The following is a 116,162-nucleotide window of genomic DNA, read 5'->3' as shown; positions in this document are numbered from 1 at the left end:
TGTCCACTGATATAGTCAGTTCGTGATCAAGATCCTCCAGGTTCAACCCGTGTCAAGAGAAGTCAATTTATCCGTTATACTTCTCTTGATACATATCAGCCCTAAGCATTGTTGCTTCCCCAGCGAAAGATTCTTTCGAAAGTTACTTACTTCGAAAGTGCTAGCAATCTATCGGTTCTGGAATCAACCCTTAGGTGAGTGAACATTAACCTTCTTTCAGGAAGGCTGGATTCCATATCTGTAAATCACTTCCCACTCGAATCATGCTCTGAGAAAACTCCCAAGACATAAGCTGTGATTAGCATGAATAGCCTTTTAGCGAATGAGTCAAAGAGCCCAGTAACATAACCCAGTGTCCATGATCACTTCAGGATTTAGATCAAGTCTCACTGTGACCATCATAGTGACCTCGTTTAGTGTATCGTAACGGTCCTTAAACGACACATCTACACCAAGACCTGTCCGGGTCGTACACTTACCACAAGTGTAAAATGCTCCCACATAGTGATCAGCCTTCACCCATGTGTTCCACATATATGACTTTAGATATAGCTTTCCAGGCGCATATCAGTCATCGACCATGTTTTAGCTCACCGCCCGAACTCAGGTGCCCAGCACGTGACTCAGTTAGATACGGAGGCTATGGAAGATAGTTGTTATTGATTCTAATTATTTAGAACTCAACCCACTAATCATATAATACTAATAAAGTAATCTTATTATCGAATTTAGTAATCATTTATTCATTATCTTCAAGTGGGCAATATTCCTAACAACATCGACCTGTCTACCTCGGACCGTCACAACATCTCCATTGTGATCTGGTAAGTTTGCGTAGAATTCGTACACCAAGTTTAAGTTCGCCTCGAACTCGGGAATGGCACAATACTTCACCCAGTCATGACCAAGAATACTGTTGCGGATTGACACTCCTATATCGGTGTTAGAGCTCACATTGAATCCCCGCTCAGGGATCACACTGCGCGACGAGATTTTGTCGTAACGATCCTCCGCGGCCTTGCTGGTGAAGATACTTGTGTTATAATCTGCTTCAGGGGACGGTTGACGAGCTCGCTTACTTTTACTTTTACTAGGACCTTTGGAAGTGCTCGGAGCCGTGGCGCCCGCCGGATTTTTTGTTCGAACCATTTTTCACCTTCACAAAGCATAATCATAAAAAATTCAATCTCGACATCTACAATCAACATAACCATTTTAAATACTAACAATGTCACAACAATCACAAATTCTATATCAATTCCAACTTCATTTAAACATAACAATATCAAATTCATAAACAATTCCATTCTAACACAAATTCTAACTCAAATTCATTCTAACACAAATTCTAACTCTAATTCATTCTAACACAAATTTTAACTCAAATTCATTCTAACACAAATTCTAACTCAAATTCATTCATAATAAAATAAAAAACCCTAATTTTGTTAAATCAATAACCACCTTAAATCAATAACCCTAATTTTGTTAAATCAATAACCACAACATGCAACTCGGGGAAATAACATGAAATCCATATTCAAAAACACGAAATCCATATCAACAATTAAATCAATAACCACCTTAAAAACTTAGAAAATCATACCTTTAAAAAGAGAGTGAGAGGCGGTGAGAGAGAGAGAGAGGCGCGAGAGAGTTGGGCGGCGAGGACGTGGCGAGCGAGAATGGCGGCGAGGATGTGGCGAGCGAGAATGGCGGCGAGGACAAGGCGACGGCGAGAAATCAGGGCGGTGAGGACATGGCGAGGGAATTTGGAAGAGAAAATGAAGACAGACTCGGCCGAAATAGTTTGTCTCGCGTTTGTATTTTGAGGAGAATGAGAAAAAAAACTGAAAATGGGTTTATATAGTGAAAACCTAAAAACCTCGCCGCGGCGAGAGGATCCTACAACGGATATTCTAACCGTTGTAGGATCTTCTCGCCGCGGCGGGAGTCCTTCATCGCCGCGGCGAGGAAGTTTCATAAAAAACTGCTAGGCCACGGTATCCTTCTCGCCGCGGCGGAGTATTTCTCCAGCCGCGGCGACATAGTCTCGCCGCGGCGAGAGATGACCATCGCCGCGGCGACTTTATTCTACAACGCTTTTAAAAAGCGTTGTAGAATGCTTCGCTGCGGCGAGGTTTAAATCGTGCCGCGGCGAGGTCCATCCTTCTACAACGCTTTGAACTTGCGTTGTAGAAAGTTTTCGCCGCGGCAAAAATCACATGGTGCCGCGGCGACGGTTCTACAACGGATAGTGTTAACGTTGTGGGAAATCTGAAATTTAAGTTCTTCTACAACGCTTTACAAAAGCGTTGTAGAATCACCCAGATTCTACAACGCTTATCCAAAAGCATTGTAGAAACACCTGGATTCTACAACGCTTAGTCATAAGCGTTGTAGAAACACTAAGTTTCTACAACGCTTATGTTAAGCGTTGTAGAATCCCTAGTTTCTACAACGCTTATGTTAAGCGTTGTAGAAAGTGGGTTGTATAATCCATCATTTGTAGTAGTGCCATCCCATATTGATTCACGTGGTTCTCCGGGTCGCGACGCCTATTGACATCTTTACGCCTGTCGGTCGTCGACGGGCCGACAACAACTACCTCACAGGCGTGGCCACATCTCCTGTGATCGAAGATCCGACGTTCAAGAGTTGGAAGGCCGAAAACAGCATGGTGATGTCCTGGCTCATAAACTCTATGCTCCCCGAAATCGGAGAAACCTTCCTCCTTTACCGAACGGCCAGTTTGTTTTATTGTCATTCTTTTTATGTGTGTCGAACATATTCTATGAATTCGTTAAATGTCACAGACGCATATTTCGTATTTTGGTTGTGTTTTTATTCCTGTACGGTGTTGATCATATTCTTTAAGACAGTTTGAATGCTGACCGTCAGATCCTCTTGAGCAAGTGAGACTCAGCGAAGCGAGCTAAGTTGAGCGAGCTGCACGAGCTGCGAGCTAAGGAGTGAGCTAAGTTGAGCGAGTTGTACGAGCTGCGAGCTAAGCGAGCTGTACGATCTGCGAGCTAAGCGAGCTGCGACGTTGGGTTCATCAGGTGTCACAAGTCAGTATGTATAAACGAATCCCTCTATGTTCTATAAATAGAGGATCGTGTCTTAGAAGAGGAAATAACTCAGAATACTAGAACAATCAAAATCTCTCGAAAACTCTCTCGATTCAAAGCTGAAGATAGGAACCCTAGATTTTGAAGATTTCTGGAGAAAGTTGTGTTGAAATCGAGCTCGTCAGCTCGCCTTCCCTAGTCGAGCTCGTCAGCTCGCCCTTCCTAGTCGAGCTCGTCAGCTCGCCCGTCCGCGTCGAGCTAGCCAGCTCGCCCTTGTTGAAAATCGAGCTCGTCAGCTCGCCCTTCCTAGTCGAGCTCGTCAGCTCGCCCTTCCGCTGACAAGCTTGCCTCGGAAGTCCTCTCCTTGGAACTCATTCCACATGGGAAATTGTCGCATTTATTTCTCATGTTATTTCCTATGTCTTGTTCTCTGTGTATATTTATTAGAATATTCTATTTATTATTCTCTTTTTCCTAGAAGTAGTTATTACACATGTATTTATTACACTCTCTCTTGTACCCACCATATGGTCGAGCTCGTCTGGAGTTTGAGCTCGCCTGGGGGGTCGAGCTCGTCTGGAGGTTGAGCTCGCCTGGGGGTCGAACCTGGCTGGAGGACATTGCGCATGGCTGCAATGCAAAAGTTAGCTTGTCCGACATACAAACTGTGGCTGTGAGTTTTAGTCACCTTTTTTTTATTCTTAGCTTTTTTTCTTGTCTGTTTAAGATACTAAGTCCGATGATTGATGTCGCAGAAAATGGCTAACGCACACGAATTCATCGACAACTTTCCAGAGAAATATCAAACTGTCGTTGGGGAACGGGGTTTGAGGCTTTCGGGGGGACAAAAGCAAAGAATAGCGATTGCAAGAGCGCTGTTGATGAACCCGAAAGTTTAGCTTCTTGACGAAGCCACAAGCGCTCTCGATGCTGAAAGTGAATTCCTTGTTCAGGTAAATAAACTTCTGACGAACTTAATCAAAAGCACTCTTAATTCTAAATCTAATAGCCTGTGTTTTTAGGACGCCATGGATTCTCTGATGAGAGGAAGAACAGTGCTTGTGATCGCGCACAGGCTCTCGACTGTGAAAACTGCCGATAATGTTGCGGTTGTATCGGACGGTCAGATTGTAGAGAGTGGAAGTCACGATGACCTTTTGAGAAGAGACGGAATTTACTCTTCGCTCGTTCGTAGGCAATTGCAAGGATCCAAAACTGCTTAGCTTGCAATAGACTAGTTAAGAAATACCATAGTTTAATTTGACTTTAAAAGTTATATCTTACCGCATGAGATGAGAGTCGTTGTAAATTAAATTTTAATAAACACTCAAGACCACAAACTCCATTGGAAACTCTTTTCGCTTCATAGAGAGAAGTTATTTGTTGGCGGCTACTCATCTCATGAACTTAGCTCTTAAAACGTGAAAATTGCATGAAATAGTGTTATTTTAAAAATAATTGCAAGTCACGTGTCTAGAGTTTTCATCGCAAAAAGTGTTTTACAAGTTGTAAATAATAATTTTCTTGATGTTTACTAAACCGAACTAAAATTTTGTTCTAACCACACGGGAATTCTGACCCACAATGGACCGAAAATTTTCCGATTTAAATAATGTTGTACTTACGATTAAACATAAAAAATAAATAAATTAAAAAATCGAAACTACTTTAAAAGGAAAAAAAAATAAAAAAATATATTCGATGAAAAAGTTGAACAGTGCCGAAACTGGACATATTTTTGGTTTTTTGGTAATGTTTATGTATCTGTTAAAATATATATATATATATATATTATCTGGATTCTATTTAACATTTTTTTTACTGTTTACAGTTTCATACATAAAGAAACCAATCTCAAATAAATGTGTTTATAATTTGAAAAAAAAGACTATTTTTAAAAGATTATAAATCGCCACTAACAAATATTACTTGTAAAAATATTAATGTAATTTTTCTATCAAAAATAGATTGAGGTTTACAATTTAATGGATTGGCCAAATACCACAAATCTGTTAGATAGTAAAGTCCCGACTCCCGAGTAACATTATAATGAAGGAGTCATGCGTCATTTGCTGATGACTGACCTGTGACTTCATTTTCTATAAACTGCCGTAACTCATATTATTAGAATTTTGCCCGTGAAAATTGTTATAAAAAGAAAATGGGCATGGTATCATTTACATATTTCCAGCTGATAATTTAATATAAATAAAATATGCTGCGAAATTTGAGAAATAAGTTGCAGTATCTGCGGAATTTAATAAAATATTTGCAGTATTTGAGAAATTTTATTAAAAAATTGCGGTATTTGAGGAGTTTGTTCGGTATTTGAGAAATTTTGTGAAAAATTAAGACATTTGTGAAATAAGTCTAAACTTGTACCGTGGGCCTGCGAAAAGAGATAACTTGCGCGGATCCCGCGCAGGAAATGCGAATAATTAATGTGAAAATAGTCGAAAGTAACCGTTTTTTGTAACGTTTTTCAATATTGGCCGCTGAACCTTCTGATTTTCATAAATAACCGTTTTTCAATAATAGCTAACCAAATTTCAATAATAATTAAGCAGATTTCAATAGTTGTTAGCCTGATTTCAATAATAGTTAATCAGATTTCAATAGTTGTTGATCATATTTCAATAACTATTGACCATATTTCAATAACAATTAACCAAATTTCAATAATAGTTAATCAAATATCAATAATTGTTGACCAAATTTCAATAATTGGTGATCAGATTTCAATAATTGTTTACTAAATTTCTGAAACATCAGGGTATTTTTATCCGGAAAAAATAGTTAATCGTGAAATGTTTTTAAAATATGAGAAAAATATGAAAAGTGACGCATGTTTTAGATTAGTTATGAAATTTTCCCAAAATTAATGCTTGGTTTGTATGTGGCTTTGATATATATCGCTTACAGTCATCCTAAGGATGTGTTTTCATAAATGGTTAGATGCATGTAATACGGAAAATTTTATAACTAACTTAAAACATACGTAATATTTTCAAAACATTTCACCAGTAACCGTTCTCTTTTTTCGGATAAAAATACCCTGGTGTTTCATAAATTTAGTCAACAATTATTGAAATAAGGTCAGGAACTATTGAAATTTGGTTAACTGTTATTGAAATCTGGTCAATAGTTATTGAAATATGATTAACTGTTATTGAAATCTGATTAACTATTATTGAAATCTGGTCAGCAACTATTGAAATTTGGTTAACTGTTATTGAAAACGGTTATTTATGAAAATTAGAAAATTCAGCAGTTAATATTAAAAAACTTGCGAAAAATGGTTACTTTCGATTATTATCACTATGTAATAACTCATAAATGTAAGCAAAAATATATACAAAATAATTACTCTTTATCAATTCAAAAAGGGTTTACCTTGTCATTCTTGGTCATTTATTTTCTTTATTTTCTTCCAAAGCTTTCAACCTCTATTTTAATTAATTTGTGAACAATTTACTATTTTTTTAATTCTTTTTCCCCATATTAACTATGCATTTATACATTACATTTGCGTAACTTCATTTCTTTTTTAGAAGAATTTGTTGCATTTAGCCAATTCTCAAGCTTCTTTTAAGATTTTAGCCAACGTGTCATTTTATTGAGAAAATAGGTCATCGAACTGAAGTAAATTAAATAACTAAATCAGTTAATTTAATTTACTTAAGCCAAGTGGGCTATTTTTTAAAATAATTTTTTTTAACTTAAACAGCTAATTAATTAACTTCAGCTTGGTGGACTATTTTATTAATAAAATAAAGATTTGACTATTTTTTAAAAATATGGTAGATTATTGGACTATTGACCTAATTGCCACTCTTTTTTTAATTAAAAGTTTCCAGATTCGAAAGAGTAACAAAATTAATTTCGGTCTAAATCTTCATGCATAATATTTTGGGAAATTGCAACAACTACTACTAAATCACTAACTTTTTCCAATTTCCCACCAAAACCATAATTTGGCTAAAAATGCCACTAACTCAAATGTACAACTACCCTTTTACCCTCCACTTAATTTTTTTTTACAATCCACACCAAATCTCCCTCATATCCCATCTCACTCCTCATTTTCGCTCATTCCCGCTCATATCTCTCCCTCGTTTTCTCCTCAAAATTCTGTCTCTCCTCAAACGGTCACTCACCTCTTCTCTTCCTAAAACCGTCCACTTCTCCTCATTTCTCATCTAACCATCGTCATTCTCACTTCTCCTCTGTCCCGTCTAACCATCCTCGCGCTCTCTCTCATTCTCGCGTTCTCCCTTTGTCGCGATCTCGCTCTCTCACCCAACCCCCAAATCCTAACCCTAAACCGTCCTGGAAATGGACGACGACAACGACTTTCAATCACCCAAACAACCCCGGAAAAAACAAAATGAAGTTGTTAGACGGAGTCCCCGGACAAAGACGAAGGCGCCGGAGGAGTCGCCGTCTTCACCCAAACCGTCCCGGAAAAGAAAAACAACAACTTCACCCAAACCGGTGAAGAGTTCGACGAAGAAACCTCGGCGTGGGAAGGGGAAGCCCATGCATGTCACGTCTGACGCCGAGGAAGAAGAGCAACCCCCCAAGTCCGCCAATATTCAGGTTAGTTTGGGGGTTTTCGGTTGATTTGTTGTTGATTGATGGGACCTTGATTGATTTGGGGATAGACTTGATTTAATTTCGGTTTAGTTTTGGTTAACTAGTTTTGGGTTATCTCGGTTTGCATTGGGCTATCTCGGTTTTGTTATGGTTATTGTTGTTGTTGAACTAATTGTTGACATTGATGTCAACTGTTGATGTCAATTGTTGACATCTATACGTCAACAAATGATATGAATATAGATGTCAACAATGTCAACAATTGACGTCTATTGTTGACATCTGATGTCAATTATTATGGTTAAGTGGAGTCAATTATTATGGTTAAGTGGAGGGTAAAAGGGTAGTTGTACATTTGAGTTAGTGACATTTTTGGCCAAATTATGGTTTTGGTAGGAAATTGGAAAAAGTTATTGATTTGGTGGTAGTTGTGGTAATTTCCCTAATATTTTTTGGTAAACTATATTTTTGGGTGTACGTTTTCATCATTTTAATTTTCAAATAATTAGCTAACTAAGTCACCAAAATTAGACTATTTGCTAATTAGCTAATATTTTGAAAATTTTAGGTAAATATTCATTTCGGAGTCGTGGGTCGGCATCTTGTAGACTTACAAAAGGTTGACTAAATGGCAAAATCTTTTCTATTTTGAATTTTTCTTCATCTCTGGTGTGTAATTTGTTAAATAATGTCTGTAATTTGTTAATTTCTTCGTCGAGAGTTTTGTATGCATATGTAAGTTTATAAAAAAACGATGGTCCAAAACTTGAGTTATGATGTTTTAAATAGAATAAACTCGCAATAGTATGCGCAGGGATATCTGGAATCTATAATCCAAACACTCTCTAATACGGCAACAAAACAGTTGAGACTACGGCAAAAATAGTCAGACTGTACTTCACATCATTAAGTGTCCAAATAAAAGCTGAGAAGAAAAGGTCAAGAAAACTCCGGTCACTGGTGACTTGAACAGCTTTTATTTTATGTATAAGAATTAGGCTTATCAACGTAGATAGATCAAGATATTTCGATTAAAGCTTTTTTGCTACTACAATGTGGGCAATTCTTCTTTTTCTTCTTCTTCTTCCCTTGCTTATAACTCTTCTTATATTCATCATACAAACAAAAGTCCTAACAAACAAAGATGTGATAAAGCCGATGAGAGAGCCTCCGGGTCCGCCGAGGATCCCGATCATAGGCAATTTCCATCAACTCGGCTCACTGCCTCACCGCTCTTTCTTGCGACTTTCGAGAAAGTACGGACCGGTCATGCTCCTCCGGCTCGGAAAAGTGCCTCTAATCGTAATTTCTTCAGCCGAGGCAGCCATGGAAGTCTTAAAGACAAACGACGCCGAATGTTGTAACAGACCTTCCCTAACCGCGGGAAGAAAACTCTCTTACAACGGTCTAGACATGGCTTTGTCGCCTTACGGGGAACACTGGAGAGGAGTCCGAAAATTCTGCGTGCTCAATCTCTTCACCTCGAAAACCGTAAGATCTTTTCGGTCAGTGAGAGAGGATGAGGTTTGGTCTCTGATGGACTCGTTGCGCGAATCATCGCTGTCTTCGAGTCTTGTTGATATCGGAGAAAAGATGATTGGTTTGACTGCGAGTATAACTTTCAGGATCGCCTTTGGGAAGTGCTTCGGCCAAAGCGGCCAAGACAAGGACGGGTTTCGAGAGACCGTTCATCTCGCACTTTCTGCCGCCGGAAGCTTCTCGGCCTCTGATATTCTCGGTTCAGCGGGGTGGATTATCGACAGGCTCACGGGATTTCACGCGAGGCTTGAGAAAAGTTTCCGCAAGTTGGACGGTTTCTTCGAGCGCGTGATCGGCGAGCATCTCAATCGGACGGTTGTGGAGGAGGAAGAAGATCTGGTGGATTTGCTGCTGAAGATGGAGAGAGAGAGATCTGAGTCTGGTCAAGCGTTGTTCACTAGAGAAAACGTAAAAGCAATCCTAATGGTAGGCCTCAAAACTATTCTCTTATGATTTAAGAAAAGATTTTTTCTGTGCTCTTTTCATTTTTTTTCTCCTCCAAAATTGGTAGCATATAAGAGTAAGGGATTGAGAAACTGACGACTAATAACATGAGTGAAATATGTCAATTGATGCCAAAAAAAAAAAAAAAAAAATCAATTTTCCAAAAAGATGTTATAAGAGCAAAAAGGGGTGGGAATTGTAAAATTTAGGAGCTTCCATCTCGTTCTCAAGCACTCTAAAAATGGTAAATCCATCTCCCATGGTTTAGTATCATGTGAGGATTTATCTAAAAATTAAGAAATAACTGGATTCCCAACCTAATACCTTATATGAAGAAGATTAGACAAAATAACATTTTTAATTTAATTGATTAGAAAAATAACCGGGGTTTTGAATTTAAATAAAATTTGCTAGGTTTTTGTATTTTTTTTAGCAAAATATCCAATTAATTTACACCGGGCATATAAAAAATTTACTACCGTAAATAAATTACACATAGTACTTCAAGTTTTAATAAAATTTTGAATGTATCTTGCTAATTTTAGAACAACATTGCTATTTTGCATAATTATTTTGCATTAATTGGCTATTTATTCTGAGCACTCGCTTATAATATGTTTTTATCCGTATGATGTGAGATTAATCTTGGCCAAAAAAACTATGCATTTTAAAAAAGCATGTAATGATTTATTCGACCAATTCAATTTATTTAATCATGTGTATTTTATGAATTAGGATATATTATTGGCTGGAGTAGACACCGGCGCCGTTTTCTTAACTTGGGCAATGGCAGAGCTCGCTCGGAATCCGAGAGTGATGAAGAAAGCACAAATTGAAGCAAGAAGCTATGCGACTTCCAAAGGAGAACTAGCCGTTGTTAGTGAAAGCAATATTCACCAACTTCAATATCTCAAGATGGTGTTGAAAGAGGCTCTAAGGCTACACCCTCCTGGCTCGCTTACTAGGGAGACAATGTCGCACTTCAAGCTCGGCGACTATGATGTTCTCCTGAAAACATTGATCCAAATCAATGTTTGGGCGATTGGTCAAGACACAAATTATTGGGAGAATCCTGAAGAATTCTTTCCAGAGAGGTTTGCAGATAGCTCCATCGACTACAAAGGAAAGCACTTTGAACTCTTGCCGTTTGGCTCCGGCCGTAGAATCTGTCCCGGGATTCAGATGGGAATGGCTACGGTTGAGCTTGCGTTGGCAAATCTCTTGTGTTGCTTCGACTGGAAATTACCTGATGGGATGAAAGAGAGCGATATGGACATGGAAGAGAAAGCCCGTCTTGCAGTATTCAAGAAATCCCCTCTTAAACTTATTCCGATACGCTATGGACTACCTCTGGATCAAGATTCCAACACTTAGCCAATCAGAAGTTACAATTTCTTTCTTTTTTTTACTTTCTGGTACCTCTATGATGTATTGCTTTTGGTGGTTTGTGTGTGGTTTTTACAAAATACTGTTGATGGGCGTCGTATGTGTTTCCGTGTTTGGAAATAAAAATAAATGTATGTTTATATTGTTCTCTCTATTTCAATGGAAAAACAGTGAAATCCTTTCGGGAAAAAACAGAATTGTGGCTGAGAAGGCTGAGAATTGTTGGAATTGATCTAGGGTTTAAGAAAAAGTTTAACGCTTCGTTAAGCGGCGGAATTTAAAAATTTTCTTTTTCAAGTAAAACAGTTTTTACTAACCTAGACAAAGAGCAAGCACATGTAAATAAAACTAATATGAGCATAATAAATTTACTAACCTCTTTAGAAGCTTGAACGTTGATGGGCCTTCGGAAGGTTGAAAACGTTCGTCTCCCTCGCAGCACGTCTCTCTTTCTTTCCTCGGCAACTCGAGCAACCACGATAGTTTCTATCACTAATTAAATCACTCGAAATAAAAGGAACCAGTGAGTGGACACTTTTAAACACTACGACTTAAGAACGAGTCTTGAAGTCGCAGAGCTAAACTCTAGGTCAAATGAGGACCTAGGTGCCAAAACAATAAAACGAAATTGACTAGAGAGAGAGAGGAGAGGGGCGGCCACAATGTCTAGAGAGAGAGTCTCTCAATCTCTAACTTGTGTGGAACGAATGAAATGAGAGGAATGAGGTGGGGTATTTATAGGAGTATGGTTGGCCTTGGAAAGAAGTAGTTTCCGCTTATTTTCCAAGCCTTTATGAACAATATTTTATTACCCATTCCCATCCAAATATGCGCCCATCTCATTCAAATCCCCAAGTGATTAGTTTCCTCTTTTGTTTCCCTTCTTGGTTGCCTTGGCCGATTCCCTTTGTTTCCTCATAGAGGAAATTTGTTTCATCTTTTTCTTTTGGCAAGTATCTTGATACATTTATGCACAAAATATTCTCTTTCTCTTGGGTATTTGGACGCCCATTTCTCTTCTAGAAGCTTCTTCATTTGTTCATGACAACATGAGAAAGGCCCATTAAAAAATTTCAATAAAATTCTTATGAAATGAAATTAATCCACAAGGCCCAATAAGACTAATATTGGCCGAGTGAAACATGTCATTAAATGACCTTGTCAAAAAATTTATTGACATTCATTTCATCCTATGTCTCAAAAGACAAAAATACCCTTTTGACTATTTTCGTTCTTGTTTTGACTTAGCTTCCAGTTTAACTATTCCTAATCGATGTGATTCGTGACGGTGACCTCATGGATCCAAATGAACAAAGCTTGAGCTAAAATACTTGGACTCAAAAGTTCACAAACCTTTTCCAAGTTTAGTTTAATGTCAACTGACTCCACTAAAGAGTTGACATTGAAAATCTCTCGGTTCAAATGAATTTATTTTCTACTCAAGAATTCAACCTAATTGTAATGAGTGGATCCACGGAATATTATCAGTGTTTACCCTTCATGAATATCATCAGCTAGTCGGGATTTACAAAATTACCATTTTACCCTTTTAGCTGTTATTTCCTCAACTCCTTTGTCGCTTGTGAATAAGTTAGAAACAATGTATTGACGAGGAGCTAACAAGTCACATTGTTTCATCCAAAAGAGTCAAGACTCAATTTGGACACTGGCCAGTTCATTTATTCACACTCCAAGGAACAAAGCATGAGGTGATATATATTGCATTTCAGCAATCTTGTACATGAATTCCATATCTATGAGAACTTCACAAAGTTACTCATGACATACTCACAACTTAGTACTTCACCAATAGGCCTTGTTTGTAATCACATAGTGAGTCCGAATTCTGACTTTTTCAAATGAGAATACTAAGGCGTGAAATGACATGTCTCATTTCAGAATTAAGGTAAGCACGATGCAATTCATACGTAGTGACTTCGAGACATAAGAGGTTAAATGGTTTGTTCTTATCTTGTCTCTAGAAGTGCACTGGTCAATTCAGTACCTTCGGAAGATACCTAGAAGAACTATAGAGTCTCCAACTCTCAATGCCTCATAACCAGACATCATAGATTCTTCTAACAATCATACTGAGGTCAATAGTCCTTTGACCCTTAGATTGCGAATATATCATTTCAAGCAAACTACGAAGAGTTTGTTCATGCAAATCTACATTTGTCTCTTCGTAAGTTGTTTAGTTTGTTTATGGACTAAAGACTAATGTTTTATCATAAAGCTTCAAACAGACACGGAAGAATGAATGAACGTTTCAACTTTTTATTAATGAATAAGCAATTACAAGCAAGAGTCTTCATGAGACTTTATTACATCAAATGTACAATATAAGGATTACAACTCTTCTTGTGGGCACCATTGACAACAAGAATAGTCTATTTCCTACTAATGAAAAAACAGAAGCATACTACATATTTCGCCTATTAAACCTTAACCTCCGCTAAATATTTGATCAATCTTTGTCATGGCTGTTGCGAATTTTCTCGCACACGCAAGTGCACGTGGTCGCAATAGTAATAAATCATAAGAACGAGTCGATCCCACGAGGACTAGCTAAATTGAAGATTCAAGATTCAAAAGTTTGAATGAGAACCCAAAAATAATTTTAGAAGGTTTGTCACAAATTATCTAACAAGTAAATAAAATAAATAACAAAACTAAAGAACGGTTTTACGATTATGAAGACGGAAGACTATGATTTCACGAGTTCAATCTACGGTTCGGATTCACGAAAATTACGCACGATTATTGTTGTTCATATATTACTACTCGTACTCACGCTAATCGTATCACTAAATCTCTCTTGAGCATCTAACAAGCTAAACCCAATGCCAGAGTTTTATCTCTTGATCTCAACTCCTAAAAAGAACGGCAAGCATTCACATCAAGAGTACACACACGAGTCTAAAACAGCCTAGCTATCTCTAGCCTAGGAATGTATTTTAGTAATCCAAAACAAAAGCACAACAACCTAATCTTTCTCAAGCATTAGAATTGAACATAAAACATGCATAAGGTAGCTAATTTCATACAAGGCATTAAGCATGGATTTGAACTAAGCAACATGACAAGAACAACACTTGTCAACACTTGAAGTTACCATTTACCATTTTATCACCAAATTCTAGACAAGTTTAGAAAAGACGATTCTGGAATCTCTAGAAGTTCTATAGACATTAGTCAACACTTGTCAAAGAATAAAGGAGAATGAATCTCTCAAAATTTAATATACGAGAGTGTTACACGGTCTCATGTACTTGATGAATTGTACAAAACCTGACTTAGCCTCCACTATCAGTAGATGGGCTTAAGGGACTATTAATCCAGGATCTGGACAATGGAAAGCAATCATGAGAGTACTGGGTTATCTACGATTCTCTCATGATTAAGATCTACACTATACGAGATATCCCAAAGTCATAAATGATTTATTGATGCGTATACGATATCTAATATACATGAGTCGAAAGCCACTAGTGGATATGTATTCTCTATGGGAGATGAAGCTTTATCATGGATATCCTCCAAACAAACCGTGATAAGTAGATCCAAAATGGAATATGTGTGTTGCATTTGATAAATGTAGACAAGAAACCGAATGACTAAGGAATAGCTTTGTGGAGAATATTTCAACCTGGATAAAATATGTGTTGTAATATGTTTATATTGCGATAACCACTCGGCTATTGGTAGAGCACAATCGTAAGTCTAGACATATACATCGACTAATAATAACGTCAGAAAACTTCTCCCATTCAGAGTTATTTTGATTTACTATGTTAGGTCCAAATATAATATTTGCGGATCCGCTAACCAAAGTGTTAAATAGTGACCAAGTAGATAAGGCATCTAAAGGAATGCGGTTGAAGCCCATGCACAAATAAAGTCAAGGCAAAGGAAACCAAACCATGTTGATTGGAAATCCCGAGATCTTAGTTCAAATGGAAAACCTAACTGTCGACGGCAAAATGAGGTCACTATGCGGTAAAGATCTCAAAACGGTTACACCCGTACGAGGACTGTTGAGCTTTTACGGATTATGTGAAATCGATCTTTGAGAATCCAAATGACTAATGTGTGGGGAAAATATTTGGTAAATAATTACATATGTGAGAAAAAAAAAAGTAGGGCGCTTCGAAAGACAATTTATTGAGCTTAATTTATTAGAAACTCTTGTTGAATCAAGCGATTGTAATGAGCAAAACCATGAGAGCCGAACGTATACCAAAAAGATAATTGTGGTAGATATGTTTATCTTTTATACAAAACGACTAATAGTTAAAGAACATCATGTCTACTAAGTAGTTAGTAAAGATGACATATCTTTCCGAGAAAAGGCTAGAAGGTTCTGCATACATATCCTATACATATATTGGTTATTGATTTTATTACCACATCAAGTCGTGTCGTGTCTTTTTTCATCACCCAATTTCATTAATATGGGGATTGTTAGAATATAATGAAGATTATTTATTTTCATTAGTCGGCTGATTTGTGAAAAATATATAAGTATGGTCCACTTATCGAATCTGAATGTTAACATTTTTGTAATCCTCATAGTGAGGTGTATAAGAACGAATATTTATTAGTGAAAATCGAAGCAAAGCTGAATGAGAAATATATTGATGTTCATAGTGTGTTGAAAATACAAAAAAATTAGATGTGTGGTTTTGAGCATGGTTCTAAATGTCGACGATTTTCACCGATTTCCGGCGAAAAAGTCGCTGCCGGAGGGTGTCCGGCCGACGAAGGCTGTTTTTTCGTTTCATCGTCGTTTTTTCGTTTTTTTTTCGGTTTTCGTTTCTGATGTCATTTTTTTCCTGTCGTTTTTTTTTTCTCTTTTTTTTTTTTGCTGCTGTAGTTTTTTTTTACTTTCTTTTTAATATTATTGAAAATATATATATATATATATACCAAAGTATTTTTATTAATTTTGTGTTGTTTTTTGTGTAGTTTAAAATTATTGAAAATATATATATATATACCAAAGTATTGAAAATATTATTGACAAATTATAAAAAAATATATTATATATTCTTCCATCTAGATATTCGGATTTACTCAGTAAATAGAGTTGAGATACTCCAATAAACAACACAAAGCTATATTTGATCTAATTTTTATGTCAAATGATGAAATGATGAATGCTACACTAAATTTAGTGAAACAGTATTAATTTTAGTGTTAGATTTACAATAAATTTTAGGTATCATCTTATTCTAATTCATTTATATAACATAAATAAATAAAATCATATATTTTTTAGTTAATCCAAATTTAGTTAACACCGTTTTGAATTAAAATTTATTTTAAAATAAGTTTAAAATTATTTTCTTTATGGGAGTTTTCCAAAACTAGGAGTAAAAAAAAATGCAAATGACTTTTTTGGACTTTTTTTTTTAAATGTCACAAATAGGACATTTGACACTTTTTCCATTTATGTAATTACCATTACACTCTTATTTATTTACTTTTTGCAAATGTCAATATCTCATGGACCCCACTCTCACCTACCACATTCTCTCTCTCTCTATTCTTTGTCCTTCTACATTATATTCTGAACAATCAAAACACATCATCACAAAAGAGAGAAACTTTTTAAAAAAAAAAAAAACTACCTACAAGCTAAAATTAATAAAGTACACACATAAATAATTAATAAAATACACACATTTTTTATTTTTATGAAATTAGTTTTCCATGAAAATAATAAAGTACATACAAATAATCAATAAAATAGACACATTTTTTTAATGAAATTAGTGTTCCATGAAAATAATAAAGTACACACATAAACACTTTTTTTTTATTTTTATGAAATTAGTTTGATTTAATTTCTATGAAAATAATAAAGTACAGACATAAATAATTGATAAAATAGACACATTTTTTTTTTATATTTTTATGAAATTAGTTTGATTTAATTTCCATGAAAATAACAAAGTACACACATAAATAATTAATAAAACAGACACATTTTTTTTTATGAAATTAGTTCGATTTAATTTCCATGAAAATAATAAAGTGCATAAATAAATAATTAACAAAACAGACACATTTTTTGTATTTATATGAAATAATAACACGAAACAATGAGATTTCGTGACTTTCATGTAACGAAAAAAATGGATTCGTGACTTTTCTGTCACGAAAAATGGAGATTTCGTGGCTTTCCTGTCGAAAACATTGGGGATTTATTGATAATACATGTATTAGCGTTGTTAGTCCTCCAAATCAACTCATTTAACAGTCTAGAAGCAAGTTTATGAGGATCAAACGAGATCAAATGAGCAAAAGACAGCATGTTTCACTAATTGACTGGGTATTCGTGACGTCTTTGACACGAAAAAAAGGAAATTCGTGACTTCTATGTCACGAAAAATAGGAATTTCGTGACTTCTATGTCACAAAATATTGGGATTTTGTGACTTATTTCGTGACTTTTCTGTCACGAAAAATGGAGATTTCGTGGCTTTCCTGTCACAAAACATTGGGGATTTAATGATAATACATGTATTAGCGTTGTTAGTCCTCCAAATCAACTCGTTTAACAGTCTAGAAGCAAGTTTATGAGGACCAAACGAGATCAAAGGAGCAAAAGAGAGCATGTTTGACGTAATTGACCGGGTATTCGTGACGTCTTTGTCATGAAAAAAAGGAAATTCGTGACTTCTATGTCACAAAATATTGGGATTTCGTGACTTATTTTTCACAAAAAATAAGGATTTCGTGACTTATCTGTTACGAAACAAAGCTCTTTAAGTCATGAAACAGTACGTTTTTGTGACATACCAGTCACGAAATGGGATACTTTGATGGAATTTAATGATAAATCTCTCTTTTATTTTATTAAATACGTCTTAGGTGACCAATATTTGTTATAAATATAAAAAAAAATTAAAAAATATATGGTAAGTCAAGCTTTACTTGCCTAGAAGATCTTGAGGAAAGAATATGTCTTGTATTGTGAAGTGTCGTTGACATACATTTATTTGTCCCATTTCATCATTTCAAATTAATGAGACAAAGTGTCAAGTAGTCTAAAACAAATGAACATAGGTGAATGAGATTTACTGTCATGTCGTCTGGCATGTCGTTTTCCCTTCCAACTTCTACTTAATGTGGGGATTTATTGATAATACATGTATTAACGTTGTTAGTCCTCCAAATCAACTCATTTAACAGTCTAGAAGCACGTTTATGAGGACCAAACGAGATCAAAGGAGCAAAAGAGAGCATGTTTCATGTAATTGACTCAGAATTCGTGACGTATTTGTCACGAAAAATAGGAATTTCGTGACTTTTATGTCACAAAATATTGGGATTTCTTGACTTATTTGTCACGAAAAATAAGGATTTCGTGACTTACCAGTCACGAAATGGGATACTTTAATGGAATTTAATGACAAATAAGGATTTATGTCACAAAGCTCTTTAAGTCACGAAACAGTACGTTTTCGTGACATACCAGTCACGAAATGGGATGCTTTAATGGAATTTAATGACAAATCTCTCTCTTTTATTTTATTAAATACATCTTAGGTGACCAATATTTGTTATAAATATAAAAAATAAAAAAATTGAAAAAATACATAGTTAGTCAAGCTCTACTTACCTAGAAGATATTGAGAAACTAATGTGTCTTGTATTGTGAAGTGTTGTTGACATACAGTTATTTGTCTCATTTCATCATTTCATATTAATGGGACAAAGTGTCAAGTAGTCTAAAAAAAAATGAACATAGGTGAATGAGATTTAATGTCATGTCGTCCGACATGTCGTTTTCCCATCTAACTTCTCCTTAATGTGGAAAATTTATTGATAACTCATGTATTAAGGTTGCTAGTTCTCCCAAATCTACTCATTTAACATTCTAGAAGCAAGTTTATGAGGACCAAACGAGATCAAAGGAGCGAAAAAGAGCATGTTTTACGTAATTGGCACGGACTTCGTGACTTATTTGTCACGAAATTCCGGGAATTTGTGACGTCTTTGTCGTGAAATTCCGGGAATTCGTGACCTCTTTGTCACAAAAAATGGTATTTCGTGACTTCTATGTCACAAAAAATTTGAATTTCGTGTTTTCTAAGTCATGAAAAATTAGGATTTCGTGACTTATTGGATACTTTGATGGAATTTAATGAGAAATCTCTATTTTATTTCATTAAATACGTCTTCGGGGACCGATAGTTGTTATAAATAAAAAAAATAAAAAAATTGAACATAGGAAAACAATTTCAAATAGTCTAACTTATCCTTAATGTGAGAATTTATTGATAACTCATGTATTAGCGTTGTTAGTCCTCCAAATTAACTCATTTTACAGTCTAGAAACAAGTTTATGAGGACCAAACGAGATCAACGGAGCGAAAGAGAGCATGTTTCATGTAATTGGCTCGGACTTCGTGACTTCTTTGTGAGGAAATTCCGGGAATTCGTGACGTCTTTGTCACGAAAAATTGGAATTTCGTGACTTATATGTCACGAAAAATTGGGATTTTTTGACTTATTTGTCATGAAAAATGAGGATTTCCTGAATTATTTGTCACGAAAAATGGGGATTTCGTGACTTTACTGTCACGAAACAGTACGTTTTCGTGACATTTCAGTCACGAAAAATGAAGATTTTGTGACTTATCTGTCACGAAAAATGAGAATTCATTGCTTCTGAAATGAGAATTTAAGTTAGGGGGTTTCTTATTTGGCTAACGAATGGTTAATGAGTCACAAATCTTAAAATCCTAACTAATCTGTAAATGAAAAAAAAAAAAATTTCATGAGAATTTTCTTGGGTATTTCACGTAAATTATTAAACTAATATTGGGAAATTTCCATCTTTGAAGCGTATCAAGTTGGTCAATCAAGACTCAAAACTTTTTTATTTTTGCAAATTCCAAGACCATGTATTTGTTATCAAGAAGTTAAAAACTCCTCCAAAATAAACCTGTAACATTTTTTACAACGCACGATCATTGCTACACCTCTCGCAACAATACGTTTTCGTGACATATCAGTCACGAAATGGGACACTTTGATGGAATTTCGTGACTTCTACGTCACAAAATATTGGGATTTCATGACTTATTTGTCACGAAAAATAAGGATTTCGTGACTTATCTGTCACGAAACAAAGCTCTTTAAGTCACGAAACAGTACGTTTTCGTGACATACCAGTCATGAAATGGGATACTTTGATGGAATTTAATGACAAATCTCTCTTTTATTTTATTAAATACGTCTTAGGTGACCAATATTTGTTATAAATATAAAAATAAAAAATTTGAAAAAATACATAGTTAGTCAAGCTCTACTTACCTAGAAGATATTGAGGAACTAATGTGTCTTGTATTGTGAAGTGTCGTTGACATACATTTATTTGTCCCATTTCATCATTTCAAATTAATGGGACAAAGTGTCAAGTAGTCTAAAACAATTGAACATAGGTAAATGAGATTTACTGTCATGTTGTCTGGCATGTCGTTTTCCCCTCCAACTTCTCCTTAATGTGAGGATTTATTGATAACACATGTATTAGCGTTGTTAGTCTTCCAAATCAACTCATTTAACAGCCTAGAAGCAAGTTTATGAGGACAAAGCGAGATCAAAAGAGCAAAAGAGAGCATGTTTCACGTAATTGAGTGAGAATTCGTGACATCTTTGTCACAAAAAAAGGAAATTCGTGACTTCTATGTCACGAAAAATAGGAATTTCGTGACTTCTACGTCACAAAATATTGGGATTTCGTGACTTATTTGTCACGAAAAATAAGGATTTCGTGACTTATCTGTCACGAAACAAAGCTCTTTAAGTCACGAAACAGTACGTTTTCGTGACATACCAGTCACGAAATGGGATACTAATGTGTCTTGTATTGTGAAGTGTCGTTGACATACATTTGTCATCTGAGTTATCATTTGTCACGAAAAATGGGAATTCGTTACCTTTATGCCACGAAAAATTAGAATTTCGTGACTTCTATGTCACAAAAAATGGGGATTTCGTTACTTATCTGTCACGAAAAATGAGGATTGCGTGACTTTCCTGTCACGAAAAATGGGGATTTTGTGACTTTCCTGTCACAAAAAATGGAGATTTCATGAATATCCTGTCACGAAAAATTGAGATTTCGTGACGTATCTATCACGAAACAAACTCTTCAAGTTACGAAACAGCACGTTTTCATGACATTTCAATCACGAAATTGGATACTTTGATGAAATTTAATGAGAAATCTCTCTTTTAATTCATTAAATACGTCTTAAGGGACCAATGATTGTTATAAATATAAAAATAAAAGAATTGAAAAAATACACGGTAAGTCAAACTCTACTTACTTAGAAGATCATGATGAAATAATTGAAAAAATACATGGTAAGTCAAAATACATGTAGGCTAATGATATTTATTTTTGTCAAAACCTATGGTAATCAAACAGTTATACAGAACTATCTGGGTTTAGCTAGTTCTTTCGATAAAAAAAAAAAAACAAAAAAAACCCGCAAGAGAGATCAATCAATGGCATGATATAACACATTATAAAAATATGAAGCAACACAGTATAGCTGTATACTACCCACACAACCAGACCTTGTTCCACCGGAAAACTTCCCCGTCGTCGAATTTGAGGGACAGATCTCCAACGGGGTCGAGCTGAATCGATCGCCCCTAGAACTTGGTATGGATGTTGCTTTCGGCCCAGAACTTCCATCCCCGGCCTTCGCAGTGGCAGGCGATCAGAGTCGGGTGGTGACTCACCTGTTTCCGAAACCCGCCGTATCATTTAAAAAAGCATTCGACGGAAAACGGAAAGTAACATAGACGATGCGGTTGAGAATGGAACGCACCTTCTCGGAGAAGAAACGGATTCCCTTGTCGGGGAAATTGGCTTCGTACGTTTCCCCCAACAGAGGGTTAAATGGCTTGCAGTGCCAACCTTCCGACGAAGCATAAGCCGACACCGCAAACGCAGCGACGTTCAGCGCTCTCTCCAAGATGTTCCCCTGAAGAAAAAAAAACCCATAAACCAGTGTCTCTCCCGTTCAAAAGACATTCTTCTCATTAATATTAGAAAGCCGTGTTTTAGAGCGTGTACCGCTTTTCCAGAGTGATAAGCGCGATCGAGAAGATAAGAGTATTCCATGTCTCGCAGCATTTCTAGAGGGAGGAGATGGGCTCGTTGAAGAAGACAGGGAGGCAAACGCGGGTCAAGTCTTTTCCGGATGCTTCGCCAGAAAAAGATCGAAGAAGAAGAAGAGGAGAAAATGGTGGAGAGAGAGAGGAAGTGAGATAATCAGAGTAAAAGGAAAAAAAAATATATTAAATAAAATATAAAGAATTGTAATTAAAAAGTAAAAGTAAGGGTAAAATTGTAATTACATAATTCATTTTAAATTCATAAGTCCTATTTGTGACCTTTTGAAAAAAAAGTCCAAAAAAGTCAAAACACTTTTTTTTACTCCTATTTAGAACAATTTCCCTTTCTTTATTCCTAACCTACTCACTAACTCGTGTTTTTTAATCCTAGCCAGGTTCTTATATAATTGATAAGTGGGCCATTGGGCCGTCATCCAATCTTCGTGTTTCCAAATTCCAACTACTTGTTGTCGGTGCTGACTCGTTCGCATGGTTGTGAATCACAGCGTAGTTTCCTTTAATTTATTGAACTTTAATATAACTTTTTTTTTTTAAGCAAACTTTCCCATAACTTTGTAAGTCGAAAAATAATTATATCCTGAGATACAGTTAATCACTAAAAATATTACTTCTAAAAATTAAAAATTCACTCTATAGTAAATTAATAAAATTAACTTTGGAAATTCATAAGCGTCCAAAGTCAATGAACTTCGGGTTTTAATGATCTTAGTCTGAAATTAAAACACTACCACGAACAGAGATTTTAGCGACGACAAACAACAATCACTACTATATTTAGACTCAATATTTGAGTCTTTAGTGTTAGAAATATTGCTAAAAATATTACGGGAATAATTGAGAATTTGCAAAGTTTAAAAATTTAAATTAGCAAACACAAAATCTTTACCGGATACAACAAACATAGAGAAGGACGTCGAAAGAAAGTCGCCGAGGCTTGTTCAACGATCTACTTAAAACAATATTTCTGTCAACGAGAAATGATAAACAAATGCTTCCCTAGATACAAAGACGAGAGAGAAGAACACTACCCCAACTGTTCTACGTTGACAAACAAGAAACTACAACCGGAGGCTACAAAGGAAAAACAACAATTTATGCAGGAGGAGAGGAGAGTAAATGAATTCTAAAAATCGGTGTATCAAGAATGAAAAGCTTAACCTTGCTTTTATAGACACGGATTTTGAACGGTTTTGGACAAAATCGATGAATCATGATGGTAGATTAATTTTCATCAATGCCAAATTTGTTGTTATGAACATAAAAACATTTTATTTAAAAAATATATACCAATAATAAATAGTAGTAAGTTTCGCAAATTAATATATACCAATATTTTATTTAAAATAAAATAAAATATGGAAGGAATTTTTTTTCGCACTGGGTAGGTCTAAGCCCAGCACGCCCACTCGGACAGGCGGAGACATTGCCCGTGCACGTGTGGTGGACTTGGGCTTTGCCTAGTCCCAGACCTTCTACAAATCTGGGTTACCGTTGGGAGCTCAAATGCTTATACCCAACTTCTCAAAATACAAGCACAGCAAAATTCACTTATTTCTTCCATATGCGACTTTTGTATTTACAATCAAAACCAAGGTAAGAAATGTCATTTTCGTTGCCGTTTCGAGCCTCATGATTTACGGAAAATCGTTATGCCGATAGAAAATCAAACGGAAAAATTGTAGAAAATGCCGTTTTCGATAGAAAACCGACGTGCCGACGGAAAACCGAACGGAAAAAATGTGACAAAATATATACATGTAATATATATATATATATACATTGTATGTAATACATATATATATTTTTCAATTTTAAACATATATAAAGAAAATACATTATGTATATAATAACCAGTTATAAAATGCTTCCCTAGGATATCTTCACTTAATTTACCTAGATTTTTTTTTTTTACCACATATCTTCACTTACATCATATAATAACCAGTTATAAAATGAATTTTCGTATTAAAAATTGATTTTGTTTTTATTCTTTTTCATATTTTCGTAAAACTTTTACGTATGCTATAAATATTGTTTGGTGAACGCCTTTTAAAAACAAAAAAATTCAGATTCAATAATTGAAAATGGTCGACCCATCCAGCTCCACCATAATGTCACCCATTGCTCCATCCATTAACTGCTAAATAAAATCTGGCAAGATAAGTTCGAGACATCGACGATTTGGACATCTTTTTTTTATATATTAAAATTAGGCATAGTTTTATAATGATAATAAAAGAAGGCATAACAACATTCTCCGATCAAGATATTTCGATTGCACTACAGCGAAATTATTTTTTGCTACAATGTGGGCAATAATTCTTCTTCTTCCCTTGCTTATAACTCTCCTTATCTTCATCATACAAACAAAATTCCTAACAAAAAAAGATGTGATAAAGCCGCCGATGAGAGATCCTCCGGGTCCGCCGAGGATCCCAATCATAGGCAATTTCCATCAACTCGGCACACTGCCTCACCGCTCTTTCTTGCGACTTTCGAGAAAGTACGGACCGGTCATGCTCCTCCGGCTCGGAAAAGTGCCTCTAATCGTAATTTCTTCAGCCGAGGCAGCCATGGAAGTCTTAAAGACAAACGACGCCGAATGTTGTAACAGACCTTCCCTAACCGCGGGAAGAAAACTCTCTTACAACGGTCTAGACATGGCTTTGTCGCCTTACGGGGAACACTGGAGAGGAGTCCGAAAATTCTGCGTGCTCAATCTCTTCACCTCGAAAACCGTAAGATCTTTTCGGTCAGTGAGAGAGGACGAGGTTTGGTCTCTGATGGACTCGTTGCGCGAATCATCGCTGTCTTCGAGTCTTGTTGATATCGGAGAAAAGATGATGGGTTTGACTGCGAGCATAACTTTCAGGATCGCCTTTGGGAATTGCTTCGGCCAGAGCGGCCAAGAGAAGGACGGTTTTCGAGAAACCGTTCATCTCGCACTTTCTTCCGCTGGAAGCTTCGCGGCCTCTGATATTCTCGGTTCAGCGGGGTGGATTATCGACAGGCTCATGGGATTTCACGTGAGGCTTGAGAAAAGTTTCCGCAAGTTGGACGGTTTTTTCGAGCGCGTGATCGGCGAACATCTCAATCGGACGGTTGTGGAGGAGGAAGAAGATCTGGTGGATTTGCTGCTGAAGATGGAGAGAGAGAGATCTGAGTCTGGTCAAGCGTTGTTCACTAGAGAAAACGTAAAAGCAATCCTAATGGTAGGCCTCAAAACTATTCTCTTATGATTTAAGAAAAGATTTTGTGTGTGTTCTTTTAATTTTTTTTTTCTCCTCCAAAATTGGTAGCATATAAGAGTAAGGGATTGAGAAACTGACGACTAATAACATGAGTGAAATATGTCAATTCATGCCAAAAAAAAAAAAAATTCAATTTTCCAAAAAGATGTTATAAGAGCAAAAAGGGGTGGGAATTGTAAAATTTAGGAGCTTCCATCTCGTTCTCATGCACTCTAGAAATGGTAAATCCATCTCCCATGGTTTAGTATCATGTGTGGATTTATCTAAAAATTAAGAGATAACTGGATTCCCAACCTAATACGTTATAGTTTTACAAAGAAGATTAGACAATATAAAATTTTTAATTTAATTGATTGAGAAAATTAACCAGGGTTTAAAATTCAAATAAAATTAGATAGGTTTTGTATTTTTTTTTTAGCAAAATATCCAATTAATTTACACTGAGTATATAAAAAAATTTACTACCGTAAATACATTACACATAGTACTTCGAGTTTTAATAAAATTTTGAATATTTTGATAATTTTAGAACAACATTGCTATTTTGCCAAAAATATTTTGTATTAAGTGGCTATTTAGCCTGAGCACTCGCTTATAATATGTTACTTTATCTATATGATGTGAGATTCTTGACCAAAAAAAAACTATGCATTTTAAAAAAGCATGTAATGATTTATTCGACCAATTCAATTTGTTTAATCATGTGTATTTTATGAATTAGGATATATTATTGGCTGGAGTAGACACCGGCGCCGTTTTCTTAACTTGGGCAATGGCAGAGCTCGCTCGGAATCCAAGAGTGATGAAGAAAGCACAAATTGAAGCAAGAAGCTATGCGACTTCCAAAGGAGAACTAGCCGTTGTTAGTGAAAGCAATATTCACCAACTTCAATATCTCAAGATGGTGTTGAAAGAGGCTCTAAGGCTACACCCTCCTGGCTCGCTTACTAGGGAGACAATGTCGCACTTCAAGCTCGGCGACTATGATGTTCTCCCGAAAACACTGATCCAAATCAATGTTTGGGCGATTGGTCAAGACACAAATTATTGGGAGAATCCTGAAGAATTCTTTCCAGAGAGGTTTGCAGATAGCTCCATCGACTACAAAGGAAAGCACTTTGAACTCTTGCCGTTTGGCTCCGGCCGTAGAATCTGTCCCGGGATTCAGATGGGAATGGCTACGGTTGAGCTTGCGTTGGCAAATCTCTTGTGTTGCTTCGACTGGAAATTACCTGATGGGATGAAAGAGAGCGATATGGACATGGAAGAGAAAGCCCGTCTTGCAGTATTCAAGAAATCCCCTCTTAAACTTATTCCGATACGCTATGGACTACCTCTGGATCAAGATTCCAACACTTAGCCAATCAGAAGTTACACTTTCTTTCTTTTTTTTTTTTACTTTCTGGTACCTCTATCCATGTAGTACTGTTGTATTGCTTTTGGTGGTTTGTGTGTGGTTTTTACAAAATACCGTTGATGGGCGTCGTATGTGTTTCCGTGTTTGGAAATAAAAGTAAATGTATGTTTATATTGTTCTCTCTATTTCAATGGAAAAACAGTGAAATCCTTTCGGGAAAAAACAGAATTGTGGCTGAGAAGGCTGAGAATAGTCTATTTCCTACTAACGAAAAAACAGAAGCATACTACATATTTCGCCTATTAAACCTTAACCTCCGCTAAATATTTGATCAATCTTTGTCATGGCCTTTTGAAATTCTAAAGATGACTTTTTGTGTTCGAGAGAGGATTTGGTTATTGTGTCGGATAGAAAGAGCTTGGTCATCTATTTGCTTACAGCATTTGTGAGCTAATTTGAATTTACGTTTCATCGTTCTTACCTTAGAACTACCTTTGTTCGATGTGTCAAAACATACATTTTTAAATAGTACAACTACTTTTTTAAACAATATTTGGTTGGTGCCAATTTGAGTTATGAACTCGATCCCATTTTAAGGGTAACATACATAATGTGATAACTACCGACATATCAAGTGTCTGTGTGTAGTCTTGAAAGAAGCTCATGGATGAGATGTTGCGTATTTGGTGTTTTCTATTCACAACCTTCTACATAGTTGGTTTGAGGTTAGGCAGAAATCATACTCTATGATGTTCCTTCTACAAAATTATCACTTTTTTTATCTCTTACATTATTATGAATTATCTTTTTTTTTCCTTATAATGTATTGGATTTGCATATAATTTTACAAAAATTAAATTGCAAAATTTGGCTGGACAAATGATTTTGTAAATTTTATATTTTCATTAAACTACAAGGCGAAGGGTATGGTTCCTATCCTCTTGTATCTATCTTGAGCCTAATTTGGCACACTGATTTGCAATGTTCTCTTGTGGGGCTCTACCAATTAAGTGAAGCAGGAAAGGTAGTACCAATTAAGTGAACGGGAATAGAGAACGATTTGTTGACGAGGTTTAGCATTAAATGCCTAATATCCGCAAACTCCTCAGAAAAACTCAGCGAAGATGGAATTGTGTTTTGCAATTTCAGGTTATGAGAGCGTTAAAGAGAGACAGTCTTACAGATGAAGACCTTCATTTGGGAGGCAATGTTTTTTTTTTCTAAGTGAGTATGTTTTTCCCCTAGTTCTGACGTCGATTTTCAGCAACTCGTGCACAGGTTTGATAAATACTGTAACTTTGGGAAATTGGCATTAGAACCAAGTGAATTAGATGTCATTTTGGTTTAGTACAACGATTGCATGGTGGCTTGGAATTTGGTCGCTGACCTAGCGAGCTTGCTCGAAGAACATACCGGAATTGTTGGTCAAGTGTCAAAACTCACATCTTCCATGAAAAATCTTGGTTTCCCTTTCAGTGGAATGTCATGGACAGCTTGGGAAAAATCGTGGTTGGAGATATCGGGCAAGACCTTCTTAGGGCTTGGTACGGTTACTTGAAGTTTGTGACTTGCATGGGATTTAGGACCGGGTTTATCTACGTGGAGCTAGAAGTACTAAAGCATGCTTTCTTCGACCTTTACAAGCGAGACAGCTCGGAGATGATATCCCGAGAGGACTGGATGAAGTAAAGTCCGAGCATCAACATGAGATCAAAAAGTTGGATGACGAAATGCGAAAGTGTAGGGAATTTATAAGATTCTTCCGGAAATAGAAACTCGAGAAGAACAAGGCTATTTCCGGCCAAGTCGTCGAGTGGAAAACTGCCATGCTTGTCTTTTCCGAAGCACCAAAATGATGATCCACTATTATTATTATTATTATTATTATTTCTGTAATCAATAAAGGTGATTTAAGAGAATGTTATGTGATGGTACAGTCTCTCAATTTGTTCGTATATTATCTTCTATATATCTAAAGAACAAAATGTGGGGAAGTTTCGGATACCCCTATGTGCGGACGGGTCAAAAAGTTTGCGTGGGTAAAAAGGAATCTCATTTACGAACAAGATTTTTGCTCTACTTTTCTGGGTAGAGCAAACAGAAATAGATGCTAAACTTGATGGCCCACTCTAATGATCTATTTATACTAAAATATAAATAAATAAACAAAAATGTATTTCGATAAATAAAATCATGACTCTAATAGATATTAAATGTATGGATAAAGCACATGGGTTTTGGTCTTCGATCTCCAAGAGAAAAGACTGCGCTGTCGTTTATTTACTACAAGCAATATGTTTTCATAGAGAAATAGAGAGAAACGTAAGAACTACATCATGGGAGCTAAACAAACAAACAAAAAAACAAAATCTAGTTTCGCCGGAAATCACTACCAAGTGAAAACAAGATTAAAATCTGCCTCGTCTTTTCTCATTGTATACAAGAAAGACTAAAAAAGAATTGAAGTGATCTACAACTACCATTTTCCTCTTCTATCTTTATTTTTTATTTTTTTTTTAGCTGTACTAACCAACCATGAAAGACCCATTACTACACATACAAGGACCCCAAATATCGAAAGGTAAAATAAAAAAAAAAAATATAAAAATATAAAAATGAGTGTGATCATAGGAAAGGTTCAGAGAGCTCCATTTCATTCGAACCTTGTTGTTCTTGGGTGTCGGGTCGGAGGTTAACTCCGACGAAGTCCATCCCGAGCCACTGCCACGGCCAGCACATATATCTGGGCCCACCACTCCCGCCCCTCCTCGAGTCCTCTCGGCTCTCGAGCTCTTCGAGCTGACGTGTCAGTTCTTCAACCCTTTCCCTGAGCCTCGAGGCCCTCGAGTCGGCCAGCCTCAGCGACTTCTCGGCCGCGTCTCGAGCTCCCATGGCCGCCGCGGCCGTCTCTTCTTTGAACTTGAGTTTCTTGTCCGACTCCGCCATCGCTCCTTTTGCCTCCTCGACTTCCTGCTTAAGTGCCGACAACTGCCCGTTCGGCCACAGTCAAAGTTTGACCTCTCATAAAAAAGAAACCCTTGCATGCTATGTTATGCTATGATTATACTTAACAAGGGGGCTTAGATTATTACATATACACACTTTTTTTTAAAGAAAAAATAGGAAAAATAAGGCTAGTAGATAGCTAGTGGGTTAGAATAAGGATATTATGATAGAAAAGAGCATGCTAATTGTAAGAGAATCGTGAAAGTCACGCGATTATCTATGATTCCAGTTCATTCTAACAGAAAAAATTAGTGAAGTTCATTCTAACTTATTTTCAGGAGGTACTGAGTTCTAGCCTCTCTAAGGAACACGGGTCATTTTGGAATGATTTAAGGAACACCGATAATTACACAAACAGGAATGCATATAATCGGAAAAATAAATAAATAAACCTAGCAATTTAATAATTTGAGCTTAAAGTATATAGAAAAGAAGGGAGTATGTGATGGCATGAATAAAGAGTTTTTCGAGAGTAATAAATAACAAAAATTCAACATTGAAGTACAAAATTTGCCACCTGGCAAACATACCTGTGCGACGAACTCTTGTTCGACGGCTCTACCAGCAGCGGCTTCTTGCTCTGCAGCCAATTTCCACCTCGTTATCTCTTCTTCAGCCGCAGCAATGTCCATCATGAGTCCCTCAACCTGGAAGGCACAGCCAATCGATACTCAAGTCCAAAACAAAATTAAGGTAAAATTGTCTATTGGACGTACTATTCTTTTTATTGTTATAATATATACAACAGGAGTTGGTAATTTCCGTACACTATCGTTTGCCACTTTTTCCTTCTCCTTAAGTTCTTCAATCTGACGCAAACGTAGCTCAAGCTCCTTCGTTTGAGTCTCCATGTGTGCTTTAAGTAGACATGACTCTGCCCTTAATACAGAAAGGTGATAGAGAAGGGCCAAAGAATACTATCTCATGATACGTCCAAAATCGAAAAAAAAAGCGTGTAATTTGAAATTTGAATGATGGCAATAAATGAAACAACATGGGTCAGAACGAGATAAGGTACCTTAGCTCTGCCACGGAATGTTGAAGCTCGATGATCTCAAGCTGAGATGTTTTGATAATATCCTCCAAAGCACCAGCCTGTGAGCAAAATATTAGGTCTCAGCTAAGATTGAAAAAATAATAATCAATCTATCAATGGTCGATTAACACTCACCAGTGCGTATATTTCTTCATCCTCTGACTCCATCGTGCTTACTTTGTCAATAGAATTCGGAACATTTCTATCCCCAGTAAGCTTGCCAAATTTAAAATCTATACCAGCTTCTCTTAAGCCGTTTTCTGCAACCTGAAACAGATCACTTGTTTTGGTAGACCGATTGGACGTAACCCGCTTTGACAAAGCACTCCTAAGTAGAGACCCAATATGCTCTTTCTCTTTGTTCAAGCGAGAAATCGTCTCGTCTAGACTTTTAATTTCACGATTCTTTTCTTCTATCACATCCCTAGTCCTTTCAGCGACAACCCTGGTTATCTCGAAAATTGATTCCATCCCAGCTAAAGATGCGCGTACGTTTTCCTCCATGTCTGTTTCCTGTGGCACGAACAAGGATTCCGAGAACTCGGACTGATCTGCACTACTTGCATCAACTATCTTGATTATATCGCAAACCCGGTCGTGAATTTTCGAGACCAAATTCAACTGATCAAACAGCAACGGCCTCTGAGCTTCCGTTTTCGACTCCAGCTTCGTAAGCTTGTCGTCGTACTCGCTAACCAACTGCCTCAACTCCACGGCTTCACTTTCCAGCTCGGCTAACTTCTCCGCCGTCTCTCGTTCGACCTCGGAAACCTTCCCTTCCTTCTCGGCAACCCTCTTCTCCAACTCCTCGATCGCAGAGGCTTTCTCCGAGACCTCCGCTCTCAGCCCGCTAATGGCGGCTTCGAGCTGAGACACCTCGATGGCGATCTCGTAGTTCCTCTGGTCCATCTGCTCCCTCGCCTCGTTCCTCGACTTGCTCGCGGAATCGATCTGTTTCAGCAACTCCTCCACGATCTCGTTCGTCCTCTTGATCACGCCGTAAGCCACCGCGGCCATCCCGGTGTACTTCTGCGACCGAGGCAAACCCGCGTTTCCGAAGTTCTTGAAAGCGCTGACCTTTCCCGAGATCTTCTCGGTCCCGGTCACAAGCATGTGCATCGAATTCCCGATCTCCGATCTCAGCCCGTCCCTCTCCTTCACCGCCTCGTCGAATTGCCTCGTAATTTCGGTTGCCTGCTTCGCAACTTCCTCCTTTGCCCTGTTTGCCTCGGAAAGTTCGGCCTTAACCTTCTCGAAATTCCCCAAAACCTCCTCTTTTTCTCGAATAGCCTCGTCTCTCTGCCTACCAACCTCGTCTCGCTTCCTTATCGCCTCATGAGTCAAAGCCTTCAACCTATTGAACGAAACCTCCAAATCGGCTCTTGACTTCTCCGCCGCCGATCGAGCCTGCTTCTCGCGATCGAGCTCTGCTACGATCTCCCTAAACCTCTCAGGCGAGATTTCATCCGCCGACGAACTCCTTATCAGAACCGGCACCGGATCGTCTCCCTCGACGTCGCTCAGAACCGCGTCGCCGTCGTCATCGCCGGAGCCGGCCATTAAACCTCGATTAACTACCGACAGAATATATCTAAGTCTAAGAGATCAACAAATCTCCAAACTCCGATCAAAAGATCGCTAATTCTCACAGAATCAATACAACAACCGTACAGACTTTCCTCAGCCTGAATTCAGAATCGTCGAAACTCCAGAAGAAATTCAAGAGATTTGAACCTCAAATGAATCGAATCCAAGACAATCAAGTGCCGAATTACCGCAGATTCAGACAGTACTGTTCGAAATTGAAATGGAATTTCGTACCTGAGAGACGATTAACGACGAAGAAGAAGACGAAGAAACTGACGAAGCGTAGCAGAAAGGCAACAACGAAAACTACACCATTATTACCAACCAGTCCTCTTCGTTGCTGTTTCTCTCTCTCTCTCTCTCCTTTGTTAATTAATTACTGATTAATTATTCAATTTGCAAAAAAAAAACATTACCTTTTTAGTAGTGGTATTTTTTTATTTTTTATTTTTTGCCAGGAATTTTAAGTGTCGAGATCGAAAGAAAACGTCGCTAATCATCGCTGCGATGATGCCACGTAATAAATCGCCTCGTTGGTGCGTTGTGTGTAGGTCCGGACACGTGGACTTTATTTAATCTCTTTTTCTCAAATTAATAAAATTTTGTGACACAATTGACTTAGAGAATTGAGATCGCACGTGGAAATATTTCTGGATCATATGCTCGATAAACTTTGTGCCTCATCGTGTCAAGTGATGTAGAATAAACGACAGGTGAGAGCCTGTTTCCGGGGTTCTGTTTGAGGTAAGAATTTAGAGAAATTTTTAGAGAATAATTATATCAAATTTGTTTATATCTGATAAGTTATGATAAATTAGAAAATTTGGACACTTTAAACTAAAATACCTATAAACATTCTTACTAGTCCATTCTCAAGTTTTATGACAAATGTTGAGTCTTTTTAATGATTTTTTTTTTGTGTAAAGTTTTTTTTTAACCTAGTATTGACTTAGAGAAATACAGGCAATTTTTGAATAACAACATTGATATTAACTGCATGACCTCATCCACATTACTTAGAAAAAATGAACAACCAGTTCATTTACAAGATATTATTGTTACTGCAGGTGACTGCCGAGTGAACAATTAGACACTCAACCCATAACTGCGATGTGGTGAATACCGAGTCCTGAGTGATATATTAAAACCCAAGGGTCGTCGGTGACGCCGGTGTTCATAAAATAATAGGACTTATCAACATCCGGCAATCAAAGTTCTATAAGAACTGAACTCCAATTTTGTCCGATGAATCCAATGCAAAAGATTAACTTTATGACATGTTTTCTTTCAAGTTTTTTGTATGATTAATCTTACTAAGTTATTTTTCTAGCTACTTTTAATCTGAAATATGTACCCCTTTTTTTTAGTTGCTTGTTATTCGTTCATATCCGCTAGTGATAAAAAACACTTGTGAAATTCTAATTAGTCGCAAAAACAAGATGTCGTACACAATGTGTTGACAATGTGTCCGACAACTTGCTTGAACACAGATTATAGATAAACAAAAAACAGTGCAGTAAAAGAAATACACACGATATAGTTACCAAGTTCGGTGAACAACACCTACATCTGGGGGCACGCTGCCAGTGGAAAGGATTTCACTATCTTGTAGTCAATAGTACACACAAGTTTTATATCTGATTACAATCAACAAATCAATAAAAACCTAGAGACTATTACCACCAGTGATCACCTAGTCAGGGACTCCCCCTGAATTTGAGCTCCGTCTCAATTCCACCCTTCGAGCAACCTCCTGGCTCGGATGACCTTTAGTCTTCAGCAGTTCGTGAACCTTCAATCACGAGAACACAAAACCCAACTCTCACAGACACTCAATCTTTGTGGAATAATGTTTGAGAGAAAACACCGCTATCAACAAAACACACAGCCTCCCAGTTCGTCGGTCTTGCACGTCTAAGAGCTCTGAGTGTTTTATCAAAAGCGTCGAGGCTGCTAAGGGGAATCGCATGTCTTTTATAGCAGCTTTACAATCCTGGAAGTGAATCTCGGGTTTCCTTATCCGGCATCAAACGAATATCACATGGTAAAGACACCAGCGAGGCAGATATCTCGTAATGAAGACAGCAGCGAGACAAATATCTCGTAATGAAGACAGCGGCAAGAATATCTCATAATTAAGATACCAGCGAAGCAGTCTGTCAATTCTGGAAACTTGCTTGAAATAAAGTCTGCACACATGAGGAAAGATGTCACACCAGAAGTAGAAAAAAAACGAACGACATCTTTCCACACAACTTGCACTAAAAAATAAAGCCAACAAGAACGTATCAACAATCTCACCCTTTGGCTATTTTTTAGGCAAGCACTTCCAGGACCCGTTCTCATACAAGCGTCATGACCAGAGAAGAGAGTCAAAATAAATGACCTCATGACGCCTCTCCCCCTGATTGCCTCAAAATAATACCAAAGGCAAGGATCGACCAACACAGAGGGAGGAACAAACAGCCTGAAAAAAAAGGGAACTTGAACACACAGCATTACATAAACCAACAAGAGTATGAGCAAGCCGTCTTACAAACCATCCAGAAAAACAACTGAACCACAAAGAAAACAGAGTGTCAAACCAACAGAAAGATGTCTGAAAAGAAGTTAGATGTTACAGGCCAGAACAAATAAACATCAATTAGAGGAATCAGAAACATCTTTCGCTCGTCCTTCAGACCCCTCGGAATCACTGACAGCATCATCCTCGGTATCTTCATTGTCTGCGTTGTCATCCGGATGCATAGTGTGACTTGGCTGAGAAGTGGTAGCACCATCAGAGGTAGAGGAGGAGGTCATGACAGAGATAAGACGTTCACAGGCTGATTTCCTTCGAGAGTAGATATCAATGATTTCCTTGAGCGCAGCAACTTCTTCAAACAGGCCTTTGAGAACATCACTCCTAGCATTTTCCGAGAGGGGAGCAACCTTGATGGTGCGACCATGGGCGACAGAAGATGCGACAGAAGGCATAGCAAGATCATTCACATGTTTCCCTTCAAACAATTTAGGGCTGGAGGAAAGTTCACTGGGAGGCTTACCAGCAATGTCATCAGCCCTTAGTAAATCTTTCTTCTGAGCCACCATCATACCAGATAGGAGAGAAGGGAAGCCAATAGGAAGCTTCACAGCAAAGGACTTAGCGTGCTTGGCCAGGTGGTTGAACACGAACTCCCCAAAGTCGAAAGACGCCCGAGTACCAATCTGATAAATGAGGCAAGCCAGGTCAGACTTGATGCTTGAACCATGAGAGGAATGAGCCCAATTCGCAATCCCAATTCTGTACAGAACAGAATATTTTGCAGAAAGTTCTGAGGAGGGCAGGGAGCCCTTAGAGGGCCAAGTCTTCTTCTCGTCGTTTGAGAGCTTTTTGGAAATCACATCCAGGGAGGGAAGCCGATCGGCAGTGACGATTTTTCCTCGTCCCAAAAAATCATTGATCGCACTGGAGGAGACATCAAAGCAGTGGCCACGAACATAGACTTTCCCAAACTCAGGGTGATGAGGCTGGTCAATTTCTGAGGACAAATTCACAATACACTATTTCACCAATTTTGGGTAATAAGGCCCGATCCCAGAGACAGTTTTGACGAGTTGAGCATCGTACAGGAGTTCCATGATCACGTCAATCTTCAGGGCTTCCTTTGACAGTTCTTTTTCCGGAAAAACAGTTCTGTTATAGACATACCTCCATTTTCTGACGTGATCTTCTTCATGAAAATAGGTATTATCCAGAGGAGCGGCGGGAACATCCTTAGGAAGCTTTTGACCCCCAACAGATTTCCTGGAGGTGAGGGACACGATCTCCGGACGAGCAGCATCCTCTTCCTCCTCTATATCCTTCAGAACATCAGGAACATTCTCCTCAGCAGATTTTGCCTTCAGTTTCTTCTTGTTCAAACCCATCTTTACCTTCTTCTTCTTCTTCTTTTTCTCCGGTTCATGAACAGTAGGCATACTTTCTTCCGTCATCTTCCTTTTCTTCTTTCTCTTCTCCGATAGAAGAGTGGCGATACAGATGTCATCGTCTTTCTGTACCTTCTCTTTCAGGGAGGCAAGGATATCCTCCCCATCATCCTGAACCTGATCAGAATTCTTCTCTTGCCTTAGAGAAGAGGATGTTGGAACATCTTTCGTGACATCTCCACTTAAACCCAGAATGCCTCCAATGGCATCGACAGGATGAGGCTCTTGATCACCAATGAGCGAATCCAACATATCACTATCCCTAGGATTTTTATCAGAGGGAAGAGAGGTTTCAGGGTTACCTTGTACAACCTTGTGAGGGCTTTCAATGGGAGACCCACCAGTGAGAATTTCCTTTTCTGGAGCAATGTCATCTTTTCTTCATTCTTCAGAAGAACTGTTGGAGCTTACTTCTCCAGTAATGTCTGCGATCGAGAGGGCGGCTTTCTTGAGTATTGAACTTCTAGCGGCAGATAAAGAGGGATTCACAAGAGGAATTGATGACCCAGTGATTGCGCACCTCCGGCCTGACCATCGGCGCGTTCACTGGATCGCAAACCTCGTACCCTGACACCATGCTTGTTGCTCTCCGGTCCAGGTTTCTTCGTCTTGATATCTTTCCCTTTCATTGTGGCCTTCTCTTTCTTGGAGGGAATGGTTGTGTTAATCCCGCTTCTGGTACCAACCATTTTGAAGAGAGTTTTCAGGAAACTGCCACACAAGTAACCGTCGAGAGAGCTGAAAGAGAAAAAAACGAGAAATAAAGCTCAAGAACAGCGAAGAAAAACGGGAAATTTCAAAATACTAACAAGAGGTAACTTCCCTTTCTTTCTCGAGAATGGAACCGTCTGCATGTATGAGAAATAGGAAGGTATTAACACGACGTCGTGGCATGTAGTGGGCTTTGATCCATCTTAAGCCCAAGGAAATAACAAGTGGTATTTTAGCCCGGCAAATCAGTCGAATGGGCCAACCAGAAAAATGGGCCCATGATAAAACTTCCATGAAAAGAACGCGAACAAGAAACAGAGAAGTATCGGCTTTGACAACATAGATAATAAAGCCAATGATCCCTCCGAAAAACACTAATTGCTATTGCTCAATGACGCACAATCCTAGAGAGGATCTGATATTTTCAAACCGGTTAGCATCCAAAGCCTTGGTGAAAATATCTGCGAGCTGTTTTTCGGTGTGAATGTATTCGATTTTGATCTTTTTATCTTCCACAAGATCTCGAATGAAGTGATGTCTGATCTCAATATGCTTGGTCTTACTGTGTTGAACATGGTTCTTAGAGATATTGATGGCGCTAATATTGTCGCAGAATAATGTCATGACATCTTGTCCAACATCATATTCAGCGAGCATCTGTTTCATCCAAATGAGCTGTGTGCAACTGCTTCCTGCAGCGATGTATTCAGCCTCAGCTGTGGATAAGGAAATGCAGTTCTGTTTCTTGCTGAACCAGGAGATGAGATTGTTTCCAAGGTAGAAACATCCACCAGAGGTACTTCTTCTATCGAGCGTGCTACCTGCCCAGTCAGCATCACAGTATCCCACAAGCGTAGAGGAAGTATCATAGGTATATAAGATTCCAAAATTGGCAGTTCCGGAGATGTACCTTATGATTCGCTTGGCTTGAGCTAGATGGCTAGCTTTGGGATTGGCTTGATATCGCGCACACACACCTACAGAGTAGGCTATGTCTGGTCGGCTGGCAGTGAGATAGAGAAAACTACCAATAATACTCCTGTAGAGGCTTTGATCGACAGATTCTCCATGTTCATCCTTAGAGAGTTTAATGTGAGTAGCGGCAGGGGTCCGCTTGTGAGAAGATTTTTCCAACTCAAACTTCTTTACTAAGTTTTTGGCATACTTACTCTGGGAGATAAAGATACCATCATTCATTTGCTTGATCTGAAAGCCCAGAAAATAATTAAGCTCGCCGACCATACTCATTTCAAATTCAGACTGCATTTGTCGAACAAAAAGGTCCACCATCTTGTCTGACATTCCTCCAAAGACGATATCATCAACATAGATTTGCGCTATCATGAGGTACCCATCCTCTTTCTTTATGAACAGAGTTTTATCAATGCCACCTCTGGTATAACCATTCTGCACAAGGAACTGAGTTAGTCTTTTATACCATGCCCGAGGAGCCTGCTTAAGGCCGTAGAGAGTTTTTCTGAGTTTGTAGACATGTTGTGGTGAGCTGGGATCTACAAAGCCTTTGGGTTGGGCCACATAAACTTCCTCATTCAAGTACCCATTGAGAAAAGCACTTTTAACATCCATCTGAAAGAGTTTGAAGTGGAGATGACAGGAGATGCCAAGCAAGAGTCTGATGGCTTCAAGTCTCGCAACAGGGGCAAAGGTTTCATCAAAGTCCATACCTTCCACCTATGTATAACCCTGCGCCACAAGTCTAGCTTTGTTTCGAGTTATATTTCCATGTTCATCAGATTTATTTTTAAATATCCATTTGGTTCCAATGACATTCACATTGTCATGTTTAGGAACTAGCTCCCAGACTTCATTTCTTCCAAACTGAACAAGTTCCTCTTGCATAGCATTAACCCAGTATTCATCATCAATAGCCTCATTTACATTCTTAGGTTCAATCTTAGAGACAAAGCAGAGATTACCAATCATCTCCCGATAGTTTACAGGAGGTTTTGGGTTCCTTCACTGATTTCGCCAATCACCTCATGAGCAGGGTGATTTTTCTGAATTCTTCTGGAAGGAATTCTTTGTTCAGTCTCAGAATGTGTTTCTTCATCCGGAAAAATGTTGCTCATTTTGTCATTAGCATCTGTCCTGGCATTAGGGCCTTCAGAAGAGATATCGTCCAACAAGTTCTCAGCAACCGTCCTGACATCTGTATTACTAGGAAAAACTTCATCTTCATCATTAGTACTGTTAGTAACATCATGATCATCGTTTACCACCACATTTATAGATTTCATCATAGTCTTAGTCCGTTTGTTAAAGACACGATAGGCCCGACTATTTCTAGAGTACCCAAGAAATATACCTTCATCACTTTTGGGGTCAAATTTACGTCGAGGATCCCTGTCAGCAAGGATATAACAAACAGAACCAAAGACATGTAAGTATTTTACATTTGGCTTTCTCCCCCTCCATATTTCATAATGAGTGATGGAAGTACCTGGACGAATAGTAACTCTATTATGAATATGGCAGGCAGTATTGAGAGCTTCAGCCCAGAAATGTGGTGGAATGTCTTTGGCCAACATCATCACTCTGGCCATTTCTTGAAGGGTTCGACTTTCCTTTCAACAATTCCATTTTCTTGTGGTGTGATGGGAGCAGAGAATTCATGGGCTATTCCTTCTGCAGTACAGAACTTAGCAAAGCTCATATTCTCAAACTCCTTCCCATGATCACTCCGAATTCTGATCAATTTGCCTATGCTTTCTCCTTTTTCTCTCTGAACCTTCTTGCACAAGGCTTCAAAAACAGCAAACGTGTCAGATTTCTCACGAATAAAATCAACCCAAGTATACCTGGAGTAGTCATCCACACACACAAACACGTATCTCTTCCCTCCAAGACTCTCGACCTGCATCGGTCCCATCAGATCCATGTGGAGAAGTTCCAGAACACGAGATGTGGTAAGATGTTGCACCATCTTGTGAGACTTCTTGACCTGTTTTCCAATCTGGCATTCACCACAGATTTTTCCTTCAACAATCTTTAGATTTGGGACACCAATAATGGCTTTCTCAGACACAATTTTCTACATGCTCCTGAGATTCAGGTGACCAAGCTTTTGATGCCACAGCTTGGTTTCGTCAACCTTGGTCATGAGGCAGTTGTTGTTTAGTACGGGAGACCACATGTAGCAGTTGTCACGAGATCTGGTTCCTTGCATAAGTTCATCTTGTTCCTCATTAACCACCACACACTTATCACGAGTGAAATTGACACGTAAGTTCATATCACAAAGCTGACTAATACTGATAAGATTAGCAGTGAGTCCTTCTACCAACAAAGCCTCAGTCAAGCAAGACATACCAGGAAAGTTTAACTGACCTTTACCCACAATTTTGGCTTTTACTCCATCTCCGAAGGTAACATGACAGTTAGAGTAAGGTTTCACGTTGGTCAAGAAGGTGTGATCACCTGTCATGTGGCGTGAGCAACCACTGTCGAAATACCAGTCACTCCCGGTGGATGCACTCAGAGATGTGTAGGCAATATTAGCATGATAAGACGTATTTTTTACTCTCCATTCCAGCCGAGTGAAAGGTTGTCGGCGAGGTAGGCATCCCTGTGAATGGATTTTTGCTGTCGGATATTTCTCCCGTATAACCGATAGCAAAAGGGTCGAATATGGCCCTTTCTACCACAATAATGGCAGACCCAACGAGGTCTGTTGACAAGAGACCTGGTTGGTCCAGAGGGATGTTGCTGATGTAGATCAGGGAATTTTTCACTACCGAATGGTTGAGGCATGTTTCGCGACATCTGGCTAGCCTGCTGTTGGGGTACAAAAGTGGTGTGGGATGATGAAGCACCGTGAGTGAATCCAAGACCCTTCATGTTCTTTGCAGGTTTGCCAATGGTGAGGATTTTGTCAAGACTATCAGTCCCGGAATTCAGCATCCTGACAGATTTAGTCATCTGATCAAGTTCTCCATTTAGGCGACTGACTTCCTTCTTCAGATCTACAATGGTCTCTAGAAGCCTTGCCTTGTCTTCAGTCAGAGTGAGGATAAGAGCACTCTGTTTGTCGAGAATCTGGGATTCCTCCACCCATTTGGTGTGTAGAGTATTGTAAGCATCATTCATGGCGTCGTCAGAAAATTCTTCCTCTAGAACAAATTTCTGGGAGCATTCACCAAATTCATTAGTAGATTCATATGTATGAATAGAAGCAGTAAAGGCCACAAAGTTACTTATCTGATCGGAGTCGCTATCTTCATCTTCTTCATCCGATAGAGTAGCGTTGTACCCTTTTTTCTGTTTCTTGAGGAAGTTGGGACACTCCTTCTGAATGTGTCTGAAACCTTCACATTCATGACACTGAATACCTTTCCCTTTTCTGGAGCGTTCACCACTTTTACCATTCCTGCGAGGGTTAATATTCTTCTGGAATCTTTGTTGGAAATTGTCATTGACATCTTGCGAGACATTTTTCCCATTCATCTGATTTAGTCTCTTCATAACCCTGCTATAATTTTTTGCGAGCATAGCTATAGTGTCGTCAATATCATTGTCAGAATCCGAGTATACATGTTCCTTTTGTTCATGAATAGAGCTTTTGAGGGCCATCCCTTTGTGTTTCTTCTCCGTCTTGGGTAGGTAAAGCTCAAAAGTCATGAGGGATCCCATGAGTTCGTCAAACTTCAGCGTTTTTAGGTCATGAACTTCTTCAATGGTCGTGATCTTCATTTTGAATCTTGGGCTTAAAGCTCTCAGGGTTTTTCGAACAAGATCTTCATCGGTCATGGTTTCCCGAGAGAGTAGGATTCATTGGCAAGATCTCGGATGCGAACGTTGAATTCAGCAACTGATTCATCTTCAAGCATGGTGAGGGCTTCAAAGTTGGTTGTGAGATATTGTAGCTTCTGCTCACGAACCTTTGTAGTTCTTTCATAGGCAACAACAAGGATTTCCTAGGCCTCTTTGGCACTAGTGCATGTGTTTATCAACCTGAAAACATTTTTATCGACTCCGTTAAAAATCGCATTAAGAGCACGAGAGTTACCAAGGGCCGCCTCATCTTCAGTGGGGGTCCAGTCCTTTTCGGGTTTCGGACCAGTAGAGGCTCCTTTGTCATCAACATTGACATGAGATTCCCACCCGTGTATCACAGCTTTCCATGTTCTGCTATAAAGGGATTTCATGAAGGCGGTCATGCGTGCCTTCCAATAACCATAGTTGGTTCCGTCGAGTACTGGAGGGCGATTGACAGAACCTCCCTCTCGGGAACTATCCATAATAGGTAATCAGAAAAAAAAAATCCAGGAAACCACCAAAAAGATCAAGGTGCCTGCTCTGATACCAAATGAAATTCTGATTAGTCGCAAAGACAAGATGTCGTACACAATGTGTCCGACAACTTGCTTGAACACAGATTATGGATAAATAACAAACAGTGCAGTAAAAGAAATACACACGATATGGTTACCCAGCTCGGTGAACAACACCTACATCTGGGGGCACGCTGCCAGTGGAAAGGATTTCACTATCTTGTAGTCAATAGTACACACAAGTTTTATATCTGATTACAATCAACAAATCAATAAAAACCTAGAGACTATTACCACGAGTGATCACCTAGTCAGGGACTCCCCCTGAATTTGAGCTCCGTCTCAATTCCACCCTTCGAGCAACCTCCTGGCTCGGATGACCTTTAGCCTTCGGCAGTTCGTGAACCTTCAATCACGAGAACACAAAACCCAACTCTCACAGACACTCAATCTTTGTGGAATAGTGTTTGAGAGAATACACCGCTATCAACAAAACACACAGCCTCCCAGTCCGCCGGTCTTGCACGTCTAAGAGCTCTGAGTGTTTTATCAAAAGCGTCGAGGCTGCTAAGGGGAAGCACATGTCTTTTATAGCAGCTTTACAATCCTGGAATTGAATCTTGGGTTTCCTTACCCGGCATCAAACGAATATCACATGGTAAAGACACCAGCGAGGCAGATATCTCGTAATGAAGACAGCAGCGAGGCAAATATCTCGTAATGAAGACAGCGGTGAGAATATCTCATAATTAAGATACCAGCGAAGCAGTCTGTCAATTCTGGAAACTTGCCTGAAATAAAGTCTGCACACATGAGGAAATATGTCACACCAGAAGTAGAAAAAAAACGAACGGCATCTTTTCACACAACTTGCACTAAAAAATAAAGCCAACAGGAACGTATCAACAACTTGACATCTCATTATAAATAAATAAAAATTACTTAACATCTCACATATAATTTAGCTAGGGGTCGAAGTCTATGACTCCACAAACCTAGATTCCATGTGGAACTAACGAGTAGTAAAATCCTAAAACTCAATCTTTTTTTTCTTGTTGGAAAGTGATTTTCATTTTCCATTGTATGAATAAATAGAAAGAAAATAAGCTACAAGAAAGTGAATGGATTTACTCCGATACGTTCTCTAACACTCAATATTAATCTAATTTTTAAGTGTGACGGGAGGGATCATGACTCTTCTCTGAATTTTAGAGAGAGAAAGTGAAGAGTCGAGATAATTTTGACATAGTTTTCTCAAGTTGAGAGAATTTACCTCAACCATTAATTTGATGACCTATTTATAGGAGACTCGAGCGATTTATATGAGCCTTATACACTACATCTTTAACCACAAAAAGTAATCGCAACAAGTTGCAGTTATTTAGCTGCGACAAAACAACATAGTGTCGCGAAATAATGACATATAGCTGCAACAAGTTATTGCTAGTTCAAAATTTTCACCGTTCAAAAACTTGGAATTATGTGCCACTTAGAATCAATTTTGAAACAATTTAGTTACACTTTGTATTTGTATGGAATACAACTGCGATAAGTCGCAACTAGTTTCTAGGTTGAACTTCGAGCAAAATGATTTTCCTTCATTTATATGAATCAATCTCTCTCTCTCTCTCTATCTATCTATCTATCTCTCTCTCTCTCTCTCTCTCTCTCTCTTATGCTATTCGAACGCCTCTTATGTCGTTACTCTACCTATGACACTGTGATGCCACCCTTCAGCAAGTAAACCTCTCTCTCTCTCTCTCTCTCTCTCTCTCTCTCTCTCGTAGTTTCCATTTGCCATCGTAAAGCTGCCAATCTCCAAAGGTTTTTCGCGAATGAAGCTATTGTTTGTTTGTAGTGGGATGCAACCAAGTCCAAGGAGGGAAATAGGGCTTTGGTCATCTTGAGTTTGTCGTGTGAGGGCTCCTAGACATGGAGAAGTGATAATGAAATGAACTTGGTGTGAGTTGTCCTTATCAAGAAGTCTTGGTTTCAAAATTGGACAAGTGTTTACCACTTTGTCCGTCGAGGACTAGTGTTGCCCGTTAAGGACTTGTTGTCGCAAAAAATATCCAACACGCACAAGTCTTTGTTTATGTACTCATCATCAAGCTGTAGTTGAATACTTAGCGTGAGGTACGTATGGACGCAAGGAATGACTTTAGCACATGAATGGGTCTTTGGTGTGCAGGCACATGAGAAGTTCTCGGCGCGTGCAGGTTTTCAGTGCTGTGAAAATTTGGTTTTGCATTAGGTGATGCGAACTCGATTGTAAAATGCACTTACCAAGGGTGACTTCCTTCCCAAGACTCTTCCTTTCCACGTATTTGTAGCTCACTGATGACTCGTCTTAGTTTAGACTCATGTTGGTCGAGGAGTACTTTGCGGAGGTTTGCTTTGCTTCATTGTTGTTTTAGATAAGTCTTCTCAAACACTCTCGACTTTTCATTCACTACATTTTAGGTTGTTGTCCTTTTTAAAATTATTTTTTTAGGAATGAAAAAAAAATGACACTATTACATTAATATTTATGTAACTAACAACATGCGATTGGCCAATTGCACGTGATTTCGTGTTTTTGAAACTTATCACAAGAATTATATGTCTAAAAATTTTATCACAAAAAAATTATTTTTCAAATCATAAATAATCATTTTTTTATGTTTACAATTTTTTAGCTATATTAACTTCTTTTTTTGTATTTACATATTTATTTATAAGAAAGATAAATTTTAAATAATTTTTTAGAATTAAAAAAACTAAAATTGTTATTAATATAAAATATTTCACCCTTTAAAAACACATTTTCTTTAGTTTCCCCAACAAAAAAAAAAATTATAGATCCATATCTTGTTTTATAGAGATTATAATTTGAACTTTGTGTAACAATCGACTCGTGTCTAATAGGAAAAATTACATAACTAACCTAAAACGTGCGTCACTTTTCATATCTCACTAATGGTTTCAAAATATTTGAGCGGTAACTGATTTTCTTTTCTCCGAACAAAAATACCATCATATTTCGATTAACAGTTATTGAATCTGGTCAACAGTTATTGAAATCTGGTCAACAATTATTGAAATCTGGTGAATAGTTATTGAAATCTGATTAGCAATTATTAAAATTTGGTTCAAAAATTGATTTATTGAAATATGGTTAACGATTATTGAAAATCTGGTTAATGGTTATGAAGGGTAAAATGGACACTTTAAAAATTTAAACGGTTGTTTATGAAAATTTACAAGTTTCAGCGGTTGATATAAAAAAAAAATTACGGAAAACAGCTATTTTCGGGTTTAGGCTATTTCCACTGTCTAATCAGTGATTGATCTTTGGGCCTTATTCCTTTCGAAATTGGGCTTTAATTTTTCTGGTCCAATAAAGGAATAAGTGAAGCCCAGGAAGGTACTTCGTCGAATTGGGCGTACTTACTTGGAAAGAACCAACATAAAAGTGTTGCTTTCTATCTAGGATGAAATGACAAATGTGATTATGGAGTCTTCAATTTCATACGCCGGTCAAAACATGCGGAAAGAAAATATTAAAAACACAACAAAACAATGGTCGTTGCTTCAACCAAGTATTTAAATTTATTGAAAATAAGTTAAAAAAAAAAAATTTGAAAGAAAACAAGACATATTTGCATGTGACCGTTAAATTTAACGTACTTTAGCTCTTTTGCCTAACTTCTATCAGGGTTTTTTTTTTTTTTTTTTTTTTTTTTTTTACAGAATCTTAAGAATGTGATTTACGAACAACTTTTTTTAAAGTAAAATAGTGAGTTCATTTGAAAAAATAATCTTCAATCCGAGCAATGCTACTACTTCTACTTGAAATAATCTTTAGTAGCTTATGCATGGAAAGTATAAAGCTTCCACGTGGAAACTTCTCATACCAATTTGAGCAATGCCACCACTACTAATTGAACTAATTTGGCATTTGTCTCGATCCCACCAAACTCAAATTAAAATGAGGTAAGCTAAATATATAAATTCAAAAATTAAAAAATTGCCCAGAAAATCATTAATTTTTAGGAAGAAAAAAGATAGAAGTTATTTTTCGTCATCATTATCGAATTGCGGTGATTTTTTTAGTAATTTCAGCGACAGCTAAACTCTCAGATAGAGGTTGACAAAGTTTTAATAATAGGATTATCTTTTCTTAAGTAACAAAATTTTGATTACATTATGGTCAAATTTTGTAATCTACATTTTGAATTTCTCTGCAATTTCAACTAGCATTTTCATAACACCATTTTCTTATAATAAAATTATCTATCGATCATACGTTGTGCTTTGGATAAATGTTAGATGTTTGATACTCTTGGATCCAAAAATTTATGTTTTCTGAACTATCTACTAAAGTAAGGACAACCAAATTTTTATAATGAAAAAGGTTAGTGACCGAGTTAGAAAAAGAAAAGAAAAAATATGTACAAATGACGTGGATAATTTTGCTACAATTACATGACACTTTTATAACGAAACCAAAACTTGTTTATCTGCTTGTTGGTTGTTGAAGTTATTATTATTAATTATTCTTATGACTATTATTATAACTATTAAAGTTAGTCCGACGTTACATCACACTTACTACATTAATATCCACAAGCTTTTACTTGATTATTTTTAATTAAAACGAATATAAATAGCTGACCCAATCATCAAAGGTATATATTGTGTGCTTGACTAAATAACCTCATTCCCCAGTTTCCTTGCAGTACAGGATTACTTGCCTCATTAAAACGTTAAATTAAATTTTCCCTCTAGAAAAAAACCAAACTACATTGATTTTTCTCCGACTATGTCAGACTTAAATCTCTCTCACATCGCTTCAGTATTTATTCCGATCATACTGAGAAATGATTTAAATTACCCTTGAAATTCAGAAAGTAAGCGCTTACTTTGCTTGTTATAAAAATTTGAACCGGTCTGCCTCTCGGCCGCCCAATATTTCGTCTTGGTCTTCGTATTTTGTTTTTTTTTGTTTTTTGGGTTTTTCGTTTCTGTTTCATCATTTGATCAATACATTTCAATCCTTTCACTTCCTATATATAAACACACGCACAAACATTTATATTCCAAAAGAGAGAAAAGAAGAACTATATATATATTTTTTTGTATTGTATTTTGTGTGTGCGTGTGTGATATCATGGGAAGTGGTTCTTCTTCTGCTTCGAATACGCCTAGACGATATTCTCAGACTCAGGCTTGGGAACAAAATTACCAATCCTACCCCGAATCGCCCCGAGTCCACCAAAGTCCGTACAACACGCCTCAGCATCGATATACGCCCTCGAGGTCATTTGACAACGGTTCACAAACCCCGGCCCGGCCTAATCATAGGACATTGACCAGGAAGTTCTCGAAAATATCCGATGATTACCGGTCCCTAGAAGAGGTCTCGGAAGTTTGACTTTGACATTGCTACTACAAAAAAAAAAAGTCAACTCATGAAACTTGTGATACAATCAATTAAAATGTTAATTTTTTTTTTCTTTTTTTTTTTGTTAACAGGTCACTCATGCTCTAGCACAGGCTGGTCTTGAATCCTCAAACTTAATTGTTGGCATTGATTTCACAAAGAGCAATGAGTGGACAGGTTTGATCATATCCCCTTTTTATATATATATATATATATATATATTTTTTGGTAACAATATAATTGTTTTTTTTTTCTTTTGAAAAATTCAGGTTCAAGGTCGTTCCATCGGCGAAGCCTACACCACATAGGAAACGAACGGAACCCTTACGAGCAAGCGATATCGATCATCGGAAAGACCTTATCTTCTTTCGACGAGGACAACTTGATTCCTTGTTTTGGTTTCGGAGACGGTAATTTGAGAAGAAGATCACATTGTAAATAAAAGCATATTTTTTATTTTGTATACAAACCTCTTGAAATTTCTTGTGTATGTATTTTGTAGCATCGACGCACGATAGGGACGTCTTTGGTTTCTACCCGGACAATGAGTACTGCAACGGGTTCGAGGAAGTACTTTCGCGTTACAGAAATATGGTCCCTCATCTTCGACTCGCGGGTAAGCTTGGATTCTCTACAAATGATTATAATTAGCAATCTAATCTTCGCTATTTTTTTTTTATTGTAAATAGGACCTACGTCTTTTGCGCCTGTGATCGAGATGGCCACAACTATAGTCGAGCAAAGTGGCGGCCAATACCATGTCCTTTTGATCATTGCCGATGGACAGGTGACACATTTTTTTCACAATTTTTTTTTACCGGCGAAATATTTTGTTACGGCTAACTTTTTCCGGGCTTAGGTCACGAGAAGCGTGGACACGAGGAACGGCTATCTTAGCATGCAAGAGCAAAAGACGATTGATGCGATTGTCCAAGCTAGGTAATCAAATGCCATTCATTAGTCCCTCTCTAATTTAACTGAACCTACATTCTCAATGTGCTCGTCTTTTTTTTTTCTTTCCTTTCTTTATTTGCAGTAACTACCCTTTGTCGATAATCTTGGTCGGGGTTGGAGACGGGCCTTGGGACATGATGAGGGAATTCGATGACAATATACCTCATCGGATGTTCGATAATTTTCAAGTAAGGAAAATTCCGTTCGTCCATAAAAAAAAGTCGAGCATGAAAAGCATTTTTCCTAATCGGAGTTCCGATCTTTTTATTCATATATAGTTCGTTAACTTCACGGAGATCATGTCAACGAACCTCGATCCGTCGAGAAAGGAGGCTGAATTTGCTCTCGGCGCTTTGATGGAAATCCCTTCTCAATACAAAGCAACTCTAGAGCTTGGTCTATTGGGGTAACCACTACAAAATCAACAAAATTCAAGCCTTTTGATTCCTTGCAGCGAAAACTCACTCCCGGTTTTTTTTTTTTTTTTTTTTTTTTGCAGTAGGCAATGCGGAGCTTCCCCGAACAGAATTCCTTTGCCACCACCGATCGAGGCAGTTCCTTCTCGTGGCAGCGCACACACAAGCCGGTCAAACAGCTTTCAGCAAAGTCCGAGCTATTCTTCTTCTTACCAAACAGAATCGAGTTCACCTATGCATCCAAGCTCTTCTTATGATAATCGGGTAACAAACCAAATAATTTAATTAAAAAAAAAAAACCCGCCTATGCTCACTCAGTTTTATGATGTTGGGAATCCCACTTTAAATGTCAATGAGAAACTAACAAGAACTAACACTCTTCTATTTAGGTTTGTCCGATTTGTCTGAATAATCCGAAAGACTTGGCATTTGGCTGTGGGCATCAGGTAAAAACCAGTCCATCTTCTTGAAGCTGTGTATGAGATAATATGCTGATCTTTGTTTTGTTTTGTGTTTGTTTGGCAGACTTGTTTTGACTGTGGTGATAGTCTCCATCAGTGTCCCATTTGTCGGAGATTGATCGAGACTCGGATAAGGCTCTACTAGCTATGGCTTTAACCGCGCATCTCCAAAATTTACTTTCTGATCTGAATAACTCATTGGCATTTATTTGCTCGTCTCATCGGTTTGAGCACTGAAAATTATAAGGCCTCACTCTACAGGAACTTGTAATTCGTGACCGAATTCCGTTTCTTTGTTTTTTAACCGAGAATGTTGGCTAAAACAGAACAGACGGTTTGAAGATCATCTAACAAGTTGGCATTGCTCAAAACAATCCATTCAGAGGAGGTTTTGGCTTCTTTGTGATCTTTTGTTTCTGTTTTTGTTTTTTGTTTTTCGTTTCCAAATCCGTCGATTTGTTTCTTCTTGGTTGTGGCGTGAACGGATTTCGACATTGTTAATACAGAATAATTTTATGAATAATGATGAAATACGGCATATATTTTATTCGGCCGCAATACAATACTGTTTCTCATACTTCAATTAATTAAATTAAATATGAGAATTCTAAATTGAAACCAATACAGCAGAGAAGACAACTACAACAACAAGAAAGCTCATTTGGCTACGCTAAGTGAAAATCTTCGGACCAAAATGTAATCACGAAACAAATCCTTTATAAAATTAAGAGGGCTAATTTCCCACCGAAAAACTTTCAGCCGCGACATAAGAATACAAAAAATCAATACCTATAATTATTATTATATCCATGGTTGTTGTGATGTGAATTCGATGCCGACATAACATCTTCCGACAATAACGAGGTGGCCTCGAGGCTTCTTCCTTCTGGTTCTGTACGGAACTTATTGTCTTCAACGTACGTACGAATGTTTGCCATAATCTCGTTCAGCGTCACGTCTTTTCGATCTTTAAGAGCATTCAAAAAGTTGTCCGACACGATGATCAGAATCTTCCCGAATTGAGATTTGTACTTTTGGAACAGAGCATATCCAGCCATCTATATATCCAAAAAAAATAAAAATAAAAATTGTAAATATGGGAAAGGTATTGCAATCTTTGAGCAAACGACTTTTTTACGACTTACGTTCAGGAACGAGTTTAAAGCAACCGCCGTAAATCTATTAGCTGGGAGCGTATTTACGAATCTTGCCATCCAAGCCCAACCTTCTTTCAAGCCATGCGGATTCTGTATCCTCGGAATTTCAGTCTACCAAAAAGCAAGCAACAATTCAGGTTAGTAATTAGTTAAGACATAAAAAAAAATTATAAAATTATTATATATATCTATATATATATATAAAGCAAAGGGCACTTCCCTACACTCAAATGATTTCAAAGAAGAGATTGAACCCTAGACACGAGTACTACACATTCGTACCTATTTTTCTAATAAAAAAGATAAAAATATCTCCAAAAAACTTTAAATTCATTTTTTTCAAACCTAGATATTTCTGGACATGTCTCCATATATTTCTTCCTCTGGACTAAAATATATTAATTATTTCGCTGCAACGCGCGGGGCATACTGCTTGTTTAATTATAAAATTAAAGTGAAGAGATGACACGTGGTTACAACTGGAAACCCAAATTAAACTCGAGCCACAAATAACAGATACAAACCTGAACTAGAGCCCCATATAGTTTGACATAACCTTCGAGCTCTTTGAGATAGCTATCCACATCCTCAATCTTTCCCTCTTCTTCTTTGAATCCGATGGTCCTGTAATATGCCTCTCTTGATTCAAATGCCGACTGCAATTATTGAGAAAAAAAAAAAAAAACACTTTTAGATGCATCACAAGCAGTGAAAAACAAAAACAAAATAATTAATCTCTAGAAGACAATCACCTTTGAGTACATTATGTGCTTCGGAACTGTATAAATGCAAGCTTTATGTAACTCGGCAAGAATAACATCCATCAGATGTGGAACCTAATATACACAGGGTTAACAGATCACATAAGCAAAAGAGAAAACAAATAAATAATTTATCAGCTCATATTTCACACATTGGCATAATATTACGTACCTCGGACGAGACGAGAACAATGACATAAGCGCGTGCAAAAGCAGTGCCAGAAAATTGACATTTAAGGATGACCTAACGAAATACCGGACAGAAAACATAAATCCAAGAGAAGTAAATAAAAATAATAAATTTAAAATTAAACAAATAAAAAAAAAAAAAAAAAAAAAAAAAAAACACGAGCACCTTTCTAGCAAATGCTCTACTGCTGATAGATTGAGGGAATGGGGAAGTTTTAAGAATATTTACAAGCTCGGCTGCTTTTTTCCTGCACATGTAAATGCAGGGCATAATGTTATAAACATTTTTTTCTTTGACAAAATATGTAAGAGAATGTTGATCAAGACATCAAGTTATTGCGAGATCCAATGTTACCTGATAATATCCGCAGTTGCCGAAATCTGTCTTACTACCTTGGAAATTTGTTTTTCATAGCGAATGTATTCCTAGGAAGGAACAAAATGTGTTAGAAACTCATAACCAAGGTCTTCATCGTATCAAATAACGTAAAGAAATTGTTGAATTAACGCAAAAACTATATATAGAAAACACATTAAAAATAACAAAGAGTGACAAAAACAACAACGACCACATTGAAAAAAAAAATTTAATATTTTAGAAATTTTTACTGAATAAAAAATAAAGTCATTAGTCATCCAACCTTCATCGAGTCAATTCCCAATCTCTTGCTTTCCCCATCTATTTCTTCTAGTCTTTTCATTCTAGCGTGCTCCAACTTCAGAGCATTTTCCGCGGCTCTAATTATTTCACCTGCCATAATCGTTCATTTTCAAGCGTCATGATGTGGCAGCGATGATTGAACAGAATGATTTGTCATTTGCACTAGTCTAGCGAGTCCTTTATAAAAAAAATTAAAAAAAAAAAAAACTAAACCTTCTTTATATCTAGAGCAAGAACTTGATTTTCCCCAGAATAGTACCTGATAATAGCGAGCTCTTTTTGTCAAGACTGGCATTTGCTTGTTTTCTTGAAGCTTCGTCCAGAGATGCTTTATCTGCAGCCTTTTTTGCAGCTTCGGCGGCTTCCCTTTCAGCAGCTTCTTTTTCTGTTCTAATTTGAGCCTCCAAAGCAGCTTTTCTTGCTTCTTCAGCTCTGAGTTTTGCCTGCTTTATAAAATTAGCTTGGAGTTAAGAAATACCAAGCAAAGTAGCTTCAAGATTTCATGCCCAACCCAAGCACTAATAATAATTTTCCATGGCCCCAAGATATAACTGACCAACCCCGAACTCTATGATCTTAACCTAGCTGAGACATTAAGTATCACATGATTGTGAACTGCCCAAAAAGCATACAGAAATTATCAGGATGCTCAGCTAAGTGTACGATTTTTTTTAAGTAAAAAAAAATGAAAAAAAATAGAACTAAGTACACAAGATGGTTTTGGAATACATAAAAACTAACTGCTAATAGTAGTAATAATGTAATATGAAGTGAACTATACAATTAAAGGGGAAGATAAAAACGTGTCGAGTATTATATGAATTCACGAGGATATTTCAAACTATTTAATTTTCCTTCAATTTGTAGTCCCGACTGTTTGAAGTAACAAGTGCAAGTCAACAGACCTCAGCTTCGGCTCTTGCTTTTTCTTGGCGAAGTTTCTCCTCTAAAAGAGCTTTTTCTTTTCTTTTCACCCCTTCAATAGCTGCACTTATTTTCCGTTCTTCTATTTGGGATTTAAGCTCGTGGTCCCGTTGGATAACAGTCAAGTGACTATCAAGTGCTTCTGCTCTACACAACAATTGCACAAAATAAATAAATCATTATAATAATTTAAATGTTTTCTAACCTATCCCTAAAAAAAAACATGGTCTTACATTTTCCGCTGATACTGAGTATCGAGTTTTTTCTCACTATCCCGCCTTGCCTCTCGATACTTCTCGACACGAAGAAGCGCAGAATTCGATTTCTCATTTTCATCGGTCAGACACGATTCAATCGCGGAAATTTTGTTCCTGATTTCGCCCTGTAAAGAAGACAAAAATATCATATAAATACGCCCAAATCTCGTATTGAAAGTTCATATACCGATATCCTAATCGATTTTTCCCTACTTTTCTATGACCGAGTTTTACCTTGACACTAAGCCGATGTTCAAAAGTTTTCTCAAACAAAGCTCCTTCCACCAATCCCACTTCATCCATTAAGATCGGTTGGACCTCAGATCCCAATCCATTTTCAGACTCGTCCTCGTCACTGAATGATAAAGCAAAGAAATCATCACATAAAAACCTTGAGCCATTCGAAACCAACAAGAAATTTTACTAATTCAATCGAACCTTAGGTAAAGCTCTTGACAATCAAAGCGCGTAACCACAACAGCGTTTCGATCAAGAACATCATCGTCTTCTTCATCATCGTCATCGCTGTCGAAATCATTCGCCGAAACGCGCATCACAAAAGGTCTAGAACTTCTAGCCAAGCTATTTCCACTAGGCAAATCCCTAAACAGATAAAAAGGAATCCCGAAAGTGAAATTATCAGAACGAGAATGAGAAAATAAAGCAACAAATAAACTATACTCACCGAGATTGAGATTTGGCGAATGGCAATGGGAGTTTCGAAGAAGAAGTGCAGAGCTTGAGCTCCAAACAATTGAGCTCTTCCAAAACATCATCGAAGTTCCAATCCGGCTCGGGATCAGCCAAAATTCCTTCGACATTTCTGGGACAACGAAGCTCCAATTTCAGAACCCTGCGATATCAATAGATACTAAGAAAGTATATTTTCTGGAACGCTCACAAAAATTTAAAAAACAAATATAATAAAAAAAAAAAAAAAAAAAACTTACATCGTGACGGGGTTTCGGAATGGGTTTCAATCGGGGGCGATTATGAAACCTGGGTCCAAAGCTTTGAGCTTCAGAAGCTCTCCTACTTCATTGCAACAATGGTTTTTTTTTTTTTTTTTTCGGATCAATGTCAATCAACATTTGCAATTCGGTTTCAGCTTCAAAACCCCCCATAAACCTAATTTTCAATTTTGTGCGAGGGAGTTTTTAATTTTCAATAATAACTAAAATACCCTTACTTTCATTTTTTTTGCAAATTCATACTCTTCACATTTTATTTGAACAAACTTATACCTTAACATGTTATATTCTTCCAACAAAATTAAAAAAAAAAAAAAAAAAAAAAATTATATTCTACAAATGTATGCTCTATCTTGCCATTTACAATTGAAACTACTATTATTGCATTATTTGATTAAGTAGTAAAATTAAAAGAAAGTTCACCGAAATTCAAAATGCACACAAAAAAAACTTAACTTAGTGACGTGCTTTTGAACGACCAGTGATTAGATGGTGCTTTATAAATTCAAATATCTAGTCTCAAATGTTTGATTAAAAAATATCGAAGTCAATGAAATATTACTTGAATAAACCTTCAAGAATTGAGTTGTAAAACACTCAAAAGATAAATTCGAAAGGTTGGAAGGCAATTTTAATATATTTCGCCCGTCAAACTTTACTTTCGAAGAAATATATGAAAATTGTAAAATTGGTCATGTATGAACACAATATAAATTTGATTTTGCTTTTTTTTTTTTAAATATCGATTTTGTTTTAATAAAATTTATAAACTTTGCACTTAAGGCCCTTTAGTTAAAAACAAAAAAACCTTCAAATTTAAATATTTCAAAAAAAAAAACACGGAAATCCCGAATTCCGGCTCTGTCTTTCCCAAAACTTGTGAGACTGTTTTATATAAAGCCATAGTTTTCACGTACACATAATCCGACTTAAAAGTTAGAACACATCCACAAAGAGTCTGTTCATTCGCCCCGACGCAGAGAGCCCCGATTTGTTTTTTCTTTCTCGGCGGATTGAACGAAGCCAACTTGAGGAAAGAGCTTTGTGAGGTTAGTTCTTTGCTTTAATGGCTATCTGCTGTGTTTGGGACGTTCCATTACGACTTTTGTTTGCGCGAATTTCGCTGTATATATACGGTGTAATCACTTTGATAGATAGCCTGTGATCGTTAAAAAGTTTTTTACATCCTAACACCGTAATCGTACTTGTCTTCAGTGTCGAAGAGTATAATCCTTCGTAGATTTCGTATTCGTGTATCGATTGCTCTAAAAACTGAAAATCTCTTTGAATTTCCGAATCAGTATAGCTGAATTAGGCAGTTTCTATAACATTAGGCAGTATAAACCTTTTGTTGTATATCTATTGTGTAATTGTTTTGATCGTTAGTTCATAATGAATGTAAACATGTCTAACTATTACATTCGCCTTATATAGAAGTTGCTGGTTAATTTTTCATACATACCCGGTTTGCTCAAACCTGAAGGACTATTTGTCTTCTAGCTCTTCCATTGCAATGATGTGGTTGAGTTCATATATTATATCCACGCAATCACAATTACACAATTCAGTATAAACGGTTTGTTCGATTCCTTTGATGTTTATATGTACGTTTAGTTTTCAATTTAAATTCCCTCAGAACATTGCAGCTCTAACCCGATTAGGTTTTCTGGAATTCAGCGAATGTTTTTGGTATTTCCATCTCTACTTTGATGGGTTTCTGTTCATCAATTTAGTCATAAATTTGCCATGTATTATATATCATTGGCCCAATTATGTGTAGGCTTAGATTTCAGATTAAATTCGTACCGAATATTGTATTTTTGTTTCTCTTGCAATATTTTTACTTGTTTCTAAATTCATATGCCCAATTTAATCTCCGTGTATGTGTCTTTTAACTTTGACTTCTGTGTGTTTGAAGGAATATATTTAGATATTTTAAATGGCCACAAGAAAAAGAGGAAAGATTGTATCTTCATGTACCCTGCAAATGAACAACGACGGGAAAGAGATTCAAATCCATCGTCGCTCCTCCATATCCCATCTTCCGATGGATATCATTGTTGAAATTGTGCTGAGAACGTCTGTAAAAACCATAGTGTTGTGCAAAAGCGTGTGCAAGGCCTTGTACGGTCTGATTTCGGATCCCGAATTCGTGAAGCTTCATTTGTCACGAGCAAAGACTTGCTCTTTGGTCCAATACAGAGGGTTTATGAAGATTAGAAGCAGTGTATGGTTGCTTGAAAACGAAGACAGACGCGGCTTCTATTCGGGGCGCTGCCGGTGCAAATCCGGTACAAAGGACTGTGAGATTTGCCGCTCCGACGCGACAGTGGAAACCAAACTGAAGATCCCGATCAATCTTCTCCGATTCTGCACGAGGTTCGACATAGTGAACTCTTGCAATGGCTTGCTTTGCTTGGATTCTGGACACAATAGCCTCGGTATGAAAATCTGCAATCCCGTCACTTGTGAGTTTATAAATCTTCCCGCGGGACGTTGCGTTTTTGCGGATTATCCGGCTTGGGGCATATTTCATCACGTATATCGGTTGGGTTTCGGTCCAAAGACAGGTCAGTATAAGGTAATTGTGACATTTCACGAGGCTATGAGTGTGTTCATACACGTGCTCGGGACGGATTCGTGGAGAAAACTCGATACCCCGGGAGTTATGCTAGGAAAACTAGACGGCCCTCTTTTTCTCAACGGAGCTTTTCATTGGGTTTACAAAGATTTGAGTGGTATGGTTTCTTTTGACGTGGACTCGGAGAAACTCTCCTTTCACTCTCTTCCATCATTTCCTCTCATCGGCGGAAGACCCCCGAAATTAAAGTTGGGGGTTCTCGGAACCCGTCTCTGCCTCTACCCTCGGCGTCCCAGCGGAAAACTTGATATTTGGGCGATGAACGATTACGGAGGCTCTGATTCGTGGTATAAAATTGTTTCACGTAAGATTTCACGTCGCTTAAAAACTATTCAACTTGTACACGGCTTTGATAACGGAGCTTTACTGATGCTCAACAATAGCGATTCATTCAGAATCAACGAATTGATTTACTACGACCCACGTCGAGGCATAAGATTCAAGCATGTAATGCTTGATGGAAGAGGCGAGCCTTTACGTCTTGTTGCTTTTACTCCAAGCTTCGTCTCGCTCAAGGATATTGTGGGGCCGGGTAACGGTGAAATTCTCGATATTTATTTAGAGTATGACTTTTCTCCTCTTGCATTCATTTTTGTGTATAGTTTTTCCAGAATTCTTTAATCCCGCTTCTGCACTGTCTTGTTATCCAAATTTTCTTTTTTTATTATATAAATTTGACATGGGCTGTTGATATTTTGCAGTACGATGGACATAAAGATCAGTGAAGATGCCCACTCTCTTTCCGTATGTGGAGGAAAATTTAAATAATTTGCCAAGTTATGATCTTCCACATCTAGTTAGGTTATGGAATATTTTGCAGTCCTAGTTTTACTCTCGCATATGTGAAAATAATTACAGAGTACAGACTAACCAGCGTTCTTTTGGCTTCTGTATGCGTGTTTGTGCTCATGTGCCAATTCCAATATTTATTGGGACTTCCTTATCTTTTCATCAAAATAGAAAAAAGAAACAGAGATTTCCTCACAATCTAAGGCGACGAAATTGGAGCTTCATTGGCGGTTTTGCCAACTTAATGAAATCAGGATAAGAGATTCTTTCCATTTATTAACCACAACAAAAACAATTATAAGGTTTTTTTTTTTTTTTTTTTTTTTTTGAGTACTCATTGGTTGAAGGGCAGCCGAGCTAAATTCAGTTCGAGTGAAATTGGAAAAATTCTCTTGGTTTCCTATGTTAACTTAGTAAATGTTGCATTGTCAGAACACTATGTCTGTAATTATTTTGTTATAATCATTGAATATTTGATTTTGGCATGTAAAATTCATATATGATTTATGTCTGACACGTATTTTCAGAACGTACGATAGTTAAGGTGATATGTCGACGCCAAAACACTAATTTCACTCAAAGAGTTTACCAATGTTCAAAAAAAAAAAAAACAATGGGGATGAAAATAGTCGTTTTAAACATTTGTTATTGCTAAATAGTCAACGTTTGGTAAATCTTAGGTAAATATCAATTTTCATGTATTTACATACGTAAATCTTAGATAAATAGTCACCTCCGTATATTAGACCGCGTCATTATTTACGGCTATTTACTTGAGATTTACCAAACGTTGATTATTTAACAATATCAAACGTTTAAATTGACTATTTTTCTAATTTTCAGATGATTAAATGCTCGTGTTGTAAACTTCGAGATAAATTACATTTTCAGTCTTTTATATAGACAATAAACTTATTGAAGACGGTTATGTATTGAGAACACATTTGAATGAGAAAGGAAAGCATCAGCGCATATGTCCTAACCGGGTTTTATAAAATGCAGTCATAGGAGGGGTGGATGGCTAAGACCATATCTAGAGCCGGGAGAGCTACTCTCATCAAAGCAGCGGTTCAAGGTATCCCGACTTATGCGATGTCTACATTCCAACTCCCAAAGACCTTCAACCGAGGTCTCGATAAAGGGGTTAGGAAATTCTTTTGGACCGGGAAGGTTAACGATGAAAGATACATGGCGCTGACTAGCTGGGATAACATATGCCAACCGAGAGATATAGGAGGCTTGGGGATCAGAAAATTTGAAGATATTAATGGCTCCTTGATGGCGAAATTAGGATGGCATCTTGCGACGGAGAAGGATCTTTTATGGGTTCAAATGTTTAAAAACAGGTACTATGCTACTACCAAATTTACGTTCTCAGAAAAGAGGAACAAAGATTCTAGTGGCTGGAAAGAAGTCTGGGCTACAAAGGAGCTCATTAGAGAAAACACTAGATATTTGATTGGGAATGGAGAAGATACTCTGTTGTTCAGGGATAAATGGATAGGTACCGAGGTGATCCCGAGAAGCCAAGGTCTGAGCATTGACAACGAGACGAAGGTTGGCGCGCTGTTGGAAGAAAGAACGGGCAGCTGGAATTGGTCGAAAATCAGAGAGTGGTGCGGTATGGGCTGGTGCAGTTTAATTGAAAATACTCGGAAGCTCCCTTATAACTCACGAGATAAGCTGGTTTGGGAGGCTTCAGAAAATGGGGTGTTTTCGTCTAAATCGGCTTACTTGCAGATCGGCCGAGCTTCCTTCAATCCCAAAAAAGAGCTGTGGAGAGACTTATGGAAACTGCGGATCCACGAGAGGCTCAAAATGTTCTTGTGGAGACTGGGAGTAGAGGGAGTGCCCACTGCAGTTGAGCTTGCGAATATCTCTGCGAACAATGACAGTTGGTGCCGGGCTTGCCATAGAACAGAGGAAACGATCAACCACATTTTCTTGAAATGTGACATAGCCAGATGCTTCTGGCTGGCGGTGGGGAAAGGACGGAGATGGGATACGACGTTCTCAAGCGGTGAGGATCTTCTCCAACAGCTCTTGGTCAGTAATAACGACTGGAACAAGTCAGGTGGGAGACTGAATGAAGACATTATCAGAAATACTACGATCCTAGAGGCGATCTGGATGTGGAGAAATGACAAGGTCTTCAACGGAGTGTCTAGACTTGATGACGAGCTAATGCGAAGGACAGAGGCCAGAATCTCCGAATTATGTGAGAACGCCCATGACATTAGTATAAAGGACAGGAGGAACACAGTGGCGAAGGAAGCGAAGTGGGCCCGACCAAGCTCGGGAATCATCAAGATAAACTCAGATGCAACTTTCTCTAATGGAAGAGCGGCAGTGGGCATGGTAGCCAGAAATGATCAGGGGAAAATCAGGTGGATGTGGAGGAGCAAGATCTCAGCGTCCTCGGCAATAGAGGCGGAGATGGTTGGCTACCTGCTGGCTATGCAATTAGCAAAATTTCGTAACATCTCTCGAGTCATTATTGAGGGGGATAATAAGGTACTCTTGGGGAATTTAAGGAGCAACAAGGATTCTCCGGTTTGGCCTCTTATCCCACTCTTTGAACAGGTCAGAAGTTTAGAGAGCTGTTTTGAATGTATTACATTTTCTTGGGTTCCTAGAGAGGTTAATGAATCTGCCCATAGGCTGTGTAAATGGGCCATTAACCAGGACACTTTTGGTTTTTGTAAGTTTCATGAAGTTCCGATCCTTGTTCGGGACAACCTTTTGAAAGAGTTTTAATGAAATCGTTTCCTGGGCCTCCTTCTTGGCTGGCTTCCCCTGCCGGTTCTTGAAGAGGCCTGTTACCCTAAAAAAAATCATTTATAAAAATGCAGTTATGGCAAGTGATTATGTATAAATCATCGATAATAACTGTTGATCAATTGTCGGAGGGATCCACTTAGAACATCAACAAAGAATTCGAGCCTCGGCAAATCTTTTAGATTAGATGGTCAAGGCGTGATGATGATTTTGTGATCGTACCCTTGTTTCTTTGGTGATGGTGCTCAATTTTTTTAGCTCGATGGTCAATTGTCGACGAGATTGATAACGAAGGGTCTGGTCGTCAATCCTAAACCAAAAAAAAAAAGTCCCAAAGTTAAAATATCCGCACGAGAATGAGAAAAGAACAGCCAATAAACTCACTCACCGAGATTGAGATTTGGCGAATGGCTATGGTAGTTTTGAAGAACTGAGCTTGAGTTCCAAGGAATTGAGCTCTTCCAAAACATTGTCGAAGTTCCAATCCGGTTCAGGATCAGCCGAGATTCGTTCGACTTTTATGGGACAACGAAGCTCCAATTTCAAAGCTCCCCAACAATATGAGATAAAAAAAATATCAATCTATGTGCACTAACAGAGAAATGAAGAATATGTTTTTTTTTTTTTTTTGGTTAAAAATATAGTATTGAATTGGAGATAAAACATTGTTTAATTAATGTGGTAGAAACAACATTTTAAAGTGAAACTGTACTTTTGAGTTTTAGATTAAAAATGATCTAAGAAATAATCTTTTCTATATATATATATATATATATATATATATATACATCGTGACGACGTTTCGGAATTAGTTTCGATTGGGGTGATTATGAAACCTTAGTCCAAAGCTTGAGCTTCAGAAGCTCTCCTTTTTCATTACTTCAACATTAATACAGATTTAAAACACCCATGAATCTTAGTTTCAATTTATTAGAATAGAGTTTTTTTTTCCGAGTAAACTACCAAAATAAAAATAAAATTCACGTTTTTGCGAGTTCATAGTCTAATTTTTTAACTGTACAAACTTAAACTTTAACATTTAAAAAATCTAAAATTGTATACCCTCCCTCGCAATTTACAATTGGAATTTTACAAGGGTAATTAAGCTAAATAGCCTCCTGAAAATAGCCAATTTATTTTTACCAACGTTCTGTAAATAAGTGGTAAATAGCCCGGATGATTTATTAACAGCCAAAATTTGACTAGACTACCCTTTTCTTTTTCCCGCCCAGTTTCTATCAGCTTAGTCAACGTAATCAGCTCAAATATTTCATTATTAATGCTCGCGAAAATTAAGGAAGTAATTAAAACCGCCCACATTAATACTTTCCATAAAAAAAAAAAAAGAAGAAGAACCCAAAAAAAAAACGCGAGAACGCAGCTGCCCAAATTTGAACCGAAATTAAAATCCAACCCCTTTATTTACAAACAAAATCGAAACCCAGACAAGAAAACATCAAAAACAGCGACGAAGAAATTGGACGAACCGAGGTTAGTAAATAAATCGAATACCTAGAATCGTATTGTTCTTCTTTTTTAATTTTCTTTGCATGGTTAAAAAACCGTCTCCTTCATCTCCTTCTCCTATCTTCTTTTTCATTCCTTGCGCGCCATCAATGGCCGAGACCGAGCACCACCCGCGCATGTTCCAGCCGAGAAAACGAGGACAGCCACGAGCCGCCAAGGATGCCGGACTGAGAGGAGACACCGGGAAACGACGCAGAGAGCACCAGAGAGTTGATTTCACGACCACCACTAATAATCACGACCACCATCACGTCACCACCGCCGTCAAAGCGTCACTTCGTCCTCGTCTCCGCGATCTGCGTCCAAGGTCCCGATCTGCGACACCGCGAAGAACAGTTTTTTTTTTTTGGTTGGTGTTCATAGAAAACATATTTACAGTATATTCGTGTAAATAAGAAGCTTATTTACAGTATATTCATTGTAAATACAAAAACATATTTAGAGTATATTCATTGTAAATAAGAAGCATATTTACAGTATATTTGAACTGAAAAAAAATTCTGGAAATATTTTGAGCACGAAAATTCTGGAAATTATGAATATATGGAAGACAAAATAATAAATATAAATGAAGAATATATTTACAGAGTTTAACCACGAAAATAGATACTAATTACCTAAAGTCAACGCTAAAAACTTCCAAAAACATAACAATAAATTGGCTATTAATTATTAACAGATTTTCAGAATATATTTTGTAACAAAATTAGAAACTGATTTCCCAAAAATATGCGTTCATAAATAACTACATGCACGAATTCAAATTTAAAATTTTGAATCAAAACTTTCTACAATCTCGCCAACTTGAATATTGAATAATTAAAACTTGCCGAAATTTTTTTCAAATTTCAAACAAAAGAATTGCCTAAAAAAGAATTAACAAAATCGGTCAAATAAGGGCAAATAAGTAAAAAAATCCTTCTTAAATGAGCTGCCACGTAATCATCTAGGCTATTTACAGCATATTAACGAAAGGTTGACCAATTTTAAATTGCCTACACGTTACGTGGCTTAAGCAGCCAATTTTTTTATTTTACAATTGAAACTACCAGATTGATAACGCGATTATTTGATAAAATAATATAATTAAAAGCAAATCAGCAAAATACAACAGCAAAAGGAAAACTTAACGTGGTGCTTTTGAAAGGATGAATGATTGGGTGAAGACCCCTTGAGCCAGTGAGATTTAGGTAAAATTCAAATCTGTAACTTCGAATGTAGGGCTAGAAATATATCGAAGCCAATCAGATATTGGTGGATTCGAATCTAGAACTTTAAGATTTAGGTTGTAAAGAACTAAAAGAACAAGTTAGAAAGGTCAAATAAGGCAATTTATATAATGTTTAGAATAATGAATGCCATTTCGACGTCAAACTTTATTCTTATGGAAGTAGATGAAAACAGTACAATGGTTGACAACGACGATCTATTTGTACAGTAATGGTAACATAGTAATTTTCTTGTAAAATTGCGAGGGAGAGTAAAATTTAGACCAGTTTAATTTTTATGAAATTTAGAAACTTTGCATTTAAGGCCCTTAAATGCAATGGTTGACAACGACTATCTACATTTGGTTTTGCTTTTTTTGCTTTTTTTTTTATTTGTACAATAATGGTAACACTGTAATTTTCTTTTAAAATTGCGAGGGAGTGTAAAATTTAGATCAATTTAGTTTTTATGAAATTTAGAAACTTTGCATTTAAGGCCCTTAAGTTAAAAAAAAATTCAAATTTAAATATTTCAAACCAATAAATACAGTTTTCTTTTACACGGAAATTCCGAATTCCGGCTCCGTGGTTCCCAAATCTTTTAAGATTGTTTATATATATATATATAATTTATTGCTAAGCAGTAACTTCACGTGCATAGAATCGCAATATATGCCTAAAATAAAAACACACACACCAGTAGAAAGAGTTTTGTAAGGTTAGTTCTTTGCTCTAATGGCTTTCTGGTGTGTTTGGGACGTTTCATTACGATTTCTGTTTGTGCAATTTTTTTTTTTTGTATATATACTGATAAAATATGCTCGAGTTGATCAAATTGGAATAAACTATTTTGGAATTAAAATCAAAATTATCATTGATGTTTTATGATTTTAGTCAATTTGAGCATTTTAATAATTTAGTTGTTCCTTAAAAAAAAAAAAAAATAGTTGTCGAAGTTTAAAATGACTTGATCGAGTAGAAGTTAATATTTTGTCTTTTGATCGTCAAATATTTGTTGACCTTCGGTGTTAGAACTCGGTTATCTATCAAAAAAAAAAAAAAAAAAAAAAACTACTACTGATAAAATATGCTCGAATTGATCAAATTGGAATAAACTGTTCTGGAATTAAAATCAAAATTATCATTGATGTTTTATGATTTTTGTCAATTTGAGCATTTTAATAACAAAAAATTAGAAAAATAGCCAACTTAAACGTTGAAAATTACTAAATAGCCAAGGTTTTGTAAATATTAGGTAAATAGCTATAAATGATGACGTGGCTTAATATGGCAGTGGTTATTTACTTGATATTTACGTTTGTAAATATAGAAAATTGGCTATTTACCTAATATTTACAAAACCTTGGCTATTTAGTAATTTTCAACGTTTAAATTGGCTATTTTGCTAAATTACCCTTTTAATAATTTAGTTGTTCCTTCAAAAAATAAAAAATTAGTTGTCGAAATTTAAAATTACTTGACAAATCTAACTAATATAAGTAGTAAAAAAATTTGTTTAAAAATCTATCATATTTATGATGTAAAAGTATTATAGATTTTTTTTTTTTTGATAAATATTATAGATAAGAAAACAAATAATGCCATAATTTTTCATGTGAATTCAATGCTAGGAGTTTAGTTTTTTTTTTTTTTTTTTTTTTTTTTTTACTTTTAGTACGCATTTTTGTATAAACAAATTTAAAATTTAGCTTTATATACCATTGTGAATAGTACATTATCTACTAAAAAAAAAGTTAATGGTATCCCACATATATTTAGATCTTTTTTCAGCTTAATGTCTCTGTACTAAATAAATATTTGAACTATTAAAAAAGCAATAAATATTTGAACTGCCTTGCAAGTTTGCCAAAGACGCCAAAAATCCAAGCCTATAACACAACACATCTTTGTCGTAAAGGAAAAAAGTGGGATTCGATCAATGCATGTAAGACTATTTTTGTGTTACGTAGCGTGTCTCCAACGACTAATAAGGTCCCGTGAGGCCGTGACATTAAAATTAGTCAAATAAATCCAAACAATGTCATAAATTTGTGTTCTTTAAACAAACAAAATACATCTGATTAAACCTAGGCCCTATGTATTTTTTGGGTATAATATCTTGTTCCGGGAAAATAAATATCAGATTTATTTTTACTACACGCCACGTGAACTTATTTGGATTTCATGATACTTTTCGCCCATGCGTAAAGCAATACTTTGGCTATTGGAATCGTGGGAGTGTATGATTAGTTTAGCTCAAATTACACACTATATTTCTTAATAATTGAATAATTGAACTTGACAAAAATGCTGCTACATAAATTTATAATATCATATAAATATCCATTTCTAGAACCACACAAACACACCCCAGAAATAATTAAATGTGGGCATTGCGCCCTCCGGAATTCGATCCCGCATCCTCCCCTTGGGAGGAGAGTGGTGTTACCTCTTGGCCCAAACAAGCTTGGGTAAATATATAGAATTATATAGACACTGTTTCGTTTTCTTTTTCTTTTTTCTCATTCTTATGTTTTTTCGTATAGAAAATTAGTCCAAGAATTGTCCTTTTTGTTTATCCTTTAGCACAATTAATTTCAACTCTCGTTGGCTACACAATCTTCTGTTGAAACTTATTAATTTTTAAACGAGAGTTTTGACTATTTATTACTTTTTCATGTTTTTTTGATAGGTTCTTCTAAGATTATGTCTTGTAATTCACAAACTATTTTATATCTTTAAACATAAATGACAAGAAATAACCTTTAAGCTTCGACAAAAAAAGCATTTTATATTGAGAAAATATCAACAATATTTATCAAAATACGCGATTTATCTCCTCAATCTTCAAAAATATTAGACATGTTCCTTAAGTTTAATATAAATGACACATACCTCCCGTCAAAATATGCTATATCGCAAATACCACCTTTTTCGTTTATTTTTAACCAAAAAAAAAATAAACTCCCCAAAATATCTTTAATGAAATTACTCTTTATTTTCTATTTTATATATAAAAAAATTATCTCAAATTTTTTTTTTTTACAAATTTAAGTCTTTTTTTTTTCCTAAAGAGAGATTTTCATTTTTATTAATAAAATGATAAATAAATATTTATTTTACTAAGGGCTTTTTGGAGTGTTCAATTTTTTTTTTTTGTAAAAAATAACGAAAATTGTGGAATTTGGGATATAACATATTTTAAGGGGAAATATGTGCCATCTATATTAAGCGGAAGAGAGATGTCTGATATTTCTGAAAATTGATGGAATAAATCCCGCATTTCGAGTGAACACAAAGAATATTATTGATATTTTTCTTTTTTTTATTTAGTTGAGCTTCGAACCGCCATTCTGAAGGAGGTCACATAATAAGAAAAAGAATTAATTCCTTTTTTACCCCCTGGACTCGTACCTCGATTTCATTTCACCCCCTGGATTCGGGATTGTTGCAGAACTAATCTCATAACTTAGACACGTGTTACAACTTGCCACTTCCGTCAGTATTTGGACGTTAAGTTTAACTTTTTGATGACGTGGCAATATTTTAAAGGGTATAAGAGTATTTTCTATTATTCTAAATACTTTTAATATTTAAATATTATTATCAGATTAAATAATTAAATATTTCTCTCTCTCTCTCTCTCTCTCTCTCTCTCTCTCTATCTCTCCTTTCTTCTTCTTCTTCTTCTTCTTCTTCTTTTCTTCTCTGCATTTTTTTATTTTCTTCAATAATGAACAAAACTCATCAAACGATTCCTTCCTCGGTCCGGTGTCCTCGAGGTTCTGGAAGCTTCAGCGCGGGCCTGAAGCTTGTCCACTCGACCCCGAAGAAGGCTCTGCTCATGAAGGCCGAGACGAACATGCTTCTCATGAGCCCCATCACGGAAGGAAAACCCCAACAACTTGACATCGAGACCTGGAAGATCGTGACGGAATGGAAGTTCGAGAAGGACGGGACCAATATCTCCATGAGAGACATCGCCAACGACAGCAAAGGATCTCAGCTCGACCCGACTGGCACGACGACAACCGCCTCTGCCGGTGGGACATGAGAGACCGCCACGGGATCGTCCAGAACCTCGAGGACACCGGACCGAGGAAGGAATTATTTGATGAGTTTTGTTCATTATTGAAGAAAAGAAAAAAATGTAGAGAAGAAAAGAAGAAGAAGAAATGAGAGAGAGAGAGAGATATTTAATTATTTAATCTGATAATAATATTTAAATATTAAAAGTATTTAGAATAATAGAAAATACTCTTATACCCTTTAAAATATTGCCACGTCATCAAAAAGTTAAATTTAACGTCCAAATACTGACGGAAGTGGCAAGTTGTAACACGTGTCTAAGTTCTGAGATTAGTTCTGCAACAATCCCGAGTACATGGGGTAAAAAAGGAATTAATCCTAAGAAAAAAAAAGTTTTGCTAATACTAAATAAGCTGCTATTATGATACTTTTCATGTTAGATCACATAGGATGGTGGATTTGTTTTTCGATAGTAATCTCCATATTTGTCTTGATTCTTAAATTTATTTTTTGACAAATTTATATTTGTGTTAAACATTTTGATCTCTATTTATTTCTCCTACCTTTACCGTCTATCCGCTTTGATTCTCTCCATTTTTCTCCGATTTACCTTTCCTATAAATTCTTCTTAGACGATTCATTTTCCGTTTGGACCTGGGTCTCTCCAGGATGGTCATACAACGATGGTTCAAGTAGTGTCAACCTCGTCGGGAATAGCCTAGGCCGGCAACCGAAGTCCCGACGGCAGTGATGAGATGTGGCAAGAGCAGGGCCAACAACGTACATAAGGGGAGTTTTGGGTGGATGGATTTTTTGTCCTCAGAGGGGAGTGATGGAGACCGGAGGCTAGGCGGCGATCGACTTTTGATGAGTATTGGATTTTGAAGATCCTTGTTTATTAGGATATGACTCTAATTTTCTATTTGATTTTTTTTTTCCGGTTGCTCTGATTATTTTATGGGTTTGTATCTTCATCCTTTTGTGTTGTTGGATTTTTCTTAATTTGATTTTTATGAGAGACGAATAATTAACCGTCATCCCCCATCCGCTCGATTTGGGTTTTATGTTAGATTTGTGTCTTTCTATACAAGCTAAAGAACAATATTTTTCATGATTATCAAACCTCGGTTAATTGGATCTATCCACCGATCATTTTTGGGATGTTGACAGAGCATTATGTATACTCAATTTTTAATGTGTTTTATGTTCTTCTTTTTTGTCGGAAGCATGATGTACTTAGTGTTAGATTATCTGCTGTTTAAATTTATGATGTACCTTATAAGATGTTATCCTGGAGAGTGTGTTACCTTATTTTTAATGGAAACTCAATGCATTTTCTAAAATATTACTCTTTGTGCATTAATTTTGATGTTTTCCATGTATATTGTAAAAAATCAATAGCGTAGAGTTATAATACTACTTAAGGGTATGTTTTCATTGGTAACCCTAAAACCAAAATTTAGAGTAATATTTATGGATTTTTTGAAACGAGAAGACACTTTGTTATTAAGGCTAGAGTTTGGGGATTTTTTTTTTTTTTTTGTAATTTACCCTTTTGTTTTTCCTTATTTTTATGTAGTTTTATACTCTTCACCCAATGACCTACATACGCCTTTTATAAGCCATTTGTCACTAGACTAGACTATTTACGCACTATATTTCACGTGAAATACTCATGAATAAAATAAACCTCGAATATAAATTCAGAAACTCACAAATTTGACTTTTTTTATGATCCATCCACAAACTGCACGATTATTAGTAATAAAATAAATGGCTTGCATTCAGTGATTCAATCCATTCTTGTAACCTTATTTGGTGACACTACGTCTACGTGTGACCTTACACTAAAACTTTAGATCATATATAGCAACGCATAAATAAACAGATATTTGTTTATGTATACGAGCTAGATTAGTATATATATAGTTTTTAATATTTTTTGCTCAGGCCTTTACTAGGAATTTTTTTCATTATTTATTTAGCATGTTCTTTTTTTTAGAAAAGGGTTTATTTAGCTGCTTGTGAGTGACACCTTATTTTCGATATATCATATTAAACAGATATATAATTTTTTTTCTTAAACCGAGCCAAACTGGTATATATATTACAGGGCAGACCTGCGTAAGAGTAAAAAGAAGCGAATAAAATAAACACAATGGGAAGAAGAACATTAATAACATCCTTTCTCTTTCTCTCTCCACTCTCTCTCCTCCTCGTCGCCACCGCCGCGTCGGCGGCGCTGTCGACGGAGTCGCGGTGGATCGTCGACGAGTCAGGGCGGCGCGTGAAGCTCACGTGCGTGAGCTGGGTGGCTCACCTCGAGCCGGTGGTGGCGGAGGGGCTCAGCAAGCAGCCTCTGGACGCGGTGGCGCGTCGAGTTGCGTCGCTCGGTTTCAACTGCGTCAGGCTGACGTGGCCAATCGAGCTCGCCGTGAACGACACGCTCGCGTCCACCACCGTACGACAGTCGTTTCAGAGGCTCCGTCTCCGAGAGACTATCGCCGGGTTTGAGACTCACAATCCCGATATCATTGACCGTACTCTAATCGAAGCCTACAAGGTATTATTAAAGAAAATAAAATAGTTTTATCTTATTTTATTTGATTGTTGTTGTTTTTTTTTCAATCAGAATTTGATTGTAGTAATTTGTTGGCCTTGTTTGGTTTGTCACGCGACACACGGTCAAGTTTTACTTTTTCATTCATTTCCCAAGAGTAAATAGTTGGACATTTTAATATAGTTGAAGGTTAATCGAAAAATTTAGCTGCGGATTAATTATAATTGTAATAAAAAAAATCATTTTTTTTTGTTAAAAAAAAATATATATATATATATATATATATATATATTTATTTTTGGTGTTTTAACACTTCAAAGAAAATAAGGTTTCAATTAACCTCAATAAAATTTAAGGTAAGAGTTGATTTAGCTTAATTAATCTCTCATGACTAGGCCAAATTATTAATATTTTATTGTTGATAATTGGTAAAAAGAACAAAAAAATCAGTTTTTTTAAAGCTGAGGAGTGAGGACTATTGGAAATGCTCTTGTGCCCATAAATGAATTAAATTGATTGCTTGCTGCTACAAGTTTTGATGCATTTTGAGATAAGGACAAGGACTCTCTCTTGACAACATTATGGATGAGATTATTATTATAATAACAAGTTGAAATACTTGTGCAAAAAAACCATATTAAAAAAATTAAAAAGATTCTTTGTGATATTATATTCATCACGTGTCACACATAACTTTCAAGTTCCAATACTTCCGTCTAGTTTAACTTTTCTAACCGTTAATTATATCTCTTGGCTATTGATTTCGTAGCTCTCAAGTTAAGTTAATTTTTTGCTTAATTTTTTTTTTTTTGTTTTGTCTAAGGCGGTGGTGACAAGCCTTGGCAACAACAATGTGATGGTGATAATTGACAATCACATCTCGAAGCCTGGGTGGTGTTGCAGCAACTTTGACGGCAACGGTTTTTTCGGCGACAAGTTCTTCAACCCTGCCACGTGGGTCAACGGGTTGACCAGGATGGCCACGCTGTTCAAAGGCGTGAGCAACGTCGTTGGAATGAGCTTGAGGAACGAGCTCCGTGGTCCCAAGCAGAACATCAACGATTGGTACAAGTATGTTTCACTTACCTCAGACACTACTGAAACAAGACTAATAAATGAATAAATATCTACTAATTAATTTACACATTCATACTTTAAGTTTAATTAGAAGTCTAACACACAACACACACACATATGAAATAATACCTTCACTTTTTCTACCAAGTAATAATTTCATTACTTTTTAATTGTGTATAATAATGTCCGAACACTACAAATTTATGCAAAATGATACCCTTAAAAAAATGCATCACTATACTAACTTTTCAAGTCGATGTAATGTTTACACAGTCCTTCTATTTTACTATGTAAGAATAGTACTATATTTTGACAAAGTTCCTAATTTGACTTTAATCTACTCAATTGGTAAGATTTTCAAAATATGGTATAAATTTGCAAATTTTAAAGATTAAAGGTATAAATTTGCACAACTAAAGAGTTCGCACATTTTCTGTGTGTGTATTTTTTTTTTTTTTTTGAAAAGATTCCCACAAGTTTTTTTTTTTTTTTTTTGTTATTTGTTTTTAAATAAGATTCCCATAAGTCAAAATGTTAATAATAGTAATACACAATTATAAAAATTGAGGTATTATTTTTCAGCAGAATGGAAACCGATGGTGTTATTTAGGAATTTACGCCAAGTTAAAATAGTAAGATTCTCATAAGTTTTTATTTTTTTTTCTTTTTCTTTTTTTGCTCGGAGGATTCTCATATAGTTGTGTTAAGTACATATGAGCTTGTCAAAAAAAAAAAAGTTCTTAGTACCGGAGTCAGATTTGTAATCAGAAGGGGGTGCTTTTAATAAATAAATAAAATTATTCTAAACTTTATTCTAAGCGTGTGAGAAAAAAAAATAATTATTTTCGATAAAATCATATCATTTTGGCGAAACTAAAAGTAAAATGTTAAAAAAAAAATGGTCCAGTGGCTATCTAGTCATATGAAACGTTAGAAATTTTGAAATAGCCAACGTTTCGTTAATTTTTTGTAAATAGCTACGTAAATCTATTTACGCTATCAAAATAATAAAAAAAAACACACGTAAATCTATTTACGCTATCAAAATAATAAAAAACGCAGAATAAATTTCTAATAAATATGACTATTTACGAAATATTTACAATAATTTTTTGTTATTTACGAAAAATTTACAAAACGTTGGTTAAAACGTAAACGCTTACGTTTATGTTTTTGAAAAAAAAAAATAGGATATAAATTTTAATTTCCAAAAGTCCTTAGCTAGCTAGCTCGGTTCGCTCTTGTTCAGGTACATGCAAAAAGGAGCCGAGGCGGTCCATTCTGCGAACCCGGACGTACTCGTTATCCTCTCCGGGCTCAACTTCGACACGGACTTATCGTTCCTCTCAAACCACGGCCCCGTGAACCTCACGTTCCCGGGGAAACTCGTCTTCGAGGTTCACTGGTACAGCTTCTCCGACGGCGACGCCTGGGAGACCGGGAACCACAACCAAGTCTGCGGAGCCGTGACCGGCAACGTGAAGCGGAGAGCCGGGTTCTTGCTCGACAAAGGGTTTCCCTTGATGGTCACCGAGTTCGGGGTTGACCAGAGCGGTGCGAGCGTGAACGACAATCGCTACATTGACTGCTTCATGGCTTTGGCTGCTGAGCTGGACTTGGATTGGTCTCTGTGGACCCTCGTTGGGAGTTATTATTTGAGGGAAGGTGTTGTTGGAATGAATGAGTTCTATGGTTTGGTCGACTCGGATTGGGTTGGCCTTAGAAACTCTAGCTTGCTTGAGAAGTTATCTGCTTTGCAATACCCACTACAAGGTATAAATATATATATGCTTTTTTTTTTTTTTTTTTAAGAAGAAGAAATTGATTATTAAACGGTTCTATTTTACAGAAATACCAACGACCAATGAGAATTTGGACAAAAGTTTAATATCACTTTCTTTTTTTTTTTTGCCGGTTTTTCATGCGAATTCTGCTTTAATCGGAAATTTTCATAGGATTTCACCGAAATTTTGATGATTTTTTTTACAGCGAAATAAGTTAAATTTCTTTAAACGAGCAGCGGCGGAGCCAAGATTTGAAGTCAGGAGGGAAAAATTGAATAAAAAAAATTATTCTAAATTTTGCAAGGGTGTGTAAGAAAAACATTTATTTATGGGAACATATTCGAAAAAAATTACATAATTTAGGCTAAAACTGTATAATTGATAAACATAAGGGTTAATTTTTAAAAGCTGGTCCTTAGCTAGTTCCCGCCAGTGCTTGGCCGTATTATATGACAAGCAATTTTTCGGCAAAATCTCCAAATTTTGTTAGTCTCATCTTTCAAGGCATGTTGAACACAATGATTTAGTTTTTATTTTATTTTATCTTCAGGGCCGGGAATATCCGAAACCAAACCTCACAAGATAATATTCCACCCGTCCACGGGCCTATGCGTTCTGCGAGCCACACCGTTCGATCCTCTGACGCTAGGCCCGTGCCCGAGATCAGACGGATGGTATTACTCGCCCCAGAAGACACTAACAATCAAAGGCACGTACTTTTGCCTAAAGGCCGACGGGGTCGGAAAACGGGCCCGGCTCGGCATAATGTGCTCCGAAGCCGATTCCAAGTGGGACCCGCTCTCGGATTCGAAGCTACACCTCGCGTCCGCGGCCGAGGAGGACGGCTCGGCCGTGTGCTTGGACGTGGACCCGAACGGCACCGTCGTGACTAACCCGTGCAAGTGCTTGAGGAGAGACCGATCGTGCGACCCGTCTAGCCAGTGGTTCAAGCTCGTCGACAGTGTGAGGAGGCCGAGGCTAGATTCGTCCACCATGGAAACCGGGTCGGTTTTGGAAAATCCTATGACGGATTTCGAAAGAAATTCGAGGGTCACGGATAAAGATGGCATGATTGGCAGTAAGTGAAAGCCATTGATAATTGGATAATAATATAAAAAAGAAATTTAGAAAAATGCTCGTAGCATTGCTAGGGAAAGAAAACTAGGAATTCAGTTCATGAACTGTTAAGCTAAGGCTTATTTTGGTTACTAAATTATTTATTGAAGCAAAATGGTACTCAAATGATTAATTACATGCACAACATCATAGTCTTTTTTTTTTGGATAATCGGTTATAATGGGATTTCAAAACTGATTTTCAAACTAGATATTGGTTTTTAAAATACGGTTAACCGAAAAATTTGGATCACCGAATTTCAATTTTGGATCAATTCGATCCGATTTTGGTCCAAAAATTTGAAAACCAAAAATTCGGTTTCAGTTTTTAAAACGGGCCAAAACCGAACTGAAATCGGCCATAATTCAAACTTAAACAGCTTGTTAATTATTATATATGAAACAAATTAATCGGAGTACATACCTACCCCAAGTGCACTAAATGAAAATTAAACAAAATTTCAATTGGGTATCATCTTTAGAAGTTCTAATGAAATACCATTTAGGCAAAGGAATACGGATTAGACTTGTACTAAAATAAAAAAGAGGCTAAATTATTTTGCAGGTCCAATTGGAGTATCAAGAACAAGAACACACAAGATAATCTTCCATCCACCAACGAATCAATGCATTGTTCGACACAACGCGAACGATCCGATCAAGCTAGGCTCGTGCTCGATGTCGGACCGCTGGTACTACTCCTCGGCCCAAAAGACGCTGACAATCAAAGGCACGTATTTCTGCTTGCAAGCCGACTCGGTCAATAAGCGCGCGTGGCTCGGGATCAGATGCACCGAAGCCGATTCGAAGTGGGACGTAATAGCCTCGGGTCCCAAGTCGCGCCTCGCTGGCACGACCAAGGACGGTTCGAGCGTTTGCCTCGACGTGGGACCCGACAACGTTGTCATGACAAGCCTTTGTGAACGATCCAGCGATAAGCCTAGCGAGTGGTTTGAGCTCGTGGATGCCGTGGGAATTCGGGGCGGGGGTTCTGAAACGGAGTCCTTGGCTAGCTTTTGATTGCGTTGATTGATGATTTAAAAAAAGGATTAGTGGAATGTAAATGTTTATGTGTGTGTTCTTAAGGTAACTTTCATTAATGTGAAGAAACAAGAAACGAAGTGGTAAATACGAACTATGAACTTTATTTGGTGCTAAAAATAACTAGAGCCTGAAATCAGAATGAACTCTAAAGATGGCTCAACATCAGAATCGGTCATGACTCTGATAGCATATTAGTAGTGCGAGTCTTCCTCACATCTAAAAACTAGCTCAAGAGTTGAGAATTTGATAAATATTTATAAGAAGCACGTCACAAAGATATTAAATCGATATTTGCCATAACTGTAGTAATAAAATCTGGTAGTTGCCAATACTTAAGCGTCTTCAAACAGTTTCTAGTCTATAAAAAACTGAAAATATAATTCAGTTAAAACATTTTGACACTCGCAAACAGTCATCCGCAGTGTTTTTCTGAACATTAGTAAAACTCTCGAGTGAATTTTTTGTGCTATGATCATCTTAAGTTTTTGCAAATACGCGTCAAGCATAAATCATATATAAAGTAACATGCAAAAGAAAATATTCATGAATATTTATCACATATACAAATCTAAGCACGGTTTCTATTATTTGTTTCGAAATATTGAAATACCGGGGAATCGGGATAAAATCGGTCAGTATACCAAAAAAAAAAAAAACTCTGAAAAATTGGTCACGTCGTCCAATTGTTTAATAAAAAATATTGCAACATTGACTAAAATAAAGTTATATGTGGCTTTATTGGTTATAATTTTGTTCTCAATATATTTTCATTTAGCTCCCAATCCCATAGCTAGATTACGTAATGGGACTCACCATTTTGAAATCATGATAGCTACGAAACAGTCTATATTCATAGATATATTTGCTATCATTGATCATTAGAGACGAGCCTTAATATTGTTTTGAAATACTCAAGGTTTATGACATCGGCGTACCGATACTCATATTTTATGAGTATACCATTTATTGTAAAAATTTATCGTGGGTTTTTCGAAAAAAAAAATCGGTAGATTTTTCATAATAAAATATATAAAAAATAAGTTTTCATAATTTTTATTTTTTATTTAAATTTGTTTTATTTATATTTTAATTTAGAATTGGGATAAACTCCGATTTTCTATATTTCAAGATTTTATACGTTTCGCTATAGAATATGATGATAAAAAGTATACGGTGCGGTAATTCACCGATTACCCGTATTTCAAACCTTGGAATTACTACGTTACTAATTTTGCACGAGGAACAGATTCATAATGGCTATAGTGGAGGAAGAAATGTTGTCAATAAAATTAGGTGGTCCATTCCAAAGACTAGATCTATGTTGTCACATTAAAATAAGAGCCAGAAACTGGTTATATATTATTATATGTTGGACTTATTCAGTACCAGAACTTGATGATTATTAATTTGATACTCCGATGTTTTCAGCAATTCCTCTTCACTAATCAATATTTATAGTAATTAACATTAAATAACAGGACAAGATTAAATACAAGGCAGTTGAAAATTTTGAAATGTTAATAGGTTTAGACTTTAGACCAACTATTTTCGTATTACGTGTGTAAGGCCTTCTTATTTCTACGAGAGAGTTTAGACTATCTAAAATTATATATATATATATGAATGCTATATGTATAAATAGAGATGATATTGACATGCAACTATGCTATATAGAGCTTCATTATTTGCGAGCATATATATGACACCTTTCGACCTTTTATCTGTAATTATTTTATGTAGTCGATACTATCTCAACTTCTTTTTCTCTAGTACATATGGCCTAATTAATTTGTTACCATATTTATCAATACATTCAGCTTGATATCATTGATTCAAACCACTCCTCAAACTCCACTCATGGATAATAATGCACCGTAGTAATTATAATGACTCTTAGGAAAGTTGCATATTTTGTGCATACACAACCATGTATATATTTCTAGATCATTTATCACAAAAATATGACTGGTAATCTAATTATAGACGTATTATTTCCGCACATGAATTAGTGAACACTTAAATGCTTTATATATATTTTAGGAAATTAATAAATTATTAGCCTCTCAGATCTAGTCACTGCATATTTAATTATATATGCAGTATTTGTATGTCTATATATGTAGTTTCTTTATAATACAAGCGGTACAACCACAATGGTTGTATTTGGCATAACTTTGCTTTTAAACAAAGTGATTTTAAAATAGTTGTACGAAAAAATTGTTGTTTTAAAAAACAGATGGGTGTTTGGTAAACTATTGTAAAATAGCTGTAGTTGTTAACAAAAGCTGATTTAATGTTTGGTAAAATATATATTAATATTTATATGTAATAATTATTTATATAAAATGTAATTAATAATAATAAGATATTTTTTGGTATATAAAAAATATATCAAAGTGGGTGTCTATAGATTGTAAAAAAATAAATTATAAATTTTGGTGACTTAAAAAAAATATTTGATAAAAGCATATTAAGATAATTAGAATTAAAAGTTAGTGTAAGAGAAAAAAAATTAAAAGAGAGAAACTACAAACCAAAAACTAAAGCTAGGTACAAAAGCTTCAAATTGTAGTTTTTAGTTTTTTAGTTAAAATATTCAAAAACACTTTTTAGTTTTTAGAAAAAACAATTTTACCAAACACTTAAATATGATTTAACTTTTAGAAGAAAAAAAACTAAAATCAAGTTTAATAAATTAAGCCAAACATAGCCAATATCTAACAATATACTTCGATGACATGATTCTTTAATTTTTCAGTTTAGAATGATCTCTTGAGAATTTCTTGCAATTATCTTGAAAACATTGATGATAAAAATTCGTTAAAATTATTTTCCCCGCGAGAACTAGTACTTATACCGAGCAGAACAAGAAGAAATAACCAAAATCCAGGCTGTATTATCTTTACCATGGATGACTTTAAGTATTAAGAAATTTTTAGAAAATAAAAGATAGCTAGCGTTGATAAGAAAAGAAATTAATGATCAAGACTCACTACTACAAATGTTAGATTCCACAGCGGATATTCCACAACGAAACGCTGTCCCGTTGTGAAATTTTAAAAAAATTAAGTTTTATACAACGGGATGGCGACCCGTTGTTGAATCTCGCCGCGGCCAAGGCATCCTCTCGCCGCGGCGAACTGTTTCCACAACGGTACGAAAAGAAAAGAAAAGAAATTACTAGATAGCTAGCGCTGATAAGAAAAGAAATTAATGATCAAGGTATTAGGCACAAAACTACACGGCCCTTCTTCAATTTTTAGCTTTTACATTTTTTACTAGGTTTTATTTATTTTACCCTAAAAATTTACGAATAGTTTTTTTTTTCCCGCATATTAGCTATGTAGTTTAGATTCTCGACTTCCTCTTTGGTCGTCCCTGTTGCAAGTACATTTGATTGTAAATGTCTCATGCTTCTTCCGTAATTTTTCTTTTTATATAGTGCTTGATTCTTAAGACTCAGCAGTTATATCTTGATAACCGTCGCACACGTATTGGGGCGTGAATTTGGTGTAATAATAGCTTTCTTGGCGGCAGTGATGGTAATTTAGATAGATATGAGCTCACATTTAAGTATTTGTTGGAGAAGTGTAAATTTTGTTTTTGTAATTCAATTATGCTGGGTTGTCTTTGGCCCTACTTTATGAACCTAATATATTTCTCTTCGTTGGATCCTCGATCGAACTCTCTGTACATCAAGTTGACACTAGCTGGTCAGCTCAAATCATTTAAGTTGCATGAGAAATTAAACAAGATTTTATTTTTTAGCAAATAGTTGTCCAAGAATTAATTTCATCATTAAATTTCATATAATTTTTATTTTTATATTTTATTGTACGAGTATTCTGCTTATATTTCTTACTGTAAAATATTGATAAAAAAATATAATAAAAATTGATCAGATTTTGTTACGTAACTTATCCATAACCTATAAATGTGACAGACATATATACTTATCCAGAATTAATGGATGACTCTCAAACTGACGCAAGCTTTAATCCCCCAAATTACGCGCAGACAGTTACAACGTTCAACAATAATATGACGCACTAAAACATAAGGAAAAATAAAGAATAAACATTTAATACTCACGTGGTCAAATTTTATTCATACGTATAGATTACCACCGTACCGCTTATACTATGCACACACGCACACATGCATATAATTAATAACCAGTGGAAATTCTCAGTCAACTATTCGTTTCGTTGACCTAGGGCTGAAAGTCACAAAGAGACCATTCTTCATGTAAAGCGTGGTCGTGACTTTAGGAACGATCTTCTGTCCCTCCAAAACCCTAACCTCGTACCTCGCCAACACGGACGCCGCCAAAATCTTCATCTGCGTGTACGCGAACGTCTTTCCGAGGCAGAGCCTCGGACCGGCGTTGAACACCGCGTAGCTGAACGGACTCTCGCCGGAGATCTTCCCGGTCTCGCCGTCGATCCACCGCTCCGGCCGAAACTCCCGGCTATCCTTCCCCCAGATCGACTCGGCTCTTCCCATGGCGAACATGCAGTAGATGACCCTAGCTCCTTTCCTCACCGCCGTTCCGTCCGGGAAAATCTCGTCCTCCGCCGCCTCTTTCATGTCCACCGGCACCGGCGGGAATAGCCGGAGAGCCTCCGTCAAGGAAGCTTCTAGATACGTCATGTTCTTCACGTCCTCTCCCGCGAAGGCAGCAGCGTCGGACGAGATCGACGGCAGAGCCTCAGCACTGCTGTCGATCTCGTCCAGAACTCTGCGCTTCACGCGGGGATTCTCGTGGAGGAGCCAGAAGAACCACGCGAGCCCGACCGAGCTCGTGTCGCGTCCCGCGAGGATGAAGCTTATCGCGAAATCGCTGAGAAACTCGTCCGAGAGCCTCTCTCTCCCCTCCATCTCCATCAGCCGCGAGAGCAAGTCCGATCGTCCATCGTCGAGCTTGACTTTTGTCGAATAGTACTCTCTCCTTCTTTCCTTGACCACCTTGTCCGCGAAGCCACGGACGAACCGGGCGGATTTCGAGAGCCGATGCTCAAACCCTAATCCTAGCCGTCGCATAGTCTTCCAAACGAAAGGCGCGACGAGGAAGCGACGCAGAGTCATCTCCGTCGCTTCCTCGAAGGCCTTCGCGAACGGAACCTCGCGAAGATCGGAGTTCAGACAGCCCGGGTCGACCCCGAGAGCGGTGGAGCAGATATTGTCGAACGTGAACCGCAATAGAAGGTCCTGAAGATCCACCGGCTCGCCTGAGCCGGAGAATTTCTCGATCACGACCAAGAGCTTGTCCCGAACCAAACTCCGCATGGACTCGGCCGAGAATCGGACGAACCGCGCCGAGTGCATCTCCACCGCGGCGAGGCGTCTCTGGCCCCGCCACTTGTCGCCGTCGGCGTTGAAGATTCCGTCTCCGAGGAGGTCGCGGAATCTCTCCCGGTAGTACGGGCCTTTCGGGAAATTGGCGGTCTTGGTCTTGAGGATGTACTCGACGTTGAGCGGGTCCGCGGTAAGGATTCCGTGGGCCTCCGTGCGGAGCCCCAATCCTCTGTAGGCGAACGTACCGCCGGCGGCGGTGAGCTCCGCCGTGGCCCAATCGTAGAGGCGGCCCATGTTGGCGGCAAGGACTGGGATCAAGCCCAAGACCGGCCACATCATCGGGCCCTTTTTGGTCATTTTCTCTCGGAGCGAGACGAATATGAAAAGCCCTAGCGTCGCCAGTGCCACGTCGGAGACGTGGATGTGAAGGAACATGAAGACTAAGGCGTTGGTGATGAAATCAGCCATGGTGTTTGGTGTGTGTTGATTGAAGAACTGAAGTGAAGTGATTCATAGTGTATATTATATAGCGAGTGATATACGGTGGTGGAGATGAACATTGGTAGATAAGACATAAATGAATAAGCTGAATTGGGAATTAAAGTGTTGGAATTGTGGAATTAGCTTATACGGAGAGGAATTAATGTTTTGGGACGTTATAGGAAAGAAAAAAGGTGGATTCTTGGTGGCGGGTGAAACTGGACGAATGTGAAGAAAACGACACTAATATTCGCGTTACTCTAGGTTAAAATATATCTTCTCACTCGGTTTTCTCTTGTTTTTTTTTTCCCTATATTATTTTACTCTCTTTGCTCAATATACGGATATTAATAGGTTCGTAAGTTGGAACACCAATACCTGAATTTAATGCGAGAAGGAAGGAAAATGGATGAAGAAGGAAATAAGAAAGGAGTTCATGTATGGAAATATGCAATGTAATGAATGTGGTGAAAATTTGTCCAGGCCTATTTTCCAGGCTGTTTTTTTTTTAAACTTTATTTATTTAAAAGCTAATATATTGGCTATCAATATCATGGCTTAGTCGGACTGGTTTAATGTGTTCAGTCCTTCCATCTGCAATTTCTGCGGTAAAAAACGGCGTTCAAGTCTGACCAGAAAATGGAATTTATTTGAGTAGCTTGTTGTTAGAGTAGACTCACAGGCTTTTACTCACTAATTGCAACTTCCAACTTATTAATTACTTATGAGACCATTAGGTATTGTAGCAAACGGAAAAAAAAAGAAAAAAAAATTGTGCATCAATATTTATGTTATGAAGAAGAAAAAGGAAGAAGTAAAGAAAATAAATTACTTCGAAAACACCCAAAGTAAAACGTGTGCATACGTGACTAGTAAGAGTCACTCTCTTTATTGTTATTATTATATGTTTTGGCTATAGTACTAAAAACTTATGGATATTGTATGAAGCATGTAAATTGCCCTTGAAGCAAAAAATACAAAGAGTAGCATAAATTACATATTGAAAAATAAGATTTTCATGTAGACTCACTATAGTTTCAAAATTCAAAAATAACCTCAATAACCAAAACTATACCTATTTTTAAAATTGGACGAAAACATTATTGACTTCTCATTTGTCTATTTCTTACATCAGTTATTGCTCTCAATCTCTTTCATCTATTTCATTTTATCGCTTTCACTTTCTAAGTCCAATTATTAGCACAATCAAAAATCATATTTTCAAACAAAAAATGATTTTTTGGAGTATGTTTTCTTTAAGTTTTTGAATGATTTTGATGTATATACTGAAGACTATTGAACAACACATAGAATTCATCGAAAACTATTTGATTTTTTCATATATAATCCATATTTTCCGCTTAAATTAATTTTTTAATGACAAGTTATGATGACTTTCATTGTGTTCCTCAATAATCTAAAACGTGTGTTTAAAATCTTCCTGAAAACAAGAAAAAATATTTTGAACGTATTCAAACTCAAGCATTTATTTCATAGCATATTTTGAATGTTGTTTTTATCTTTTGGAAGTGAAAGAAATATAGAATGGCAGAGATGAAATATATCAAGAATTAAAATGCCGGCAAAAAAGAGATAACACGAGAGGTAATGAAAGTAATATTTTCATCGAAAATAAAAAGTAAGGTCAAAGAATTATCGAAACCTTTACCTCATATATAATTATAGCCCTAATTATAAAGGCATTGTGGAATTACAACTAGGCTCCATATAGTTAATAAAGAGATGTAGATTAAAAATAGCACATGGTTGGGTCATAATTTTTTTTTGCATAAACTTAATTACTCATCAATGGAGTCTTGATGTTCAAATCTCCCGTACTAGAGTCTCCTGTGATTTCTATAATTTAGGTCACAAGTGTAGATTCTACCATCACTGCTACAAGAAAAGAAAAAAAAGGTTTATTTAGCCAAAAAAAGAAAAAAGAAAAAGAAAAAAGGGTTTTAATGAAATATACATAATGTCGTGAAATTGGTTTCACGACATTTTTTCATTTGTCATTGAATGGAAGTGTTAAGAATTTTTTTTAGAACTTTTTGTGACGGTTTTAAAATGTCATCATCAGTGTTATAAAATTATTATTAATGACATTTTGAAATGTCATGTTATGTATCTCATTTATCTATATCAATTTGTTACTACATTTTTAAAATGTCGTCCTCAATGAATATTGCCAACAGTATCAAATTGTTCTATTATATGGATCATCTATTATTTAATAGTAGTTCAAGTCTATGAAAGGATAACAATTTAGAAAATACCATCATATATATTATATTGATCTATTACATATACAAATGAACAAAGTTGCAATGATATTATACACTGCGTTCATAAGAAGTACAACTCCTTGCTAACAACAAACTAAACTCACATATGTCTCATATATAATGAAAAGTAAACAAGTATATTATCAACATCAACATGCATAACATCTGAAAATCTTTCGAAGGATATATAACATAAATAATGGAACAAAAAAAAAAGTTAAATTAAATAACAACCAGCAGTTTCTTTGATGATCCCATCTCTCAATAAATATCTCAACAACCAAATAGATATATATGACGCAGCTGAGCCGACGCAAATAATTTAATCTGGTCTTGTCTTCCAAGCACCTCCTTTGTAAAATTCTGAAAATGAAAACAAGTCATTTAAATTTTAAAGACAGAATGAAAAGAAAAAAAAATCCACAAAAATAAACATATATAGATACGAAAAAGCAATATTTAGTTCCTCTCTTTAGCATCTTACAAATTATGGCAGGCTGGATATAATTTCTAAGAAAATTTTAATTTTAGTGCCATATTTTGGTGGTTTAGATGGCAGTTTATTGGCATCAAATTAATTTAGCGCCAGTACAAATATCGAACTGCCATTTAATTATATGAATGTATGTAAGTTAAATTTGTATCCTATAACATTTGCATAACTAAAAAATGTCATGCTTCTAACGAACCTCATTGTGATTTACGCTATCACCTATTAATAATGCAATCTAATTCGATCACCATTGAATACTATGATCAAATTTCGCATGGGTCTTGCATTGCTAGCGTAACAAAAAGTACCTCTGATATGAAAAAACAATTATAATAAAACTAAAAATCAATCATATACTTTTAAGTTGTATAGTTGTTTGCTTTTAAAAAATAATATAAATTCTTAAAAAAAATCCTTTAATAAGCTAAAAAAAATTCAAAAAACATATCATGACACTAAAAATAATAATTTCATGACATTATCTAAAAGATGTGGTATCCTAAATTTACGATATTTAGTTATTGTCATTACCATTAAATATAGAATTCACAACATAATTTACTAGTAAATGTCAGCAAATGTTCCTACACATTTTCATGACATTTTCCAACCAAATGTTTTGGAACATATAGTATGCCGACAATAAATATCAAATCATTAAATATGTGTAGGTAAAAAATAATTTTTTTTGTTTCAACTTAAATTTTATTTAATAGTATTTTGGCCATTATGTAACTCAAAATGCAAAAGTGCATCTTATTTATGCTTCATATAACTGAATACTAATCTTCTTTTTTTTTGTCCGAATACTACCACCCATCTTATTATGTACCATTCATTTTATTTGGAGATTGTACTATCATTATGCACTCTGCATGTTAGTATATTACATTCTTTAATCGAATTCCGTAGTCGGTGAAAGAATATACACGAAAAACAAATCTGGTTTCATATGAAAAAAAAACATAAAAAACTCAATACGTAAGAAAACAATCTACTTTTGCTTTCATTATTATGTCATGGCAACTTACTCATCATAAAGTGAAATAATGTCACGTGTCCCACATACAACTTGCTCACCAACTTGTGGCATTTTTTTTTCTTATAAAAAAATAAAAATGTCACACGGTGTCCCACACAAGCTGTTAATAAACTTTGTAGTACCCGTACTATACACTTGTTTCTTTCAAGAGGTCACATACGCATGCGGAATCGTGTCGTCACTTTAGAACGACAACAACTTTACAAACGACCATGACTAGGTAGAAAATTTATTTAGAAAAAAAATTGCATTAAATTCTGTTATTTATTATGGTAGGCTTATATGCCCATTTCATGTTTTTCTGCCAATAGTATCTCATATTTTCATGTAATTTAACTATAAAAAGACATAAAAAAAAACTTGAAATGATATATATATATATTAAAAAAGTGGGACATCCACGTCCAAATCTCTAAAATTTAACGGTTGTATATCACCTCTTCCATATAGAAAATTTCCATATTTAAACACTGCAAAAGAATTTTATGAGTAATTAGGCATAACAACAAAAATTATCATATAAAATTGTTGTAGATTTCTTCCAGAGGAATTGCTCCGAGATACTTACTTATAATACATCATTTATATATATATATATATATATATATATATATATATATATATATATATATATATATATTATTACATACAACTTCTATATTATCAGTGGGTAATATTTTTACCAAATACTTCAATTTGGGCAAGTATAAAAATTACCCAGCATAATATTATTTTAATGCATTTAATTTTCTTTTCGTTTATTTAATTATCTTCACTTTCAATTTATTTATGTATAAAATATCAGTGAACATTGGTGTTATGTATGAGCACAATTTTCCTACTATTTTCCATGAAAACTCCACCTAAATACCCAAGTACGAGCATCCATTAAAGTTGCTCTTACCAGCTCCTTATTTGCAACTATTATGATTTTATTCACGTTTGACTAAGTAATATATCTATCTTTATAACTAACAATTTCTCTTATCAATATTTAGTGATCAGCTATGAGACTCTTGCATGCCTTCGTTACATTTGGGTTTTTTTAGAGCGCTTGTATTAATCTTTTCTTTAGTATCACCGGTGATAACAAAATTGGGCTTCTACAACGACACAGAACCATTGTAGCATGCTTCTACAACAGCTTTGTATCGTTGTAAGCCTCTGTTGTAGAAGTTTCTACAACGGTACGGTTATGGTACCAGCTCTCTAGTTTCTCATACAAGTCTCGGTCGGTAATTCAAACGGTCCGGTTCTCGGTTCATGAAACCCGGCTTGGTTCTATATTTTAAAAAAAAACCATAGTATTTAAGTGAAAATCAGGACCAAAATTAAGAAAGAAGTCGAGATTCTAGGGTTAGCTTCTTGGTGCGTTGTGAGGGATCTTCACTGTTTACCATCAAATCCCTGGAGTCCGTCATCTTTTCGACAGTCGGACGTCGAAACCTCATTGCGCACCGGCGGGTAAAAGTCTAGATTCCGAAAACTTTGAGGATTTGATGAAAAATTATGTTTTTTACGAGTTTTCTTGATGTAATTTTTGTTTAATTAAGTTCAATTTTTTAGTTTGTAACATGATTATTGCCAATAAATGAGTTGACTATATATGGACATGTACGACAATCATTTGGATAGGTACTTTACTATATATGCTCATTACATGAGTTATGATTATTGTATGTCCGTTACCTCGGGAGTTTATCCGAATTAGTCATTTTATTAATTTTTTGTTTTTGTTGAACTATATTATTTAGTGGATTATGTTGAGTTTTTTCATTTTAGTTTGTACTTTGTATTGAACCATTCCCATTTTATTTGAGTTGAGCTACTTTATATGGTTTATTTTTGAACTATTTGAATTATGGTTTGTAATGTCGTCTCTTTCTATTTTTATTATATGTTATGTATAAATATTTGTTCATTGGATATCACTTGGTAAATCTACTATTTGACGATTTATTACGTCGGTAACAATAACTTCATCGATACAATTGTATACCACAGTAAACTATTGATTTACCATGATATACCTTTCTGTACGACTACATTAACAATATTTCGATTGTTGGCGTGGATATCTTGCTATGTTTTATCTTCTTGTGCCTCTCATTTGGTTTGGGTTTCTTAGTTTCTTATGGTCAGTTTAATAGTTTTCGATTATCTTGTTTCTAAAATATTTCTCTTTTTGCAATAAAAACAAAATTGGAGATTTTGAATGGTTGCTCTATTTAAGATCAATAATTTTTTTTATATAATAAAAATGGTCTATTTGTAAATAACAACTAACTTTAATATGTTTATTTATAAACATACAAGTAAGTTTAGTTATGAGATATTCTGATGAGTTTTGACAAATTTATATTATTAAAATAAAGATGAAGGTATTTTTGTCCCAAAACGTGTTTTTTTTAATTAATAATGATTTTTCCATAGTTAAAAATTCTAGAAAATGAAATAAAAAAGTATTCATGGACAAATTATTTTTCAGTATATTGTATTTCTCTTCGTTCGTCCTTTTTTTTTTTTTTTTTTTTTTTTTTTCAAGGAAGGTTGCACAGATTGGAAGGATGCGGTCCATTCAGAAGATCTCATTATTACTTTTTCTTTAGCGGATATTGTGTTCTTTTACTCCCCATAAACAAAATATTGTTGTTTATTGTTTTTCTTTCGCTTATTTATTTATTAGTAATTTTCTTTCGCTTTTTTGTGTCGTTTACTTTTTTTGGGGTTAATATGTCATTCTTACTTCATTAGTTTAATAATGGGTTTAATCACGTATATATTTAAAGAAAAATTCTAAACAATAATAGGCTTGTAATAGGGAGAGTGAGCATATTAGCTCAATCAACCCATCAATATTAGGAGAATAGCCCAAGTTTGAATAAATTAAGTGAATAACCCAATTAATATTTCACTATCTAAATTACCCTCATATATAAGAGTGTTGCGAAAATAACTCGCGCATGCAAGCGTACGTGTGTCGCTCAAGTAATATAGAATGTAAATTCGAGTATCGTACCCACAGAGTATCCACTGAGACTAGTGAAACAACGATTTCCTAAAACTTGATGCTAATTAACTCCAAATAATATTAAGAAGATGTTTGTAGCAAGAGTAATAATAAACTAAAGCAGAGAATTAAATACGAGTTTTGCAAGAAGAGAAGGTAGGGGTCACGACTTTACCAGAGCTAACTAGGTCGGGGGTTTCGGGTTGAACAACAAAATCTACTCCTATGGATGCTAATCTCACTCTATCAAACTTATTCACTAGCCTCTCTCGAGTGTTCTAGCAAACCTATATAATTGACGGATTATTATCCTCTCGGCATCTAATCCTATTAAAACAATCACACGTAATGAAACAAGAGTTCAAACGATTACATAAATTGCCTAGATTTTCTAACCTAAGATCAACTATGAAGACATGAACAAAAGCACGATTATTTACTCTCTCTCGAGTAGTTAAACAATCCTAGATAACAACTCTAATGGAGATCAAACATTAGAAAGCATAAGGAACAATTCATATCAAGCAATCTATAATAATGAAGCAAACAATAATTATCTAACCCTAACGAACCCCCCAACCATTATCAATCCCGGCTACATCGCAACCCCATAAGAAACTTAGTCTCTAATGGTGTTCATAATCAACGCTAAACATAACAGAATAATTAAAAGCAATAAAATAAAGATTGAAACCAAAAGAGAATTCATATTAAATAAAATTGATGTTCAACAATAATTTAGAGCAATAAAATAAATAAAAGAAGAGAAGGAAGAAGAACGAATGAATTCGGAGAAGGAGAACTCGTCGGGTTGTCAATTCCGTTGAAGAACGCTTTTCTCCTCTTTCAAAAGCTCTCAAGAACAACCAAACAATAAAAGAGAAACTTAAACAAAAGGAAAGATGCGTTTTTGAGAGCTTAAAGTCGAATATATAGGTCAAGGGGTGATTTTCGGAGCATATTGGGCCTTTGGAAGGGTTCAAATGACCAAAAAACATAAAAAACGGAAAGAAAGTCCGTCAAAACCCGAAGGAACGTGCGGCGCGCGTGTCGAATGCTCGCGGCACGCGGATCATACTCCAGGTTACGCGCGCTCCGCGCATAAGACTCTGTGCATTTTCACGGTTTGTGCCCCCAGTATGCGCGGCGCATGACAAGAAGCACGCAGCGCACGGTCTCGAATTCTGTCTTCCCACGGCGCGCGAGGAGATGCGCGCGGCGCGCGTAGTCGCCAATCTTCTTGCTCATCTCTTTTTTACTCTATTTCGACCGTTTTGTCTCCAAATCCCGTCCTCTTTCCACGAAATTGATTGTAGATGCTCTATTGCTCCTTTGAACATGAAACTACTCAAAAACCTACTAAAAACCATTAATATACTCGAGGACTCGTCGGTTTTTGGTTCGGGAAGTATGAGTTTTATGCGTGATTAACGCACCTATCAAATCCCCATAAACTTAAACCGTTGCTTGTCCTCAAGCAACACAAAAGACTAGACAATAAAATGAACACACCAAAGAAGTTACCCTAAAAACGAATGGTGATCACAAAGTTTAGCAACAATGTCAAGTGTTAGTTAAATGCCTCAACCTACAAAAATTTCCGAATCCAAGTCAATCATCATATGAATCCAAAAACAAAATAATTAGATTGACTAAATGGCATTTTGCAACACATTCCCGATCAAAATCCCCCGTGTGTGAAATATGTCCCGAAAGAGAGAGAGGTCAACTCAATATGTTCGTTCACGTCTTCTAATGTAGAATGCTCAAATGATAATTAGATGAATGTGAATTGAACACCATAATGATTTTCGCCGCTCATTCTCCACTAATGGAAGATACTTACCGAGGAAATCAATAGGGCTGTCGGCTTGTAATGTTAGGCTAGGGTAAACGGTAGGATATGATCAAAATGTCGCTAAAACGTCAACCTAGCGACTCAATCTCACCAAACTCACCAACTTTCACATGATATTACTTACTCACCCATTCTCACGTTCATGGCATAAAATTCGTCTTTCGAGAACACAAATTTTTTTTTCTAAGTCTTTACTTCCCAATGTTTTCCCCCCAAACTTTGACTATGCAACGTCTAGTCTCTAAAACTAATGTCACAGAATACCACGCCAAAAACTAATACAAATAAATAATAAAACGCATAAATTAAACACTCTTTTTTTATTTTTTTTCTTTTTTTCTTTTTTTTCTTTTCTTTTTTCTTTTTCTTTTTTCTTTTTTCTTTTTCTTTTTTTTTCTTCTTTTTTTTTTCTTTTTTTTTATACAAAACAATAAAAATAAACACGAACAATCACCGGCGTGGTGTCTAATGAACTATAAAACACGTAGAGACTAGTCGAAAAACATGTCACAAAATCGAAAGAATTCACTCAAGAGTCGCTAAGTTAACGGGGTTCTTTGTGGGATTTGAAATATTATTGGCTCGACTTTTTCTGACTAAGTATCGAGAAAGGATTAATCGTTCGGGTTTTTCTGAAAGAGTGCTCAAGGAAGTATTACGGGTTGGATTTTTGGCTCTGATCGGTCCAAATGAAGGCCTATGTCATTTTTCCTAGGTTCGTGTCAGGTCATTTCGCCTCGAAGAGGGCTAGAGCGGTTCTTAGTGTTCGTGAGCTAAAAGACATTTAAAGATGTGATCGAACCTTTAAGAGACTTCAAAACCCGGGACGGATGTGTGTGCATAAATGAGAAAAATCAACCGAAATTGTGTTACTCAAACCACTAGTCAATCATAATGAAGCACAAAAAATATTAAAATTGACTCAAACTCGAATTTCTTCGAAAATACATGGTATCATTGACAAATAACGAGAGAAAACACTTTAAAATTATCACTTATAAGCAATCACCAAACAAAATTAAGAAAATAAAAATTAAATAAAATAAACAACCTAATCTAACAGAAATCCCCCACAAAGTAGTTCATCCCCCCAAACTTAATCTCTACATTGTCCTCAATGTAGATCCATAAAAAACACGGGAGACAGAGAACTTACCTCGCGGGGGTGGTAGAACTCCCCTACTCGTCGCCGCCGCGCTCAGGCAGCGGTGGATCTTCTTTTAAGCGCTCTTTCTTCCTCCATACCTCTTTGAACGGTTTCGGCCAATGTCCTCGCCATGGCTTGAATGGAGACTTCGGCTTTGCACCCTTGCTCACACTTTTTGTTGATTTTTCTGGAGGAGCACGTGGCGGAGGTATGGGTGATGGAGTAGTGACTTCGTCAGTCTCGAGGACGTAGATCTCTTCTTTTTCCTTCTTGCGCTTTCGGGTTTTATAGATCCCGAACGTCTCTTCCTCATTCTTCACGCGCGTCTTTAGCTCACCATTTTGCACGTCTATTCGAACACCGCAAGTGGCCAAGAAAGCTCTTCCAAAGAGAATGGGAATATCGCGATCCTCGTCCATGTCGATGACGTAGAAATCGGCCAGAAAAGTGAATTTTTCGACTTTAACGAGGAGGTCTTCCACGACGCCGCGCGGGTGCCTTATGGTCCGATCTGCCAGTTGGAGAGTGGTGCGCGTGTGCTTTAGCTCACCCACCCCGAGTTTGTTGAAGACGGCCGAAGGCATGAGGTTGATGCCCGAACCTAGATCACACAAAGCGTTCTCGATGAAGATGTCTCAAATAGTGCATGGCAATGTGAACTTGCCCGGGTCTTCTAACTTTGGCGGGAGCTCTTGTTTTAGTAGTACGCTACATTCAGAGGAAAGCGCCACCGTGAGCCTTTGCGGGAACGGAAGTGGCGGCTTATATGTATGGACCGGCGAGGGCGGCTTAGGAGCTTTGGTGACCGGGGCAGCCTCTTCTTCTTCTTTCTTCGAGCTCTCGATGACTGCAATATGCTGATGTGAAATGGCATTGCAATGCTCCCTTGGATTTACTTCGGAGGTGCTTGGAAGTGTGCCTTGGGGTCGTATGTGGATAGCAGTGGCGAGTTGCCCCACTTGCATCTTGAGATTTCGGATCTGAGCCGATTGGTTCGAGAGTGCCGTCTTCGTTTCGTTCATGAAATCGATGGTGGAATTCACGAAGGCAGTCGTCGACATGGCCAGATTAGCTACGAGCTCCTCCAGATTGGTCTCATTCTTGTAAGCTCGCAATGGTGGGGCTTGATATGGCGGTGGTCAGGGCTGATTCTGAGGCGGTCGAGGCTGAGCTTGCAGTGCGGGTTGCATCGACATGTTATTCTGGGGACCGCACCATCCCTCATTCTGATAGTTATTCCTCGGGCCTTGATTGTAGTTGTTATAATTCTGGTTGGGCGGCCGATTGTTGATGAAATTTGCTTGTGGGCCATTGTCCCCTGGCGCGCACTCATCGCTAGAATGAGGGTCGGCACACTAGAAGCACAGCTCGGGAGTAGGGGCTTGGACAGCCTGAACTGTAGCTTTCTGCTCGTGGAGCGTTTTGGTGAGGTCTGCCACCTGTGTCGCTAGAACTTTTATCAATTCCATCTCGGGCGTGACTGGCTCGCGCTTCTGAATCCTTCGCTCGGAAGGACATTGGTCGTTGTTGTACGCGAGTTCCTCGAGGATGGCATGAGCTTCTTCCTCGGTCTTTAGGAAGAAGGATCCCCCTGCGGCAGTGTTGACGAGGGTGCGTGATGAAGGAGAAAGGCCGCCGTAGAAAATTTGCACCATCATCCACCCTTGGATGCCATGGTTAGGACACTTTCGCTGCAGCTCCTTGAAGCGTCCCCAAGCTTCAAATAAAGACTCACCCTCGAACTGGGAGAACGAATGGATTTCGTTACGCCTCTTATGCATATTCTCGAATGGGAAGAACTTCGAGATGAACTTCACGCGCAAGTCCGCCCACGAAGTGATGGAGCCATAAGGGAGCGAGTTGAGCCAAGTTTTGGCTCGATCCTGCAGTGAGAACGGGAAAAGGCGGAGGCGGATCGCTTCGCCAGAGATGTTGTGGAGCTTGAACGTGTTACTGATCTCGACGAAGTTGGTGAGATGGTCTTGCGGGTCTTCGGCCGGTGATCCCGAAAATTGGGATTGTTGCACCATATGGATCACGCCGGTCTTGATTTCAAAATTCTGATTACCCGCAAGAACAGGAAGAACAATGGCCGATTGTGTGGCATCGGTCGGTGGTAGCCCGTAATGGAATAGGGTCTTGGGTTCCTCGGCATTGTTCCTGATCTCTTCCATTGCTTGTTCCTTTGATTCTTTTCGATTTTTCCTGCAAAAATTTTCGATCTCGGAGTTTTTTGGAACGAGAGCTGATGACCCGTCTTTTCGCATACACCTTCAAAAGAAAGAAAGTGACACAAAAAGTTAGAAAACAAAAATTAAGAAATTAAATAGCAAGAGCAAGTAAATTCAATTGCTATTGTAGTCTAGTCCCTGGCAACAGCGCCAAAAACTTGTTGTGAAAATAACTTGCGCACGCAAGCGTACATGTGTCGCTCAAGTAATATAGAATGTAAATTCGAGTATCGTACCCACAGAGACTAGTGAAACAACGATTTCCTAAAACTTGATGCTAATTAACTCCAAATAATATTAAGAAGATGTTTGTAGCAAGAGTAATAATAAACTAAAGCAGAGAATTAAATACGAGTTTTTCAAGAAGAGAAGGTAGGGGTCACGACTTCACCAGAGCTAACTAGGTCGGGGGTTTCGGGTTTGAACAACAAAATCTACTCCTATGGATGCTAATCTCACTCTATCAAACTTATTCACTAGCCTCTCTCGAGTGTTCTAGCAAACCTATATAATTGACGGATTATTATCCTCTCGACATCTAATCCTATTAAAACAATTACACGCAATGAAACAAGAGTTCAAACGATTACATAAATTGCCTAGATTTTCTAACCTAAGATCAACTATGAAGACATGAAGAAAAGCACGATTATTTACTCTCTCTCGAGTAGTTAAACAATTTTAGATAACAACTCTAATGGTGATCATGTTAGGAATAATATTGCCCACTTGAAGATAATGAATAAATGATTACTAAATTCGATAATAAGATTACTTTATTAGCATTATATAATTAGTGGGTTGAGTTCTAAACAAATTAGAATCAATAACAACTATCTTCCATAGCCTCCGTATTAAACTGAGTCACGTGCTGGGCACCTGAGTTCGGGCGGTGAGCTAAAACGAGGTCGATGACTGATATACGCCTGGAAAGCTATATCTAAAGTCATATATGTGGAACACATAGGTGAAGGCTGATCACTATGTGGGAGCATTCTACACTTGTGGTAAGTGTACGACTTGGACAGGTCTTGGTGTAGATGTGTCGTTTAAGGACCGTTACGACACACTAACCGAGACCACTATGATGGTCACAGTGAGACTTGATCTAAATCCTGAAGTGATCATGGACACTGGGTTATGTTACTGAGATCTTTGACTCATTCGCTAAAAGGCTATTCATGCTAATCACAGCTTATGTCTTGGGAGTTTTCTCAGAGCATAATTCGAGTGGGAAATGATTTACAGATACAGAATCCAGCCTTCCTGAAAGAAGGTTAATGTTCTCTCACCTAAGGGTTGATTCCAGAACCGATAGATTGCTAGCACTTTCGAAGTAAGTAACGTTCGAAAGAATCTTTCGCTGGGGAATCAACAATGCTTAGGGCTGATATGTATCAAGAGAAGTATAAAGGAAAAATTGACTTCTCTTGACACGGGTTGAACCTGGAGGATCTTGATCACGAACTGACTATATCAGTGGACACTCGTCACAATGAGTAAATATAATTCTAGTATAAAGGAGAGTTTAGTGGACACTCGGCTCTGATAAAGGCGGATAAGAAATTTCGTATAATAATGTGTATCATTATTAAATGTCACTAGCTGTAATTGTGATTGATAGCATTAATTCTGGAAAACGGGTATTCGCAGAATTAAATGAATATTTATGGTAGAATTGTTTATTTATTGTTTGATCAAGTAAATAAACAATTATTAATTATTTGTTTATTGTTGGACCAAGTAAATAAATAATTAATTGAGTTTTAAGCAATTGGGCCTTGCACAAAATATGAAAATCGGATTTGGGAATTTTGGCATGTGAGTTGTGCAAATCCCCCTAGGCCGTGTGCCTAAAACCGATTTTTACATAATTGGTATTTACCAGTATTTTCTCTTTAGTTGTTTAAATAAAGGAGAGTGAATAATATAAGATATTCTCCTATATTTTCTCCTTATTTAAAGGAAAGTATTTAGGAGAATATATGAGAATATATTTAAAGGGAAATAATATATTATTCTCTATTAAATAGAGAATAATATCCCATATATATTGATCTGATGGATGAGAGAAAAAGTAGGATTCACTTGTTGAGATCCAAGGGCCTAGATTTAATCCACCAGTGTGAACACAATAAAAGGAAATAAAATATTCTGGAAGATTCCATGAATATCTCCTTTTACTACTATAAATACGGGTTCATGAAAAGGCAAAAATAAGCAATTTTTGAGAAAAATTTCGTGCACTCTAGCCTCCCTTGGCCGTGCACTTCTGCCTCCCTCTCCCCTCCGAAATTCGTTTTCATTCTTAGTAAAATAAGAGAGAGATCTCGAAACACCTAGTTTCGTGATCTAGTGAGATAAAGACTGTGCCCACTCATCTTTCTTATTCGTCTCGGTGATTTCGTTTCGGAAGACTAATGTGTCATCCTCGAGTCCTTCATCAAGACGACGCAAGGAGTACGCGATTGGTTTAGGAGCGTTCTGTAACTGAACCGAAAATCAATGTAAGTATTCGTTTTTCGCTCAAATCGGTCGCTTGATAAATATGCTCTCGTGAATTAAATTAATTAAACATAACTAGATCTTGTTAATTATAACCATAATTTAATTAGCTTATGATCAGTGTAATTAGTTATTTTTCCGCATTAATATGGTTATATGGTGGAATCATCTCAAACGAGTCGCATCAGAACGATTGTTCGTGTCGGATACGCGCCTGATTCACCAACAAGTGGTATCAGAGCTAGATGTTATGATTAATTAATCGATTCGTTCTAGTAATTAATTTAAATATGGTTTGAATGAAATTATATGTGGATGTGAATTTCATGCAATTCAATATATGATATGTGGATTGTGATTCGTGGTTTGATCGTAGAATATTTTATTCTCGTTTTTTTTAGAATTTTTGTAAACCCGAAATTCAAAGGGTATAGGTTTTATGTAATTATTATTATTATTGTTGTAATCCGATGGTGCGACGTTCTTGAACATGACGATCGGCGAGAGACGGACACACAACGAATAAGCATGACGGACGAAGAAAGCCTCCACGAGTACGCCACAAGAAAACTTGTCACAAAATTTTGTGACAAGTCTCGGACGTCCTCTTCGTGCCGGGCCGCGCCCTCGTGGCGGTGGCGGTCCGGTGCAGCCTCAAGTGTAATCTTGACCTAGGTCAAGATTAGAGGATTCGTCCGGGCCTTAGCCTAGAAACCCTAGTGGGCCCACGGGCCCACTCATTAAAAAAAATTACCGAAAAAAATTAAGTTTTTAAATGTTTTATTTAATTAATTGTATGGGCTGAGCCCTAATGATTTTTATTTAAAACATTACAAAATAAATTACTATGATATCGATTTATTTTAAATGGGACATTAGAATGGGCCCTTACTTAATTAATTTTTTCGATAAAAATATTGGAAAAATTAAATAATTTGATATTGATTTATTTTTTCTAAGGGACATAAGAATGGGCCCAATTGAATCCATGGGCCAATATGATTGGGCTCATCTTGATTTACTTTATAGAATCAAATAGGAAACGATCAATCCGAATCAAACCATTCTTGCATGCTCTTGCTTGTTTATTTAATTACTATGCCATGCTCGTATACTATAACTTAGATCATGTATCGTATGTTAATGGTTTTCATGGGCTTTCATTCATTAAAACTGTCTAATTGGATTAGGATAGTTAATTAATGAATGAGTTGAACGGATCGGAGAGCTCTGTCACCAAGCCGATAAGAGGCTAAGATGAGAGGTACTTAAGAAGACCTAGTGTGAGAACCTTCTCTACTGGGAGCTTTTCCATGATGGAATACTTTTAGGATAATCAAGACTAGATGTCACGAATTCCTAATCACTAAGCTATATCGAAACATCTGTTTTTTTAGGGTAGCTTAAAAACACTCGAGTTTTTAATATGACTTAGTTAACTCGAGTGGATCACCTAGATTAAAGTTAATGCTATGAAAATTAAAATACTGAAAGTATATTGAGTCGTAGGTCTCCAACATTGACACAACACCGTGAGGATGAAAGATCCCCTCGTGACCGGCGGTTTTCTAAACATAGTGGTCAGTTCCATTCGGAAGGGCTTTTCTGATTCCAATACCAAGGTTGTGTCTCTGACGATAGGTGGGAGGGTTGATCTCTGCGTGAACTAGTTATGCTAGTGCGTATGAGCCAGATTTCTTTCACTGAAATGTTGGGTTGACTCATGCATGAACCAACCGGTGGTTGCTCATGTGGCCAAAGATTCCTATAAAATTGGTAGTTAGTGAGCATAGTTATGAAGGTGCATGTGTACTATGATTGCTCACTAATCTGAGATGGTTCTCATTTTCACTAGGTGCACTCCGTTACGTTACCAGAGTGAAACGGACTGTGGCTATTAGTCGAATTACCTTGGAATATAAAAACTGGGTTCTTTTGATTAGTATTTTATCCCGTGTATGTTTGCATTATAGTTTTTATTTCCTAAATTATATTGATGGTTGTTTCTTTTCATATTGTTAATAAATGTACTTTTATGTTTTTAGTAATCATGTCGAACCCTATTATGGCCCTGTTGTCGAAAGACGTCCTGACTGGAGATAACTTCTCTAAGTGGAAGTCGAATCTCAACATTGTGCTTGTGAGTGAAAGCATTCGATTTATCCTCACTGAAGACAGACCTCCTCTTCCTGCTCATGGTGCCTCCAAGAACTTGAGGGAGGACTATGACAAGTGGACTACTGCCAATAACAAGGCGGTGGCCTACATGCTCGCAAGCATATCTGATGCGTTGCGAACTAAGATGGAAGGGAAGGAGACAGCTGTGGAGATTCTTGACTCGTTGCAACAAATGTTTGGGATGCAAAGCGAGCAAGCCCGCATTGAGCTCACCCGTAAGTGCACTAGCACTAGGATGACTGCGGGAACTCCGGTGAGGGATCATGTCATGAAGATGACTAACTACTTCACCGAAGCTGAACTCCACGGGGCACAGATGGATGAGGTTACTCAGGTGGGAATAATCCTGAATTCCCTTTCGAGTGACTTCATACAGTTTACGTCCAACTACATCATGAACAAGTTGACGTATGGACTGTCTCAGCTGTTGAATGAACTACAGACTTTCGAGTCTATCACTCGACATGGGAAGAACAAAGGGTCAGCTCTCTATGTTGACAAGAGTTCTTCGCCTAAAACCAAGAAGAAGTTGACTTCTGGTGCTGAGTCATCTAAGGCACGTCCGAATACTTTAAAGGGGAAAGGTCCCGCTAAGAAGGAAAGGAAGAACTTCAAGAGAAGTGGAAAAGGAAAAGAAAAGAAGCGAGAAAGCATTGGTAAATGTCACCACTGCAACACTGAAGGCCATTGGAAGAGGCATTGTCCTTTGTACTTGGCTGAGCTTGAGAAAAACAAGAAGAATGCTGGTATGGTACCTTAAAATTCATGATTAAAGATATCCTAAAAATGTTTTGAGGATAATTATTCATGAGCATACTTCTTTTCTTGTTGCAGAGCAGATCTGATGGAGCACACATGTGTAGACGAGCTTGCTGAACAATGTCGGATTCAAGCCCGAATTGTTGTATGAATCTCCTTGAAATTGTTTGGAATCGTCACATGATGCGCTAATAACCTCCTCAAGACCCAATTGACCTTTTAAACCTGAAAATCACTCACAAACATACAAAAACTATCAAAAACACTTGAGGACTCGTTAGTTTTTAGTCTGTGAAATAGGAGTTTTACGCGTAATAAACGCACCTATCAAATCCCCCCAAACTTAAACCGTTACTTGTCCTCAAGTAACAAAAAGAACAAAATCACACAAAATAAGTTATCTAAACAAAACGGGTAAAACTTAGCACTTGCAATACTCAACCAACTCGTGTTTGCCTCAATTAAAATCTATAGACTTACATAAACCTGAAAACCCACAATTTTAATGTTCAAACCAACTACCAAATGAGATAGAAATCATATGAGCTCATGTTACCTTAGACCGTTTGCAATGCTTACCCGTCTCGTGAGCTTTCGGGCACCAAGTCTCGTAGCCTTTTCAACCTCCATCGAGAGAACATAAAAATCGAAAATGAATATGAATTTGTTTCAATTTGACACACCCATATGCCCCCTCTTCTCCCTTGATCTCCACTAATGTGCACACATCATATCTAGCTCGTCAATGAGGTCTTAAAAGGCTTGTAATGTTCAAGGTAAGGTCGAATGTATGGAAATAAAATTTTAGTGGCTCAAACATCAACTTTAGCGACTCAAATCTCACCCAAAAATACAACCCTCACATGAAGTTCACTCACTCACCCATCCCTACGTTCTTGGCATCAAATTTCGGCCAATGAGAACGTTTTACTTAGTGTTTTTATTTCCCGTGTTTTCCCCCCAAACTTCGACTCAACAACAACAAGCGACAAGTCTCTAAAACAAAAACATAGAACACCACGCCAAAATATATGACATAAATAAACACTTTTTTATTTTTTTTTCTTTTTTTTTCTTTTCTTCTCTTTTTTTCAGATTTTTTTTCTTTTTTTTTGGGTACATAACAATAAAATTAAAAATAAATAATCACCGGCGTGGTGTCTAATGGACTATAAAACACGTAGAGACTAGTCGAAGAACATGCCATAAAATAGAAAGAATTCACTCATGTCACTCAAGAGTCGCTAAAGTCAATGAGGTTCTTTGTGGGATTTTCAAATCATCGGCTCGGCTTTTTCTGACTAAGTATCGAGAATGGATAGTGTTTGGCCTTTTGTGAGTGGGTTCTAAAAGATAAACAAACATGGGTTGGCTTTTTGGCTTGACGGGCTATACCTAATGCCTAAATCATCCTCGCTAGATCAATGTGCACTTAATTTCGCTTCGATTAGAGATCGGAGAGGGTTCTAGTGTGTTCGGTGTTCTCTTTCAAACGATCGGCTAGACTACTCCTCAAAGTTTCTTAAGCTTCGAGACATGCATTATTTGGGTCTAGTATGGCAACAATAGATCTCAAAACTTCTTTCACACAAGGTAGTTCATAGGTTAGACTCCAAAATCTAAGGCTTAAGATTATCAACATCCTTGGCAAACACATATGAATCAATCAAAGCAAGCACGCACTTAGTTCTACCTAACACACAAAACAAATCTAAAAACAAACAACCAAAAGTTCCCGCAAGTCAAGAAAAAAATTCCCCCTAAACTTAGGATGCTACATTGTCCTCAATATAGACTTGAACGCTTACCTTGCGGGGGTGGTGATCGCCCCTACTCGCGACCTTTTTACTTAACATGGAGGATCTTCTTTTTCCTCATCTTCCAATTTCGCTCGGGAGGCCTCGTCCATTGATTGACCCATGTAGGAATAAGCGTGATAGCATGATGGTTCTCCGAGCGTGGATAACTCGGCGGCTGTGGAGGCGTCGGATCGCGCTTCTTTCTCCATGGAGGCGGTGATGGGCTCCTCTTTTTCCTCCACGACGGTGTCTTCCTTTGTCTCCAAGGAGGTGGTGGAGGTGGACGAATGGGGTCGATGGAGATCGCCACGGATTTGTTCATGCTTGGCGGAATGAGGCACATGGGTTGGCTCTCATTTGTGGTAGTTTCTCCGCGTTTTCTTGCCACCGAAATTGACAAGCGCCAATGAATTTGCAGATTCCAAGGAAGATCTCCTTGAGGGAGCTTGAAGCTTATAGCATGAAGGACGGGGAGACCATGCTTCTCAAGTGTTGGTGATGAAGTCACAACGCCAAGGAGACGTTGTGGGCATTTCTCCTTTGTGGGAGATAGGATTGGCGGTGGTGAAGTGGGCAGTGGGTTTGTCGGTGAAGGATCCGCCTCGCTCTCTTCGTCTTCACCTAGCGCGTCCATCTCGTCCTCCTCGTCTTCCTCGAAGGCAACCATGAGGCTTTTCTTCTCCACGAAGCTTGATATGGCTTCCTCTTGTTGAGCAATGAAGGCCTCTTGGCTTGCAATGAAATCCTCTTGCCTATTTGAGAGCGCGGACATCCAATCAATCCCGGCTTGCAACAACGCTCTGAGTTTGGAGTTGTCATCTTGAGGAGGAGGGGAGTAGTGAGGGTAGTTATATGAGTAATTATGTTGACTATCCCACTCCTCCATGTAGTGGTACTCCGATGATTGGTCTTGGAGCTCATATTGTTGTGGCGGTGGGGCGTAGTATTGTTGATGATATTGTGGTGCTCCCCACGTGTTGCACGGTTGATCATCACATGGCTCCGTGTAGTGGTGCTCATTCTCCGGCGTTCGGTACGTCGGCCAATTGTAATTCATCGTTGGTTTTCGGAATGGCCCATGAAATAAGAGAACGAACACACGTTAGACAAAAATAAAATAAAAAAGTTCAAATAAAAACTTATGAAATGAATCCCAATTTAAAACTAGTCCCCGGCAACGGCGCCAAAAACTTGTTGCGAATTTTCTCGCACACGCAAGTGCACGTGGTCGCAATAGTAATAAATCGTAAGAACGAGTCGATCCCACGAGGACTAGCTAAATTGAAGATTCAAGATTCACAAGTTTGAATGAGAACCCAAAAATAATGATAGAAGGTTTGTCACAAAATTATCTAGCAAGTAAATAAAATAAACAACAAAACTAAAGAACGGTTTTACAATTATGAAGACGGAGGACTATGGTTTCACGAGTTCAATCTACAGTTCGGATTCACGGAAATTACGCACAATTATTGATGTTCATATATTACTACTCGTACTCACGCTAATCGTATCACTAAATCTCTCTCGAGCATCTAGCAACCTAAACTCAATGCCGGAGTTTTATCTCTCGATCTCAACTCCTAAAAAGCACGGCAAGCATTCACAACAAGAGTACACACACGAGTCTAAAACAACCTAGCTATCTCTAGCCTAGGAATGTATTTTAGTAATCCAAAACAAAAGCACAACAATCTAATCTTTCTCAAGCATTAGAATTGAACATAAAACATGCATAAGGTAGCTAATCTCATACAAGGCATTAAACATGGAATTGAACTAAGCAACATGACAAGAGCAACAACAATAAAATCAATCTATTTAGGAATCCATAATCGTCAAGAACTCGCTACACCATAGCCCTATGGAGGTTTAGTTCATGGTGATACAAAGAACAAAGCAAACATAAATCAAGAACAATGAAACCAACATAATCTTCATAAATAAATGGAGTTCAAGAGATAGAGGAAGATGATAAAACTATGGTGGTGGTGGCTGGACGAATTCCGGTGAGATGGCACTCCGATCTCCTTCTTCTCCAAAGCAAAACCAAGAGAAACTCTAAGGAAAAAATGAAGAACAAAGAAAAGCTCTCTCTCACATGAGATGAGATCCCCAAACCCTAGTATGCCTTAGTATGATTGTATTTGTGTTTTTAAGGATGAATGGGGTCATTTTCGGAGCCATCTGGACCTTTCATTTTGATCCAATGGCCAAAATCCGCTCAGAAACGCAACATTGGAAAAAGCTGATTTCGGGACCGCGCGGCGCGCACTTTTGTCTGCGCGGCGCGTAGATCATTTTTTCAGCTTCGCGCGGTTCGCGCGTACGACTCTGGAGGCAAAAACGACGAAATTTTCGTCCGCGCGGCGCGCGCTTCCCGGTTCGCTGCACACCGTTTTTTAAACGGTCGTAACTCCTAGCTCCGATGTCCGATTTCTGCAAATAAACATGCGTTGGAAAGCTAAGAGGGAGCTCTATCCAATTCTGGAAGTGGATCATCCAGAATAATCATTTAAAAAATCTCAAAATCCTGCCGAAGAGGACGTCGTTCCTTGTTTCGCTCCAAGTTGTCAAAATGTATATGAATCTCCTTGAAATTGTTCGGAATCGTCACATGATGCGCTAATAACCTCCTCAAGACCCAATTGACCTTTTAAACCGGAAAATCACTCACAAACATACAAAAACTATCAAAAACACTTGAGGACTCGTTAGTTTTTAGTCTGGGAAATAGGAGTTTTACGCGTAATAAACGCACCTATCAATTGTAGAGAAGCTCATGCTCCGTTTGAAGATCTAATTTTCCGCTAGTTTTATTACTTTCATTTTTGGATTTATTTCTGAACATGGGATGTGTCATTTAATAATCCGAGGTTTTCTGGACTGTAGCCTTTATGGTTATTCCAAAAAGGATGAATCTTTCTTTCTTTATGTTTTATTACATTATTTATGAACACATGGTTGTGTCTTTAAATATTTCCTTCTATAATTGAATGCCTTGATTGCTTTTATGATATTTGAATATGCATGAATGCTTATGTACTTATGAAAAAGATATAGAATATGAAGGTCACGTTTTTCCGTTCATATGCTATATAGAAGCACAATAAATAAATATAAATATTTTCTAAGTTATTATCTCTGTTAGAATTTAATTAGCTTTTATTGCTTCATTAAATTCTTATGTTGAATATGTTTTATTGTTTAAGAACTATTTAGAGCTTTGAAAGCGTCTAAATAATTATTACCATTATTCGACAATGACTTGTGCGAATAATAAGTAATAAAGGAGACACAACTAAAAGTTAGTGTTGATGATGAATTAAATTAGTGGGAGCTTCCTTAATTGGAACCTAGTCACTAATATTCGTATTGATTGAGTGGGAGCATCCTTGAATGGAACCTAGACACTCTAGATTTATTGATTGAGGGCGAGCATCCTTAATTGGAACCTAGCCAGTCTAAAATTCAATAATCGAGTAGGAGCATCCTTAGCTGGAACCTAGCTACTCTTATTCATTGACTTAGTGGGAGCATCCATAAATGGAACCTAACCTCTAAATAACCAAAATTATTGAGTGGGAGTATCCTTAATTGGATTCTAGTCACTATTGTTCAATAAAAGAGTGAGAGCTTTCTTTAATGAAATCTAGCCACTTGTTGTTCAATAAATAGCAACATCCTTCATAGGATTAAATCAATGATTACCTTGCCACATAAATCAATGAATTACCTTGCCACATAAATCAATGAATTGAAAGGAAGGATAATTTTGAATTATCTTGTCGTTAAAACCAATAACCTAGTGGGAGCATCCTAGAATGGATCCTTGTCACTCTCATCAGCAATAAACTTTCCTTAAATCGAAAGACATGATCTTGAGATATCACTCTCGATCATACTAACTTGTCTGAAAGTTATTAGCCCATATTTAATAGATCTACCTGTTAAGCTATTAGCTTAAAGGAATAGAGAGATCTATAAAAGGATTAATGAAATGGTTAAGCTTTAATAAGCTATAAGGTAATGGATTGAGCCCTTAAGGAGAGACACTATCATCAATGATACTCTTCTTTCTGATATCACAAATCACTTCATTTGGGAACTTCAAAATTGAAGATGAAATGTCTTTTGAGGATGAAGTTGTTAGGAATATTGCCCACTTGAAGATAATGAATAAATGATTACTAAATTCGATAATAAGATTACTTTAGTAGCATTATATGATTAGTGGGTTGAGTTCTAAACAATTAGAATCAATAACAACTATCTTCCATAGCCTCCGTATTAAACTGAGTCACGTGCTGGGCACCTGAGTTCGAGCGGTGAGCTAAAACGAGGTCGATGACTGATATACGCCTGGAAAACTATATCTAAAATCATATATGTGGAACACATAGGTGAAGGCTGATCACTATGTGAGAGCATTCTACACTTGTGGTAAGTGTACGACCTGGACACGTCTTGGTGTAGATGTGTCGTTTAAGGACCGTTACGATACACTAACCGAGGTCACTATGATGGTCACAGTGAGACTTGATCTAAATCCTGAAGTGATCATGGACACTGGGTTATGTTACTGAGCTCTTTGACTTATTCGCTAAAAGGCTATTCATGCTAATTACAGCTTATGTCTTGGGAGTTTTCTCATAGCATAATTCGAGTGGGAAATTATTTACAGATACGGAATCCAGCCTTCCTGAAAGAAGGTTAATGTTCTCTCACCTAAGGGTTGATTCCAGAACCGATAGATTGCTAGCACTTTCGAAGTAAGTAACGTTCGAAAGAATCTTTCGCTGGGGAAGCAACAATGCTTAGGGCTGATATGTATCAAGAAAAGTATACGGGTTGAACCTGAAGGATCTTGATCACGAACTGACTATATCAGTGGACACTCGTCACGATGAGTAAATATAATTCTAGTATAAAGGAGAGTTCAGTCTTGGCTTACAAAGTGGAGTATTTGACCAAGATTAGACGAATCGATGGAAAAAGAGAAAGGACTATTTCGTCTTCTTCATCGGATTTGTTAAGCTTCTACTACTAGGTCCATAGTCCCCGATTCGGCTCTGATAAAGGCGGATAAGAATTTTCGTATAATAATGTTTATCATTATTGATCTCGCTTGCTGTAATTGTGATTGACAACATTAATTCTGGAAAACGGGTATTCGCATAATTAAATAAATATTTATGGTAGAATTGTTTATTTATTGTTTGATCAAGTAAATAAACAATTATTAATTATTTGTTTATTGTTGGACCAAGTAAATAAATAATTAATTGGGTTTTAAGCAATTGGGCCTTGCACACATGAAAAATTCGAATTAGGGTTTTGGCACTAGGAATTTGCGCAAATCCCCTTGGCCGTGCCATCAAGTTCGAAATTTTCATAATTGGTATTTACCAATATTTTCTCTTTAGTTGTTTAAATAAAGGAGAGAGAATAATATAAGATGTTGTCCTATATTTTCTACTTATTTAAAGGAAAGTATTTAGGAGAATATATGAGAATATATTTAAAGGGAAATAATATATTCTCCTTTATTCTCTCACTAAATAAAATATTCTCTATTTAAATAGAGAATAATATCCCATAGATATTGATCTGATGGATGAGAGAAAAAGTAAGATTCACTTGTTGAGATCCAAGGGCCTAGATTTAATCCACCAGTGTGAACACAATAAAAGAAAATAAAATATTCTGGAAGATTCCATGAATATCTCCTTTTACTACTATAAATACGGGTTCATGAGAATGCAAAAATAAGCAATTTTTGAGAAAAATTTCGTGCACTCTAGCCTCCCTTGGCCGTGCACTTCTGCCTCTCTCTCCCCTCCGAAATTCGTTTCCATTCTTAGTAAAATAAGAGAGAGATCTCGAGACACCTAGTTTCGTGATCTAGTGAGATAAAGACTGTGCCCACTCATCTTTCTTATTCGTCTCGGTGATTTCGTTTCGGAAGACTAAGGTGTCATCCTCGAGTCCTTCATCAAGACGACGCAAGGAGTACGCGATTGGTTTAGGAGCGTTCTGTAGCTGAACCGAAAATCAATGTAAGTATTCGTTTTTCGCTCAAATCGGTCGCTTGATAAATATGCTCTCGTGAATTAAATTAATTAAACATAACTAGATCTTGTTAATTATAACCATAATTTAATTAGCTTATGATCAGCGTAATTAATTATTTTTCCGCATTAATATGGTTATATGGTGGAATCATCTCAAACGAGTCGCATCAGAACGATTGTTCGTGTCTGATACGCGCCTGATTCACCAATAGATCAAACATTAGAAAGCATAAGGAACAATTCATATCAAGCAATCCATAATAATGAAGCAAACAATAATTATCTAACCCTAACGAACCCCCCAACCATTATCAATTCCGGCTACATCGCAACCCCATAAGAAACTTAGCCTCGAATGGTGTTCATAATCAACGCTAAACATAACAGAATAATTAAAAGCAATAAAATAAAGATTGAAACCAAAAGAGAATTCATATTAAATAAAACTGATGTTCAACAATAATTTAGAGCAATAAAATAAATAAAAGAAGATAAGGAAGAAGAACGAATGAATTCGGAGAAGGAGAACTCGTCGGGTTGTCAATTCCGTTGAAGAACGCTTTTTTCCTCTTTCAAAAGCTCTCAAGAACAACCAAACAATAAAAGAGAAACTTAAACAAAAGAGAAGATGTGTTTTTGAGAGCTTAAAGTCGAATATATAGGTGAAATGGTGATTTTCGGAGCATATTGGGCCTTTGGAAGGGTTCAAATGACCCAAAAACATAAAAAAAAAAAAAACGGAAAGAAAGTCCGTCAAAACACGAAGGAACGCGCGGTGCGCGTGTCGAATGCTTGCGGCGCGCGGATCAGACTCCAGGTTACGCGCGCTCCGCGCATAAAACTCTGTGCATTTTCATGGTTTGTGCCCCCAGTATGCGCGGCGCGTGACAAGAAGCACGCGGCGCGCGGTCTCGAATTTTGTCTTCTCGCGGCGCGCGTAGTCGCCAATCTTCTTGCTCATCTCTTTTTGACTCTATTTCGACCGTTTTGTCTCCAAATCCCGTCATCTTTCCACGAAATTGATTGTAGGCGCTCTATTGCTCCTTTGAACATGAAACTACTCAAAAACCTAGTAAAAACCATTAAAATACTCGAGGTCTCGTCGGTTTTTGGTTCGGGAAATAAGAGTTTTACGCGTGATTAACGCACCTATTAAAGAGCAAAACTCAATTTTTCCAAAACCTAAACCTAAACTTGTTCTCATCTTCGTCAATTTCACGCCACCGATCCACTTCACGCCGCCGATCCATTTCACGCCGCCGCGTCGTCGCCAATCGTCGTCCATCCTCGTTGATGATCCCTATTGTCGCCGGCGAGATCCGCCATAGACGCCGTCAAGATCCGCCATAGACGCCGTCAAGATCCGCCATAGACGGCGTCGATTCCGTCGAGCTCCGGCGGCGGCGATGCTCGGAGAATCGACGGCTCAGATTGACTCGAAAATCGGCGGGGGAGAGGAATCGGCGGCGGAGAGGAAATTGGCGGTGATGGAGGGGAATGAGGAGAGACACTTTGTAAATTCGCGAATCGGTTAATTTAATTAACCTACTGGAGTGAGTTAGATTAATTAATTAACTGATTCGTGAAGGATTTGAAATTCACAAAAAAATTTACAAAAATCATAACTTAAGTCAATTGATATTCAAAGCATTCAATTAATTGACCTAATTCCGAATTCAATCATTTAGTAAATTAACTTTACTCACAAAAAAATCAGAACCTAAACTAATATTCAACCAATAAGTTAATTAATTAACCTAACTCACTCCAATAGGTTAATTAAATTAACCTATTCGCGAATTTACCAAGGGCGTTATGGTCTGAGCCGAAAATATGGGCTATTTGCTTAATAAAATGAAACTTGGGCTATTCCCCCAATAAGAATGACAAGCTTGGCTAGTTACAACAAATTTCACCTTTTACAACATAGAACACTTATTCCATGATGGGATTTGAAGAGGTTCTATATATGAGATCTTGCGACACCATTTCTTCTTTGAGATTTCATACAATTAATATTATTTACCTTACATTCAACCACCGCTCTATTTCTTATGTCGTCCTTAGACCATTATACCACCAGTCAGGGACAAAGCCATGATTTCACTTTAGGGAGAATTAATTTGTAAAAAAAAATTCAAGGGCGTTAATTTGTAAATTTTAAGGGTAAAAAATTATAAAAATAAAATGAAAAGTGGGAAAAAAGTGTAAAAAAAAAAAATTTGAGACACCTGGCTTCGTGCCTACCACCAGTCAATGTTCTTTTGTTTACATTTTTGGTCGGATCCAAATATATCTAGAAAACTATGAGAATCAATTAGCGTTTCTTTTGAGATATTGTTTCGTGTATTTTATTATCATTTAGTTGTATCATAACACTAAACATAATTTCAATTTTCTAAGTAGTCAATTGAAATTAATAGATTTAAAAAAGAGTGCATTACATATATAGTTTTATTTATAGTTTTGATTTGTCGTTTAATCAATATTTAGTAAATTTTTGGTAAATAGCCATGATAAAATATTTACATGCATAAATTGATTGAAATATCTTATCAAAATGTTGATTATTTTCCCAAAATTTATAAAGCGTTGGCTAAAAATTCCTCTAGTTTTAGTTGACTAATTTGCTAATTTAGTTCAGATTTATCCTGAAATAGCCAAAATGCGAAAGTATTATATTTTAACAAATTTCATGTAATTATCTTTCGAAACTGATAAATTATTTATATAAATTGTTAATAATGGTAAAGACATTGTAAATTTTTTGTTATTTTGCTTAAAACTTGAAACTTTGTTTCTTTTATTAATCAATTAATTTCAAACAATTACTTCATATAATTTTCCTTTTTCAATAAAAAAATGTGATTTTAAAAAGAAAAAAAGACGAATTTATTTTTGGCATAAAAAGAAAAAAACTTGTAGTTTCATGACAATATCTAGTGGTATATTTTTTAGAATAAATTCAAAAATAATTGGGCTTACATTTAGAATTATTATTACTTTTTTTTTTTGTTTAGCTTCACAAACAATGTTTATATGGTTGAAGCAGGAGACAGTATAACTTCCATTCCTTGCTTTCCTGATTTAGTTCTTTTCTTTTTTTAAAATATGGTTTGAGGAAGAAGTAGCCAAACGAAGAAATTATTAGAACTGGCAACAAACACTCTTATGCTCACTTAAACAACCAAACAAAAAGGACGAAGTATAAAAGCCAAAGGCCATGAATTATAATTGCCGTGTACAACTAAACTTTCTTTTTTAACTTAGAATCTTGATATTTATATTCTTCTTTTTTTCATGTGGTCTCCACAGCCACACACAGGTTTAAAATATCAACAAAGCGCATGTCATTACTGCAATATTTTCTTTTACCCTTTTTTTTAGTTGAGATGTAGCCCAACATGCAGTACTAAAACTCATGCAATAGATTATTATTATTTCTTCTTCTTCTTCTTCTTCCGGTCACTATGAACATTGAGGGTTTGATAAAATCACCACCTTTGGAAGATGTGCTAATAAGAACGCTCCTCTCGAGCCACGACCCCGATGGCCGGTGTCTCGATTCTGACCGGCTTCTTTGTGCCATGGAAAACATCATGCTTTATGCCACCATAACACAAGTACGTACTAGCTTACTTTATGTGCCAAATTATGTCATTATTTAGATTGTTAGATTTCAAATTGCAGTTATTAGCCGATGATCATTAGTCTCTTATCTCTCAAAGTATTGGCCACGTTTTGCAATGTATTAATTCTATCTCACTTCATTTTCCTTTGTAATTTACTATAATTTATCTCTTCAGTTGCCGATGATATTATATTACCGAAATGACGATGGCAATATATATCGACGAAAATAATTTAACGTCAATGTGAAATTTTGCTAATTTTGAAATTAATCACCAATTCTCTTTCCCAATTGTTTTAATGTTAGTTCCAATTATCTTCATTCATAATTTTTCATGTGGATGTTTGATCAATATTTCAGGTCCCATCTACCAATTTTTGCTCCGGTAACACTGCAAAGGAAGAAACCAACATTGACGTGATCGGCTCGGAATTATCACTTTCACAAACAATCATCAAAATTTCGCATGAGGTAATTAACCGTCACTCTTTTTTAGCTTGTTAGGGTTGAGCCCTGACGCCCGTTGTCAGGGCGTCAAGTTATTCGACCCTAGCAAGCCTCGTATCACGACCCTCTATTTATTTAAAAAATATATATATAATAAATGAAAATCAAACAGATATTGTGTAGCTGCTTGAATGAAGAGAATCTACATAAGAAAACAATGTCGTTGTTCGACTCTCTCGCAAACTATAGATGGGACGACAAGGCGGTCCTAGCTCTATTGGCCTTTGCAAAGAGCTACGGGGAGTTCTGGCTCTTGATCCAGCTTTACCCTAAAAACCCATTGGCGGTCTCGGTCGCGATGCTGAAACAGTTGCCGAGCGACATAAGCTCTCTGAGCCGGCAGTTCAAGGCTCTGGGATCGCTAATCAGGATCGTTGTGGATTTGACGAAGAGTGTGGTTTTGTTCGAAGGATTGCCTCTTTCGCAAGTAAACTTGGGCCATGAGGCGAGTTCGATAAGAGAGCTTCATATATACTCCACCGTTTATTGGATTCTCAGAAGCATCTTGACATGCTCTTATCAGATCTCGGATTTGAAGCCCGAGCAGGTGCATGTTCCTTCCCTCATAATCTACGCATTATCGAAATGTTTTTTTTTAATCTATAATTAAGATTTATTTTCTCCCTATATTATTAACAGCTCTTATGTAATAGGGTTTTTGTTGCAAATAGTCCCTAATCTTTTATAATTTTGGTATTTTGGTTTCGAATTAACCTAAAGTATTTTGGTCCCTTACTTATTGACATGAAAGCATTTTGATCCTTTCAGATATTTTTATTTTTATAAAATTATACTCCTTGTCAACTTAAAACATGTGCATAAGCTAAAATACATTGTAAATTGTATAAAGCTAAAAACATTTAGAGACCAAAATGCACAAAAAAATTAGGGACTATTTGTGTCAAAAATCATATATAATATTGCCTCTCTAATTTTGTTTAGTCCTTTATCTCCCCCTTAGTACTTCTTATTGTTTTCTATGCATAGGGCGTTTTAATATAAGATAATTTCAATAGTTTAAGGAGAAAAATATAATTAATGTTTCACGCATTTAAATATTTTGAAACTGTGATGGCTGAATTATTGGGGTTTTTTTTGTAATTTCAAATTTAAGTACTCAGATACAACAACAATAGCAACATGGGAGCTCTCAAGTTTGGTCCACAGGCTTAGAGGAATCTCAAATAATCTCAAGAAGCAAGTACTGGAAATCAGTGAAATATCAGGTTCGGCCACTCTTACTGTTTATTATGCAACTTTGAAAACATTTGTTAATTACTTTGATTTAATAAACTTTTGCACATATCGATTCTGATCATAAATTAATAGAGGCAAAGTTGTACCAAAGTCTGTTGACCATCTTTAACGAAGACCATAAAGAAAACCAACAAGTGCTTAGGACGTTATTTGCATTCAGAGATGACTTTCCGCTCATTGACTGCCTTTCTCAGGCAAAGGCAAGTATTTATCTTTACCCTTGTTTTATTTTGTTCTTGGCTTTCACTTTTCACCGACCACTAAAATGCTGATTTCTGATAAATAACCTAGGATTTCCTTTTATGTAATTGCCCAATATAAATTTGGATAAATTCATAATGTCGTTTTGAAATTTTTTCCCAATTTAATAAATTTTTCCGGTATTTGAAAATTTTGTTATTAAAATTGCTAGAATTTTTTTATTTTGACCTAATTCAAAGTAAAATCATCAAACTTTAAGGACGCGATTTATTGGACGTTTGGACGCGGCTTTTCGTGATTGTTTTAATTAAACCCTGCCTTTTATACCAAATCACAATCTTGGTATATAAAGTAAAAAAAAAAAAAAAGATAAATTGGTTTCACTACTTTTACAGCTTGGACTTATAGAGCTGGAAAACAAGGTTGTCATACTTTTGATCTCAAAGCCAGACCTTCTTCAAGTGGAGGACAAACTCCTACTGATTCAACAACATAACAGAAATTTTGAAGAAATCTATGAAATTGTGTGGATTCCAATCCTGGGTAGTTCTGGTTCCTGGAACGAACCCGAGAAGAGAAGTTTCGGAGCGATGTCGCGTTCTTTGCCATGGTGTTCGATAAAGCAGCCATGGTCGCTAAATTCGGCTGCGGTGAGATATATCAGGCAAGCATGGAACTACAAGGACGAGCCTTTAATGGTTGCATTGGATTCAAATGGAAAAGTCACGAACTTGAATGCGATGGATATGATGTTCATTTGGGGTCCGAGAGCTCACCCGTTTTCGGCTTCTAGAGAAGAAGAGCTTTGGGAAGAGCAGAGATGGACATTGCAGTTTCTTGTGGATGAAATTGACCCACTTCTCACTCGATGGGTATGAATCCAAAAGCTTTAAAAAGAGATCAATTTAGCTATAATAGTTCTTATTATAGCAAACGATCGATTAGATTTATTGCATTTTATTTACTCATTTTTTATATTAATATGAAACATTACAATAAAATATGTCAAAACTTACAACATATTTTCCAACTTAGCGCGCTAGTTTTATCAACGAAACTATTCAAATTTATTATAATAAATGACTAAAAAATTGGTCAATTTTAGATTGTTAAAAGTTAGATTTTATAGTACTATAATGGTACCTTTTAAAACATAAATAAGTTATCAAATTTTTTTAATTTATTTTAAGGTATCTAAATGCGTGTTGAATTTCAAAAATAAAACTAATGTTTTCAGGAAAATGTATTAAAATGCTGTGAAATAAATAAAATTGCTAACAAAAAATAAGATTAAAGACCAAAATGCTCTTCTCATATGATAGTTCAGTGAATATTTGAGTTAGAAACTATAAGAAATTATCTTTTGACATTTGTTTATTGGTTGATATATGTAGGTTAAAGAAGAGAGATATATCTGCATATATGGGGGCAACAACATGGATTGGATTCTAGAACTCAACGCTAAAGTGACAGATATAAGAAACTCGGGTTTTAAGCTCGAGATGATCTACGTGGGAAAGAAGAAAAAGAATAACACAAGCGAGAATTCGGTCAGCCACAACATTCTTGCCAAAATTGAAGATGGGGATATAAGTAGTCTATTGTCAAAAACGAAAATGCAATTTTTTTGGCTTCGGCTAGAGAGCATGCGACGATCGAAGCTCCGACTAGGCTTCACGGAAGACTCTGACGACCTTGTCTTACAAGAAGTGACTAGGCTGATAAAAATGGACGACGAGGGCGAGGATTGGGCAATTTTGGGGAAAGGCGATTCGGAGGAAGGCATTGTTAGAGTCGAACAGCCATCTAAGCTCCGAGAATGCTTAGAGAAGTGTTTTTCGGCCGGTGAACGAAACAAGTATCGGGTTGTTGATCCCGAGCCTTGTTGTGGTCACTCTAAACTTGTCGCAAATGAAGATAAGGAGCCAATTGAAGCCACGGAAGCTTGCGAGAAATGCGGGCACACAATGAAGAAATTTGTCATCTATAAATAATCGAAGGATGAGATTGGTTATTAGAAGATGATGGGACACACCTTGTGAGACAAAGTGTTTGAGAACATTCATGGATTTTCAGTATAACTCCATTACTTTTAAAAATGGAGTTAATGTTATATTAATTTGAAGGAATTTTTTTTCCAATCTTAAGGGATAATTTTTAGGCGTTTATGTTGTGTTTTCTTTAGAAAGAGCTTTATCGGATCGGATGCTTGACGATTTATAATTCAATAAGGTTAAAACAACAAGCATTACTACAAATACTCGATTACACGATGAATTTTAGATGACGGTTATAAAAAATAAAGGCCCGACGTGCCACTTTTCGCGACGGTTTTTGAAATCGTCGTGGAAAGAGCATTTTTTTTTTTTAAATAACTTTTCACAACGGTTTTGGCTTCCGTCATGGAAAAAGAACAATTTTGGTGTATTTTATGGCGACGAATAATGTTTCGTCATGACGTAAAGCGTTTCAACGACGGAAAATATTCCCGTCGTGATAAAAGTGTGTAAGTCCCCCAAAAATCACCTTAAGCTCCATCACTGGGCCCAATAGTAGTTCAGGCTTGGTCCTATATTCAGTCCTTAGCCCTATAGTACAGATCTAAGACTCAGGCCCGATCCGAACCAAAGCCTTTTCTTAGATCATTTGTACGATGTGTAATGTAATTTATGTAATGGTGACATATATATGGCATGCACGAGATCCTAATCTTGTGCTACTAAAAAAATTGACTCTGGATACTTAAACTCGGTTGAACTCATTTAATTAAAAGAAATTATGTTGAACTCATATAATAAAAAGAGATTTGATGACTACTGAAAACAAATCTTGTTTAATATTTTTGTTCGGCACAAATTGTGACTATTTAGCTATAAAAAAAATAAAAATATAAATAAAAACTCATAAAAGTAGTGGTGATGGAATATACTCGAGTAATAAAATGAAATCAGGGGATTTTAATTTGAATTATAAGACCTTCTTTTGTGAATAATAAAAAAGTAGAAATATTTGGTTAATGTTTCATTGGCGCAAACAGATTTCTTCAGATCCACGGTTCACCCAATTGGATGCCCTCTCTCGGGCTTTTACTTTACAACAAAGCAGCTATTTTTAAATAATTTTTTTTGTAAATATGTAGTTTCTAATGTGGCCCAAAAGAAGAGCGTGTTACTGAATTCCTAATGAAATTGAAGCTACAAAGACAGGCAAAAGAACATCATAAAAACCGTGCAGATTAAGGCGTACAGAATATATAGAACACTACTTTGCTTGTTGAGAAGTTCATCATGTTCCAAAATTAACCCAACGTCATATATAGAATATAGTTCACAATGGCACTACGAACAAGACAATGAAAACTAATGTACTCTAAGATACCAAGATAAGAACTTTCTCTGGCCTTATCTTTTGCTTTTAGTAAGAAAAAAAATTGTGTTTCACACAAAAAAAAAAGTTTGAATTTAGCCCCAACAGAACTTGCTTACCCGAAATGAAATGAAACAAAAAATAAGCGACTCTGAGCCTCAAGAAAAGAGAAATCACGTTAAGATGAAATTTTCCAAGCCCAGAGATGAGACTAGTGATCTTCAGTTGAGGCATCGAATCCTCGAGATTCACGGATTACAAGAACTAGAGTTTTCCACAAAGCCTGTTCTTGACGTAGTCGAGGTCATATTAAGGCGCTCGGTCAAGGAACCACAGTCGTCTTATCACGAGGATGTAGCGGATATGAACGCACTGGATTCTCACTCCAAAGACACCGCTGAACTGCAAAAAACGATCAACACGATTTACATCAAGGTTAAGTAACCTAAAATTTTTATTTTTAGCAACAATTTAAAACTTCCTCTTTATTTTTATAGCTAATTATGCCCGAGAGCACAGATTTATCGTGATCGGTTGGAGGGTCGAGATTCGCACGAGACAACAATGGACATACTAAACATGACGAAGCAATATAAATGGGACGCGAAGGTTGTGCTAGCCGTGGCGGCTTTTTCCTTGAGCCTAGGGCAGTTTTATTTGGTCGAGCAGCTTCGCTCCACCGATCCACTCGCCAAAGCTGTCTCGAACCTATTGACAGTCCGACAAATTATATCTCTAGACTCGGTGACGGCGGGGATTTTAAAGCCGAAGCTCGAGGCGTGTTCGATTCTGATCGAGGCCATACTCAACTCGACCAAGAGCATTGTTGAGTTGTATGAGGTTTTGGGAAATAAATACTTTTCCTTTGAAGCGATCGATATCATAGAATTTTGTACT

The 116,162-nt window shown here is 36.8% G+C and overlaps 9 protein-coding genes and 2 pseudogenes across 14 annotated transcripts in view; 8 read left to right on the top strand and 3 right to left on the bottom strand.

Moving 5' to 3' along the window:
• Positions 1-2,807: 2,807 nt before the first annotated feature.
• On the top strand, positions 2,808-4,758 carry LOC149403202 (ABC transporter B family member 25-like; annotated as a pseudogene). Its single transcript, XR_016296009.1, has 4 exons — positions 2,808-2,852; positions 3,619-3,744; positions 3,827-4,024; positions 4,094-4,758. The product of XR_016296009.1 is annotated as an ABC transporter B family member 25-like (transcript).
• A 3,949-nt stretch (positions 4,759-8,707) lies between these two features.
• LOC149403201 (cytochrome P450 71B10-like) lies at positions 8,708-11,141 on the top strand. Of its 2 annotated transcripts, XM_089609460.1 has the most exons (3): positions 8,708-9,172; positions 9,293-9,632; positions 10,386-11,141. In XM_089609460.1, the coding sequence occupies exons 1-3, from the start codon at positions 8,721-8,723 to the stop codon at positions 11,022-11,024; spliced, it is 1,431 nt and encodes a 476-aa protein (XP_089465586.1). In that variant the 5' UTR covers positions 8,708-8,720; the 3' UTR covers positions 11,025-11,141. The 2 variants fall into 2 exon arrangements, with proteins under 2 accessions (XP_089465586.1, XP_089465585.1); XM_089609459.1 differs by having other exon boundaries at positions 8,708-9,632.
• A 13,370-nt stretch (positions 11,142-24,511) lies between these two features.
• On the top strand, positions 24,512-27,019 carry LOC149403200 (cytochrome P450 71B10-like). The gene is made up of 2 exons (XM_089609478.1): positions 24,512-25,417; positions 26,178-27,019. Exons 1-2 carry the CDS (start codon positions 24,512-24,514, stop codon positions 26,814-26,816), a joined length of 1,545 nt encoding a protein of 514 aa, XP_089465604.1. The 3' UTR covers positions 26,817-27,019.
• Positions 27,020-28,989: 1,970 nt separating this feature from the next.
• On the bottom strand, positions 28,990-32,829 carry LOC149403199 (paramyosin). The gene is made up of 5 exons (XM_089609182.1): positions 30,991-32,829; positions 30,838-30,914; positions 30,587-30,698; positions 30,350-30,466; positions 28,990-29,801 (listed from the first exon to the last, which is right to left on the bottom strand). The coding sequence occupies exons 1-5, from the start codon at positions 32,413-32,415 to the stop codon at positions 29,439-29,441; spliced, it is 2,094 nt and encodes a 697-aa protein (XP_089465308.1). The 5' UTR covers positions 32,416-32,829; the 3' UTR covers positions 28,990-29,438.
• A 14,546-nt stretch (positions 32,830-47,375) lies between these two features.
• Positions 47,376-50,137, top strand: LOC149403198 (Copine (Calcium-dependent phospholipid-binding protein) family). Of its 2 annotated transcripts, none has more exons than XM_089610216.1 (11): positions 47,376-47,814; positions 47,931-48,015; positions 48,108-48,248; positions 48,341-48,454; positions 48,528-48,625; positions 48,698-48,777; positions 48,875-48,980; positions 49,071-49,198; positions 49,295-49,472; positions 49,598-49,654; positions 49,734-50,137. In XM_089610216.1, exons 1-11 carry the CDS (start codon positions 47,566-47,568, stop codon positions 49,812-49,814), a joined length of 1,317 nt encoding a protein of 438 aa, XP_089466342.1. In that variant the 5' UTR covers positions 47,376-47,565; the 3' UTR covers positions 49,815-50,137. The 2 variants fall into 2 exon arrangements, with proteins under 2 accessions (XP_089466342.1, XP_089466340.1); XM_089610214.1 differs by having other exon boundaries at positions 49,292-49,472.
• A 26-nt stretch (positions 50,138-50,163) lies between these two features.
• Positions 50,164-54,723, bottom strand: GLE1 (nucleoporin GLE1-like protein). The gene is made up of 15 exons (XM_089610210.1): positions 54,569-54,723; positions 54,304-54,471; positions 54,057-54,221; positions 53,853-53,973; positions 53,595-53,743; positions 53,343-53,508; positions 52,697-52,880; positions 52,418-52,527; positions 52,132-52,202; positions 51,943-52,024; positions 51,760-51,831; positions 51,579-51,662; positions 51,351-51,482; positions 50,815-50,937; positions 50,164-50,727 (listed from the first exon to the last, which is right to left on the bottom strand). Coding segments are annotated over exons 1-15 (1,905 nt in total). The 5' UTR covers positions 54,571-54,723; the 3' UTR covers positions 50,164-50,451.
• Positions 54,724-55,474: 751 nt separating this feature from the next.
• LOC149403196 (F-box/kelch-repeat protein At3g06240-like) lies at positions 55,475-58,458 on the top strand. Of its 3 annotated transcripts, none has more exons than XM_089610211.1 (3): positions 55,475-55,638; positions 56,508-57,793; positions 57,932-58,458. In XM_089610211.1, exons 2-3 carry the CDS (start codon positions 56,529-56,531, stop codon positions 57,996-57,998), a joined length of 1,332 nt encoding a protein of 443 aa, XP_089466337.1. In that variant the 5' UTR covers positions 55,475-55,638; positions 56,508-56,528; the 3' UTR covers positions 57,999-58,458. The 3 variants fall into 3 exon arrangements, with proteins under 3 accessions (XP_089466337.1, XP_089466338.1, XP_089466339.1); XM_089610212.1 differs by lacking the exon at positions 57,932-58,458 and having other exon boundaries at positions 56,508-57,534; positions 57,614-57,787; XM_089610213.1 differs by lacking the exon at positions 57,932-58,458 and having other exon boundaries at positions 56,508-57,534; positions 57,626-57,766.
• Positions 58,459-69,651: 11,193 nt separating this feature from the next.
• On the top strand, positions 69,652-74,086 carry LOC149403195 (glycosyl hydrolase 5 family protein-like). The gene is made up of 4 exons (XM_089609224.1): positions 69,652-70,124; positions 70,945-71,192; positions 72,448-72,971; positions 73,533-74,086. Exons 1-4 carry the CDS (start codon positions 69,720-69,722, stop codon positions 74,066-74,068), a joined length of 1,713 nt encoding a protein of 570 aa, XP_089465350.1. The 5' UTR covers positions 69,652-69,719; the 3' UTR covers positions 74,069-74,086.
• Positions 74,087-79,087: 5,001 nt separating this feature from the next.
• Positions 79,088-81,287, bottom strand: LOC149403194 (cytochrome P450 86B1 pseudogene; annotated as a pseudogene).
• Positions 81,288-109,667: 28,380 nt separating this feature from the next.
• On the top strand, positions 109,668-114,057 carry LOC149403193 (sieve element occlusion protein). Its single transcript, XM_089609342.1, has 7 exons — positions 109,668-109,926; positions 110,295-110,405; positions 110,554-110,988; positions 111,556-111,667; positions 111,771-111,898; positions 112,295-112,771; positions 113,294-114,057. The coding sequence occupies exons 1-7, from the start codon at positions 109,774-109,776 to the stop codon at positions 113,891-113,893; spliced, it is 2,016 nt and encodes a 671-aa protein (XP_089465468.1). The 5' UTR covers positions 109,668-109,773; the 3' UTR covers positions 113,894-114,057.
• Positions 114,058-115,221: 1,164 nt separating this feature from the next.
• LOC149403192 (protein SIEVE ELEMENT OCCLUSION B-like) overlaps positions 115,222-116,162 on the top strand; it is a 4,185-nt gene continuing 3,244 nt past the window's right edge. The window contains exons 1-2 of the mRNA XM_089609341.1: positions 115,222-115,700; positions 115,785-116,162. The exon at positions 115,785-116,162 is cut by the window's right edge and continues 89 nt beyond it. Of these exons, the coding sequence (XP_089465467.1) occupies positions 115,395-115,700; positions 115,785-116,162 (684 nt within the window). The 5' untranslated portion in view covers positions 115,222-115,394. The remainder of the gene's footprint in view (positions 115,701-115,784) is intronic.

This window comes from Urtica dioica, chromosome 3, assembly GCF_054948205.1.
Source record: "Urtica dioica subsp. dioica isolate 48M chromosome 3, U.dioica_male_clone48M_v1_H2, whole genome shotgun sequence".
In the NCBI taxonomy this organism is placed as follows: Eukaryota; Viridiplantae; Streptophyta; class Magnoliopsida; order Rosales; family Urticaceae; genus Urtica; species Urtica dioica.
The sequence above is the reverse complement of the archived record's forward strand: the minus strand, read 5'-3'. Positions and strand labels throughout refer to the sequence as shown.

Excerpts from the sequence above, each read along its gene's own strand:
- LOC149403198 (XM_089610214.1), top strand. The coding sequence starts at position 47,566 with ATGGGAAGTGGTTCTTCTTCTGCTTCGAATACGCCTAGACGATATTCT. Across the intron at positions 48,249-48,340 it reads TTGTTTTGGTTTCGGAGACG|CATCGACGCACGATAGGGAC; the intron begins GTAATTTGAGAA and ends TGTATTTTGTAG. Across the intron at positions 48,626-48,697 it reads TGATCATTGCCGATGGACAG|GTCACGAGAAGCGTGGACAC; the intron begins GTGACACATTTT and ends TTCCGGGCTTAG.
- LOC149403201 (XM_089609459.1), top strand. The coding sequence starts at position 8,721 with ATGTGGGCAATTCTTCTTTTTCTTCTTCTTCTTCCCTTGCTTATAACT. Across the intron at positions 9,633-10,385 it reads ACGTAAAAGCAATCCTAATG|GATATATTATTGGCTGGAGT; the intron begins GTAGGCCTCAAA and ends TTTATGAATTAG.
- GLE1 (XM_089610210.1), bottom strand. Across the intron at positions 53,509-53,594 it reads ACTCAGTATCAGCGGAAAAT|AGCAGAAGCACTTGATAGTC; the intron begins GTAAGACCATGT and ends ATTGTTGTGTAG. Across the intron at positions 52,881-53,342 it reads AAGCAAGAGCCGAAGCTGAG|GCAAAACTCAGAGCTGAAGA; the intron begins GTCTGTTGACTT and ends TTTATAAAGCAG.
- LOC149403195 (XM_089609224.1), top strand. The coding sequence starts at position 69,720 with ATGGGAAGAAGAACATTAATAACATCCTTTCTCTTTCTCTCTCCACTC. Across the intron at positions 71,193-72,447 it reads AACATCAACGATTGGTACAA|GTACATGCAAAAAGGAGCCG; the intron begins GTATGTTTCACT and ends GCTCTTGTTCAG. Across the intron at positions 72,972-73,532 it reads TTTGCAATACCCACTACAAG|GGCCGGGAATATCCGAAACC; the intron begins GTATAAATATAT and ends TTTTATCTTCAG.
- LOC149403199 (XM_089609182.1), bottom strand. The coding sequence starts at position 32,415 with ATGGCCGGCTCCGGCGATGACGACGGCGACGCGGTTCTGAGCGACGTC. Across the intron at positions 30,915-30,990 it reads ATGAAGAAATATACGCACTG|GCTGGTGCTTTGGAGGATAT; the intron begins GTGAGTGTTAAT and ends TTTTGCTCACAG. Across the intron at positions 29,802-30,349 it reads AACAAGAGTTCGTCGCACAG|TTGTCGGCACTTAAGCAGGA; the intron begins GTATGTTTGCCA and ends CCGAACGGGCAG.
- LOC149403193 (XM_089609342.1), top strand. The coding sequence starts at position 109,774 with ATGAACATTGAGGGTTTGATAAAATCACCACCTTTGGAAGATGTGCTA. Across the intron at positions 110,989-111,555 it reads CGGATTTGAAGCCCGAGCAG|TACTCAGATACAACAACAAT; the intron begins GTGCATGTTCCT and ends TTCAAATTTAAG. Across the intron at positions 111,668-111,770 it reads GGAAATCAGTGAAATATCAG|AGGCAAAGTTGTACCAAAGT; the intron begins GTTCGGCCACTC and ends ATAAATTAATAG.
- LOC149403196 (XM_089610211.1), top strand. The coding sequence starts at position 56,529 with ATGGCCACAAGAAAAAGAGGAAAGATTGTATCTTCATGTACCCTGCAA. Across the intron at positions 57,794-57,931 it reads ATTCTCGATATTTATTTAGA|TACGATGGACATAAAGATCA; the intron begins GTATGACTTTTC and ends GATATTTTGCAG.
- LOC149403200 (XM_089609478.1), top strand. The coding sequence starts at position 24,512 with ATGTGGGCAATAATTCTTCTTCTTCCCTTGCTTATAACTCTCCTTATC. Across the intron at positions 25,418-26,177 it reads ACGTAAAAGCAATCCTAATG|GATATATTATTGGCTGGAGT; the intron begins GTAGGCCTCAAA and ends TTTATGAATTAG.